Source organism: Dendrobates tinctorius, unplaced genomic scaffold (assembly GCF_039654945.1).
Source record: "Dendrobates tinctorius isolate UK_male_01 unplaced genomic scaffold, ASM3965494v1 ptg000189l, whole genome shotgun sequence".
Taxonomy (NCBI): domain Eukaryota; kingdom Metazoa; phylum Chordata; class Amphibia; order Anura; family Dendrobatidae; genus Dendrobates; species Dendrobates tinctorius.
In genome coordinates this window covers 10,239,671-10,383,849 of record NW_027361856.1, presented here as the reverse complement: position 1 = coordinate 10,383,849, position 144,179 = coordinate 10,239,671, and the positions used below count along the sequence as shown (strand labels likewise).

Here is a 144,179-nt window from a genome sequence, read left to right as displayed (position 1 = left end):
AGTCACCAGCACAAGCTCCATCATCAGGTGCAGGGACCTGTCTCCATCACAAGCTACATCAGGTGCAGGGATTGGTCTCCAGCACAAGCTCCATCATAAAGTACAGAGATCAGTCTCCATCAGAAGCTTCATCAGCAGATGCATGGATCTGTCTCCAGCACAAGCTCCATTATCTGGTGCAGGGATCCATCTCCATCATCGAGTGCAGTGATCTGTCTCCAGCACAAGTTCCATCATAAGGTGCAGTTATCAGTCTCCAGCAAAAGCTCCATCATCAGGTGCAGGGATCCATCTCCAGCACAAGCTAAATCATCATGTGTAAGGATCTGGCACCCGCACAAGCTCCATCATAAGGTGCAGGGACCTGTCTCCATCACAAGCTACATCAGGTGCAGGGATTGGTCTCCAGCATGAGCTTCGTCAGCAGATGCAGGGATCCGTCTCCAGCACAAGCTCCATCAGGTACAGGGATCCGTCTCCAGCACAAACTCCATCATCAAGTGCAGGGATCCATCCTCCATCACAAGCTCCATCATCAGGTGCAGGGATCCATCTCCAGAACAAGCTCCATCAGGTGCAGGGATCCATCTCCAGCACAAGTTCCATCATTGAGTGTAAGAATCAGTTACCAGCACAAGCTCCGTCATCAGGTGCAGCGATCTATCTCCAGCACAAGCTTCATCATCAGGTGCAGGGATCCATCTCCATCATCGAGTTCAGAGATCCGTCTCCAGCACAAGCCCCATCATAAGGTGCAGGTATCCATCTCCAGAACAAGCTCCATCAGGTAAAGGAATCGGATTCCAGCACAATCTCCATCATCAGGTGTAAGGATTTGTCACTAGCACAAGCACCATAATCAAAAGTATGGATCCATCTACAGCACAAGTACCAATATCAAGTGCAGGGCTCCATTACTAGCACAAGCTCCATCATCAGGTACAGGAATCCATCTCCAGTACTAGCTCCATCATAAGATGCAAGGATAGGTCTCCAGAAGGAGCTCTATCATCAGCTGCAGGGACCTGTCTCCATCACAAGATCCATCAGGTGCAGGGATTGGTCTCCAGCACAAGCTTCATGATCGGGTGCAGGGATCTGTCTCCAGCACAAGCTCCATCAGGTGCAGGGACCCATTTCCAGCACAGGCTCCATCACCGGATGCAAGAATCCATCTCCAGCACAAGCTCCATCATCAGGTGCCAGAAACTGTCTACAGCACAAGCTCCATCATCAGGTGCAGCAATCCGTCTCCAGCACAAGCTCCATCATCGGGTGCAGGAATCTGTCTCCAGCACAAGATCCACCAACCGATGCAGGGATCGGTCTCCAGCACAAGCTCCACCAGGTGCAGTGATCCGTCTCCAGTACAAGCTCCATAATCAGGTGCAGGGATCCATCTCCAGCACAAGCTCCATAATCAACTGCAAGGATTGGTCTCCAGCACAAGCTCCATCATCAGGTGTAAGGATCCGTCTCCAGCACAAGCTCCATCAGGTGCAAGGATTGGTCTCCAGCACAAGCTCCATCATCAGGTGCAGGGATCTGTTTCCAGCACTAGCTTCATCATCACGTGCAAGGATCTGTCTCCAGCGCAAGCTCCATAATAAGGTGCAGGGATCTGTCCTGCAGGCTGTGATATCTTAGTACCACCTGCTGGTAGTATTGGAGACCCGAGTGATGACCCCCGCAGTGTATTATCAGCCCATCTTGGGGAAAGGGGGGTGTTATAAAAACCCAAATCCAGCAGCGTGACCCTGAAATGGCACAAGTGGCCAAAATTGGAAAATGTTGAGAATAATCCATTATGGTCCCTGCACTGCTGACCACCAAAGCATGGCTCACCATACCCCCTACAGAATATGTCATCGTGGGGCCAATGGGTCATGTGACTGCGGCCCTTAGGGGTCCAGCCTTGGTAGGGTGCATACATTATTATAATGGGGAAGATCTGCTCCCTAAACCTACAGTGGGTAAGGAATGACCCCAAGAATCCTTGTGAGAAGCACAAAGGCCCCAGCCCAGGAGTTGGTGGGCTCAAGGGGTTGGTAAAGCAGTAGGGGGCCCTTAGTTAGGGATCACCCTTCCTTCTGCTCTTCCTTCATATATTGGAAAAATAATCTGCTTTGTTCAGATTGTCACTTCATGAAAGATGAAGCAGAGTTTAGCGTAGTAATAGGTCCTGAAATAAGAGTACAAGGAGGTGAAGTAACTGTGGGGTACAAGATGGATTCCCACAACCATGGCGCGAGGTCCCTAAACCTATGCTGTATGTCGCCCACCCAGGATCCAACACTTATCCTCCTCCATCTGCCATGTCCAGTTTTGGCTGTTATGTGGCCGAGGAGGTGTGGAGCTGTGTGGGCTGTTATATGGACTGTCTACCAGGTGGAGCTGTGTGGACTATTATGTGGACTGACCACCAGATGGAGATGTGAGCTGTTAAGTGGACTAACCAACAGGTGGAGGAGTGGAGTTATCAGGACTGACCACCAGGTGGAGGTGTGATCTGTTATGTGGACTGATCACAAGGTGGCGCTACTTGGGTTATTTTGTACTGACCTACAGGTAGAGGTGTGAGTTGTTATGTGGACTGATCACCAGGTGGCGCTGTTTGGGTTCTGTATTGACCTACAGGTGAAGGTGTGAGCTGTTATGTGGACTGATCACCAGGTGGCGCTGTTTGGGTTATTATATACTGACCTACAGGTGGAGGTGTGAGCTGTTATGAGGACTGATCACCAGGTGACGCTGTTTGGGTTATGTAATGACCTACAGGTGGGGGTGTGAGCTGTTTTGCGGACTGATCACCAGGTGGCGCTGTGTGGGTTATGTACTGACCTACAGGTGGAGGTGTGAGCTGTTATGTGGACTGATCACCAGGTGGCGCTGTTTGGGTTATGTACTGACCTACAGGTGGAGGTGTGAGCTGTTATGTGGACTGATCACCAGGTGGCGCTGTTTGGATTATTATATACTGACCTACAGGTGGAGGTGTGAGCTGTTAGGTGGACTGACCACCAGATGGCGCTGTTTGGATTATTATATACTGACCTACAGGTGGAGGTGTGAGCTGTTATGTGGACTGATCACCAGGTGGCGCTGTTTGGGTTATTATGTACTTACCTACAGGTGGAGGTGTGAGCTGTTATGTGGACTGACCAGCAGGTGGCGCTGTTTGGGTTATTATATACTGACCTACAGGTGGAGGTGTGAACTGTTATGTGGTCGAATCACCAGGTGGCGCTGTTTGGGTTATGTACTGACCTACAGGTGGAGGTGTGAGCTGTTATGTGGACTGATCACCAGGTGGCGCAGTTTGGGTTATTACAGTTGTGGCCAAAAGTATTGACACCCCTGCAATTCTGTCAGATAATACTCAGTTTCTTCCTGAAAATGATAGCAAACACAAATTCTTTGGTAGTATTATCTTAATTTAATTTGTCTTAAATGAAAAAACACAAAAGAGAATGAAGCAAGAAGCAAAACATTGATCATTTTACACAAAACTCCAAAAATGTGCCAGACAAAAGTATTGGCACCCTCAGCCTAATACTTGGTTGCACAACCTTTAGCCAAAATAACTGCGACCAAACGCTTCCGGTAACCATCAATGAGTTTCTTACAATGCTCTGCTGGAATTTTAGACCATTCTTCTTTGGCAAACTGCTCCAGGTCCCTGATATTTGAAGGGTGCCTTCTCTAAACTGCCATTTTTAGATCTCTCCACAGGTGTTCTATGGGATTCAGGTCTGGACTCATTGCTGGCCACCTTAGAAGTCTCCAGTGCTTTCTCTCAAACCATTTTCTAGTGCTTTTTGAAGTGTGTTTTGGGTCATTGTCCTGCTGGAAGACCCAAGACCTCTGAGGGAGACCCAGCTTTCTCACACTGGGCCCTACATTATGCTGCAAAATTTGATGGTAGTCTTCAGACTTCATAATGCCATGCACACGATCAAGCAGTCCAGTGCCAGAGGCAGCAAAGCGACCCCAAAACATCAGGGAACCTCCACCATGTTTGACTGTAGGGACCGTGTTCTTTTCTTTGAATGCCTCTTTTTTTCTCCTGTAAACTCCATGTTGATGCCTTTGCCCAAAAAGCTCTACTTTTGTCTCATCTGACCAGAGAACATTCTTCCAAAACGTTTTAGGCTTTTTCAGGTAAGTTTTGGCAAACTCCAGCCTGGCTTTTTTATGTCTCGGGGTAAGAAGTGGGGTCTTCCTGGGTCTCCTACCATACAGTCCCTTTTCATTCAGACGCCGATGGATAGAACGGGTTGCCTCGGACTGCAGGGCAGCTTGAACTTGATTGGATGTTAGTGGAGGTTCTTTATCCAACATCCGCACAATCTTGCGTTGAAATCTCTTGTCAATTTTTCTTTTCCGTCCACATCTAGGGAGGTTAGCCACAGTGCCATGGGCTTTAAACTTCTTGATGACACTGCGCACGGTAGACACAGGAACATTCAGGTCTTTGGAGATGGACTTGTAGCCTTGAGATTGCTCATGCTTCCTCACAATTTGGTTTCTCAAGTCCTCAGACAGTTGTTTGGTCTTCTTTCTTTTCTCCATGCTCAATGTGGTACACACAAGGACACAGGACAGAGGTTGAGTCAACTTTAATCCATGTCAACTGGCTGCAAGTGTGATTTAGTTATTGCCAACACCTGTTAGGTGCCACAGGTAAGTTACAGGTGCTGTTAATTACACAAATTAGAGAAGCATCACATGATTTTTCGAACACTGCCAATACTTTTGTCCACCCTCTTTTTTATGTTTGGTGTGGAATTATATCCAATTTGGCTTTAGGACAATTCTTTTTGTGTTTTTTCATTTAAGACAAATTAAATGAAGATAATAATACCAAAGAATTTGTGTTTGCAATCATTTTCAGGAAGAAGCTGAGTATTATCTGACAGAATAGCAGGGGTGTCAATACTTTTGGCCACAACTGTATGTACTGGCCTACAGGTGGAGGTGTGAGCTGTTTTGTGGACGAATCACCAGGTGGCGCTGTTTGGATTATGTACTGACCTACAGGTTGGGGTGTGAGCTGTTATGTGGACTGGTCACCAGGTGGCGATGTTTGGGTTATGTACTGACCTTCAGGTGGAGGTGTGAGCCATTATGTGGACTGGTCACCAGGTGGCACTGTTTGGGTTATATACTGACCTACAAGTGGAGGCGTGAGCTATTATGTTGACTGATCATAAGGTGGCGCTGTTTCGGTTATGTACTGACCTACAGGTGGAGGTGTGAGCTGTTATGTGGACGAATCACCAGGTGGCGCTGTTTGGGTTATGTACTGACCAAGAGGTGGAGGTGTGAGCTGTTATGTGGACTGATCACCAGTTGGCGCTGTTTGGGTTATGTACTGACCTACAGGTGGAGGTGTGAGCTATTATGTGGACTGATCACCAGGTGGCGCTGTTTGGGTTATGTACTGACCTACAGGTGGAGGTGTGAGCTGTTATGTGGACTGATCACCAGGTGGCGCTGTTTGGGTTATGTACTGACCTACAGGTGGAGGTGTGAGCCATTATGTGGACTGGTCACTAAGTGTCGCTGTTTGGGTTATCTACCGACCAACAGGTGGTGGTGTGAGCTGTTATGTGGACCGGTCATCAGGTGGCGCTGTTTGGGTTATTATGTACTAACCTACAGGTGGCGCTGTTTGGGTAATTATGTACTGACCTACAGGTGGTGCTGTGCGCTGTTCTGAGGACTGACCATCAGGTGGCGCTGTTTGGGTTATGTACTGACCTACAGGTGGAGGATTGAGCTGTTATGAGGACTGATCACCAGGTGGCGCTGTTTGGGTTATTATGTACTGATCTACAGGTGGCGCTGTTTTGAGGACTTGACCATCAGGTGGCGCTGGTTGGGTTATGTACTGACCTACAGGTGGCGCTGGTTGGGTTATTATGTACTGACCTACAGGTGGCGCTGTGCGCTGTTATGAGTACTGAACATCAGGTGGCGCTGTTTGGGCTATGTATTTACCTACAGGTGGCGCTGTTTGGGTTATTATGTACTGACCTACAGGTGGAGGTGTGAGCTGTTATGTGGACTGATCACCAGGTGGCGCTGTTAGGGTTATGTACTGACTTACAGGTGGAGGTGTGAGCTGTTATGTGGACTGGTCACCAGGTGGCGCTGTTTGGGTAATGTACTTAACCCCAGTGGAGGAGTGAGCTGTTATGTGGACTGATCACCAGGTGGCGCTGTTTGGGTTATGTACTGACCTACAGGTGGAGATGTGAGCCATTATGTGGACTGGTCACTAAGTGGCGCTGTTTGGGTTATGTACCGACCAACAGGTGGTGGTGCGAGCTGTTATGTGGACCGGTCACCAGGTGGCGCTGTTTGGGTTATTATGTACTAACCTACAGGTGGCGCTTTTTGGGTAATTATGTACTGACCTACAGGTGGTGCTGTGCGCTGTTATGAGGACTGATCACCAGGTGGCGCTGTTTGGGTTATTATGTACTGATCTACAGGTGGCGCTGTTTTGAGGACTTGACCATCAGGTGGCGCTGGTTGGGTTATGTACTGACCTACAGGTGGAGGTGAGAGCACTTATGTGGACTGGTTTCCAGGTGGCGCTGGTTGGGTTATTATGTACTGACCTACAGGTGGCGCTGTGCGCTGTTATGAGTACTGACCATCAGGTGGCGCTGTTTGGGTTATGTATATACCTACAGGTGGCGCTGTTTGGGTTATTATGTACTGACCTACAGGTGGAGGTGTGAGCTGTTATGTGGACTGATCACCAGGTGGCGCTGTTAGGCTTATGTACTGACCTACAGGTGGAGGTGTGAGCTGTTATGTGGACTGGTCACCAGGTGGCGCTGTTTGGGTTATGTACTGACCTACAGGTGTGAGCTGTTATGTGGACTGGTCACCAGGTGGCGCTGTTTGGGTAATGTACTGACCCACAGATGGAGGTGAGCTGTTATGTGGACTGATCACCAGGTGGCGCTATTTGGATTATTATATACTGACCTACAGGTGGAGGTGTGAGCTGTTTTGTGGACTGATCACCAGGTGGCTCTGTTTGGGTTATGTACTGACCTACAGGTGGAGATGTGAGCCGTTATGTGGACTGATCACCAGATGGCGCTGTTTGGGTTATGTACTGACCTACAGGTGGAGGTGTGAGCAGTTATGTGGACTGGTCACCAGGTGGCGCTGTTTGGATTATGTACTGACCTACAGGTGGAGATGTGAGCTGTTATGTGGACTGGTCACCAGGTGGCGCTGTTTGGGTTATGTACTGACCTACAGGTGGAGTTGTGAGCGGTTATGTGGACTGGTCACCAGGTGGCGCTGTTTGGATTATTATATACTGACCTACAGGTGGAGGTGTGAGCTGTTATGTGGACTGGTCTCCAGGTGGCGCTGTTTGGGTTATATACTGACCTACAGGTGGAGGAGTGAGCTGTTATGTGGACTGATCACCAGGTGGCGCTGTTTGGGTTATGTACTGACCTACAGGTGGAGGTGTGAGCTGTTATGTGGACTGGTCACCAAGTGGCGCTGTTTGGGTTATGTACTGACCTACAGGTGGAGGTGTGAGCCGTTATGTGGACTGATCACGAGGTGGCGCTGTTTGGGTTATGTACTGACCTACAGGTGTGAGCTGTTATGTGGACTGGTCACCAGGTGGCGCTGTTTGGGTAATGTACTGACCCACAGGTGGAGGTGAGCTGTTATGTGGACTGATCACCAGGTGGCGCTACTTGGATTATTATACACTGACCTACAGGTGGAGGTGTGAGCTGGTATGTGGACTGGTCACCAGGTGGCGCTGTTTGGATTATTATACACTGACCTACAGGTGGTGTGAGCAGTTATGTGGACTGGTCACCAGGTGGCGCTGTTTGGGTTATGTACTGACCTACAGGAGGAGGTGTGAGCCGTTATGTGGACTGATCACCAGGTGGCACTGTTTGGGTTATGTACTGACCTACAGGAGGAGGTGTGAGCTGTTATGTGGACTGGTCACCAGGTGGCGCTCTTTGGGTAATGTACTGACCCACAGGTGGAGGTGTGAGCCATTATATGGACTGATCACCAGGTGGCGCTGTTTGGATTATTATATACTGACCTACAGGTGAAGGTGTGAGCTGTTATGTGGACTGGTCACCAGGTGGCGCTGTTTGGGTTATGTACTGACCTACAGGTGGAGGTGTGAGCTGGTATGTGGACTGGTCACCAGGGGGCGCTGTTTGAATTATGTACTGACCTACAGGTGGAGGTGTGAGCTGTTATGTGGACTGGTCACCAGGTGGCGCTGTTTGGGTAATGTACTGACCCACAGGTGGAGGTGTGAGCCGTTATGTGGACTGGTCACCCGGTGGCGCTGTTTGGGTTATGTACTGACCTACAGGTGGAGGTGTGAGCTGTTATGTGGACTGATCACCAGGTGGTTCTGTTTGGGTTATGTACTGACCTACAGGTGGAGGAGTGAGCTGTTATGTGGACTGATCACCAGGTGGCGCTGTTTGGGTTATGTACTGACCCACAGGTGGAGGTGTGAGCTGTTATGTGGACTGATCACCAGGTGGCGCTGTTTGGATTATTATATACTGACCTACAGGTGGAGGTGTGAGCTGTTATGTGGACTGGTCTCCAGGTGGCGCTGTTTGGGTTATATACTGACCTACAGGTGGAGGTGTGAGCTGTTATGTGGACTGATCACCAGGTGGCGCTGTTTGGGATATGTACTGACCTACAGGTGGAGTGAGCTGTTATGTGGACTGATCACCAGGTGGCGCTGTTTGGGTTATGTACTGACTTACAGGTGGAGGTGTGAGCTGTTATGTGGACTGATCACCAGGTGGCGCTGTTTGGATTATTATATACTGACCTACAGGTGGAGGTGTGAGCTGTAATGTGGACTGGTCACCAGGTGGCACTGTTTGGGTTATGTACTGACCTACAGGTGGAGGTGTGAGTTGTTATGTGGACTGATCACCAGGTGTGTTATGATTGAGTCACCGTAGGAGGCAAAAATAGAAATGCTAGCTAAGTCCAGAAAACCAGAGAAGTTGGCAGGTATCGGATTGCAGACCCCTGAACCTATCAACACAACTAGCAGTAGCCGTGGGGGTCTTCTACGATGCCCTAGGCCCCTCGATCACAGCCGGAGGACTACATAGCCTAAAGACAGAAAGGGAAATCTAAACTGCCCCAGAGCAGACCCCAAAGCAAAAGGCAGCCCCCCACATATAATGACGGTGAAGCAAGAAGAAAGAACAAAACACAGACAGAAAGATAAACTGAGCAAAGATGGGGCCCAAGCTAGCTTAGATAGGAAAGGACAGGAAGGCTGCTGTCTGCAATCCGTGAAAAAACCCTATGAAAATAAGAGCCAACAAACTGACAGTAAAAAAGGCCCTGAAGACGCTAGGCTTCAAAATAGGCTATGTCAGTACTCAGGAATATTCTGAAGACAGAGCAACAGGCAAAAGGAGATTCAGCTCACCCCAGCAGGGAATGGCAGAATCCAGAAAAGCAAGGAAAACAAAACACTAATGCAAAAAGGTAAAGCAGAAATCTTAGCTTTAGATGAGCAGGAATCAGACTGGTTTCCTAGAAGTCCACAGAGAAATCAGCCGCAGGCCAGAAGGGCGTCGGCAGCCTTATATCCAGTCATTAACTCCACTCAGCCAGTCATCATCATCAGCCCCAGGTGTTTAACAATCAGGCTCACTACCTTTCTTCACCAGAAGAGGGAGTTCCTCGGGCCTCAGTAGTGAAGGGGAAAATGAACTCACAACAGAGGTGTGAGCCGTTATGTGGACTGATCACCAGGTGGCTTTGTTTGGGTTATGTACTGACCTACAGGTGGAGGTGTGAGCTGTTATGTGGACTGATCACCAGGTGGCGCTGTTTGGATTATTATATACTGACCTACAGGTGGAGGTTTGAGCTGTTATGTGGACTGGTCACCAGGTGGCGCTGTTTAGGTTATGTACTGACCTACAAGTGGAGATGTGAGCTGTTATGTGGACTGGTCACCAGGTGGCGCTGTTTGGGTTATGTACTGACCTACAGGTGGAGGTGTGAGCTGTTATGTGGACGAATTACCAGGTGGCGCTGTTTGGGTTATGTACTGACCTACAGGTGGAGGTGTGAGCTGTTATGTGGACTGATCACCAGGTGGCGCTGTTTGGATTATTATATACTGACCTACAGGTGGAGGTGTGAGCTGTTATGTGGACTGGTCTCCAGGTGGCGCTGTTTGGGTTATGTACTGACCTACAGGTGGAGGTGTGAGCTGTTATGTGGACGAATTACCAGGTGGCGCTGTTTGGGTTATGTACTGACCTACAGGTGGAGGTGTGAGCTGTTATGTGGACTGATCACCAGGTGGCGCTGTTTGGATTATTATATACTGACCTACAGGTGGAGGTGTGAGCTGTTATGTGGAATGGTCACCTAGTGGCGCTGTTTGGGTTATGTACTGACCTACACGTGGAGGTGTGAGCCGTTATGTGGACTGATCACCAGGTGGCGCTGTTTGGGTTATGTACTGATCTACAGGTGTGAGCTGTTATGTGGACTGGTCACCAGGTGGCGCTGTTTGGGTAATGTACTGACCCACAGATAGAGGTGAGCTGTTATGTGGACTGATCACCAGGTGGCGCTATTTGGATTATTATATACTGACCTACAGGTGGAGGTGTGAGCTGTTTTGTGGACTGATCACCAGGTGGCGTTATTTGGATTATTATATACTGACCTACAGGTGGAGGTGTGAGCTGTAATGTGGACTGGTCACCAGGTGGCGCTGTTTGGGTTATGTACTGACCTACAGGTGGAGGTGTGAGTTGTTATGTGGACTGATCACCAGGTGGCGCTGTTTGGATTATTATATACTGACCTAAAGGTGGAGGTGTGAGCTGTTATGAGGACTGGTCACCAGGTGGCGCTGTTTGGGTTATGTACTGACCTACAGGTGGAGGTGTGAGCTTTTATGTGGACTGGCCACCAGGTGGCGCTGTTAGGATTATATACTGACCTACAGGTGGAGGTGTGAGCTTTTATGTGGACTGGCCACCAGGTGGCGCTGTTAGGATTATATACTGACCTACAAGTGGAGGTGTGAGCAGTTAGGTGGACTGGTCACCAGGTGGCGCTGTTTGGGTTATATACTGACCTACAGGTGGAGGTGTGAGCTGTTATGTGGACTGGTCACCAAGTGGCACTGTTTGGGTTATGTACTGACCTACAGGTGGAGGTGTGAGCTGTTATGTGGACTGATCACCAGGTGGCGCTATTTGGATTATTATATACTGACCTACAGGTGGAGGTGTGAGCTGTTTTGTGGACTGATCACCAGGTGGCGTTATTTGGATTATTATATACTGACCTACAGGTGGAGGTGTGAGCTGTAATGTGGACTGGTCACCAGGTGGCGCTGTTTGGGTTATGTACTGACCTACAGGTGGAGGTGTGAGTTGTTATGTGGACTGATCACCAGGTGGCGCTGTTTGGATTATTATATACTGACCTAAAGGTGGAGGTGTGAGCTGTTATGAGGACTGGTCACCAGGTGGCGCTGTTTGGGTTATGTACTGACCTACAGGTGGAGGTGTGAGCTTTTAAGTGGACTGGCCACCAGGTGGCGCTGTTAGGATTATATACTGACCTACAGGTGGAGGTGTGAGCTTTTATGTGGACTGGCCACCAGGTGGCGCTGTTAGGATTATATACTGACCTACAAGTGGAGATGTGAGCTGTTATGTGGACTGATCACCAGGTGGCGATGTTTAGGTTATGTACTGACCTACAGGTGGAGGTGTGAGCTGTTATGTGGACTCGTCACCAAGTGGCACTGTTTGGGTTATGTACTGACCTACAGGTGGAGGTGTGAGCTGTTATGTGGACTGGTCACTAGGTGGCTTTGTTTGGGTTATGTACTGACCTACAGGTGGAGGTGTGAGTCGTTATGTGGACCGATCACCAGGTGGCGCTGTTTGGGTTATGTACTGACCTACAGGTGTGAGCTGTTATGTGGACTGGTCACCAGGTGGCGCTGTTTGGGTAATGTACTGACCCACAGGTAGAGGTGAGCTGTTATGTGGACTGATCACCAGGTGGCGCTATTTGATTATATACTGAGCTACAGGTGGAGGTGTGAGCTGTTATGTGGACTGGTCACCAAGTGGCGCTGTTTGAGTTATGTACTGACATACAGGTGGAGGTGTGAGCTGTTATGTGGACTGGTCACTAGGTGGCTCTGTTTGGGTTATGAACTGACCTACAGGTGGAGGTGTGAGCCGTTTTGTGGACTGATCACCAGGTGGCGCTGTTTGGGTTATGTACTGACCTACAGGTGTGAGCTGTTATGTGGACTAGTCACCAGGTGGCGCTGTTTGGGTAATGTACTGACCCACAGGTGGAGGTGAGCTGTTATGTGGACTGATCACCAGGTGGCGCTATTTGGATTATTATATACTGACCTACAGGTGGAGGTGTGAGCTGGTATGTGGACTGGTCACCAGATGGCGCTGTTTGGATTATTATATACTGACCTACAGGTGGAGGAGTGAGCTGTTATGTGGACTGGTCACCAGGTGGCGCTGTTTGGGTTATGTACTGACCTACAGGTGGAGGTGTGAGCTGTTATGTGGACTGATCACCAGGTGGCGCTGTTTGGATTATTATATACTGACCTACAGGTGGAGGTGTGAGTTGGTATGTGGACTGGTCACCAGGTGGCGCTGTTTGGGATATGTTCTGACCTACAGGTGTAGTTGTGAGCTGTTATGTGGACTGGTCACCAGGTGGCACTGTTTGGATTATTATATACTGACCTACAGGTGGAGGTGTGAGCTGGTATGTGGACTGGTCACCAGGTGGCACTGTTTGGATTATTATATACTGACCTACAGGTGGAGGTGTGAGCTGTTATGTGGACTGGTCACCAGGTGGCGCTGTTTGGGTTATGTACTGACCTACAGATGGAGGTGTGAGCTGTTATGTGGACTGATCATCAGGTGGTGCTGTTTGGGTTATGTACTGACCCACAGGTGGAGGGTGTGAGCTGTTATTTGGACTGATCACCAGGTGGCGCTGTTTGGGTTATGTACTGACCTACAGGTGGAGGTGTGAGCTGTTATGTGGACTGATCACTAGGTGGCGCTGTTTGGATTATTATATATTGACCTACAGGTGGAGGTGTGAGCTGTTATGTGGACTGGTCTCCAGGTGGCGCTGTTTGGGTTATGTACTGACCTACAGGTGGAGGTGTGAGCTGTTATGTGGACTGATCACTAGGTGGTGCTGTTTGGGTTATGTACTGACCTACAGGTGGAGGTGTGAGCGGTTATGTGGACTGATCACTAGGTGGCGCTGTTTGGATTATTATATACTGACCTACAGGTGGAGGTGTGAGCTGTTATGTGGACTGGTCACCAGGTGGCGCTGTTTGGGTTATGTATTGACCTACAGGTGGAGGTGTGAGCTGTTATGTGGACTGATCACCAGGTGGCGCTGTTTGGGTTATGTACTGACCTACAGATGGAGGTGTGAGCTGTTATGTGGACTGATCACCAGGTGGTGCTGTTTGGGTTACGTACTGATCCACAGGTGGAGGTGTGAGCTGTTATGTGGACTGATCACCAGGTGGTGCTGTTTGGGTTATGTACTGACCCACAGGTGGAGGTGTGAGCTGTTATGTGGACTGATCACTAGGTGGCGCCGTTTGGATTATTACAGTATATACTGACCTACAGGTGGAGGTGTGAGCTGTTATGTGGACTGGTCACCAGGTGGCGCTGTTTGGGTTATGTATTGACCTACAAGTGGAGGTGTGAGCTGTTATGTGGACTGATCACCAGGTGGCGCTGTTTGGGTTATGTACTGACCTACAGGTGGAGGTGTGAGCTATTATGTGGACTGGTCACCAGGTGGCGCTGTTTGGGTTATTATGTACTGATCTACCAGGTGTCGCTGTTTGGGTTATTATGTACTGACCTACAGGTGTCGCTGTTTGGGTTATTATGTACTGACCTACAGGTGGCGCTGTTTGGGTTATTATGTACTGACCTACAGGTGGTGCTGTGTGGGTTATGTACTGACCTACAGGTGGCGTTGTGTGAGTTATGTACTGACCTACAAGTGGCGTTGTGTGGGTTATTATGTACTGACCTACAGGTGGCGCTGTGTGGGTTATTATGTACTGACCTACCAGGTGTCGCTGTTTGGGTTATTATGTACTGACCTACCAGGTGTCGCTGTTTGGGTTATTATGTACTGACCTACAGGTGGCGCTGTTTGGGTTATTATGTACTGACCTACAGGTGGCGCTGTTTGGGTTATTATGTACTGACCTACAGGTGACGCTGTGTGAGTTATTATGTACTGACCTACAATTGGCGCTGTGTGGGTTATTATGTACTGACCTACAGGTGGCGCTGTTTGGGTTATTATGTACTGACCTACAGGTGGCGCTGTTTGGGTTATTATGTACTGACCTACAGGTGGCGCTGTTTGGGTTATTATGTACTGACCTACAGGTGGCGCTGTTTGGGTTATTATGTACTGATCTACAGGTGGCGCTGTTTGGGTTATTATGTACTGAGCTACAGGTGGCGCTGTTTGGCTTATTATGTACTGACCTACTGGTGGCGCTGTTTGGGTTATTATGCTACAGGTGGCGCTGTTTGGATTATTATGTACTGAGCTACAGGTGGCGCTGTTTGGGTTATTATGTACTGAGCTACAGGTGGCGCTGTTTGGGTTATTATGTACTGAGCTACAGGTGGCGCTGTGTGAGTTATTATGTACTGACCTACAAGTGGCGCTGTGTGGGTTATTATGTACTGACCTACAGGTGGCGCTGTTTGGGTTATTATGTACTGACCTACAGGTGGCGCTGTTTGGGTTATTATGTACTGACCTACAGGTGGCGCTGTTTGGGTTATTATGTACTGACCTACAGGTGGCGCTGTTTGGGTTATTATGTACTGATCTACAGGTGGCGCTGTTTGGGTTATTATGTACTGAGCTACAGGTGGCGCTGTTTGGGTTATTATGTACTGACCTACTGGTGGCGCTGTTTGGGTTATTATGTACTGAGCTACAGGTGGCGCTGTTTGGGTTATTATGTACTGAGCTACAGGTGGCGCTGTTTGGGTTATTATGTACTGAGCTACAGGTGGCGCTGTTTGGGTTATTATGTACTGACCTACCAGGTGTCGCTTGTGGGTTATTATGTACTGACCTACAGGTGGCGCTCTTTGGGTTATTATGTACTGACCTACAGGTGGCGCTGTTTGGGTTATTATGTACTGAGCTACAGGTGGCGCTGTTTGGGTTATTATGTACTGACCTACCAGGTGTCGCTGTGTGGGTTATTATGTACTGACCTACAGGTGGCGCTGTTTGGGTTATTATGTACTGAGCTACAGGTGGCGCTGTTTGGGTTATTATGTACTGACCTACCAGGTGTCGCTGTGTGGGTTATTATGTACTGACCTACAGGTGGCGCTGTGTGGGTTATTATGTACTGACCTACCAGGTGTTGCTGTTTGGGTTATTATGTACTGACCTACAGGTGGCGCTGTGTGGGTTATTATGTACTGAGCTACAGGTGGCGCTGTTTGGGTTATTATGTACTGAGCTACAGGTGGCGCTGTTTGGGTTATTATGTACTGATCTACAGGTGGCGCTGTTTGGGTTATGTACTGACCTACAGGTGGCTCTGTTTGGGTTATTATGTACTGACCTACAGGTGGCGCTGTTTGGGTTATTATGTACTGACCTACAGGTGGCGCTGTGTGAGTTATTATGTACTGACCTACAAGTGGCGCTGTGTGGGTTATTATGTACTGACCTACAGGTGGCGCTGTTTGGGTTATTATGTACTGAGCTACAGGTGGCGCTGTTTGGGTTATTATGTACTGACCTACAGGTGGCGCTCTTTGGGTTATTATGTACTGACCTACAGGTGGCGCTGTTTGGGTTATTATGTACTGAGCTACAGGTGGCGCTGTTTGGGTTATTATGTACTGACCTACCAGGTGTTGCTGTGTGGGTTATTATGTACTGACCTACAGGTGGCGCTCTTTGGGTTATTATGTACTGACCTACAGGTGGCGCTGTTTGGGTTATTATATACTGAGCTACAGGTGGCGCTGTTTGGGTTATTATGTACTGACCTACCAAGTGTCGCTGTGTGGGTTATTATGTACTGACCTACAGGTGGCGCTCTTTGGGTTATTATGTACTGAGCTACAGGTGGCGCTGTTTGGGTTATTATGTACTGACCTACCAGGTGTCGCTGTGTGGGTTATTATGTACTGACCTACAGGTGGCGCTCTTTGGGTTATTATGTACTGACCTACAGGTGGCGCTCTTTGGATTATTTACTGACCTACAGGTGGCGCTGTTTGGGTTATTATTATGTACTGACCTACAGGTGGCGCTGTGTGGGTTATTATGTAGTGACCTACAGGTGGCGCTGTGTGGGTTATTATGTACTGACCTACAGGTGGCGCTGTGTGGGTTATTATGCACTGACCTACAGGTGGCGCTGTTTGGGTTATTATGTACTGAGCTACAGGTGGCGCTGTGTGGGTTATTATGTACTGACCTACAGGTGGCGCTGTTTGGGTTATTATGTGCTGACCTACACGTGGCGCTGTTTGGGTTATAAAGTACTGACCTACAGGTGGCGCTGTTTGGGTTATTATGTACTGACCTACAGGTGTCGCTGTGTGGGTTATTATGTACTCGCCTACAGGTGTCGCTGTTTGGGTTATTATGTACTGACCTACAGGTGCCGCTGTGTGGGTTATTATGTACTCGCCTACAGGTGTCGCTGTTTGGGTTATTATGTACTCGCCTACAGGTGGCGCTGTTTGGGTTATTATGTACTGACCTACAGGTGTCGCTGTGTGGGTTATTATGTACTGACCACCAGGTGGCGCTGTGTGGGTTATTATGTACTGACCTACAGGTGGCGCTGTGAGCTGTTATGTGGACTGACCTACAGGTGGCAGCAGGGAGTCCGGATGTAAATCCCATTGATCACCTTTGGAGAGACCTTCCTATCGTTGTTGGGAGAAGCTGTCCTCACGCATGAGACCTGGAGCAGTGTGTAAGAGTCATCGTGTAAGATCGCAGCTGAGAGGAGTAAGAAGCATGTGGAGGGTTATACGAAGCGATTGCAGATATTTATTCCAAAGGCTGCAACCAATTATTTGGCTGAGGGTGCCTACACTTCTGTCCAGCCCATTTTGGGAGTGTTGTGTGAAATTCTGCTTTTTTTCCTGGGCTTTTTTTTGTTGTTCTTCCAATACACAAGGGAATAAACCTTTATCCTTCACTTTGTGGACCAGTGTCCCGCTTCCCGCACTTTGGCCATGGCTTCTCACGTGTCTCATGTAGTCCCTTCCCCTTCTTTCTGTGTGGTGCATATATGGCTTCTAGAGGGGAGGGCGTTATACTGAGGCTTTTCCTGTGCTTATTACACATGTGGGCAGGGATGGCGCAATTTACCGTGTGTTGTAACTGATAATAAACTTCACTTGTCCTCCCGTGTAACCGTTTCTAGAGTGTGTGTCATGTGACGAGGGGACAAAGCCCCCAATAGAATAACTGTGTAAGAATGCCTGACCTAAGGATGGACAGTGTCCTGCAAACATATTCACATTTTTCATGTTTTGCTACCTCACAACCTGGAAACTCATTGTTTTTTGGAAGGATTGCATCAGTTCATGTACTATTTATGTCGATAACTGTGCCTTTAGGTTTTCTTTTTGTTGTAAAACAAACAACAAATAGGACAAAATAACTAAACTTCAGTGTGCATAAGTATTCAGCCCCCTAAAATCAGTACTTTGTTGAGCCTCCTTATACGCTAATTACAGTGGCAGGTCACTTTCTCTATGAGCTTTCCACATTTGGCCACTGGGATTTTAGCCCATTCCTCAAGGCAAAACTGCTCCAGCTTCAGGTTAGTTGGTTTCCTCTGGTGAACAGCAATCTTCACATCTGACCACAGATTCTCCATTGGATTAAGATCTGGGCTGTGACTCGGCCACTCCAGAACATTTACACGTTTCCCTTTACACCACTCGAGTGTTGCTTTAGCGCTATGCTTTGGGTCATTGTCTTGTTGGAAGGTGAACTTCTGTCCCAGTCTCGAATCACTGATATTCTTGAGCAAAACCTGTTCAGCCTATCTAATGTATGTATTTCACACGATCTATCTTCCTCTCAACTAGGATTATTTTCCCTGTCCCTCCTGCAGAAAAATATCCCCACAGCATGATGCTGCCACCAGCAGGTTTCACTGTGGGGATGGTGTTCTTGGGGTGAGGAGCTGTTAGTTTAGCACAAGACATAACGTTTACCTTGGTGGCCAACAACTTCAATTTTGGTCTCATCTGACCACAGCACCTTCCTCCATACATTTGGGGAGTCTCCCATGTCTTTTGGCAAACTGAAAATGAGCCTTACAATTTTTGTGTGTAATTAACGGCTTTTTCTGGTCACTCTTCTATAAAGGCCACATCTATGGAGTGTACAGCTTATTGTGGTCATATGGACAGATACTCCAGTCTCTGCTTGGGAACTCTGCAGCTCCTTCAGGGTTACCTTTGGTCACTGTGTTGCCTTTCTGATTAATGCCCTCCTTGTCTGGCCTAAGAGTTTTGGTGTGCCGCCCTCTCTTGGCACGTTTGTTGTGGTACCATGTTCTTTCCATTTAATGATGGACTTGATGGTGCTCCGGGGCATCATCAGTGATTGGGATATTTTTTATAACTGAACCCTTACTTGTACTTCTCAACAACTTTGTCACTGACTTGTTTGGGGATCTCCTTGGTCTTCATGGTGTTGTTTGGAGATCTGCTTGGTCTTCATGGTGGTGTTTGCAGATCTAATTGGTTTTCATGGTGATGTTTGGATTTCTCCTTGGTCTTCATGGTGTTTGGGTAGTGGAGCCGTCTTCAGGTCACCACAGATTGTTCTGGGCTCAGTCGTTCTAGAACTACCATCTTCTCCAGGTGAAGCTGTTCTTTTAGTGATTTGGAGTTTGCTTTGTGTATGTTAGCACCGCTCCCCGTTTCGCCGCCCCCGCTGCCATACTCACCGCTCCTGCTTCTGCCCCGACTCTCTCCTCTGACGCGTCCTGCACGCGCGCCTCCGCTCCCCTCGCTTTCCGGCGGCCGGCGTCCCGACGCTCTCCTCCACTTCCCTCGGCCGCGTGCACTGTGCCTCTGCGCACGCGCCGGAGGGATAAGCCGCACGCCTCTGCCGGCAGCCACCTGTCTGGCGTGACCTGACCCGGACCGGCCTCCCGACCTATCAGAGGCCACCACCAGGTATTTCAGGCCGCCCTCCCTTAGTGGAGGCGCCTGACTATTGAGTTGCCTCTCGGTTGTCTAGGCCGCGCTCTTCCTGGACCCCCGCCATCCTCCGTCCTTCTCCTTCTTCCTCAGCCTCTGGACCCTGGTCATCCTGGTTCCTCTCCGGACCTTCCTCTGTTCCTCATCATCTGTTCACCCTCCTGAGCCGACCCCTGGTCCTGGCTGCCGTGGCGCTAGAACTTCCCGAGTCTGTTCCCTAACGGTCCCTGTATAGGGGTCGGTCCACTTGGTGCGCTCGCTCGGGGAGGGCTCGGCGCCACGGCCCAGTGGGTCCACTCTCGTCACCTGCGTCCACAGTGTAACAGTATAGTCAGGCCATGGACCCCGCCGGGGCCGCTGCCCAAAAGGAGTTGGTTTTCCTTAGGGAGAACCAGACCCGTATTATGTCTTTTATGAAGACCATGGATTCCCGCTTGTCGGCCTTGCAGGCCGCTGACCCTGGTAACGCCTCCCAACTGGCCAGCCTCCAGCAGGAGCTGGTTCAACAACGGGACACCCAATCCCATATTCTTTCGTACATGGCTTCGGTCGACGATCGGCTGCTTTCCCTTCAATCGGCCGCCGGACGCGATTCGTCCCGCAGTTTTGATCCCGGACCCTCTCCGCCTCCCAGGCTTGGTAGACCGCCTCGGTATGGCGGCGACCCCAAGTTGTGCAGAGGCTTCTTGAATCAGTGCAGGTTGCACTTCGAACTCCTGCCCCAACAGTACCCCACCGATCGGGCCAAGGTTGCCTTCATTGTCTCCCATTTGGAGGGAGAGGCATTCTCCTGGGTAAATCCCCTGTGGGAGCGGGACGATCCCGTGGTCTCCAGTCTCCAGACCTTCACTGACACTTTCCGTAGGGTCTTTGACGAGCCCGGACAGTTGGCTTCCGCCACGGAGTCTCTTTTTTGCCTCACCCAGGGCACTCTTACGGTCGGACAATACGCCATCCGGTTCCGTACCTTGGCCTCTGAGGTGGGGTGGAATAACGAGGCTTTGGTTGGGGCCTTTTGGCGTGGTCTCTCTGGCAAAATTAAAGATGAGCTGGCAGAGCGAGACACCCCAACCTCCTTAGAGGATTTAATTTCGTTGGCCACACGCATCGACCTTCGGTTCCAGGAACGCGCTAGGGAGACTGCTAGGGATAGGAGACCGCTTAGACCATCTGCTTCTTTTCACAGGCCGTCCAGCCCACGTCCGCCTGGGGCATCCTCCAGTCCGGCGCCTGAGCCAATGCAGGTGGATCGGGTCAAGTTGGCATAACAGCGCCGTAAGGAGAGACTGATGGAGGGTCTGTGCCTGTATTGCGGCAGCGCGTCTCACGTCCTACGCTCCTGTCCTGAGAGACCGGGAAACTCCTCCACCTAGGGCAGGTAAGAGAGGCCGATCTAGGTGTGTCTCACTCCTCTCACCCCCTTACCCTTTCAGTTCAGTTGGTTTTGGGTCAGAGACGTGGTTCGGAGGTGGCCTATGTGGACTCGGGCACGGCAGGGAACTTCATTAGGTTGAAGGAGGTGAAGAAGTATCAGATTCCCGTGATCTCCCTGAAGACTCCACGTGTCATCGCCTCAGTAGATGGAAGACCCCTACGAGAATCTGTGTTCCTGGTAACGGAGGAGGTGTGTCTGCAAATTGGGGCCTTGCACCAGGAACGGATTGCTTTCTACGTCCTTCCCAACCTTTCCCATGCTGTGCTGCTAGGTCTTCCGTGGCTTAGGACACATGAACCTGTCTTGGATTGGTGTTCCGGTGAGGTCCTCCGCTGGGGGCATCCCTGCCAAGAGAAGTGTCTGGGGTCTGTCCGCCCGGCCAAACCCCCACCAGCCTCCTCGGGCCCCGAGGCTCTACCAGCCGCATACTGGGCATTCTCTGACGTATTTGATAAGAAGGAGGCAGAGGTTCTTCCCCCGCATCGCCCGTATGACTGCCCTATTGACCTGCGACCCGGGACCACTCCGCCCCAAAGGCGAATTTATCCCTTGTCCCCTGCAGAGACTACGGCCATGTCCGAGTATATTCGTGAGAATTTAGCTCGAGGGTTCATACGGAAATCTTCCTCCCCGGCCGGAGCCGGGTTTTTCTTTGTAAAGAAGAAAGACGGTTCTCTCCGTCCTTGTATTGATTTCCGGGGCCTGAACGACATTACTGTGAAGAACAAGTATCCGTTGCCTCTCATTCCTGAACTCTTTGACCGGTTGCGGGGAGCCCGCATCTTCTCGAAGTTGGATCTACGCGGGGCTTACAACCTCATCCGCATTCGCCCTGGTGACGAATGGAAGACCGCCTTTAACACCCGGGACGGGCATTACGAATACCTGGTTATGCCCTTCGGTCTCTGCAACGCTCCCGCGGTCTTTCAGGAGTTCGTCAATGATATCTTCCAAGACTTGTTATACTCCTGCGTGGTGGTGTATCTGGACGACATCCTTATTTTTTCCCCGGATCTGGCGTCCCATAGGAGGAGTGTTCGTCTGGTCCTACAACGTCTGCGGGAGAATCGCCTCTACGCGAAGCTTGAGAAGTGTCTCTTTGAGCAGTCTTCCTTGCCTTTCTTGGGCTACATCGTTTCAGATTCTGGGCTGGAGATGGATCCTGAGAAACTGTCGGCTATTCTTCGATGGCCTCGCCCTGTGGGGGTCAAGGCGATTCAAAGGTTCCTCGGCTTCGCCAACTATTACCGTCAATTTGTGCCACATTTTTCGTCCATCATCAAACCCATCTCCAGTCTCACTCGCAAGAGCGTCAACTCCTCGTCCTGGCCCCCGGAGGCTGAAGAGGCCTTTTCCTGCCTGAAGCAAGCCTTCGCGACTGCACCTGTTCTACACCGACCCGAGGCTAATAAGCCATTCATCCTGGAGGTAGACGCCTCTTCCACCGGAGCAGGTGCAGTGCTCTCACAGAGGTCCCCGACCGGCCGACTGATTACCTGCGGGTTCTTTTCAAAGGCCTTCTCGCCGGCTGAGTGTAACTACGCCATCGGGGATCGCGAGCTGTTGGCCATAAAGTTGGCGCTGGAGGAGTGGCGTTACCTTCTTGAAGGGTCGGTCCATCCGTTTACCATCTTTACCGACCACAAGAACCTTGCATATCTCCAGTCAGCCCAGAGACTTAACCCTCGGCAGGCCAGATGGTCCCTCTTCTTTGGTCGGTTCGATTTTGAATTGCGTTTCCGTCCCGGGCCAAAGAACATCAAGGCGGACGCATTGTCCCGGTCTCTGCAGTCCCCTGATCTGATGGAGGAACCAACTCACATTATCGATCCCGCTAAGATCATCACTGTTGCCCCGGTGAGACTGATTACTCCTCCCCCGGCAAGACCTACGTCCCTGACTCTGAAAGAAAAAAGGTACTGCATTGGGGACATTCCTCTAAAATTTCCAGACATGTCGGAGTCAAGAAGACATTTGAGCTCATCGCTCGTTTTTACTGGTGGCCCTCACTCCGCCAGGATGTGACAGACTTCACGGCCTCCTGTCCCTCTTGCGCCAAGGTCAAGATTCCTAGGCGACCACCCGCCGGCCTTCTGCTTCCTCTCCTGATTCCTTCGGTTCCATGGCAACATATAGGTTTGGATATCATCACGGATATGCCTAAATCTTCCGGATCTACGACTATCCTGGTAGCGGTCGACCGCTTCTCCAAGATGGCCCATTTTGTTCCTCTACCTGCGCTGCCCTCCGCTCCAGAGTTGGCGAAGATTTTTATCCAGCACATCTTCCGCCTCCACGGCTTTCCACAGCATATTGTTTCCGATCGAGGTGTACAGTTCACCTCTCGATTTTGGAGGGCCTTGTGTAAACTTCTAGAGATAAGACTGGACTTTTCATCCGCGTACCATCCCCAGTCCAATGGTCAGGTTGAACGCGTTAATCAGGTACTAGCGTCCTACTTACGGCAGTTCTCTAACGCTCATCAGGATAACTGGGTCCATCTACTTCCCTGGGCAGAATTCTCCTACAATAACCATCCCAGCGAGTCATCAGCCAAGTCTCCATTTTTCGTGGTCTTTGGCATGCACCCTGGTGTCCCTCTACCTTTGTCCGGTTCCTCCGGTGTGCCTGCAGCCGATTCCCTGACCCAAGAGTTCTCTAGGATCTGGTCCGAAACTAAGGAGGCCCTCCGGAGGTCTGGGGAGTGCATGAAGAGGCACGCTGACAAAAGACGCTTGGATGCTCCAACCTACCTCCCAGGTCAACAAGTTTGGTTGTCGGCCAAGTACATTAGGCTAAAGCTCCCTTCCTACAAGCTGGGACCGCGCTACATTGGGCCTTTCAAGATTCTCAAACGTCTTAACGTATCTTACAAACTGGAGTTGCCTGCGTCGCTGCGGGTTCCCAACTCCTTCCACGTCTCTCTCCTTAAACCGGTTGTCCTGAATCGGTTTCACCCGGCCCCGAACCTTTCTCCTCTTCCTGTCACGTCTGATGACGTCTTCGAAGTAAAAGACATTCTGGCCTCGAAAAAAGTTAGAGGTAAAACCTTTTTTTTGGTCGACTGGAAAGGTTTTGGTCCCGAGGAGAGATCTTGGGAGCCGCTGGAGAATATCAATGCCCCACGCATTCTTAAGAGGTTTTTAGCCAGACGCAGTGGAGGGGAGTGTAAGAGAGGGGGTACTGTTAGCACCGCTCCCCGTTTCGCCGCCCCCGCTGCCATACTCACCGCTCCTGCTTCTGCCCCGACTCTCTCCTCTGACGCGTCCTGCACGCGCGCCTCCGCTCCCCTCGCTTTCCGGCGGCCGGCGTCCCGACGCTCTCCTCCACTTCCCTCGGCCGCGCGCACTGTGCCTCTGCGCACGCGCCGGAGGGATAAGCCGCACGCCTCTGCCGGCAGCCACCTGTCTGGCGTGACCGGACCGGCCTCCCGACCTATCAGAGGCCACCACCAGGTATTTCAGGCCGCCCTCCCTTAGTGGAGGCGCCTGACTATTGAGTTGCCTCTCGGTTGTCTAGGCCGCGCTCTCTGCTGCTAGTCCCTTGCAAGCTGCGCACTAGTTTACTCCTTGTGTCTTGTGCCTCCTGCTAGTCCCTGTGTCTTCCGCCTGTGTCCCCAGTGTTCCTCTGACTCTCCGGTCCGTGCCTCCTGCTAACCCCTGTGTCTCCTTCCCTTTTCAGTTCGCCTCTTCCTGGACCCCCGCCATCCTCCGTCCTTCTCCTTCTTCCTCAGCCTCTGGACCCTGGTCATCCTGGTTCCTCTCCGGACCTTCCTCTGTTCCTCATCATCTGTTCACCCTCCTGAGCCGACCCCTGGTCCTGGCTGCCGTGGCGCTAGAACTTCCCGAGTCTGTTCCCTAACGGTCCCTGTATAGGGGTCGGTCCACTTGGTGCGCTCGCTCGGGGAGGGCTCGGCGCCACGGCCCAGTGGGTCCACTCTCGTCACCTGCGTCCACAGCGTAACAGTGTAGTTGTCACTAAGGTGAAATTCTTCCTCATCTTCAGCTTATTAGCAGATTCCGGAAGGTTCTGCTGTGAAATTGTCTATTTGGTCTGTTCATAATTCCCTCTCCCTTGACTAAAGTCCCAGTTCCAGCTGCTAAAAACCATCCCCAGAACACTACTCTGCCCACCACCATGCCTCACTGTGGGGATGATTATCTTCTTGTGATGTGATATGTCGGCTCTGTGCCTTTTGGAATTATAGCTACAAAGACAAAGTTCCCCCTCGATCTCATCAGACAGAACACGTTTCATTTCTGACCGAATTAAGGTTTTGGCAGAACTTGGTCAGCCTGGATGTTTTTCTGTCTTGCGCTCCGACTCCGAACCCACAAGCTAGAGATGTGAAAAATACAGGAGACTGTTGTCACATGCAAGGCGCAATCTGGACTAGTCAGAAATCCTTGAAGCTCATTTAATGTTGCTGCCAGCCTCCAGCGCCAATTTTCTTGTCTTTTCACCAATGTTTTGAGGGACGTTCAGTTCTAGGTAACACATTTAGGCCTCTTCTTGATGACTTCTTCAGAGTCCATGGTAGATCTAATGCCTGGGAAATGTTTTTGTCCCCTTCTCCTGATTGATAACTTTCCACAGTGAGATCCTTTGCTGTGTTGTCTGTTGTTTACAGACCAGAAAATGTCAGGCAAATCCTCCTAGAGCAGCCACACTTTCTCTGGGGTTAATCAGAATTGCTGTAAATGACGGCAGCCGAGCACTGACTACTAGGCAACATGAAGGCAAATGTGATCAGCTGATTCTAGACACAACCCCAAATATAGGAGGGAGTTCAGACATGCGTAACCACACTGGTTTTATTTCAGTTCATTTGTCACTGAATTCATACAGATACTGGGTGACATGTTTTCAAACATGCCACAATCACGCCTATCCTTAAAAAGCCAACCCTCGACCCAACCACTATGTCCAGCTATCGCCCAATATCATTGCTCCCATTCGCTTACAAACTCCTAGAGCAGCACGTTCACGCTGAAATTTCCTCCCACCTATCATCTAACTTGCTCTTTGACAATCTACAATCTGGTTTCCGCCCCATCACTCCACTGAGACTGCCCTGACCAAAATTACTAATGAGCTACTTACAGCCAAATCAAATGGACAATACTCTATACTCCTGCTTCTAGACTTGTCCTCTGCATTCGACACAGTTGACCACTGCCTCCTACTACAGATCCTCTTCTCCGGCATCAAAGACCTCGCCCAATCCTGGATCTCCTCATACCTTTCCAACCGCACATTCAGCGTCTCCCACACCACCTCCTCATCCCACCCTCTCTCTGTTGGAGTCCTCCAAGGCTATGTTTTAGGACCCCTACTCTTCTCAATCTATACACTTGGTCTGGTGCAACTCAAAGTCCCACGGATTCCAGTACCAATACTGATGACACTCAGATCTACCTCCCTGGCCCAGACGTCACCTCTCTGCTCTCCAGAATCCCAGAGTGTCTACCAGCCATATCCTCCTTCTTCTCCTCTCCCTTCCTCAAGCTCAATGTGGACAAATCTGAACTCATCATCTTTCCTCCATCTCACAGATCTTCCTTACCCGACCTAGCTATAACAATTAATGATATCACGCTTTGCCCAGTAACGGAAGTCTGCTGCCTCGGAGTAACCTTTGACTCTGCCCTGTCTTTCAAACCGCACATCCAAGCTCTTTCTACTTCCTGTCGCCTCCAGCTCAAAAATATTTCCAGAATCCGTCTTTTCCTCAACCCTCAATCTACTAAAATGCTTGTGCATGCATTCATCATCTCCCGCCTTGACTGCTGCAACATCCTTTTCTGTGGTCTCCCTGCTAACACCCTCGCACCTCTCCAGTCCATCCTTAATGCTGCTGCCCGACTAATTCATCTCTCTCCTCGCTACTCCTCCGCCTCTCCCCTCTGCAAATCTCTTCACTGGCTCCCATTCCCTCAGCGTATCCAGTTCAAATTACTAATACTGACCTACAAGACCATCTATAACCTGTCTCCCCCATATGTCTCTGAACTAATCTCCCGATACCTTCCCTCACGTAATCTCCGGTCCTCCCAAGACTTCCTTCTCTCCTCCACACTTATTCGCTCCTCAGCCAACCGCCTCCAAGACTTCTCCCGAATTGCCCTTGTCCTCTGGAATTCTTTGCCCCAACAAGTCCGACTATCAACCACATTAGGATCCTTCAGACGGAACCTGAAAACCCACCTCTTCAAGAAAGCCTACAGCCTGCAATGACCCCGCTACCTCCTTCTCTCTCACCACTACGGGAGATATCACATCAACCATCACTGGAACTGCTGCAACCCATCAACCTACTGTCTCCTTCCCCACCATCCTGTAGCATGTAAGCCCGAAAGGGCAGGGTCCTCTCTCCCCTCTGTATCAGTCTGCCATTGTTAGTTTGTTTACTGTAAGTGATATCTGTAATTTGTATGTTACCCCTTCTTATGTACAGCACCATGGAATCAAATGTGCTATATAAATAAATAATAATAATTAAAGGGGGGAAAAGTTCTGAGATTATTCTTCTTGCAGGATTATTTACATGTTAAAAACATGTCATTTTACAGAGGCGTGTATACTTTTTATACCCATTGTTTGTATATGGAGCATTATACAGTATATATTAGTATCAGATCTATGCACTTATTACACATTTACTAAGTACAGTTTTCCCCGTTTTAAACTTTTCTCCGTCGTCTGCCCCCCTTTGTTTCCTGTCGCCTCCTCTCAATCTCAGCCTCCCTCTACCTTGTAATGTGGGGGTCTTGCGGTTTCTGCTCCTCGCATCTGTTGTGAAGTTATATATAGGCTTGGTTGAAGCGGAAATCTTAATGGCAGAGGTTGTTTTCTCTACTGTGTGGTGGTCTTGGTGGTGTGTATATCTGGGTTTCCACAGGGAAGTGGGGTGTCTGTGAAGTCGAGCTCAGAGTGGAGCTGTGGTTAGGCACACTGGTGGAAAGTGGGTGACATAGCTTCTGAAACATTGCGCTTGTCATATCTATATATGTCTCCCAGTCGCCGCTTGCAGGAAAGATGGAAGATAACTGGAAAAATGTATCATGCAGAGGACATGGCTTCACAGATTTCTAGTGTTGCTGTCACAAGGGTAGGGCTTGTATGTCCATACCCCTCAATGGTCATTTCATTACCAGAATCAATTTTTGTTCTGTAAGGTGCTACTTATAACATGTCAGGTTAGTTCACAGTCTGACCCCAAAATTTGGAGTAAAATCTCGGTGTCGGCCTCTTCTGTATATCTAGCATGAAAGGCTTTCCTGGGTGGTAAGGCATTTTCTCAAAATCAAGAAAACCACCATCATCACTGACATGACATTAACTGGTTTGCCAGGTAAATTAATCGATTAGGTCAAATTGCGTCAAAGGACAATGAATATTTCCTCCAACATTTGCTATTTTGACTGTGTGTGTGCTCGCTGTAAGAAACCTGTCTTCTTAGCCCTCTACTTCTGAAGATACTTTAACTACCATCTCCTGCCACCTCCAGACTGTGTTACGCACGTGGTTGTGGAACCACTGTGCCATGGTTCGGGGAGAGACTGGAGGGGCATAACTAAGCCACCACCTGGCTCTTCGCTAGAGCCCCTGATGGGGTAAGACATGACTCCAGATCGACTCACGAAGCCGTGGGAGCTGAACCCCAATGGGGACAGAGAAGTAGGACTGTCCAGGACTTGTTTAGTAGGATGGTTAGGCTGGAAGACAGGTGCAGTATCAGACTTAAGCAGGACTGGTACAGTAATACAGGACGGCCATAGGTACGGGATCATGGGTGGCAGGTACAGGATCAGGACTAGGCAAGGTTGGGATGAATATGGGTATTGATTCAGCAGGACGGGCTGGAACAGGTGCGGACAGGATCAGGTAAGCTGGGTGGACAGAATCAGAGAGTATGGGGACCTAACAACTACTTAGCAGGATATAAACTGATTAACTAAAGTAACTAAATCACATCCCAATAGGGGAGGATGCCATATATACCAAAAGACACCCCGCTATTAGCCAAGGATGGTTGTTAGCAGCGCGCCATAAGCACACAGACCTGCGTGCCATGCACAGATATTGGTAGGAAACAGACGCCAGGGGAGCCTGGATAGGTAAGTTAACATGCCGGCATCCATGCAGGGTGGAGGAAGGGCACCCATTCAGGGACACTGGTACTGCTGTTGTAAGGGGAGGCCAGGGCTGTAGTCATGGCCAGAGACACTGAAGCATCTGTGTCCTGACCTTCCCTCACAGAAAACTGCAATCCACTGCTCAGTGTACCTGTGGCGCCCCTGAGGGTTCAGTCGCCACAGAGGTACTGCACCTCCTCCTGAGGTGTGGTACCCCACCATTCAGGTAAGGTGGAGACACCTGACCACACGCCAACACCTGCATCCCACACAACATAGTAGCGTAGCAAAGCACCTTTGGTGGCTCCCTGCTTGGAACACGAAGAGTGCTGGGAGGTGGTTGGAGCTTAGTTGCACAAGAGAGCGGGAGATGATTAGGACTAGGTCAGTCTGTGAGAGAAGATCCCCTGAGTGGGATGGATTGAAGGAAGTGCTGCAGCAGTTCTCAGTGACCTGGGTCTGCTGGCACAGGAAAGAGATATCTAGAAAGCCTTATTCTCCATAAGAAAGATAGTTTTGTACGGAACGTAAGGAGAAGAAGAGAACTAAGGATTAGGGTTAGAGCAGAGCCCTTCCTCAAGTTCTAAGCGCATGGCCGGGGTCCGGTCCCCGAGGTTGTATGGATACTAATGGTCCTGCAGCAGACACCAGAGGAATAGAAGTTGTCACCACTTTATTCCCACACAAGACTCGGGGGCACAACAGCAACGTGAGTGAGCCGGGACTTGGTAGCAAGGAGTCCCCGAAACAGGCTACAGCTGTCTGCCGTACAAGTAGAGTTCTAAGAACATCTGAAAGAAGGAACTCCAGTGTAACTCAGTACTGTGAGTACTTCACTACAAGCGCTAAGGAGGGATACGTTCAGAAAAGGCACATATGTTGGCGGAGTGGTGGAACGGAGTACTTCATCTTGCCTGGAGGTTGGCTGAGCCCCTGACCTGGAGGACACAGCATGGATGCAGGCACCTGTATGCACAACAGACTGTGAGTAAAGCTTTGGAACTACATGCCCTGGTGTCCTCCGCTTATTCCTGTGCCAACCCACTCGGCACTACTACATCTCTGTGCTGAGCACTGCACCCTCTTCCTCAACATCTATTACACTGCCCTGGGACTACAGCCCTGCCTGTGGAGGGCTACACCATCATTGCTGCGCCACACCATCTGTCCCAGAGGATCTGTCTGCAGCGTCGGCTTAACATCTTCATTGCCAAACACCACAGGTTGCGTCACGAATCATTCACTTATAAACTTTAATCATCATCCACACATTCAACATTCCCCTTTTACAATGGACGCCCAGGGCCATGGACCGGGTCACCGCTGCCGTGACACTTCCCATTGAAATCGACGGGCCCGGCTCCGAGTACCCCGCTGCCCTGGGAGGGCGAGCGATTCATACCAGCGAAGGCCCCTATTCCAGGCGACCCCCAGTAATGGAGACATAGTCCAGCGTAACTTGAATATTTTCTTTACTTAGAACTTCACACATTATATCCACAGTTAGCACGTCATGGAATTCACATTCAGGTTTACTGGCTTCCTCAGCTCTCCCTACTTTGCTGAAGCTTCTGTGCGGCACACGTCTGGACCGGACTGTCTCAGACTGCTTCCCAGCTTCTTCCTGGCCTAACCTCGCCATGATAATTCCTTCTGCCTGTTTCGCCCCAGACTTGAAATCATCCGCCACCCGGTTTAGTTGCCTCTGGAAAAGCATCCGACCCGTCTGTACCGTTCCCTGCGAAGCTTCAACTTCCTTCTGTTCCATCAGGAAAAAGTCATAAATACAACAATGAACATTATTAACTTAACCCCCTTTACACTGTAACAGTACGCCCTCCTTTACGCCCCTTTTCTTCAAGCCTTTCTGTAGAAGTGGAGCATGAATATTTTCTTTGGGCTCTCACAACATCTGTTCAGGTCCAAATGCCTTCCAATCTACTTAGGCTGGTTTCACATTAGTGTTTGATCCGCATGCGTCATGCGTACATATATTTAACTTTGTGTATGCAGGGGCATGCGTTTGCATGCTTTTGCGTACGCATGCATCATTTCATGCTGTCCGGTAAATGCAACATGTTGCATTTTTTTGGGCGTAAAAAATCTGTCAAATATGTGCAGGCATGCGCATGAGTGTGTCAAAAAAATGCATTACTGTCTATGGGAAAGCATTGGTACACAAGGACGTGCGTACGCATGCGTTCGATATGCATGCCTTCTTCAAAATGTAAATAGAAATCCCATGAAACGTATGCACACGCAGCGTTTTTCCCCGTCATGTGTAAGATGATGCGCATAAACGCTGCGTAAACATGCTTTTGCACATGCGGATTATACACTGCGGTCTCAAACGCTAATGTGAACATAGCCTTAGAAAAATGTCTTTCATCCCTCTTCAAAGCTGGAATATTCTTTATTTCGGAGACATCCTTGGAGCTGACGGGAGCAAGCGTGACACCAGGATCCTTGAAGAAGGGACTCCATATGACTGGTTTCAAGAATGACACATGGAAGGATTTGGGAATCCGTAAGAAGGCTGGCAGCTTCAACTTATAGGATACAGCATTAATTTGCTTGATGATTTCAAAGGGACCTATGAAGCGAGGATCTAACTTGTAGGATGGAATATTAAGACTGATGTACACATCTTATTTCCTAAATGATAAATGAATCCAAGCCTCTCTTGTTCGCATGCCTCTTCACACGCTCCACTTCTCTAGAGTGACTTTAGTGTCCTCCCATGTCTTCTGGAAATCCTTTGTAAGATCATTGACTGCTGGTACGCCAGAAGTGGCCAACACCAGAAGGGGGATTCCTGGCTGTTGCCCAAAAACAATGAAAAATGAAGAACTTGCAGAAAACTCACTCACGTGGTTGTTACAGGAGACCTCTGCCCATAGTAACTGCTTGACCCAATCGTCATGATGTGCATTTGTGAAGTACCACAGGAAGTTGGCCAGATTCTGATTCTCTCTACCTGTCTTGGATGGCGGTTGGTATGCAGGCGCAAAATCCAGGATAACGTTCAGAAGTTTACACAAAACATGCCAGAATCTGGACACCTCAGTCAGATACGATGTGGAGAGGGAATCCGTGAAGACGGAAGATGTGCTGTATGAATTTCTCTTCAAGTACCGAGCAGACAGAAGACCTGATAATGGAGTGAAATGTGCCATCTTCGGAAGCAATCCACCACTAACCAGATGACGGAACAGCCAGAGCACACAGGAAGATCTGTAATAAAGTCCATAGCAATATACTGCCAAGCCACCAAGGACACAGGGAGTGGTAGGAGTCGCCGGATGGAAGTTGCCTAGGAATCTTGTTGCGAGCACAGGAAGGGCAGGCTGAAACTAACTACACGTTTTCCTTAAGCATGGAAGACCACCAGTAGTGACGCGATCTGAGCTGCAAAGTCTTTCTCTGTCCAGCCACCTTGGAGGAGTGTCTCCACTGCAGAACTCACCTCTTGTCTGACTCTAACACCAAGGTCTTACATGATGGAATTTGGGACAAGTTTACAGAAGCCACAGTAATCATCTTGGATGGCTCAATTATAAGTTGAGGCTCTTCCTCTTGATCGGTGGGCAGGATAGAGCACCAGCTTCGATGTTTTTGCCAGCTTGCTGAAAATGCAGAACAAAATCAAAATGGGCAAAAAACAACAACCATCTAGTTTGACGCGCGTTCAGTCTTCATGCAGACTGCAGATTGACTAGGTTCTTGTGGTCTGTATAGATGACTACAGGATGGACCGTTCCCTCAAGAAGGTACCGCCAATCCTCTAGCGCCATCTTAAATGCTAACAACTCTCGGTCACTAATCGAGTGATTGCACTCCAGAACAGAGAAGGCCTTGAAGAAGAAATCAAAGGTCACCATACAGCAATAAGGAGACTTCTGGGTAAGAACTGCTCCAGCCGCAGAAGATGAAGCGTCTTCTTCCAGAAAGAAATTTGTTCACCTCTGGTCGATGTAATACTGGAGTGGAGGAAAAGGCGTTTTTCAAGGAGAGAAAAGCGTTTTCAACCTCTGGATTCTATACTTTCAAGTCGGCACCCTTACGGATCATGGGGGAGATGAAAATGGTCCGGGATGAGAAATGCGGAATGAATTGCCCCTAGTAGTTGGCGAATCACTGGATAGCTTTAAAGCCGTCCAGGCGCAGTCACTCGAGGATGGAAGACTCCTTCTCTGGATCGATATCCAGGCCTGTGTACGAGATAATATAACTTAGGAAAAGGAGAGAAGATTGTTCAAACACACATTTCTCAATTTTGGCATACAGGCGATTCTCTCTGAGTCACTACAAGACTTGGCAAATGTTCCACCTATGAGAGGGGAGGTCTGCAGAAAAGATCAAGATATCGTCCAGGTAAATCACAACACAAGTGACACAAGTGTAGAGGAGGTCACGAAAGATGTCGTTCACAAATTATTGGAAGACAGCTGGGGCATTGATGAGTCCAAATGGCATAACACTGTATTTACAATGACTGTGCTGGGTGTTGAAAGACGTTTTCCATTAATTTCCGCGATGAATCCGGATAAGACTGTAAGCTCCTTGCAGATCCAGCTTTGTAATGATCCTAGCACCTCGGAGGTGGCCGAACAACTCTGAAATCAGCGGCAATGAAAACTTGCTCTTAACTTTGATATGAGTTCACTATAATCAATGCAACGTCAGAGAGTCCTGTCCTTTTTCTTTACCAATAAGTCGGCTCCTACTGGAGAAGAGGACTTCTTAATGATACCCATAGCCAAATTCTCTTTAACATACTTGAATCAGAATAAAAGAAATCTGTGGATATTATCCAGGCTGGCAAAAAAGACGTAGATCCAGATATGTTGACGTGAAGGATAGTGGTTTATTCAACGCGTTTCGAAGTATATAGTTACTACTTCATCAGGAAATGACCACATGTATATCTGTGGGTACACATTATACTTTTAGGTATACATGTGGTCATTTCTTGATGAAGTAATAACTATATATTTCAAAATGTGAATAAACCAGCCCGTCATCATATCTGGATCTACATCTTATTCGCTAGCATGGATAATATCCACAGATTTCTTATATTCTGATTCTGATATGGTCACTTGCTGACCCATGGATTTGCTACAGCTGATACCCCTATTTGTACAGTGAAGGAAGTAATTATTTGATCATTTGCTGATTTTGTAAGTTTGCCCCCTGACAAAGACATGAACAGGCTATAATTTTAAGGGTAGGTTAATTTTAATATTGAGAGAGAGAATATGAAATATAAAATTCAGAAAATCACATTCTATAAATTGTATAAATTTGAACTGGACAACTTAGATAATAGACCAAAAGCAGGGAAAGTTAGATGTATGCCGTTAAGGATGTTAGTATGCAAATAAAAACAAACTCCCTCAGTAAAAAAATATAGGTATAAACCAGAACTATGTACCTGTTGAAGTATCTATTGTGAAATCTATGAAAAAGAGAGAAAAAGAAGAAAAAGTAAGAACCAAGGTAACAAATGTTCTAATGAGAGAGTCTTAATGAGTATAACTCAATACAACAGGCCAGACTGTTAGCTAATAATGGACTTCATATTCCCTATTTAACCCCAATGATGCAAGAGTCTGTAATGTATGAATCCAGAAGGCTTCATGGGTTTTTAATGCCTTAATTATATTACCACCCTGTCTGTCAATGTACTGGAATGTGATCAATAATTTGATATTTTAGTTGTGATATAGAATGTCCCCTGGAAATGAAATGGGATGGAATGGGCAATAAGGTACGCCCACATCTAATTGTGGATTTATGTTGAGAAATGCGGTCCCGGATATGCTGGGTGGTTTCCCCAAAATATCCGAGACAGCATGGGCATTTAATCAAGTATACCACATAAGAGGACTCACATGTAAAAAAAAAAACCCTTTATGGGGAAACGTCAACCAGAACAGGGATGGGTTAACGTATCACCCTTGAGTATATTGGAGCACTGAATGCATCCTAAGCATGGGAAAGTGCCATTACGTGGGGTTGCAAGTGTCCTTTGTGTAGAGGTTGACCTGGAGGAGCCTACATCAGCTGTAACTAGATGATTCTTTATATTTTCCGGTCTTTTGTGTCCCACGATAGGTCGTTTGTTAAATTCGGAAATGTTCGGGAAAGATTCCTGGAGAATGTGCCAATGTTTCAATATACTCTTATTGATTTGTCTACCAAATGGATGAAATGTACTAGCAAACATTATTCTATGACCTTTCTCCCTGGGGGGGGGATCCGTCATTTTGGAAGATTGTAAGATCCTATCAGGCTAACCCCTTTTCTGAAACTTTTAAATCCATTTCCTTATGTCTAATAGTGCGAGTATCTTTATTGGAGATAATGCGTCAAATTCGATAGTGTTGTAACTTGGGTAGAGACCTCTTGATATGTTGGGGGTGACAGCTTGAATAGTGGAGTACACTGTTTTTATGTGTGGGTTTGATATATAGATCGGTTTCTAGCCCCCTAGCTATAGTGATGGAAACCATGGTGTCAAAGAAATGGATAGTTTCAGTGTTATAATGAATGGAGAAGAACAGACTAGGCACAGCTGTATTAATATACACCAAAAACTGGAGGAGGCTCTCATTACTACCTGTCCAAATGAGAAAAATATCATCTATGAACCGTTTCCAGTGTAAGATAAGTTCCGGAAATGAGTCGTGGCAATAGAAGAATGAGGTCTCAAAATAGTCCAAGAATATATTTGCGTATGGAGGCGCAACGTTCGTTCAATCCCCATAGCGGTACCTTTCTTCTGTAGGAAGAACTGATCTTCAAAAAGAAAGTTTTCAAAAAGAATTAGTCTCAACAAGTGCACACAAAATAGCTTTTGGTCACTGGTAAAACTGGTGTTCTTCACCAGGAAGTTTTCTACTGTCTTTATACCAACTTGATGATTAATGATGGTATACAAGCTGTTCACATCTAATGTGAGTAGCTTACTGCCCAATGGTATTAAATTAATGGCCCTAATGGATTCCAAGAAATCAGAGGTGTCCCTAAGACCTAATTTTTGAAATGTAGGGAGTGAGGATCTTTTCCAACGTTATGGCTACTGGAGACAAAATAGAGTCCGTGGATGCAACAATGGGGTGTTTAGTGGGTTTATGGAGGTTCTTGTGGATTTGTGGAAGAGTATAAAAAAAGGTACTATAGGGTGTGAATTCACAAGAAACTCGCCTAGTTTGTAATCGATTACTAATAACATACTATCATGGTCAACCAGTTTTTTAATCGTTTTTTGTAATCTCAAACGTGGGGTTGAAAGAAATGGGAGTGTATGTGGCAGTGTCACTCAGTTGTGTTTTAATCTCTGACGTGTAATAGGAGCGGTCCATGACCACAATTGCTCCCCCTTTGTCCGCTGGTATGATGATGAGGTCCTTCTTGACTTTAAGGACCTTCTGCTTTTTAATAGTGTTAGTCAGGAGTGTATCGTGATACAGCAATATAGGATAAGTGAGGTAGCGGCGGCACCAAACTAATCCTGAAACAATAATTGTGATTGATATAAATGGTACATTGAATTAAAGGATGACTATACTGAGATAAGTGAGAACGTCCTTGAATACACAGACTCATGGAAATGTTATATTAAATTAATTTAAAATAGTTGTTATATTTTAACAGTGTTTAGATAGGGATTTTGTTGCCTTTTGGCAATTTGTGATTTCTGTATAGTCATGCTGTAACAACCCTGCCGGCATAACTGCATGGTCTTCTATCCCCCACACACCAACTTACTCACTGCTCCAGGCCTTGCTGTGTGTTCTGTCTGCTTCCGGCTCCATGCTGTGTGCCTCTTGCTTCCTGCCTGCTCTCTGCATGCTTCCTGGCTATGTGCATAGGGGGGCGGTGCCAGAACTCTTTGGTTCTTATGGAATCAGGGTGCATCTGCCTAATATGTCCCTGGCCAATTACCAAGAGGCCTCTAGTATTTAGGCAGCTCCACCCGGTGATAGCTGCCTGAGCAAAGCCTTAACTCAGTTAACTCTTGCTGCTGAGTTGCCAGGTCCTGTCCTATGTTTCGCCTTCTCTGGAAGCTTGATTTCTAGTTCTGTGTCTGTGCCTCTCCATCCGCCCTCCAGGAGGCAGAATATCTTGATCCCTGTGCTATTGATCTATACCTTGTACCTCTCCATCCGCCCTCCAGGAGGCAGAATATCCTGATCCCTGTGCTATTGTTCTATACCTTCTCTTGTACCTCTCCGTCCGCCCTCCAGGAGGCAGAATATCCTGATCCATGTGCTATTGTTCTTTACCTGGTCTTGTACCCCTCTGTCCGCCCTCCAGGAGGCAATATATCCTGATCCATTTGCTATTGTCCTTTGCCTTGCATGTGTCCTCTCTGCCCACTAGCAGGCAGTATATCGGGCTCCCTGTGTCTTTATTCCTGTACCTTGTCTTGTACGATTACCTTGTCTGAACTTAGTCCTACCTCTGCCTGTGCTCCGTACTCTGGTAACTCTGCCTGTGCTCCGTACTCTGCCTGCGCTCCGTACTCTCACAGCTCAGTCCGTACTCTGTACTCTTGTGGCTCTGCTTTGTCCTGCTTCTGCAGAACCTCTTGCTGTTAACTGTAGCTCCTCACTGCTGCCTTGGCGGTTCTTCACCTCCTGTGTGAACAGGTCTCTCTACCTGTTCCTTCATACACCATTCTTTCCTGCCAGTACCAGTACCTGCTGTGTGAACAGGCCTCTGCTAGTCCCATACACCTCTCCTTCCTCCCCATGTCCCTGTGTCTCAGCCGTGCCCGCCTGCCAGTGTCTCAGCCGTGCCCGCCTGCCAGTGTGTCAGCCATGCCCGCCTGCCAGTGTGTCAGCCATGCCCGCCTGCCAGTGTGTCAGCCATGCCTGTCATGCTCACCTGTCTGTCAGTCGCACCTGTCCTAGCGTCCTATTCCCCAGTGGGATCAGCAGCCACAGCCAGACACCACCCTGGAGTGGCACCTGGCAGCTACCTGCCGTACAAGCCTGACCTCACCATCAGAGGCTCCAGTGAAGACCGAGGTAGCTGTCTTAGTCACGCCCCTTCCAGGGTAGTCTGTTTTGTGGCACAGTGGGGCTACAACCCCCTCGCTGGCGCCAGCATGACAGGGACACATGCTCTTTGCTCTTCTGCATGATTGTGTTCTTGCTTTTCTGTGTGGTTGTGCTTTTCTTCTTCTGTTAAGTCGTGCAGTTGCTCTTCCATACGGTCTTGCTGTTTTGTACGATTGTACTTTTCCATGTGGTTGTGCTCTTGCTCTTCTGTATGCTTTGTGCTCTTACTCTTCCATATCGTACTGCTGTTGCAAATAGTCCTGCACTTCCGTATGGTCGCACTCTTCCGTATAGTCGTGCTCTTGCTCTTCCGTATGGTTGTGCTTTTGTTCTTCAGAATCGTTGTGCTCTTGCTTTTCCGTATAGCTGTGCTCTTCTGTCACGGTCACGCGTGGCTGGACACAGCGCCTCCAGCATGGCGGCTTTAGATGACACGCGTGACCCTGGATACACCGCCTCCAGTTGGGCGAATTTAAATAATAAAACGTGCAGCTGGATACGCTGCCCCCAACAGGCGAATTTCGGAAATACACGTATGTCTGGAAACCCTGCCTCCAGTAAGGCGAATTTAAACAATAAAAGGGAAAACCTGGGTAACAATAACAATGGAGGCCCTGCGATAGGAAACGGGGAAGTGGAGACCTCCTGCACTCCACTGAGTCAGTGTCTCTACACTCCTAACGTTCCCTAGGCCGGTTCCGCACCGGGCGCCGCTCAGGATGACTTTAAATCCTAGCTCGCCCTCCACCTACCCCTTTCTAGTGTAATGGCCGGTGCGGAAACTAATCCCACCACTGCACTAAAACACACATAAGGAAAAGAGACAAAACAGGGAAACACCACTTAGCTTTGCTCTATTGCTTACGCTCCCAGCAACAGAGCCCACCACCTGCGTGCATCTTTTCCTCCGACCGGGTCCAACACCATAGTGCAGCCTTGGAGCAAACAGAGTCCACCACCTGCGTGCAGCTGTCCAAAAACAGAGTCCAGCTTATGAGTCCAGCTTTCCAGCAAGAGTCCAGCATGTTGAGTCCAGCTTTCCAGCAACCGAGTCCAGCATCATGAGTGCAGCTCTACACCATAGCTGCCACTCCACCGAGCCATGCAAGAACTCCTTGCTGACACCATAGCTGCAACTCCACCAAGCCATTCCAGCCCTCCTTGCAGTCACCATAGCTGCCACTCCAGGACTCCAGGAGCTGCCCGGGACTCTCCTTCGGCTCCAGCCTTCACCCAGGCTTGCTTGTAACTGAGGACTATCACCAACAGTGATTACCACACCTGCTACTCTTTTATAGAGCAATCACACCTGTTTTATATTTACGTGCACAAAATTAAAGCAAAGTGCAATGACCCTAATGGCCACCAGGGGGAAACTAAGAAAAAGACACCACTGTGTAAAAACCCTTAATGGCCACCGGGGGGCAAAACCAACCCTGAGCAAACAGCTCACAGAAAAAAAAGGTTACTTGTGCATTTTCTCTGTCATATCCAACCTAGATCATGACATCTTCCATATGATTAATGTGATGCTAGTCATTTCTCACAGCCAAACCGTGAATCAGAATGGTTAAGGGGTCCAAGGTCAAAAGCCAGCAGAGTACATTACAAACAGAAGGAAGAAAAAAAAAACATGGTCAGTTAACGTTCCAAGGTCAGAATACCAGGAGGATAACAGATCAGAGCAGAAGGGGTTAAACAGACGGATGTTCAGAATAATGTCCAAGGTCAGGCAACAAAAGATCAAGCATACAGAACTCAAGGCAGAAGGAGTACAAACCTCACAAGCTGAATGTATATCTGGCAGAGGTCTGGGAGAAACAGCTCAGTTAAATAGCCAAGCTGTCAAAGTACTGAGAGATTCAGCAGGCCCCATACCGGATTAGAGGGTCGAGCAGTCAGTAACTGCATCCCTGAAAGACTGAGGGGTGGAACCTAGACAGCACCTTCTCTTCTAGGGGGACCACTGGACTCCCAGGCGATTTTATATGGGAGGTCCTGACTAACCAATCTGCCTTCACATCTTGAGCAGGGACCCAGGATCTCTGCTCTGGTCTGTATCCCCTCCAGTGGATGAGGTACTGGAGGGAATTATGGACCCTCCGAGAATCCACAACCCTCTGAACCTCATACTTCAGGCCATCATCTACTGAAAGTGGAGGAGGCGGGGATAAGGGACATACTAATTTAATAGGGATTTATGGAATACATTAGAGATGCGAAGGAATGGAGGAAGCTTTAATCTAAATGCCACAGGATAGACCACCTCTAGGATCTCATATGGACCAATAACTTTGGACCCAACTTTGCCGACGGCACTTTAAGTTTAATGTTCCTAGATGACAACAAAACCTTATACCCAAAGTGAAAAAGTGGACCCACCGAACGTCTATCTGCCTTTAGTTTTTGTCGAATCTGAGCAGTCCCAAAATTCTTTGGAACCTCCATCCAGACATACCCAAGTGTCCGTATGGCGACCTCCACCCCAGGGCATTCAGAACTAATCCTAGAAAATTCACCAAAATGGGGATGAAAACCATAATTACAGAAGAACGGTAAGGTTGCAGTAGATTGATTTACTAGACTGTTAAAAGGAACCTCAGCGAGAGGTAAAACAAAGACCAGTCTTCCTGTTGAGCTGCCATAAAGCACCTTAAAATTTGTTTCAAAGATTGATTTGTCCTCTCAGTCTGACCATTAGTTTCAGGGTGGTAAGCAGATGAAAATGACAAGTCAATCCCTATTTTACTGCAAAAAGCTCTCCAAAATTTAGAGACAAATTGTACTCCCCTATCAGACACAATATTCACAGGGATCCCATGTAACCTTAGGGCCCCGTCACACATAGCGATTCACCAGCGATCCCGACAACGGTATCAACGTGTCAGGATTGCTGGTGAGACGCTACATGATCGCTGGTGAGCTGTCAAACAGACAGCTTCACCAGCGATCAGCACCAGCGACGCTGAGCGCACGGCGTCGCTGTGTACTTTAGTTACCAGCGCGCTAATGCAGGGAGCTCGTAACTAAGGTACACATTGGGTTTCTAAGGGGAGTGCGTCACTTAGAAACCCGATGTGTACCTTGGTTACTAGCTCCCTGCATTAGCGCGCTGGTAAATAAGGTACACATCGGGTTTCTAGGCACAGCGCGCCCCCTTAGAAACCCGATGTATACCTTAGTTACCAGCTCCTGCTCGCTGGTCTCCCGCCTGTCACACGCAGCGATGCGTGCTGACTAGCGGGAGACCAGCGACCCCAAAAATGTCCAGGGCTTTCCAACAACGATCAGCGATACCGGCAGGGGGGCCAGTCGCTGATCGCTGTCACACACAGCGATTTCGCTGGTGAGATCGCTGTTGCGTCACAAAACTAGTGACTCAGCAGCGATCTCGCTAGCGAGATCGCTATGTGTGACGGGGCCCATACAATATGATAAATAAACAATCTGACCAGTGTCTCTGCATTAGATAATCCTGACAAAGGAACAAAATGAGCTTGTTAGCTGAATCAATCAACTACCACCCAGATAGCAGTCTTCCAATCAGACAGAGGCAAATCTGTAATGAAATCCATGGACAAATGAGTCCATGGTCTTTCTGGAATTGGCAATGGAGCCAATTGCCCAGCCTGCCGGCTATGACTGACTTTGGCGCATAAGACTTCACAAGCAGATACAAAATCTTTAATATCATTATGCCCAATGGATGCCACCAAAAAACTCTAGCAACGGCTTTCCGTGTAGCAGTAACCCCAGAATGATCACTTAAGACGGAATCATGAAATTCCTGTAACACCCACATTCTTAAGTACACAACCACACATACAGTGCCTTGCAAAAGTATTCGGCCCCTGGAACTTTTCAACCTTTTCCCACATATCATGCTTCAAACATAAAGATACCAAATGTAAATTTTTGGTGAAGAATCAACAAGTGGGACACAATTGTGAAGTTGAATGAAATTTATTGGTTATTTTAAATTTTTGTGAAAATTCAAAAACTGAAAAGTGGAGCGTGCAATATTATTCGGCCCCTTTACTTTCAGTGCAGCAAACTCACTCCAGAAGCTCATTGTGGATCTCTGGATGATCCAACGTTGTCCTAAATGACTAATGATGATAAATATAATCCACCTGTGTGTAATCAAGTCTCCGTATAAATGCACCTGCTCTGTGATAGTCTCAGGGTTCTGTTTGAAGCATAGAGAGCATCATGAAGACCAAGGAACATAACAGGCAGGTCCGTGATACTGTTGTGGAGAAGTTTAAAGCTGGATTTGGATACAAAATGATTTCCAAAACTTTAAACTGTGCAAGCGATCATATTGAAATGGAAGGAGTAACATACCACTGCAAATCTACCAAGACCCATCTGTCCCTCTAAACTTTCATCTCAAACAAGGAGAAGAGGCCCATGATCACTCTTGATGAACTGCAGCGATCTACAGCTGAGGTGGGACAGTCTGCTCATAGGACAACAATCAGTTGTACACTGCACAAATCTGGCCTTCATGGAAGGGTGGCAAGAAGAAAGCCACTTCTCAAAGATATCCATAAAAAGTGTTGTTTAAAGTTTGCAACAAGCCACCTGGGAGACACACCAAACATGTGGAAGAAGGTGCTCTGGTCAGATGAAACCAAAATCAAACTTTTTGGCAATAAACACACCATCCTCACTGTCAAACATGGTGGTGGCAGCATCATGGTTTGGAGCTGCTTTTCTTCAGCAGGGACAGGGAAGATGGTTAAAATTGATGGGAAGATGGATGGAGCCAAATACAGGACCATTCTTCAAGAAAATCTGTTGGAGTCTGCAAAAGACCTGAGACTGGGACAGAGTTTTGTCTTCCAACAAGACAATGATCCCAAACATAAACCAAAATCTACAATGAAATGGTTCACAAATAAACATCCAGGTGTTAAAATGCCCAAGTCAAAGTCCAGACCTGAATCCAATTGAGAATCTGTGGAAAGAGCTGAAAACTGCTGTTCACAAATGATCTCCATCAAACCTCAGTGAGCTTGAGCGGTATGCCAAGGAAGAATGTGCAAGAATTTCAGTCTCTCGATGTACAAAACTGATAGAGACATACCCCAAGCGACTTGCAGCTGTAATCGCAGCACAAGGTGGAACAACAAAGTATTAAGTTAAAGGGGCCGAATAATTTTGCACGCCCCACTTTTCAGTTTTTGAATTTCCACAAAAATTTAAAATAACCAATAAATTTCGTTCAACTTCACAATTGTTATTGATTCTTCACCAAACATTTACATTTGGTATCTTTATGGTTGAAGCATGATACGTGGGAAAAGGCTGAAAAGTTCCAGGGGGCCGAATACTTTCACAAGGCACTGTAATTTGGACCTTGGGGACTTGAGGGCGCCAACGACAGAACTTTACGAATCTCCTCTTCCAATTTCGAGGTTACCATAGATACCACAAAACCCTGAGGAATAATGGAGGATGGAGGTTCTGGAGGAGAAATGGAATATAGATTATGAGATAATGCATCAGCTTTCACATTCTTAGACCCCGGCTTGAATGTGAAAGGAAAATTAAACCGAGAGAAAAACAAGGACCATCTGACTTGTCTAGGAGTTAACCTTTTAGTTGATTCAATTTAAGCTAAATTCTTGTGATCAGTGATCACCGTAACTGGATGAACTGTACCCTCCAAAAAAATGCCTCTATTTCTCAAAGGCCAATTTAACAGCAAGTAACTCCCGATTCCCAACATCATAATTTCTCTCCACCGGTGAACATTTTTTAGAAAGAAAAGCACATAGACGCAGGTTAGTCAGAGTTTTGGGCCCTGTGATGAGACTTCTCCCTACACCGATCTCCGAAGCATCCACTTCCACAATGAACAGTTTTTGGAGATCAGAATGGGTGCAGACATAAAACTGTTAGGAACGACGGAACGCACTAAATAAATAAATATTAAAGTGCGTTCGCCGCTCGGGGTCCACCATGCAGAAGGTGTTAACACAGCTGCTAAATAACAATGCCCGGTAGCTGGCATACTGTCGGACGCTAGCACTGTGGAGGATGCTGTTGTGGCTTGGAGCTTGCCACTGGCTGGCGCAGACTCTATACCTAAGTCCCTATACACACTCGTAATATCAGAGGAAGGGGATCTTAATGAGTCATTCGCAGGTTCATGCATCCATCATCATTCACACAGTAGCAACTAGAGACTATACTAGCGCATGGCCGAGCGGCCATGCAGACCTTTTATAGCCGTGCGCTTCCGGGACCTTCCAGATCTCTGAGATGGACCAATGAGATCAGGAGAAGGACCTGAGCATGTGACTCCCGATCTCCAATGGGAGATCGTCTCGTGAGCATGCCCAGTAGCGCGACGAGAGGACTTAGCCTCTGGAGCGTTTTGCTACAAAGCAGCCTGCATTGCTATTGACAAAAAGGTGGCAGCAACAGCCAGACCCACAGAGCAGGTCTGGGCAGAGGGTCTGGCACTCAGACTGCTGAGCAATCTCCTCTGCGGTCGATAGACAATGAGAGACCGCAGAATGTGAGGCTCTGGATTCCTGCTGAGCGGCTGCAGGAACCCGACGCCTAACATTAACCCCCCCCCTAGGGCCCCCTCCCCCCTGAGCCTTCCAATCCATCCAAAAAAATTTTTTGCCACGTACCACCTTGTGTCCCATAGAGGCATAGGCCTCAGACTCGTCCGAAGACAAGTCTGATGTCCCGGCAGATGACTCTGAAAACCGGGACATGTGAACAGGATTGAGAAGGGACACGTGGCAGGCGTCAGGGATGGCACAGTCGCCAGGAGCAAAAGTTGGAGCGGGGCGCCGATATGTGTCGGCGGGCGTCTGCATACTCTCTTTAGAGGCTTGAGTGACATGTGGGGTGCGACCCAAACAGTCACAAACCTCCATTATCCGGTCTGCCACCGGCGAGGGATACAGTAACCCAGCCGGCCTCTGTTTAGAGCAGCTGCTCCGAGCACAAGAGGCGCATGCCTGAATGTATTTTTTAGTGTCCCGAGCCCTGTGCGGCCACCAATAAGACCTTGCCAGGAGTTTTGTGGTCCGCTTGTAACCAAAGTGACCACCCATCCTGGATGCATGTGCCCACGCGAGAACCTTGGACCGCAGGTGAGGCGGGACAAAGGTCTTGGCCACCGGCACTGATTCACAGGCGGCCGTACCCGTGGACCTCAGATTCCCAGTGGAGGGCGCAGAAAGACCCACGGGCACCTCCGCAGAGACTACTTGGAGACTGCCCCCCATGCACCTTTGACGTGGAAGTGCAATAAGGACTGCGCTTGCTTCTGGTAGAGTAAAGGGTTCTTTATTCAGCCAACGCGTTTCCTGAGCCTGCTGGCTCACTTCATCAGGGCAGATCCAGCAGGCTCAGGAAACGCGTTGGCTGAATAAAGAACCCTTTACTCTACCAGAAGCAAGCGCAGTCCTTATTGCACTTCCACGTCATTTCTGCAATTCTGTCCTAGGACCCTGTGCAGACTTGCTGCTGCTTCTCAAGCGTTCATGGGTGTTGTGACTTCCTCACAACCCCAATAGGTGAGCACCTTCCCTACTGTTGCACAATTTTAATTGTTTTATACGGATTTCACACAGTGGATGCGCCCTGTATCTCTCCTTTTACCCCATGCACCTTCACACACAGTCCTTGCTCCAGCCCAGTATACTACCCGAGGATCACTCTATATGACGGGAATGGCAACGGAGCCAGGGAAGCCCGAGAAGCACCTGTTCGATGCCCTTTGGCATAATGAGCAGGGACAATGACTCGTGATGAGACGGGGAGATAGAAAACCCCAGCGGTGCTGTCTGGTGGGTAATCTGAGATGGTAAGGTAGATTCGTTGACCACCCTGACGGTCACGGGATGAGGAAGTGGCACCAGTGGAATAGCGTGCTTTTGGGCGAAGGCCGAAGACATAAAATTTCCTTCTGCCCCAGAGTCCACCGTGACCTCTACCTCCCAGGTGGAAGCTCCACTGTCTAACGTCCCTTGGAATACCGGTTTGGAGGAGAACGTTTTCATATTAGGTAAATCCCCACCAACTACTACGGGAAGTGAACGTTTTTCCGATCGCTGCGGACACCCGTTAGCCAGGTGGCCAGACAGTCGACACAGGTAACAGCATGTGGAGCCCTGTGCAGGACGCGGTTTGGGACCGGTACAAGACACATCCATGGGCTCAGAAGGTATAACTTCCAGAGCAGAGGGTTCAAGAAATTCAGAGAAGTCTGGAGCCAACCCAAGCTTCTGTCTGGATTGAGTACGCTCCAGCCCGTGCTCCGTAAAACGGAGGTCAATACGGGTACAAATCGCAATCAACTCCTCTAGGCTTAAGGGAACCTCCCTGGTAGATAAAGCATATTTAACATGCTCTGCCAACCATCTCCAGAACTCAGGGATGAGTGTTTCATCAGGCCACTCCAGCTCGGAAGCCAGTGTCCGGAAACGGACGGCGTACTGACTGACCGACAGGGATCCCTGTGTTAATGCAAGTAACTGGAGAGAGGTAGGCAGGCCGCAGCCGCGGACTGGGGCGAGGAGGCAACGGCCGCGGGCTGGATTGAAGCGGTGGTCCTCTGTCGGTCGGCTCCGCGCCGTCCCCCTGCTGTCCACCGAGAGTCTCCCTCCTGTCGCTGTCCTCCTCTCTGGTTACTGCTGGAGGCTCTGGCTCCCTGGCGCCCCCTTAGTCTCCTGCTCCTTCTCTCCCCTTCTGCTGACCCACCCTGACTGGCGTCCTCCGCCCCTTTTATATAGGCTCCTCCCCCAACCGTCCTGGAAGTCTCAGCGGTCCGTCCCCTAACTCTGCTCCCCGGAAACAAACCCCCTAGGAACCTAGATGACGGTCCCCTTGGTTCCGGCCCGGACACTTGGTGGGGGCCCTTCCTCCTACAGTTGTATTCTTGCTCTTCCATATGGTTGTGCTCTTGACTCCGTCCGCCGACCACCCTGACGTCTGCATGCTCTCTCCTTAAGAATGAACTCTGCCTGCCTCTGCTCAAGCTATGTCTGCCTATGATTCACATTTTGCTTTGGTACAGCAACCTGGAAACATTAAGTCACCTCCGAATCATTTAATGCTAACAACGACTAATTGAAATCGATCTATGATCAGGTGGGTCTACGACACCAGTTGGCCATCCTTACAACCAAGCTAAATTTGCCCGGATTATATTGTTTCAGAAGTCCTGCAGAGTCCCATGTGTTTGTGAGTAATCTTTAGTCTTCCTCTGATGTTCCTCCTTGGAAATAGTAGTCTCTTCCTTCCAATGACTTATGAAGATATTTTCCTCTATGACGATCTGTTCCTGCACTATGACCTCAGTAGTGGTGATAGCGTCCTGTAGGAAGAAGTCCCGGTTTCTTCAAGAAGACACACTGCGAGGCCTCTTCTCCCTTTGTAGTGGTAGGACGGGTGATACGACCATCTCGACACGGAACAAACAGCTTATATCATTATACCTCAGTGTGATGGAAGTGATACATGGAGGGAAAGTGTGCAGTATGTGATAACCCATTGCATTAGGCCTGTTTCACACTTCCGTTTTTGTGTCCGCCAAACGGATCCGTTTCCGTTTTTTTGACGGAAACTGATGCAAACGGATCCGTTTTTTTAAAAACGGATCCGTTTTTTTGACGGATCCGCGGTAACCGTAATGGAAGTCTATGGGACAAAAAAAACGGATCCTGCAAAAAATGGCGGATCCGTTTTTTTACGGAAAACAACGGATTTTGACGGATTTGAAAAAACGGAAGTGTGAAACAGGCCTCAGTCTGTCCTGTACATTAGTTATGTCTGAGCAGCAGATAGTGGTGTCCACATATTTTCACACGACGCTGTGCTCTGTGCACAGCTGGGTGCTCGGTCTTGCCCTGTGTTCGGGCTTGTTTGTGTGGCAGAGGGCTGGCACCAGCGTACATCAGGTGAGGGTGGAGGCAGGACAGGTTATTGTGCCCAGCGGATAGTAGGGGGAGGGTAGACTGGATGGAGGGGATGCTGCAGAACAGGTCTGTCCTGTAATCCCTCCCTGAGTGTTTGTGTGTGGGGGGGAGGATCATTATAAGATGTGTCATGGCCAGGCGCGGGGCCTGTGACAGTGCTGTGACCATGGTAACAGAGGGCAAGCTCTGCAGACGAGAACATACCTGACAGTCCTCACTGTGGATTGGGGCCTTGCCGGTCACAAAGTGATATCAGAAAAGGCCAGGATCAGTCAGCACCGCAGCAAGTGGACACAATGCCATCAGCTGATGAACTGTGACATCACATAAATGTAACATCATCACGACACTGCCGCAGTCGCAAAACACGGAGCCCTAGTGACATCACAGAGCTATTACATCATCACATGACACCACTGCAGTCACAGACTCAATACATGGGGCCCTAGTGACATCACAGAGGTGTGAAAAGATGTCATGACACCACTGCAGTCACAATGCATGGGGCCCAAGTAACATCACAGAGCTGTGACATCACATGACACCACTGCAATCACAAGCTCAATACATGGGGCCCCAGTGACATCACAGAGCTGTGACATCACATGACACCACTGCAGTCACAGGCTCAATACATGGGGCCCCAGTGACATCACAGAGTTGTGACATCACATGACACCACTGCAATCACAAGCTCAATACATGGGGCCCCAGTGACATCACAGAGCTGTGACATCACATGACACCACTGCAATCACAAGCTCAATACATGGGGCCCCAGTGACATCACAGAGCTGTGACATCACATGACACCACTGCAGTCACAGGCTCAATACATGGGGCCCCAGTGACATCAGAGGTGCGACATGATCACATGACACCACTGCAGTCACAGGCTCAAAACAAGGGGTGACAGTGACATCACAGAGCTGCGACATTATCACAAGACACCACAGCAGTCACAGGCTCAATACATGGGGCCCTAGTGACATCACAGAACTGCGACATGATCACAAGACACCACTGCAATCACAGGCTCAATACATGGGGCCCTAGTGACATCACAGAACTGTGACATGATCTCATGACACTACTGCAGTCACAGGCTCAATACATGGGGCCTCAGTGACATCACAGAGGTGCGACATGATCTCATGACACTACTGCAGTCACAGGCTCAATACATGGGGCCTCAGTGACATCACAGAGCTGCGACATGATCACAAGACACCACTGCAGTCACAGGCTCAATACATGGGGCCCTAGTGACATCACAGAGCTGCGACATGATCACAAGACACCACTGCAATCACAGGCTCAATACATGGGGCCCTAGTGACATCACAGAACTGTGACATGATCTCATGACACTACTGCAGTCACAGGCTCAATACATGGGGCCTCAGTGACATCACAGAGGTGCGACATGATCTCATGACACCACTGCAGTCACAGGCTCAATACATGGGGCACCAGTGACATCACAGAGGTGCGACATGATCACATGACACCACTGCAGTCACAGGCTCAATACATGGGGCCTCAGTGACATCACAGAGGTGCGACATGATCTCATGACACTACTGCAGTCACAGGCTCAATACATGGGGGCACCAGTGACATCACAGAGGTGCGACATGATCACATGACACCACTGCAGTCACAGGCTCAATACATGGGGAACCAGTGACATCACAGAGGTGCAACATGATCACATGACACCACTGCAGTCACAGGCTCAATACATGGGGCCCCAGTGACATCATAGAGGTGCGACATGATCACGACACCACTGCAGTCAAAGGCTCAATACATGGGGCCCCAGTGACATCATAGAGGTGCGACATGATCACATGACACCACTGCAGTCACAGGCTCATTACATGGGGCCCTAGTGACATCACAGAGCTGTGACACCACTGCAGTCACAGGCTCAATACATGGGGCCCCAGTGACATCACAGAGGTGCGACATGATCACATGACACCACTGCAGTCACAGGCTCAATACATGGGGCCCCAGTGACATCATAGAGGAGCGACATGATCACATGACACCACTGCAGTCACAGGCTCAATACATGGAGTCCCAGTGACATCACAGAGCTGTGACATCACGACAACACTGCAATCACAGGCTCAATACATGGGGCCCCAGTGACATCACAGAACTGTGACATCACATGACACCACTGCAATCACAGGCTCAATACATGGGGCCTCAGTGACATCACAGAGCTGTGACATCACATGACACCACTGCAATCACAGGCTCAATACATGGGGCCCCAGTGATATCACAGAGCTGTGACATCACGACAACACTGCAATCACAGGCTCAATACATGGGGCCCCAGTGACATCACAGAGCTGTGACATCACATGACACCATTGCAATCACAGGCTCAATACATGGGGCCTCAGTGACATCACAGAGCTGTGACATCACATGACACCACTGCAATCACAGGCTCAATATATGGGGCCCCAGTGACATCATAGAGCTGTGACATCACATGACACCACTGCAATCACAGGCTCAATACATGGGGCCCCAGTGACATCACAGAGGTGCGACATGATCACATTTCACCACTGCAGTCACAGGCTCAATACATGGGGCCCTAGTGACATTACAGAGTTGTGACATCACATGACACCACTGCAGTCACAGGCTCAAAACATGGGGTGACAGTGACATCACAGAGCTGCGACATTATCACAAGACACCACTGCAGTCAGAGGCTCAATACATGGGGCACCAGTGACATCACAAAGGTGCGACATGATCACATGACACCACTGCAGTCACAGGCTCAATACATGGGGCCCCAGTGACATCATAGAGGTGCGACATGATCACATGACACCACTGCAGTCACAGGCTCAATACATGGGGTGACAGTGACATCACAGAGCTGCGACATTATCACAAGACACCACTGCAGTCAGAGGCTCAATACATGGGGCACCAGTGACATCACAAAGGTGCGACATGATCACATGACACCACTGCAGTCACAGGCTCAATACATGGGGCCCCAGTGACATCATAGAGGTGCGACATGATCACATGACACCACTGCAGTCACAGGCTCAATACATGGGGCCTCAGTGACATCACAGAGGTGCGACATGATCTCATGACACTACTGCAGTCACAGGCTCAATACATGGGGCACCAGAGACATCACAGAGGTGCGACATGATCACATGACACCACTGCAGTCACAGGCTCAATACATGGGGCCTCAGTGACATCACAGAGCTGTGACATGATCTCATGACACTACTGCAGTCACAGGCTCAATACATGGGGCCTCAGTGACATCACAGAGGTGCGACATGATCTCATGACACTACTGCAGTCACAGGCTCAATAAATGGGGCCCTAGTGACATCATAGAGCTGTGACATGATCACATGACACCACTGCAGTCACAGGCTCAATACATGGGGCCTCAGTGACATCACAGAGGTGCGACATGATCTCATGACACTACTGCAGTCACAGGCTCAATACATGGGGAACCAGTGACATCACAGAGGTGCAACATGATCACATGACACCACTGCAGTCACAGGCTCAATACATGGGGCCCCAGTGACATCATAGAGGTGCGACATGATCACATGACACCACTGCAGTCACAGGCTCAATACATGGGGCCCCAGTGTCATCACAGAGCTGCAACATTATCACAAGACACCACTGCAGTCACAGGCTCAATACATGGGGCCCCAGTAACATCACAGAGCTGTGACATCACTGCAGTCACAGGCTCAATACATGGGGCCCTAGTGACATCACAGAGCTGTGACACCACTGCAGTCACAGGCTCAATACATGGGGCCCCATTGACATCACAGAGGTGCGACATGATCACATGACACCACTGCAGTCACAGGCTCAATACATGGGGCCCCAGTGACATCATAGAGGAGCGACATGATCACATGACACCACTGCAGTCACAGGCTCAATACATGGGGCTCCAGTAACATCACAGAGGTGCGACATGATCACATTTCACCACTGCAGTCACAGGCTCAATACATGGGGCCCTAGTGACATTACAGAGTTGTGACATCACATGACACCACTGCAGTCACAGGCTCAAAACATGGGGTGACAGTGACATCACAGAGCTGCGACATTATCACAAGACACCACTGCAGTCACAGGCTCAATACATGGGGCCCCAGTGACATCACAGAGGTGTGACATGATCACATGACACCACTGCAGTCACAGGCTCAATACATGGGGTCCCAGTGACATCACAGAGGTGCGACATGATCACATGACACCACTGCAGTCACAGGCTCAATACATGGGGCTCCAGTAACATCACAGAGGTGCGACATGATCACATTTCACCACTGCAGTCACAGGCTCAATACATGGGGCCCTAGTGACATTACAGAGTTGTGACATCACATGACACCACTGCAGTCACAGGCTCAATACATGGGGCCCCAGTGACATTACAGAGTTGTGACATCACATGACACCACTGCAGTCACAGGCTCAATACATGGGGCCCCAGTGACATTACAGAGTTGTGACATCACATGACACCACTGCAGTCACAGGCTCAAAACATGGGGTGACAGTGACATCACAGAGCTGCGACATTATCACAAGACACCACTGCAGTCACAGGCTCAATACATGGGGCCCCAATGACATCACAGAGCTGAGACATGATCACATGACACCACTGCAGTCACAGGCTCAATACATGGGGCTCCAGTGACATTACAGAGTTGTGACATCACATGACACCACTGCAGTCACAGGCTCAAAACATGGGGTGACAGTGACATCACAGAGCTGCGACATTATCACAAGACACCACTGCAGTCACAGGCTCAATACATGGGGCCCCAGTGACATCACAGAGCTGTGACATCACTGCAGTCACAGGCTCAATACATGGGGCCCTAGTGACATCACAGAGCTGTGACACCACTGCAGTCACAGGCTCAATACATGGGGCCCCAGTGACATCACAGAGGTGCGACATGATCACATGACACCACTGCAGTCACAGGCTCAATACATGGGGCCCTAGTGACATCATAGAGCTGTGACACCACTGCAGTCACAGGCTCAATACATGGGGCCCCAGTGACATCACAGAGGTGCGACATGATCACATGACACCACTGCAGTCACAGGCTCAATACATGGGGCCCCAGTGACATCACAGAACTGAGACATGATCACATGACACCACTGCAGTCACAGGCTCAATACATGGGGCCCCAGTGACATCACAGAGCTGTGACATCACGACAACACTGCAATCACAGGCTCAATACATGGGGCCCCAGTGACATCACAGAGCTGTGACATCACATGACACCACTGCAATCACAGGCTCAATACATGGAGCCTCAGTGACATCACAGAGCTGTGACATCACATGACACCACTGCAATCACAGGCTCAATACACGGGGCCCCAGTGATATAACAGAGCTGTGACATCACGACAACACTGCAATCACAGGCTCAATACATGGGGCCCCAGTGACATCACAGAGCTGTGACATCACATGACACCACTGCAATCACAGGCTCAATACATGGGGCCCCAGTGACATCACAGAGCTGTGACATCACATGACAACACTGCAATCACAGGCTCAATACATGGGGCCCCAGTGACATCACAGAGGTGCGACATGATCACATTTCACCACTACAGTCACAGGCTCAATACATGGGGCCCTAGTGACATTACAGAGTTGTGACATCACATGACACCACTGCAGTCACAGGCTCAATACATGGGGCCCCAGTGACATTACAGAGTTGTGACATCACATGACACCACTGCAGTCACAGGCTCAAAACATGGGGTCACAGTGACATCACAGAGCTGCAACATTATCACAAGACACCACTGCAGTCACAGGCTCAATACATGGGGCCCCAGTGACATCACAGAGCTGTGACATCACGACAACACTGCAATCACAGGCTCAATACATGGGGCCCCAGTGACATCACAGAGCTGTGACATCACATGACACCACTGCAATCACAGGCTCAATACATGGAGCCTCAGTGACATCACAGAGCTGTGACATCACATGACACCACTGCAATCACAGGCTCAATACACGGGGCCCCAGTGATATAACAGAGCTGTGACATCACGACAACACTGCAATCACAGGCTCAATACATGGGGCCCCAGTGACATCACAGAGCTGTGACATCACATGACACCACTGCAATCACAGGCTCAATACATGGGGCCCCAGTGACATCACAGAGCTGTGACATCACATGACAACACTGCAATCACAGGCTCAATACATGGGGCCCCAGTGACATCACAGAGGTGCGACATGATCACATTTCACCACTACAGTCACAGGCTCAATACATGGGGCCCTAGTGACATTACAGAGTTGTGACATCACATGACACCACTGCAGTCACAGGCTCAATACATGGGGCCCCAGTGACATTACAGAGTTGTGACATCACATGACACCACTGCAGTCACAGGCTCAAAACATGGGGTCACAGTGACATCACAGAGCTGCAACATTATCACAAGACACCACTGCAGTCACAGGCTCAATACATGGGGCCCCAGTGACATCACAGAGCTGTGACATGATCTCATGACACTACTGCAGTCACAGGCTCAATACATGGGGCCTCAGTGACATCACAGAGCTGTGACATGATCTCATGACACTACTGCAGTCACAGGCTCAATACATGGGGCCCCAGTGACATCACAGAGCTGAGACATGATCACATGACACCACTGCAATCACAGGCTCAATACATGGGGCCCTAGTGACAACACAGAGCTGTGACACCACTACAGTCACAGGCTCAATACATGGGGCCCTAGTGACATCACAGAGCTGTGACATCACAAGACACCACTGCAGTCACAGGCTCAATACATGGGGCCCCAGTGACATCACAGGGCTGTGACATCACTGCAGTCACAGGCTCAATACATGGGGCCCTAGTGACATCACAGAGCTGTGACACCACTGCAGTCACAGGCTCAATACATGGGGCCTCAGTGACATCACAGAGGTGCGACATGATCACTTGACACCACTGCAGTCACAGGCTCAATACATGGGGCCTCAGTGACATCACAGAGCTGTGACATGATCTCATGACACTACTGCAGTCACAGGCTCAATACATTGGGCCCTAGTGACAACACAGAGCTGTGACACCACTACAGTCACAGGCTCAATACATGGGGCCCTAGTGACATCACAGAGCTGTGACATCACATGACACCACTGCAGTCACAGGCTCAATACATGGGGCCCCAGTGACATCACAGAGCTGTGACATGATCACATGACACCACTGCAGTCACAGGCTCAGTACATGGGGTCACAGTGACATCACAGAGCTGCGACATGATCACATGACACCACTGCAATCACAGGCTCAATACATGGGGCCCCAGTGACATCACAGAGCTGAGACATGATCACATGACACCACTGCAATCACAGGCTCAATACATGGGGCCCTAGTGACAACACAGAGCTGTGACACCACTACAGTCACAGGCTCAATACATGGGGCCCTAGTGACATCACAGAGTTGTGACATCACATGACACCACTGCAGTCACAGGCTCAATACATGGGGCCCGAGTGACATCACAGAGTTGTGACATCACATGACACCACTGCAATCACAGGCTCAGTACATGGGGTGACAGTGACATCACAGAGCTGCGACATTAGCACAAGACACCACTGCAGTCACAGGCTCAATACATGGGGCCCCAGTGATATCACAGAGGTGCGAAATGATCACGACACCACTGCAGTCACAGGCTCAATACATGGGGCCCTAGTGACATCACAGAGCTGTGACATGATCACGACACCACTGCAGTCAGAGGCTCAATACATGGGGACCTAGTGACATCACAGAGGTGTGACATGATCACATGACACCACTGCAGTCACAGGCTCAATACATGGGGCCCTAGTGACATCACAGAGGTGCGACATGATCACATGACACTACTGCAGTCATAGGCTTAATACATGAGGCCCAAGTGACATCACAGAGCTGTGACATCACATGACACCACTGCAGTCACAGCCCTAGTGACATCACAGAGCTGTGACATGATCACATGACACTACTGCAGTCACAGGCTCAATACATGTGGCCTCAGTGACATCACAGAGGTGCGACATGATCTCATGACACTACTGCAGTCACAGGCTCAATACATGGGGCCCTAGTGACAACACAGAGCTGTGACACCACTACAGTCACAGGCTCAATACATGGGGCCCTAGTGACATCACAGAGCTGTGACATCACATGACACCACTGCAGTCACAGGCTCAATACATGGGGAACCAGTGACATCACAGAGGTGTGACATGATCACATGACACCACTGCAGTCACAGGCTCAATACATGGGGCCCCAGTGACATCATAGAGGTGCGACATGATCACATGACACCACTGCAGTCACAGGCTCAATACATGGGGCCCTAGTGACATCACAGAGCTGTGACACCACTGCAGTCACAGGCTCAATACATGTGGCCTCAGTGACATCACAGAGGAGCGACATGATCTCATGACACTACTGCAGTCATAGGCTCAATACATGGGGAACCAGTGATATCACAGAGGTGCGACATGATCACATGACACCACTGCAGTCACAGGCTCAATACATGGGGCCCCAGTGACATCACAGAGGTGCGACATGATCACATGACACCACTGCAGTCACAGGCTCAATACATGGGGCCCCAGTGACATCATAGAGGTGCGACATGATCACATGACACCACTGCAGTCACAGGCTCAATACATGGAGTCCCAGTGACATCACAGAGCTGTGACATCACGACAACACTGCAATCACAGGCTCAATACATGGGGCCCCAGTGACATCACAGAGCTGCGACATTATCACATGACACCACTGCAGTCACAGGCTCAATACATGGGGCCCTAGTGACATCACAGAGCTGTGACATCACATGACACCACTGCAGTCACAGGCTCAATACATGGGGCCCCAGTGACATCACAGAGCTGTGACATCACATGACACCACTGCAGTCACAGGCTCAATACATGGGGCCCCAGTGACATCACAGAGCTGTGACATCACATGACACCACTGCAGTCACAGGCTCAATACATGGGGCCCCAGTGACATCACAGAGCTGTGACATCACATGACACCACTGCAGTCACAGGCTCAATACATGGGGCCCCAGTGACATCACAGAGCTGTGACATCACATAACACCACTGCAGTTACAGGCTCAATACATGGGGTCCCAGTGACATCACAGAGGTGCGACATGATCACATGACACCACTGCAGTCACAGGCTCAATACATGGGGCCCCAGTGACATCACAGAGCTGTGACATCACATAACACCACTGCAGTCACAGGCTCAATACATGGGGCCCCAGTGACATTACAGAGTTATGACATCACATGACACCACTGCAGTCACAGGCTCAATACATGGGGCCCTAGTGACATCACAGAGCTGTGACATCACATGACACCACTGCAATCACAGGCTCAATACATGGGGCCCCAGTGACATCACAGAGCTGTGACATCACATGACACCACTGCAGTCACAGGCTCAATACATGGGGCCCCAGTGACATCACAGAGCTGTGACATCACATGACACCACTGCAGTCACAGACTCAATACATGGGGCCCCAGTGACATCACAGAGCTGTGACATCACATAACACCACTGCAGTCACAGGCTCAATACATGGGGCCCCAATGACATCACAGAGCTGTGACATGATCTCATGACACTACTGCAGTCACAGGCTCAATACATGGGGCCTCAGTGACATCACAGAGCTGTGACATGATCTCATGACACTACTGCAGTCACAGGCTCAATACATGGGGAACCAGTGACATCACAGAGCTGTGACATCACATGACACCACTGCAGTCACAGGCTCAATACATGGGGCCCCAGTGACATCACAGAGTTGTGACATCACATGACACCACTGCAGTCACAGGCTCAATACATGGGGTCACAGTGACATCACAGAGGTGCAACATGATCATATGACACTACTGCAGTCACGGGCTCAATACATGGGGCCCCAGTGACATCACAGAGGTGCGACATGATCACATGACACCAATGCAATCACAGGCTCAATACATGGGGCCCCAGTGACATCACAGAGCTGTGACATCACATGACACCACTACAGTCACAGGCTGAATACATGGGGCCCCAGTGACATCACAGAGTTGTGACATCACATGACACCACTACAGTCACAGGCTGAATACATGGGGCCCCAGTGACATCACAGAGTTGTGACATCACATGACACCACTGCAGTCACAGGCTCAATACATGGGGTCACAGTGACATCACAGAGCTGCGACATTATCACATGACACCACTGCAGTCACAGGCTCAATACATGGGGCCCTAGTGACGTCACAGAGCTGTGACATCACATGACACCACTGCAATCACAGGCTCAATACATGGGGCCCCAGTGACATCACAGAGTTGTGACATCACATGACACCACTGCAGTCACAGGCTCAATACATGGGGTCACAGTGACATCACAGAGCTGCGACATTATCACATGACACCACTGCAGTCACAGGCTCAATACATGGGGCCCTAGTGACATCACAGAGCTGTGACATCACATGACACCACTGCAGTCACAGGCTCAATACATGGGGCCCCAGTGACATCACAGAGTTGTGACATCACATGACACCACTGCAGTCACAGGCTCAATACATGGGGCCCCAGTGACATCACAGAGCTGTGACACCACATGACACCACTGCAATCACAGGCTCAAAACATGGGGTGACCGTGACATCACAGAGCTGCGACATTATCACAAGACACCACTGCAGTCACAGGCTCAATACATGGGGCCCCAGTGATATCACAGAGCTGTGACATGATCACGACACCACTGCAGTCAGAGGCTCAATACATGGGGCCCCAGTAACATCACAGAGGTGCGACATGATCACATGACACCACTGCAATCACAGGCTCAATACATGGGGCCCTAGTGACATCACAGAGTTGTGACATCACATGACACCACTGCAGTCATAGGCTCAATACATGGGGCCCTAGTGACATCACAGAGCTGCGACATTATCACATGACACCACTGCAGTCACAGGCTCAATACATGGGGCCCTAGTGACATCACAGAGCTGTGACATCACATGACACCACTGCAATCACAGGCTCAATACATGGGGCCCCAGTGACATCACAGAGTTGTGACATCACATGACACCACTGCAGTCACAGGCTCAATACATGGGGTCACAGTGACATCACAGAGCTGCGACATTATCACATGACACCACTGCAGTCACAGGCTCAATACATGGGGCCCTAGTGACATCACAGAGCTGTGACATCACATGACACCACTGCAGTCACAGGCTCAATACATGGGGCCCCAGTGACATCACAGAGTTGTGACATCACATGACACCACTGCAGTCACAGGCTCAATACATGGGGCCCCAGTGACATCACAGAGCTGTGACACCACATGACACCACTGCAATCACAGGCTCAAAACATGGGGTGACCGTGACATCACAGAGCTGCGACATTATCACAAGACACCACTGCAGTCACAGGCTCAATACATGGGGCCCCAGTGATATCACAGAGCTGTGACATGATCACGACACCACTGCAGTCAGAGGCTCAATACATGGGGCCCCAGTAACATCACAGAGGTGCGACATGATCACATGACACCACTGCAATCACAGGCTCAATACATGGGGCCCCAGTGACATCACAGAGTTGTGACATCACATGACACCACTGCAGTCATAGGCTTAATACATGGGGCCCCAGTGACATCACAGAGCTGTGACATCACATGACACCACTGCAGTCACAGGCTCAATACATGGGGCCCTAGTGACATCACAGAGTTGTGACATCACATGACACCACTGCAATCACAGGCTCAATACATGGGGCCCCAGTGACATCACAGAGTTGTGACATCACATGACACCACTGCAGTCATAGGCTTAATACATGGGGCCCCAGTGACATCACAGAGCTGTGACATCACATGACACCACTGCAGTCACAGGCTCAATACATGGGGCCCTAGTGACATCACAGAGGTGCAACATGATCATATGACACCACTGCAGTCACGGGCTCAATACATGGGGCCCCAGTGACATCACAGAGCTGTGACATGATCACACGACACCACTGCAATCACAGGCTCAATATATGGGGCCCCAGTGACATCACAGAGCTGTGACATCACATGACACCACTGCAATCAGAGGCTAAATACATGGGGCCCCAGTGACATCACAGAGCTGTGACATCACATGACACCACTGCAGTCACAGGCTCAATATCCCGGGACCCTATAGAAATAGAGAATGACACACTGATCTGGGGGTCCCTGCATTTTTCTCATGTATAACACTGTATAGGGCTTGGTTCCCCCCCCTGTATAGTGTCCTCTCGGTTACCTCCTCCCTGTGTTCTCATTCGTGCTCAGGTCACTGCGGTGAAGTGGCCCCTGTATATCACTGTGGGGGCCCCAGCACCCCGAACAGACTCTCTCCTATATGGCCCCTGGATATCACACTGGGGGCCCCGTGTCCAGCTCAAGCTGTCTGCTGTGTGGCCCCGGGATATCACTAAAACTCCCCGCTGGATATTACACTGGGGCACTGTGGTCTGCTCAGGCTACGGTGTTTGGCCCCTGGATATCACAGTGCGCTCCCCGTGCTCCGGTCACGCTCGCAGAAGAGACTCCTCTATAACTCTGTGGCCCCTGGATATCACACTGGGAGCCCCGCTTAGGCTCCCGCCTCCCTCCTGTCAGATTTCTTCTTGTTGCCGATTTAAGAGTGAACAGAACCTTTCTCGTCATCCTCCTGGTGGCCCCGCCCCCACACTGACAGTCAGCGGGCCCTGCCAATCGTGGAGCGGTATTTTTCCGGTCTGTCCCCTGTCTCGTCCAATCAGCCCGCTCCGGGCTGAGGAACACTTCCTGGTTGTCAGTTAAGGTGGCCCCATGAGGATGGCAGCTGGGCATAGATTAAAGGTGGCAGGGCGGAGCCAGTGACAACCTGTGGCAGGTGGGGAGGGGGGGGCCGCCAGGTACAGGGGGTCCCGGAAGTGGCGGCAGGGCGGAGCCGTAACCAGGGACAGGTGAGGTTGGGAGGGGACAGCACAGGTGTGACAGGCTGGGGAGGAGGAGGACAGGCAGCTTCCTGCAGCAGAGCCCACCCAGCCAGTCACCAGGAGAGGACGAGAGGGCATTGAGCCTGGACCCCGCGAGCCAGGACCTGAGGGCACCGAGCCGGGACCCCGCGAGCCAGGACCTGAGGGCACCGAGCCGGGACCCCGCGAGCGAGGACCTGAGGGCACTGAGCCGGGACCCCGCGAGCGAGGACCTGAGGGCACCGAGCCGGGACCCCGCGAGCGAGGACCTGAGGGCACCGAGCCAGGACCTGAGGGCACCGAGCCGAGACCCCGCGAGCCAGGACCTGAGGGCACCGAGCCGAGACCCCGCGAGCCAGGACCTGAGGGCACCGAGCCGAGACTCCGCGAGCCAGGACCTGAGGGCACCGAGCCGGGACCCTGAGAAACAGAGCAACACGCAGGGGCACACACAAACGGGGAAAGACGGCATCGAACCACGAAACAGGGCAACAAGCCGGGAGCCAGAGGGCACTTACTTTGGTGCCCTATAAACTGGAACTAAGCACAGCCAGCCGAGACCCCTAGAGTCAGGACAACATCTGACACTGCAGAATCGGTGAGTGCTGGTGCTCCCACCGTCATGTCATGTACAGGAGCCCCTGTCCCGTCATGTCATATACAGGAGATCCCCCCCCCCGTCCCTTCATGTCATATACAGTAGCCCCCCGTCCCTTCATGTCATATACAGTAGCCCCCCGTCCCTTCATGTCATATACAGTAGCCCCCCGTCCCTTCATGTCATATACAGTAGCCCCCCGTCCCTTCATGTCATATACAGTAGCCCCCCGTCCCTTCATGTCATATACAGTAGCCCCCCGTCCCTTCATGTCATATACAGTAGCCCCCCTCCTGTCCGTCATGTTACATACAGGAGCCCCCCTCCTGTCCCGTCGTGTCAAATACAGGAGCCCCCCTCCTGTCCCGTCGTGTCACATACAGGAGCCCCCCTCCTGTCCCGTCGTGTCACATACAGGAGCCCCCCTCCTGTCCCGTCGTGTCACATACAGGAGCCCCCCTCCTGTCCCGTCGTGTCACATGCAGGAGCCCCCCTCCTGTCCCGTCGTGTCACATGCAGGAGCCCCCCTCCTGTCCCGTCGTGTCACATGCAGGAGCCCCCCTCCTGTCCCGTCGTGTCACATGCAGGAGCCCCCCTCCTGTCCCGTCGTGTCACATGCAGGAGCCCCCCTCCTGTCCCGTCGTGTCACATGCAGGAGCCCCCCTCCTGTCCCGTCGTGTCACATGCAGGAGCCCCCCTCCTGTCCCGTCGTGTCACATGCAGGAGCCCCCCTCCTGTCCCGTCGTGTCACATGCAGGAGCCCCCCTCCTGTCCCGTCGTGTCACATGCAGGAGCCCCCCTCCTGTCCCGTCGTGTCACATGCAGGAGCCCCCCTCCTGTCCCGTCGTGTCACATGCAGGAGCCCCCCTCCTGTCCCGTCGTGTCACATGCAGGAGCCCCCCTCCTGTCCCGTCGTGTCACATGCAGGAGCCCCCCTCCTGTCCCGTCGTGTCACATGCAGGAGCCCCCCTCCTGTCCCGTCGTGTCACATGCAGGAGCCCCCCTCCTGTCCCGTCGTGTCACATGCAGGAGCCCCCCTCCTGTCCCGTCGTGTCACATGCAGGAGCCCCCCTCCTGTCCCGTCGTGTCACATGCAGGAGCCCCCCTCCTGTCCCGTCGTGTCACATGCAGGAGCCCCCCTCCTGTCCCGTCGTGTCACATGCAGGAGCCCCCCTCCTGTCCCGTCGTGTCACATGCAGGAGCCCCCCTCCTGTCCCGTCGTGTCACATGCAGGAGCCCCCCTCCTGTCCCGTCGTGTCACATGCAGGAGCCCCCCTCCTGTCCCGTCGTGTCACATGCAGGAGCCCCCCTCCTGTCCCGTCGTGTCACATGCAGGAGCCCCCCTCCTGTCCCGTCGTGTCACATGCAGGAGCCCCCCTCCTGTCCCGTCGTGTCACATGCAGGAGCCCCCCCTCGTGTCCCGTCGTGTCACATGCAGGAGCCCCCCCTCGTGTCCCGTCGTGTCACATGCAGGAGCCCCCCCTCGTGTCCCGTCGTGTCACATGCAGGAGCCCCCCCCCGTGTCCCGTCGTGTCACATGCAGGAGCCCCCCCCGTGTCCCGTCGTGTCACATGCAGGAGCCCCCCCCCCGTGTCCCGTCGTGTCACATGCAGGAGCCCCCGTCGTTTCACATGCAGGAGCCCCCCCCCCTCGTGTCCCGTCGTGTCACATGCAGGAGCCCCCCCCCTCGTGTCCCGTCGTGTCACATGCAGGAGCCCCCCCCCTCGTGTCCCGTCGTGTCACATGCAGGAGCCCCCCCCCTCGTGTCCCGTCGTGTCACATGCAGGAGCCCCCCCCCTCGTGTCCCGTCGTGTCACATGCAGGAGCCCCCCACCTCGTGTCCCGTCGTGTCAAATGCAGGAGCCCCCCCCCCCGTGTCCCGTCGTGTCACATGCAGGAGCCCCCCCCCCGTGTCCCGTCGTGTCACATGCAGGAGCCCCCCCCCCCGTGTCCCGTCGTGTCACATGCAGGAGCCCCCCCCCGTGTCCCGTCGTGTCACATGCAGGAGCCCCCCCCCCCGTGTCCCGTCGTGTCACATGCAGGAGCCCCCCCCCCCGTGTCCCGTCGTGTCACATGCAGGAGCCCCCCCCTCGTGTCCCGTCGTGTCACATGCAGGAGCCCCCCCCTCGTGTCCCGTCGTGTCACATGCAGGAGCCCCCCCCTCGTGTCCCGTCGTGTCACATGCAGGAGCCCCCCCCTCGTGTCCCGTCGTGTCACATGCAGGAGCCCCCCCCTCGTGTCCCGTCGTGTCACATGCAGGAGCCCCCCCCTCGTGTCCCGTCGTGTCACATGCAGGAGCCCCCCCCCTCGTGTCCCGTCGTGTCACATGCAGGAGCCCCCCCCCTCGTGTCCCGTCGTGTCACATGCAGGAGCCCCCCCCCTCGTGTCCCGTCGTGTCACATGCAGGAGCCCCCCCCCTCGTGTCCCGTCGTGTCACATGCAGGAGCCCCCCCCTCGTGTCCCGTCGTGTCACATGCAGGAGCCCCCCCCTCGTGTCCCGTCGTGTCACATGCAGGAGCCCCTCCCCTCGTGTCACATGCAGGAGCCCCTCCCCTCGTGTCACATGCAGGAGCCCCTCCCCTCGTGTCACATGCAGGAGCCCCTCCCCTCGTGTCACATGCAGGAGCCCCTCCCCTCGTGTCACATGCAGGAGCCCCTCCCCTCGTGTCACATGCAGGAGCCCCTCCCCTCGTGTCACATGCAGGAGCCCCTCCCCTCGTGTCACATGCAGGAGCCCCTCCCCTCGTGTCACATGCAGGAGCCCCTCCCCTCGTGTCACATGCAGGAGCCCCTCCCCTCGTGTCACATGCAGGAGCCCCTCCCCTCGTGTCACATGCAGGAGCCCCTCCCCTCGTGTCACATGCAGGAGCCCCTCCCCTCGTGTCACATGCAGGAGCCCCTCCCCTCGTGTCACATGCAGGAGCCCCTCCCCTCGTGTCACATGCATGAGCCCCTCCCCTCGTGTCACATGCATGAGCCCCTCCCCTCGTGTCACATGCAGGAGCCCCTCCCGTCGTGTCACATGCAGGAGCCCCCCCCCTCGTGTCCCGTCGTGTCACATGCAGGAGCCCCCCCCCTCGTGTCCCGTCGTGTCACATGCAGGAGCCCCCCCCCTCGTGTCCCGTCGTGTCACATGCAGGAGCCCCCCCCCTCGTGTCCCGTCGTGTCACATGCAGGAGCCCCCCCCCTCGTGTCCCGTCGTGTCACATGCAGGAGCCCCCCCCCTCGTGTCCCGTCGTGTCACATGCAGGAGCCCCCCCCCCTCGTGTCCCGTCGTGTCACATGCAGGAGCCCCCCCCCTCGTGTCCCGTCGTGTCACATGCAGGAGCCCCCCCCCTCGTGTCCCGTCGTGTCACATGCAGGAGCCCCCCCCCCTCGTGTCCCGTCGTGTCACATGCAGGAGCCCCCCCCTCGTGTCCCGTCGTGTCACATGCAGGAGCCCCCCCTCTCGTGTCACATGCAGGAGCCCCCCCCCTCGTGTCACATGCAGGAGCCCCTCCCCTCGTGTCACATGCAGGAGCCCCTCCCCTCGTGTCACATGCAGGAGCCCCTCCCCTCGTGTCACATGCAGGAGCCCCTCCCCTCGTGTCACATGCAGGAGCCCCTCCCCTCGTGTCACATGCAGGAGCCCCTCCCCTCGTGTCACATGCAGGAGCCCCTCCCCTCGTGTCACATGCAGGAGCCCCTCCCCTCGTGTCACATGCAGGAGCCCCTCCCCTCGTGTCACATGCAGGAGCCCCTCCCCTCGTGTCACATGCAGGAGCCCCTCCCCTCGTGTCACATGCAGGAGCCCCTCCCCTCGTGTCACATGCAGGAGCCCCTCCCCTCGTGTCACATGCAGGAGCCCCTCCCCTCGTGTCACATGCAGGAGCCCCTCCCCTCGTGTCACATGCAGGAGCCCCTCCCCTCGTGTCCCGTCGTGTCTCATGCAGGAGCCCCCCCTCGTGTCCCGTCGTGTCTCATGCAGGAGCCCCCCTCGTGTCCCGTCGTGTCTCATGCAGGAGCCCCCCCTCGTGTCCCGTCGTGTCTCATGCAGGAGCCCCCCCTCGTGTCCCGTCGTGTCTCATGCAGGAGCCCCCCCTCGTGTCCCGTCGTGTCTCATGCAGGAGCCCCCCCTCGTGTCCCGTCGTGTCTCATGCAGGAGCCCCCCCTCGTGTCCCGTCGTGTCTCATGCAGGAGCCCCCCCTCGTGTCCCGTCGTGTCTCATGCAGGAGCCCCCCCTCGTGTCCCGTCGTGTCTCATGCAGGAGCCCCCCCTCGTGTCCCGTCGTGTCTCATGCAGGAGCCCCCCCCCTCGTGTCACATGCAGGAGCCCCCCCCCTCGTGTCACATGCAGGAGCCCCCCCCCTCGTGTCACATGCAGGAGCCCCCCCCCTCGTGTCACATGCAGGAGCCCCCCCCTCGTGTCACATGCAGGAGCCCCCCCCCTCGTGTCACATGCAGGAGCCCCCCCCCTCGTGTCACATGCAGGAGCCCCCCCCCCTCGTGTCACATGCAGGAGCCCCCCCCCTCGTGTCACATGCAGGAGCCCCCCCCCTCGTGTCACATGCAGGAGCCCCCCCCTCGTGTCACATGCAGGAGCCCCCCCCTCGTGTCACATGCAGGAGCCCCCCCCCTCGTGTCACATGCAGGAGCCCCCGTCGTGTCCCGTCGTGTCTCATGCAGGAACACCCCCCCTCGTGTCCCGTCGTGTCTCATGCAGGAGCCCCCCCCCTCGTGTCCCGTCTTGTCGCATGCAGGAGCCCCCCGTGTACCCTCGTGTCACATGCAGGAGCCCCCCCCCTCGTGTCACATGCAGGAGCCCCCCCCCTCGTGTCACATGCAGGAGCCCCCCCCTCGTGTCACATGCAGGAGCCCCCCCCCTCGTGTCACATGCAGGAGCCCCCCCCCTCGTGTCACATGCAGGAGCCCCCCCCCTCGTGTCACATGCAGGAGCCCCCCCCCTCGTGTCACATGCAGGAGCCCCCCGTCGTGTCCCGTCGTGTCTCATGCAGGAGCCCCCCCCCTCGTGTCCCGTCGTGTCTCATGCAGGAGCCCCCCCCCCTCGTGTCCCGTCGTTTCTCATGCAGGACCCCCCCCCTCGTGTCCCGTCGTTTCTCATGCAGGACCCCCCCCCTCGTGTCCCGTCGTGTCGCATGCAGGAGCCCCCCGTGTTCCGTCGTGTCGCATGCAGGATCCCCCCCCGTGTTCCGTCGTGTCGCATGCAGGAGCCCCCCCCCCCCCGTGTCCCATGCAGGAGGCCCCCCCATGTCCCGTCGTGTCGCATGCAGGAGCCCCCCCCCCCCCCCGTGTCATGTCACATGCAGGAGCCCCCCCCCCGTGTCCGATCATGTCACATGCAGGAGCCCCTCCCCTCGTGTCACATGCAGGAGCCCCTCCCCTCGTGTCACATGCAGGAGCCCCTCCCCTCGTGTCACATGCAGGAGCCCCTCCCCTCGTGTCACATGCAGGAGCCCCTCCCCTCGTGTCACATGCAGGAGCCCCTCCCCTCGTGTCACATGCAGGAGCCCCTCCCCTCGTGTCACATGCAGGAGCCCCTCCCCTCGTGTCACATGCAGGAGCCCCTCCCCTCGTGTCACATGCAGGAGCCCCTCCCCTCGTGTCACATGCAGGAGCCCCTCCCCTCGTGTCCCGTCGTGTCTCATGCAGGAGCCCCCCCTCGTGTCCCGTCGTGTCTCATGCAGGAGCCCCCCTCGTGTCCCGTCGTGTCTCATGCAGGAGCCCCCCCTCGTGTCCCGTCGTGTCTCATGCAGGAGCCCCCCCTCGTGTCCCGTCGTGTCTCATGCAGGAGCCCCCCCTCGTGTCCCGTCGTGTCTCATGCAGGAGCCCCCCCTCGTGTCCCGTCGTGTCTCATGCAGGAGCCCCCCCTCGTGTCCCGTCGTGTCTCATGCAGGAGCCCCCCCTCGTGTCCCGTCGTGTCTCATGCAGGAGCCCCCCCTCGTGTCCCGTCGTGTCTCATGCAGGAGCCCCCCCTCGTGTCCCGTCGTGTCTCATGCAGGAGCCCCCCCCCTCGTGTCACATGCAGGAGCCCCCCCCCTCGTGTCACATGCAGGAGCCCCCCCCCTCGTGTCACATGCAGGAGCCCCCCCCCTCGTGTCACATGCAGGAGCCCCCCCCTCGTGTCACATGCAGGAGCCCCCCCCCTCGTGTCACATGCAGGAGCCCCCCCCCTCGTGTCACATGCAGGAGCCCCCCCCCTCGTGTCACATGCAGGAGCCCCCCCCCTCGTGTCACATGCAGGAGCCCCCCCCCTCGTGTCACATGCAGGAGCCCCCCCCTCGTGTCACATGCAGGAGCCCCCCCCTCGTGTCACATGCAGGAGCCCCCCCCCTCGTGTCACATGCAGGAGCCCCCGTCGTGTCCCGTCGTGTCTCATGCAGGAACACCCCCCCTCGTGTCCCGTCGTGTCTCATGCAGGAGCCCCCCCCCTCGTGTCCCGTCTTGTCGCATGCAGGAGCCCCCCGTGTACCCTCGTGTCACATGCAGGAGCCCCCCCCCTCGTGTCACATGCAGGAGCCCCCCCCCTCGTGTCACATGCAGGAGCCCCCCCCCTCGTGTCACATGCAGGAGCCCCCCCCCTCGTGTCACATGCAGGAGCCCCCCCCCTCGTGTCACATGCAGGAGCCCCCCCCCTCGTGTCACATGCAGGAGCCCCCCCCTCGTGTCACATGCAGGAGCCCCCCGTCGTGTCCCGTCGTGTCTCATGCAGGAGCCCCCCCCCTCGTGTCCCGTCGTGTCTCATGCAGGAGCCCCCCCCCCTCGTGTCCCGTCGTTTCTCATGCAGGACCCCCCCCCTCGTGTCCCGTCGTTTCTCATGCAGGACCCCCCCCCTCGTGTCCCGTCGTGTCGCATGCAGGAGCCCCCCGTGTTCCGTCGTGTCGCATGCAGGATCCCCCCCCGTGTTCCGTCGTGTCGCATGCAGGAGCCCCCCCCCCCGTGTCCCATGCAGGAGGCCCCCCCATGTCCCGTCGTGTCGCATGCAGGAGCCCCCCCCCCCCCCGTGTCATGTCACATGCAGGAGCCCCCCCCCCGTGTCCGATCATGTCACATGCAGGAGCCCCTCCCCTCGTGTCACATGCAGGAGCCCCTCCCCTCGTGTCACATGCAGGAGCCCCTCCCCTCGTGTCACATGCAGGAGCCCCTCCCCTCGTGTCACATGCAGGAGCCCCTCCCCTCGTGTCACATGCAGGAGCCCCTCCCCTCGTGTCACATGCAGGAGCCCCTCCCCTCGTGTCACGTCGTGTCTCATGCAGGAGCCCCCCCTCGTGTCACGTCGTGTCTCATGCAGGAGCCCCCCTCGTGTCCCGTCGTGTCTCATGCAGGAGCCCCCCCTCGTGTCCCGTCGTGTCTCATGCAGGAGCCCCCCCTCGTGTCCCGTCGTGTCTCATGCAGGAGCCCCCCCTCGTGTCCCGTCGTGTCTCATGCAGGAGCCCCCCCTCGTGTCCCGTCGTGTCTCATGCAGGAGCCCCCCCTCGTGTCCCGTCGTGTCTCATGCAGGAGCCCCCCCCTCGTGTCCCGTCGTGTCTCATGCAGGAGCCCCCCCCTCGTGTCACATGCAGGAGCCCCCCCCTCGTGTCACATGCAGGAGCCCCCCCCTCGTGTCACATGCAGGAGCCACCCCCCCTCGTGTCACATGCAGGAGCCCCCCCCCTCGTGTCACATGCAGGAGCCCCCCCCCTCGTGTCACATGCAGGAGCCCCCCCCTCGTGTCACATGCAGGAGCCCCCCCCCTCGTGTCACATGCAGGAGCCCCCCCCCCTCGTGTCACATGCAGGAGCCCCCGTCGTGTCCCGTCGTGTCTCATGCAGGAACACCCCCCCTCGTGTCCCGTCGTGTCTCATGCAGGAGCCCCCCCCCTCGTGTCCCGTCTTGTCGCATGCAGGAGCCCCCCGTGTACCCTCGTGTCACATGCAGGAGCCCCCCCCCTCGTGTCACATGCAGGAGCCCCCCCCCTCGTGTCACATGCAGGAGCCCCCCCCCTCGTGTCACATGCAGGAGCCCCCCCCCTCGTGTCACATGCAGGAGCCCCCCCCCTCGTGTCACATGCAGGAGCCCCCCCCCTCGTGTCACATGCAGGAGCCCCCCGTCGTGTCCCGTCGTGTCTCATGCAGGAGCCCCCCCCCTCGTGTCCCGTCGTGTCTCATGCAGGAGCCCCCCCCCCTCGTGTCCCGTCGTTTCTCATGCAGGACCCCCCCCCTCGTGTCCCGTCGTTTCTCATGCAGGACCCCCCCCCCTCGTGTCCCGTCGTGTCGCATGCAGGAGCCCCCCGTGTTCCGTCGTGTCGCATGCAGGATCCCCCCCGTGTTCCGTCGTGTCGCATGCAGGAGCCCCCCCCCCCGTGTCCCATGCAGGAGGCCCCCCCATGTCCCGTCGTGTCGCATGCAGGAGCCCCCCCCCCCCGTGTCATGTCACATGCAGGAGCCCCCCCCCCCCCGTGTCCGATCATGTCACATGCAGGAGCCCCCCCCCCCCGTGTCCCATCATGTCACATGCAGGAGCCCTCCTCCTGTCCCGTCATGTCACATGCAGGAGCCCTACTCCTGTCCCGTCATGTCACATGCAGGAGCCCTCCTCCTGTCCCGTCATGTCACATGCAGGAGCCCTCCTCCTGTCCCGTCATGTCATATACAGGAGCCCCCTGTCATGGATTGTCTGGTATCTGTGGTGTCTCTGTCCCCCCCCCCCCCCTTAGACCGGGTACCGTCTGGTATTTGCGGGGTCTCTATCCCCTCTAAGTCTGGGACAGTCTGGTATTTGCGGGGTTGGGGTGTCTTGGGGGGGTTAACGGGTGGGGTTAACCCTTGGCTGGCTGGACTGTGTAGAAAGTATAACAGCGCTAGGGTCAATGTGACAGCGGGTGAGGGCTGCAGAAAGAGTTAATGAAGCCCCCCCTCGTCACCTTTGAATGGCCACCGCGCCCTGTGTGGTTAAACCTGCTCATACTAATCCCGGCTTTCCTTGCTGACGGCAGCCTGGGGGGGTCCGTAATTATTGAGGTCGATGTGGATTTAGGGGGAGGACACACAGTCATGTGACACCACTGACTGATTGCAAGCTTCTTTTCCCAGGATCATGTGACAGTTATCCCTGTGTAGTGTCTGTCACCGATGCTGACAGTTATCGCTGAGTAGCGGCCGTCACCTATGCTGAGTAGCGGCCGATACCAACAGTTATCACCAAGTAGCAGCCGATGCCGACGGTTGTCGCTGAGTAGGGGCCGATGCCGACGGTTGTCGCTGAGTAGGGGCCGATGCCGACGGTTGTCGCTGAGTAGGGGCCGATGCCGACGGTTGTCGCTGAGTAGGGGCCGATGCCGACGGTTGTCGCTGAGTAGGGGCCGATGCCGACGGTTGTCGCTGAGTAGGGGCCGATGCCGACGGTTGTCGCTGAGTAGGGGCCGATGCCGACGGTTGTCGCTGAGTAGGGGCCGATGCCGACGGTTGTCGCTGAGTAGGGGCCGATGCCGACGGGTGTCGCTGAGTAGGGGCCGATGCCGACGGGTGTCGCTGAGTAGGGGCCGATGCCGACGGGTGTCGCTGAGTAGGGGCCGATGCCGACGGGTGTCGCTGAGTAGCGTATTAGTAAGAAGGTGTGAGTATAGATCTGATATAGATGTACATGTGTGTGTATAGGCATTGACCAATCGGTACAGTAGTGTGTGCAGGTATCAGTGTAGCTGTGAGAGTACTGTATATACCTTCCAGGTTCGTACGTTTATGCTAATATACACACATGTCCGTGTACAAGTTCAGTATGAATCTGGGCCTGATATGTACATACTCCAACACCCTCATCTCCGTCTAAGGCAGCAATAGACTTATACTCGTACACATTGGTATACATGGATGTGTGTGTATGAGTATAGACGTGTTAATACTGATGTAGGAGTGTATGTATATTTGTGTGTATGTGCGATATCAATTAGTATAGATGTGTGTATGGGTATGGACATTATTATAATGGTACGTGTGAGTGTATACCTATCAGGCCTATATTTATACATGTACTGTAGGTCTCTACTGATAGGTCACACACAGGTACAGAATGTCTGTAATAAGTCCATACTCGCACCTGATTGGCCTGTACTTGTATGACCTCTGATACACGCATGTGCGTCTGTATTATTGTGTACTGTCTGTACTAGTACACAGTGATGGGGAATGTAGTTTGTGATCCTCAACATGAGCAGTGATGGTGATGTCCACACAGCGCTGTGGAAGTAATAACGTTGTGTCAGTGAGCAAAATAAATTAATATGCACATGCATATATCTATACCCAAAAGTCTATCCTCATACATGCAGTCATGGCCAAAAGTGTTGGCACACTTAAAATTTGATGGGCGCCTTCTTCCAAAAGCAATTTTAAGATCTCTCCGCAGGTGATTAATGGGATTTAGATCAGAACTCATTGCTGCCACTTCAGAACTCTTCAGTGCTTTGTTTCCATCCATTTCTAGGGGCTTCTTGAAGTACATTTGGGGTCATTGTCCTGCTGGAAGACCGGTGACCTAGGACTCAAAGCCAGCTTTCTGACACTGGGCACTACACTGTGACCCAAAATCCTTTCAGAATCCAAAGATTTCATGATGTCTTGCACACAGTCAAGGCTGACCAAGTGCCAGAGGCAGCAAAACAACACCAAAACATCTGTGACCTTCCACCATATCTGACTGTAGGTACTTTTCTTTGTAGGCTTCATTCCATTTTCAATGAACAGTATAATGGTGTGTCTTACCAAAAAGCTCTATCTTGATGTTCATTTGTCCACAAGACATTTTCACAGGAGCATTTTGGCTTACTCGCCTACATTTTGGCAAACTGCTGTCTAGCTATTTTATGTCTCTGTCAGCAGTGAGGTCCTCCTGAGTGTTCTGCCATAGCATTTTATTTCATTCACTCATTGACGTATAGTTCGTGCTGACACTGATTCACGCTGAGCCTATAGATAGCTTGAGTTTCTTTGGAACGTGATTGGGGCTTATCCTCCATCTGGACTATCATGCGTCTCAACCTCTCATCAATATTTCTCTGCTGTCCAGGGAGATTAGCTAGAGTGCCATGGGTTTCTTGATTATGTTGTGCACCATGGACAATGGAACATGAAGATTTCTGGAGATGACTTGTAACTTTGAGATTGTTGATTTTGTTCAACAATTTTGGATCTAAAGTCCTCAGACCGTTTTCTCCTATTTCCGTTCTCCATGCTTAGTGTAGCAGATACAGACACAATGCAAAGATGGAAGCTACTTATCCCCTTTTTATCTGTTTTCAGGTGTGATTTTCATGTTGCCCACACCTGTTACTTGCCACAGGTGACTGTGAACAAGCATCACATGCTGGAAACAGTTATTTACCTACAATTTTGGAAAGGTGCCAACAATTTTGTGTGAAATTATGTTCAGTTTTCTTATTTTTTTTTTTTCTTTTGCCGTGTTCCAATACACACAACGCAAAGGAATTAAACATGTATAAGAAAACGTGTAATTGCAATTATTTTCTGGCACAATTTCAAGAGTACCAAAACTTATGGCCATGACTGTACCCATGTCTACACTGATGGTGTAAACATACATGTAGGTATGTATGTTCCAGTTTAGATGTGTGTGTATATGAGGATGTCTGTGTGCAGGTACACTAGTGAGCAAAAGGGGTGACAAATGTTTTGACCTTCTGACTTCCAGGCTCCATATCCCACCATCCACCTCTGCTTCCAACGTGAGACCACCATCATTTTATAGACCATGATCTTGAATATCTCATACATAAATGTGACTTCTAACTATTTAGCATATGATTAGCTATGCCAATTCTCGTCATGTCACTTCATTGTTACTGTTTTGCTCCTAAAAATGTAAATTTTAATTTTTATTATTTTGTAAATCCACCTTTGGCTTTCACCACGGCCTGTATCCTTCTGGGCTGCTGTCTATCAGATTCAAGCTTATCTCTACCAAAATCTGCTCCCAGGTCTCTTCTAGATGTTCCCAGAGTTGTTGCACACTGGTCACCTCACTTGGGTCTGTATACAGCTTATTCTTCACCTCTCCTCACAAGTGTTGGATTGGGTTGAGGTCTGGGAACTGTGGGGACAATGCAGCACCATTTCTTTGCCAATCTCGATGTATGCTTCAGGTCGTTGTCCTGCTGGAACCGTATGTCGTCCTTTTCATACCCATAGTACTCGAGCGTACAAAGTAACTCATCTTGTAGGATACTCACATGTAGCTCAGCATTGAGGCCATCACGATCCTAGTCAGGTATCCCCATATCATCAGGCTTCCTCCACCGAACTTGACATTTCCTTCAATTTCTCGATCCATTAGCCCCTTTTTCTTCCAGACCCATTTGCACCGATCATAGTCTGTTGATTTTTGTTCCATCACTCGAAACTCGAGGTGACACTTCTTATGACGATATTGAAGTCGAGGCTTCTTCACCATTTTTCAGGCCACCATTTCAGCATTGTGTAACATACGTCGCACAGTGCTTGCAAGGATGTCTGTGATCTCACTATTTGGAGCATACGAGCCGCCTCCACTGCCGTGTTTGTCGCTCCAGAACTGATAGACATGAGGAGCCGATTTGGTGACTCTGATATTGTACCTGGACATCCACCTCTTGGCTTCTGAATAGATGAATGGCCTGGATTCCATATTCTTCCATCTGTCATGGCCTCACATGATGCAGTTTGGCAATTTTCTTGGCCGAGAGATCGCTGTCGATGAGCTAGATAATGCTATGTCTCATTTCTTGAGAAATCATCTTCATGGCGGCTCCTCGATTCAAACCAGTGACCTTTCACTTGAGAGTCAACCTAATAACACACTGAGCTATTAGGGAATGTGAGAACAGGTTCCAATATCCAGTATACAGGAAGAAAAAGATATTTCCACCACCAGGAGCAAAACAGTAACAATGCAGTGACATGGCGAGAATCTGCATAACTAATCCTATGCTAAATAGCTGCAAGTCACATTTATGTGTGAGATATCCAACATGATTGTCTACAAAATGATGGTGGTCTCACGATCAAAGCTGTAGTGGATGGTGAGTTGTGGGGCCTGAAAGTCAGAAGGTCAGGACATTGTTAACCTTTTGCTCATCAGTGTGTGTACATGTAAGTGTGTGAGTATATAGGTATGTGTGTGTACGTGAGTGTATAGGTATGTGAGTGTATAGGTAGGAGTGTGTGTGTGTATAGGTATGAGTGTGTGTACGTGAGTGTATAGGTATGATTGTGTGTACGTGAGTGTATAGGTATGATTGTGTGTACGTGAGTGTATAGGTATGATTGTGTGTACGTGAGTGTATAGGTATGATTGTGTGTACGTGAGTGTATAGGTATGATTGTGTGTACGTGAGTGTATAGGTATGATTGTGTGTACGTGAGTGTATAGGTATGAGGGTGTGTACGTGAGTATATAGGTATGTGTGTGTACGTGAGTGTATAGGTATGTGAGTGTATAGGTATGAGTGTGTGTGTGTATAGGTATGAGTGTGTGTACGTGAGTGTATAGGTATGATTGTGTGTACGTGAGTGTATAGGTATGAGGGTGTGTACGTGAGTATATAGGTATGTGTGTGTACGTGAGTGTATAGGTATGTGAGTGTATAGGTATGAGTGTGTGTGTGTATAGGTATGAGTGTGTGTACGTGAGTGTATAGGTATGAGGGTGTGTGAGTGTATAGGTGTGAGTGTATAGGTGTGTATGTGAGTGTACAGGTATGTGTGTGTATGTGAGTGTATAGGTATGAGGGTGTGTACGTGTATAGGTGTGTGAGTGTATATGAGTGTATAGGTGTCTATGGGAGTGTACTGGTATGTGTGTGTATGTGAGTGTATAGGTATGAGGGTGTGTACGTGAGTGTATAGGTGTGTGTGTATATGAGTGTATAGGTGTCTATGGGAGTGTACTGGTATGTGTGTGTATGTGAGTGTATAGGTATGAGGGTGTGTACGTGAGTGTATAGGTGTGTGTGTATATGAGTGTATAGGTGTCTATGGGAGTGTACTGGTATGTGTGTGTATGTGAGTGTATAGGTATGAGGGTGTGTACGTGAGTGTATAGGTGTGTGTGTATATGAGTGTATAGGTGTCTATGGGAGTGTACTGGTATGTGTGTGTATGTGAGTGTATAGGTATGAGGGTGTGTACGTGAGTGTATAGGTGTGTGAGTGTATACGTATGAGTATGCACTTGAGTTCAGACTAAAGTTGAGTGACAGATATGCAGGACTCTGCTCCAGTGTCCACATCACCACTCCGTGGCATTTGTCAATGCCAGCTTCCTTGGCTGGCTTGAGAATGCTGGCATCCTGGGCACTTCTTGTAATAGCTAGGCCCACACCCCATCATCACTTTGTGTCAGGCCTGGTCACTAGGCCACAGGCACCCAAATGCCAAGCAAGGACGTTTGCACTGCCCTGTTTGGTGTGTGCGTGCAGATGTGTGTCTGAGCTCACAAATACACGTCTTCACCTGTACACAAATGTGCACTAGTATGCACACATCTCCTTTTCTTCTTTTTTTTTCTCAAATCCCAGTAGGCTTTATTGGCACGGCCAAAATACAACTAGTGTTGTAAAAGAAAGAAAAGTGTTTTTCACTTTTGCGCGCTCTTTCCCTCATATACCCATGTCCATACTGATGCATACACAGGGGGGACCCCACAGGCCTGGCGCACATGGGGGCCCTCACCCCCTCCAGCCCTCAGATAAGGAAGTTTCCAACTGACAGGCGTCGTAAAGGCAAAGGCGTGTGTGTGTGTGGGCTTTGCCCTCCAGATACTCTGTGTAGCCGTGTGAGCGGCTGCTGTGACAGGGCTGTGTACAGATAACAGCCAGCAGCTGATAATCACAGGACACAAGCACCTCTCCAGCCTCATTTCCTTGCAGGCGAGTGGTGGCGGCTCCACCTGCTGACTCATCTTGTTGGTAAAGTGTCAGCTCTGGGGCCCGAGATGCCCCTCTGTGGCAGGTGTGTGGAGCAGTGATCACACGGACCGGACGGGTCACATTCTGATGCTGCACATTCCAGGTGATCTGGTGTCGTTAATTGTCACCTCCTTACTTCAGGGACTAGGGTGGAGGGCGTGCATCGTGCCGTCATTACACTGTGCTCAGGTGTCAGTCCTCACTGCTCTTTAGTCATTCTGGTCATTAAGGAGGAGGCAGAGGATTGTGGGAAGACAGAACTGCCTCAGTCTCAGCCAGGAAGGGGTTAATGCTGGAGAGCCACAGGTTGCACTGTGACACTGAGCACCGCCAAGTCCTGTGTGTGAAAACCCTGGGGTCTTAATCCTCAGACCTGGTCGAATGTGTCCGGGGTCCCTGGGGGGCAGGAGATTACAGATGATGAAATGAGACAGAAATCGCTGAACAGCAGGATGTACTCTCATCATACTGGGGCCTGGGGACCTCCAGCTGCTCGGGGACCTCCAGCTGCTTCGGCACCGCGCAACATGCTCAGGTATTGCATGAGAAGCTGTGCGCTACGCAGCTACGGCCACACGCCACCCCCTGCCACAGTGGCCACTAAGTTCCTACTTTGCTGACCCCTGTATTTTGAAGCACCTCCCTCTGTGTGGTAGGATCCCAATAGTGGTAGGAGCTCCCTTTTTTTGTGGTAACTCCGGTAGTTGTAGAACCCTCTTTGTGTAATGACCCTAGGATTGGTAGGACCACCTATGTGGTTACCCTGCTAATGGTAGTACCCCCAGTAGTGGTAGGACCTCCCTCTTCATGGTAACCACGATAGTTGTAGTATTTCCTCTCTACAGTGGGTACGGAAAGTATTCAGACCCCTTTAAATTTTTCACTCTTATTTTCAGGTCTCGCCAGAGATGCTCAATTGGATTTAGGTCAGTGCTCTGGCTGGGCCAGTCAAGAATAGTCACAGAGTTGTTCTGAAGCCGCTCGTTTGTTATTTTAGCTGTGTTCTTAGGGTCATTCATTGTCTTGTTGGAAGGTGAACCATCGGCCAAGCAATCCAGAGGTCCAGAGCACTCTGGAAGTGGTTTTCATCCAGGATATCTCTTTACTTTGCCGCATTCATGTTTCCTTCAATTGCAACCAGTCATCCTGTCCCTGCAACTGAAAAACACCCCCAAAGCATGATGCTGCCACCACCATGTTTCACTTTTGGGATTGTATTGGGCAGGTGATGAGGAGTGCCTGGTTTTCTCCACACATACCGCTTAGAATTATGACCAAAAAGTTCTATCTTCGTCTCGTCAGACCAGAGAATCTTTTTTTTCTCTTAGTCTGGGAGTCTTCCATGTGTTTTTAAGCAAACTCTATGCATGCTTTCAGATGTCTTGCAATGAGAAGAGGCTTCCGTCTGGCCACTCTGACATAAAGGCATGACTGGTGTTAGTTGACATGACTGGAGGGCTGCAGTGTTGGTTGACTTTGTGGAACTTTCTCCCATCTCCCTACTGCATCTGTAGAGCTCAGCCACAGTGATCTTGCGGTTTTTCTTTAACTCTCTCACCAAGGCTCTGCTCCCACGATTGTTCAGTTTGGCTTGACGGCCAGGTCTAGGAAGACTACTGGTGGTCCCAAACTTCTTCCATTTAAGGATTATGAAGGCCACTGTGCTCTTAGGAACCTTGAGTACTGTAGACATTCTTTTGTAACCTTGGCCAGATCTGTGCCTTGCCACAATTCTGTCTCTGAGCTACTTGGTCAGTTCCTTTGACCTCATGATTCTCAATTGGTCTGAGGTGCACTGTGAGCTGTGAGATCTTATATAGACAGGTTTGTGCCTTTCCAAATCAAGTCCTATCAGTGTAATTAAACACAGCTGGACTCCATTAAAGGAGTAGAACCATATCAAGGAGGTTCACAAGGAAATGGACAGCATGTGACTTAAATATGAGTGTCTAAGCAAAGGGTCTGAATACTTATGACCTTGTGATATTTCAGTTTGTCTTTTTTAATAAATTTGCAAAATTTTCTGATTTTTTTACAGGCAAGATGGGGTGCAGAGTGTACATTAGTGAGAACAAATGAACTTTTTTTGCATTTACCAAAAGGCTGCAATGAAACAAAGAGTGAAAAATTTAAGGGGGCCTGATTACTTTCCGTACCCACTGTATGTGGAGACTCTGGAGGTAGTAGAGACTTCAACTATGGTAGGACCTCCAACTCTGTTGAAACCACAGAAATGGTAAGACACCAGGTAGTGGTAGGACCTCCCTCTATTTGGTGACGCTGGTATTGTTAGGACTGCGTCTATGTGATGACTCCGCTAGTGGTAGGACCTCCTCTCTAGTAGTGGTATGACCCCCCCCCCCCCCCCGTGATGTCCCGGTAGTTGTAGGATCTCCCCTCTGTGTTTTAACTCCTGTAGTGGTAGAAGCCTCTCGGTGTGGTTACCCTGGTAGTTGTAGGACTTCTCCTCTGTGGGGAACACAAAGGTGGTAGATTTCCTAGTAGTGGTGGGACCATCAGCTACGTGGTGACCTCAGTAGTTGTAGGACCACCCTCTGTTGTGGCCACAGGAGTGGTATAGGTATCCTGGTTGTGCTATGGCCTGCCTTCTATGTTTTGATCCAAGTAAGACTGGTATGTGGTGACACTGTAAGTGGTAGGACCTCCCTCTGTGGTGATCATGGTAGTGGTGGGATCCCCTTTAGTGGTAGGACCTCCGGTAGTGGTATGACTCCCTCTATATGGTAAATCTGACAGTGGTGGTACCCCTGATAGTGGTGTGACACCCTCTATGTGGTGACCTCGGTAGTTGTAGGACTCCTGGTAGTGGTGGAACCCTTGTAGTGGTGGGTCCCCTGGTAGTTGTAGGTCCTTTGTGTGTTGACCCTGGTAGTGGTAAACACCTTCTCTTTGTAGTGTCTCTGATAGTTGTCTGACTCCCTTCTTTGTGGTGAGGATAAGTAGTCTCCTTTTATAGAGCATAACGCACTGGGCGGGACAATGTAAGGCTCTGATTTCCGGGAATGTGGTGGTGACTGGTCCATGAACCCTGTAGTACGTTCCAGGTCTGATGTGAGTGTACAGAATAGATGACTCCTGTCCTGGTCATCAGGATATCAGAATGGTCCAGAGCGCAGATCTCTGCCACCTGCATATTTTATGAGCTTCCTCCATTACCGAGACCTCCGCTCCCCTGAGTTGATATAAAACTAGCTGAAGAGCCTGGCGCTGCCCGGGCATAGTAACTAACTATGGTTAGTTATAACAAATTATATATAGCTGAGTGTATAGCCACATTCACTATAATATCCCACATCATCCAGTCAGCCAGAGCCACCAGACTAATACCCCTACTATCCCACTTCATAACGTCAGCCAGAGCCACTGGACTACTACCCCTAATATCCCACATCATTCCATCGGCCAGAGCCATCGGACTACTAACATCCCACATCATCCTGTCAAAGCCACGGGACTACTACCCCTAATATCCCACATTGTCCCGTCAGCCATAGCCACTGGACTACTACCCCTAAAATCCCACATCATCCCGTCAGCCAGAGTCACCGGACTACTACCCCAAATATCCCACATCATCCCGTCAGCCTGGGGTTAGAACCAGAGCGCTAAGTGGAATGGCCCTAACTTTCATACCAGTGATCTCTTTAATAGAAGCCTGGGGTGAGAATCAGAGCGCTGAGGGATTTACCCTAACTTCCATACCGGAGACCCCTTTAAGAGAGGCCTGGGGTCAGTACCAGAGCATTTGAAGGCAATTGCCCTGACTTCCATACCGGGGATCCCTTTAAGAGAGCCTGGGGTCAGAACCAGAACGCTGAGTGGAATTTCCCCAACTTCCATACATGGGATCCCTTTAAGAGAGGCCTGGGGTTAGAACCAAAGCGCTGGATGGATTTGCCCTGACTTCCATACCCATGATCCCTTTAATAGAAGCTTGTGGTCAGAATCTGAGCACTGAGGGATTTGCCCTAACTTCCATACCGGAGATCTCTTTAAGAGGGGCCTGGAGTCAGTACCAGAGCGCTTAGTGGAATTGCCCTAACTTCCATACCAATGATCCCTTTAAGAGGGAAGATGTGCCTATGGCATGAAGGATGTGTGATGGGTATATGGGCACGGGAGGGGGGGATTCATTTCTGTCATGTGCTCTCTGCTCCTTTCTGGGGGGCAGACAATGGCTGGGAGCGTATGTTCCCAGGAATGCTAGATTTCTCCCACCCGGTCAGTGTCTGCTGAGGTGTTTTCTGGAGAGGGAAAACTGTTGCTCATAGCAACCAATCACCGCTCAGCTTCTTTTAAACAGCACTGGTGAAATTAAAGATGCTTCGTGATTGGTTGGTGATACACACACACACACACACTCAATTTTATATATAGAGATTCATCTCCTTTGCACAATATATGTGACCGAGTGCGGTGCAGTATATACTGTTACCGTACTTTATACAGTGTGGAGGGTGTGACTGCCCCCCACTACCTTATACAGAGGGGGGTGACTCATCCTCCCCGTACCTTATTCAGTGGGGGTATGTCTGCCCTCCGTACCTTATACAGTGGGGGTGTGTGACTGAGCCCCGTACCATATACAGTGGGGGGGATGCATACTATTGAGGGAGTCCTGCCGCCAATCCTGTGGCAGTGGCCTCCTCCAGGTGCATTGTGGGACGTGGCATTAGAGCTCTCTCCTATGTGAGCTCATGGTGAGCAGGGTGTGGAGGGGCTGCCGTTACTAGGAGGGCGGGGGAGGGGTGTGTGCCCACCTGTCCTACTTAGCAGGGCGGCCCTGCAGGATTGTCAGGACGATGTCTGAGAACCAGTCTGTTCAGTGTAGCGGGGTGCGGCCGGCGGAGGGTGGAGGCCACGTACCACCTGCCAGCCTCACCGGAGTAACCCTTTCCCTGCCCCTCCACTTCACGCCAGGAGCCCCCAAGCACCCAGCCTGCGGCTCATTGCCACTGCCGAGACCCCCTCACCCAGGCGTCATTCTCGACTGGCGAGACCCCCTCACCCAGGCGTCATTCTCGACTGGCGAGACCCCCTCACCCAGGCGTCATTCTCGACTGGCGAGACCCCCTCACCCCGGCGTCATTCTCGACTGGCGAGACCCCCTCACCCCGGCGTCATTCTCGACTGGCGAGACCCCCTCACCCCGGCGTCATTCTCGACTGGCGAGACCCCCTCACCCCCGGCGTCATTCTCGACTGGTGAGACCCCCTCACCCCCGGCGTCATTCTCGACTGGCGAGACCCCCTCACCCCCGGCGTCATTCTCGACTGGCGAGACCCCCTCACCCCCGGCATCACTGCCGTTAATGGCTTCCCAGTACTTTGGTGCATTAATGGCACTGTGGCTGTATATTGACTTGATTCTGTGCAAATGTTGGGGTGTGCGGCCATGTGTGGTGGACGTGGCCCCGGATCAGGATGTGCAGCCCTTTGTGGTGGATGTGGCACCAGATCGGGGTGTGGTGGACATGGCTTTGAATCAGGATGTGCAGCCCTGTGTGGTGGATGTGGCCCCAGATCGGGGTGTGGTGGACGTGGCCCGTGGATCAGGATGTGTGGTCCTTTTGTGGTGGACTTGGCCCTGGATCGGGATGTGTGGTCGAAGTGACTCTGGATGAAGGTGTGGTGGAAGTGGACTTGGATCGGGGTGTGTTGTCCTGTGTGGTGGAAGTGGCACCGGATCAGGGTGTGCGTCCTAATGTGGTGGAATGGTCCGTGGATCGGGGTGTGTGTCTGTGTAGTGGAATGGTCCCCGAATCCGGGTGTGTGGTCCTATGTGATAGACATGGACACTGGATCGGGGTGTGCATCCCATTTTGGTGGATGTTGCCCTGGATCGGGGTGTGAGCCTCAGTTTGGTGGATGTTGCCCCGGATCGGAGTGTGCGTCCCTGTGTGGTGGAATGGTCCCAGATCAGGGTGTGTTGTCCTGTGTGGTGGACTTGACCCTGGATCAGGGTGTGCGGCCATGCGTGGTGGACGTGGCCTCCGATCGGGGTGTGCGGCAGTGCGTGATGGATGTGGCCCTGGATCGGGAGTGCGGCCGTGCGTGGTGGACGTGGCCCCGGATTGGGGTGTGCGGCCCTTCATGGTGGACGTGGCCTCGGATCGGGATGTGCGGCCCTGCGTGGTGGACGTGGACCCGGATCGGGGTGTGCGGCCCTGCGTGGTGGACGTGGACCCGGATCTGGGTGTGTGGCCCTGCCTGGTGGACGTGGCCCCGGATCGGGGTGTGCGGCCCTGCGTGGTGGACGTGGCCCCGGGTTAAGGTGGGTAGATTAACCCTCTTATTTGCTGGGTACATGCCGAGTCTGGGTGTGCAGGGTGGTCCAGTGGTGGCCCTTCTCATTTGCCAGTTTGTTGGCTCGTTCACTCCTCTTTACGGAGACCCCCAGCTTTGGCCACTCGGAGACCCCGTGTGCTGACATCTGGGCTGTGACTCAGGCAGCGTTGCGCCATGCTGTGGGGGTCCAGGGTCCTCTTTGTGGTGTCGTCTCCTGAGTCTCGGGGGCTGACTCAGCGTCTTTCTATCACCCACACCCAGGATCTACTTCCCCCAATACCCCACGTGGCGCCCCTCCCTGCCAGTCTTATCATCGCGCCCCCTCCCCCCGGCTGCAGAGCTTGCAATCTAGTGGAACGAGTGCGGTCACATTTCCCTTTTCTGCTCCCAGTGACGTGGCAGTCCGGGGGTTGTCAGGCTGTGGTGGTGGGGTGGTGTCAGCCCTCCGCCTCCCCCTTCACCTCTTTGTCTCTTGTGGGTAAACATACGCTTTCTTGTGGATGGGTGCCAGCCTGGGGGGGCTGCCAGTATCCGGGTGCTCCGTGCCAGCAGGGCGGTGTGTGTTCTCAGCCTACCTGCACCCCTTGCCCTGTGCTGGGGGTGGGGGGGACATGGGGCTGAGGGCGATGTTGCAGGAATCAGGTCAGATCTCCACTGCTGTGCCCCCTGCATCCTGGACCACACTGGGTAGGGGGCATCATTGTAATAGGGTCACATGTCAGGGTACAGGGGGGGTACATCACTAAATGTGGTCACATGCCATGGTATAAGAGAACAGGGTACAGGGGGGGCGTCACTGTAATAGGGTCGCATGTCAGTGTACGGGGGGACATCATTGTAATAGGGTCACATGTCAGGGTACCGGGGGGACATATCACTGTATTAGGGTCACATGTCGGGATACAGAGGGGACATCACTGTAATAGTCACATGTCATGGTACGGGGGGACATCACTGTATTAGGTTCACATGTCAGGGAAGCGGGGGACATTACTAATAGGGTCACATGTCAGGGTACAGGGGGGACGTCACTGTAATAAGGTCACATGTCAGGGTACAGGGGGGACGTCACTGTAATAAGGTCACATGTCAGGGTACAGGGGGACATCACTGTAATAGGGTTACATGGCAGGGTACAGGGGGACATCACTGTAATAGGGTCACATGTCAGGGTACAGGGGGACATCACTGTAATAGGGTCAAATGTCAGGCTGCAGAGGGGGACATCACATTCCTGTAATAGTCACATGTCAGGGTACAGGGGGGCATCACTGTAATAGGGTCACATGTCAGGGTACAGGGGGGCATCACTGTAATAGGGTCACATGTCAGGATACGGGGGGACATTACTGTATTAGGGTCACATGTCAGGATAGAGGGGGACATCACTGTAATAGGGTCACATGTCAGGGTAGAGGGGGACATCACCGTAATAGGGTCACATGTCAGGGTATGAGGGGACATCACTGTAATAGGGTCACATGTCTGGGTACAAGGGGGACATCACTGTAATAGTGTCACATGTCTGGGTACAGTGGGGACATCACTGTAATAGGGTCACATGTCAGGATACAGAGCACATCACTGTAATAGGGTTACATGTCAGGGTACGGGGGTTCATCATTAATAGGGTCACATGTCAGGGTACAGGGGGACATCACTGTAATAGGGTCACATGTCATGGTATAAGAGAACATCAGTGTAATAATAGGTTCACATGTCAGGGTACAGGAGGACATCACTGTAATAGGGTCACATGTCGGGGTACGGGGGTCCATCACTGTAATAGGGTCACATGTCAGTGTACAGGGGGGACATCATGTAATAGGGTCACATGTCAGGGTACAGGGGGTCCATCACTGTAATAGGGTCACATGTCAGGGTATAAGAGAACAGTGTAATAGCGTCACGTCAGGGTACAGGGGGACCATCACTGTAATAGGGTCACATGTCAGGGTATAAGAGAACAGTGTAATAGCGTCACGTCAGGGTACAGGGGGACATCACTGTAATAGGGCCACATTTCAAGGTACAGGGGGTTTATCATTAATGGGTATAAGGGAGCATCAATGTAATAGGGTCACATGTCAGGGTGCAGGGGGACATCACTGTAATAGTCACATGTCATGGTACGGGGGGAGACATCACTGTAATAGGGTCACATGTCAGTGTACAGGGGGGACATATAATGGGGTCACATGTCGGGGTACTGGGGGATATCACTGTAATAGGGTCACATGTCAGGGTACTGGGGGATATCACTGTAATAGGGTCACATGTCAGGGTACAGGGGATATCACTGTAATAGGGCCACATTTCAGGGTACAGGGGGACATCACTGTAATAGGGTTACATGGCAGGGTACAGGGGGACATCACTGTAATAGGGTCACATGTCAGGGTACTGGGGGACATCACTGTAATAGGGTCACATGTCAGGGTACAGGGCGACATCACTGTAATAGGGTCACATGTCAGGCTGCAGGGGGGACATCACATTCCTGTAATAGTCACATGTCAGGGTACAGGGGGATATCACTGTAATAGGGTCACATGTCAGGGTACAGGGGGATATCACTGTAATAGGGTCACATGTCAGGGTACCGGGGTTTATCATTAATAGGGTCACATGTCAGGGTATAAGGGAGCATCAATGTAATAGGGTCACATGTCAGGGTGCAGGGGGGGGGAATCACTGTAATAGGGTCACATGTCAGGGTACGGGGGTCCATCACTGTAATAGGGTCACATGTCAGGGTATAAGAGAACATCAGTGTAATAGCATCACGTCAGGGTACAGGGGGACATCACTGTAATAGGGCCACATTTCAGGGTACAGGGGGGACGTCACTGTAATAGGGTCACATGTCAGGATACAGAGCACATCACTGTAATAGGGTCACATGTCAGGGTACGGGGGTTTATCATTAATAGGGTCACATGTCAGGGTATAAGGGAGCATCAATGTAATAGGGTCACATGTCAGGGTGCAGGGGGACGTCACTGTAATAAAATCACATGTCAGGGTACAGGGGGACATCATGTAATAGGGTCACATGTCAGGGTGCAGGGGGACGTCACTAATAAAGTCACATGTCAGGGTACAGGGGGACATCATGTAATAGGGTAACATGTCGGGGTACAGGGGGGACATCACTGTAATAGGGTCACATGTCAGGGTACAGGGGGGACATCACTGTAATAGGGTCACATGTCGGTACATCACTGTAATAGGGTCACAAGTCAGGGTACAGGGGATATCACTGTAATAGCGTCACATGTCAGGGTACAGAGGGATATCACTGTAATAGGGTCACATGTCAGGGTGCAGGGGGTCATCACTGTAATGGGGTCACATGTAAGGGTACAGGGGGATATCACTGTAATAGGATCACATGTCAGGGTGCAGGGGGACATCACTGTAATGGGGTCACATGTCTGCACAGGGGGACATCATGTAGTAGGGTGACATGTCGGCACAGGGGGACATCATGTAATAGGGTCACATGTCGGTAAAGGGGGGCATCACTGTAATAGGGTCACATGTCGGTAAAGGGGGGCATCGCTGTAATAGGGTCACATGTCGATACAGGGGGGACGTTACTGTAATAGGGTCACATGTCGGTACAGGGGGACATCCCTGTAATAGGGTCACATGTCAGGGTACGGGGGGGTACATCACTGTAATAGGGTCACATGTCAGGGTACGGGGGGGTACATCACTGTAATAGGGTCACATGTCAGGGTACAGGGGGGACATCACTGTAATAGGGTCACATGTCGGTACCGGGGGACATCACTGTAATAGGGTCACATGTCGGTACCGGGGGACATCACTGTAATAGGGTCACATGTCAGGGTACAGGAGATATCACTGTAATAGGGTCACATATCAGGGTACAGGGGGATATCACTGTAATAGGGTCACATGTCAGGGTGCAGGGGGACATCACTGTAATGGGGTCACATGTCGGCGGTACAGGGGGACATCACTGTAATAGGGTCAAATGTCATGGTACGGGGGGACATCACTGTTATAGGGTCACATGTCGGTACGGGGGGGCATCACTGTAATAGGGTCACATGTCGGTACGGGGGGCATCACTGTAATAGGGTCACATGTCAGGGTACAGGGGATATCACTGTAATAGGGCCATATTTCAGGGTACAGGGAGGCATCACTGTAATAAAGTCACATGTCAGGGTACAGGGGGGGGGACATCATGTAATAGGGTCACATGTCAGGGTAGAGGGGGGACATCACTGTAAAAGGGTCACATGTCATGGTACGGGGGGGACATCACTGTAATAGGGTCACATGTCAGTGTACATGGGGACATCATGTAATAGGGTCACATGTCAGGGTACAGGGGGGACATCACTGTAATAGGGTCACATGTCGGTACGGGGGGACATCACTGTAATAGGGTCACATGTCGGTACGGGGGGACATCACTGTAATAGGGTCACATGTCAGGGTACAGGAGATATCACTGTAATAGGGTCACATGTCAGGATGCAGAGGGACATCACTAATGGGGTCACATGTCGGTACAGGGGGACATCACTGTAATAGGATCACATGTCATGGTACGGGGGGACATCACTGTAATAGGGTCACATGTCAGGGTACAGGAGATATCACTGTAATAGGGTCACATGTCAGGGTGCAGAGGGACATCACTAATGGGGTCACATGTCAGTGTACAGTGGGGACATCATATAATAGGGTCACATGTTAGGGTACAGGGGGGCGTCACTGTAATAGGGTCACATGTCATTGTACAGGGGGACATCACTGTAATAGGGTCACATCATTGTACAGGGGGACATCACTGTAATAGGGTCACATGTCGGTACGGGGGGACATCACTGTAATAGGGTCACATGTCAGGGTACAGGGGGATATCACTGTAATAGGGTCACATGTCAGGGTACAGGGGGATATCACTGTAATAGGGTCACATGTCAGGGTGCAGGGGGACATCACTGTAATAGGGTCACATGTCAGGGTACAGGGGGGACATCACTGTAATAGGGTCACATGTCGGTGCGGGGGGACATCACTGTAAGAGGGTCACATGTCAGGGTACAGGGGATATCACTGTAATAGGGTCACATGTCGGTACAGGGGATATCACTGTAATGGGGTCACATGTCATGGTACGGGGGGGGACCTCACTGTAATAAGGTCATATGTCAGTGTACAGGGGGGACATCATATAATAGGGTCACATGTCAGGGTACAGGGGGGACATCACTGTAATAGGGTCATATGTCGGTGCAGGAGAACATCACTGTAATAGGGTTGCATGTTAGTGTACTAGGGGGACATCACTGTAATAGGGTCACATGTTGGTACAGGGGGACATCACTGTTATGCGATTAGCTTTCAGGGGACATCACTGTAGTAGGGCCACATCTCAGGGTACAGGGGGGATGTCACTGTAATAGGGTCACATGTCAGGATACAGGGAAACATCACTGTAATAGGGTCATATGTCAGGGTACAGGAGGATATTAATAGGGTCACATGTCAGGTTACTGCAGGGGAACATCACTGTAATAGGGTCACATGTCAGGCTGCAGGGTGGACATCACTGTAATGAGATCACATGTCTGTAGAAGGGGACCTCATTGTAATAGTCACATGTCGGTACAGGTGGACGTCACTGTAATAGGGTCACATATCAGGATAGAGGGGGACATGACTAATAGGGTCACATGTCATGGTATAAGAGAACATCACTAATAGGGTCATATGTCAGGGTACAGGGGGACATCACTGTAATAGGGTCACATGTCAGGATACAGGGGTCCATCACTAATAGGGTCACATGTCAGTGTACAGGGGGGACATCACTGTAATAGTGTCACATGTCAGGATACAGGGGTCCATCACTAATAGGGTCACATGTCAGTGTACAGGGGGGACATCACTGTAATAGGGTCACATGTCAGGATACAGGGGTCCATTGCTGTAATAGGGTCACATGTCAGGATACAGGGGTCCATTGCTGTAATAGGGTCACATGTCAGTGTACAGTGGGACACCACTGTAATAGGTTCACATGTCAGGGTACAGAGGGGGACATCTCTAATAGTGTCACATGTCAGGATATAAGAGAACATCACTGTAATAGGGTCACATGTCAGGGTACAGGAGGACATCACTGCAATAGGGTCACATGTCAGGGTACAAGGGGATATCCCTGTAATAGGGTCACATGTCGGTACAGGGGGGATATCGCTATAACAAGGTCACATGTCAGGAAGCAAAGGTATCATCACTGTAATATGGTTACATGTTGGGGGGGCGAGGGGAAATCCCTGTAATAGTGTCACTTGTCGGAGTACAGGGGTGACATTACTGTAATAGGGCCACATGTCAGTGTAGAGGGGGACATCACTGTAATAGGGTCACATGTTGGTACGGGGGGACATCATTGTTATGCGATTAAATTTCAGGGCCACATTTCAGGGTACAGTGGGGACGTCACTGTAATAGGGTCACATGTCAGGAGACAGGGGAACATCACTGTAATAGGGTCATATGTCAGGGTACAGGAGGACATTAATAGGGTCACATGTCAGGTTACAGCAGGGGAACATCACTGTAATAGGGTCATATGTCAGGATGCAGGGGGGACATCACTGTAATAGGGTCACATGATAGGATGCAGGGGGGGACATCACTAATACTGTCACATGTCAAGCTGCAGGGGGGACATCACTGTAATGAGATCACATGTCGGTAGAGGGGGACATTATATTAATAGGGTCACATGTCGGTACAGGTGGATGTCACATATCGGAGTACATAGGGTACGTTACTGTAATAGGTTCACATGGCAGGGTACATAGGGTGCGTTACTGTAATAGGGTCACACGAGAGAACTTTCCCTTGTTGGGGGCGGGGCCGAGGGCGCTCCTCTCCCGTGTTGGGGGCGGGGCCGAGGGCGCTCCTCTCCCGTGTTGGGGGCGGGGCCGAGGGTGCTCCTCTCCCGTGTTGGGGGCGGGGCCGAGGGCGCTCCTCTCCCGTGTTGGGGGCGGGGCCGAGGGCGCTCCTCTCCCGTGTTGGGGGCGGGGCCGAGGGCGCTCCTCTCCCGTGTTGGGGGCGGGGCCGAGGGCGCTCCTCTCCCGTGCTGGGGGCGGGGCCGAGGGCGCTCCTCTCCCGTGCTGTGGGCGGGGCCGAGGGCGCTCCTCTCCCGTGCTGGGGGCGGGGCCGAGGGCGCTCCTCTCCCGTGTTGGGGGCCGAGGGCGCCAGGGTTCCTTTCTCTCGTCGGGTGCTTGGGGGTCCTCTCATGTTTTAGGGTGTTTCGGGGAGACCTCTCCCATTTTGGGGAGGGTGCAGGGGGTACTCTCACTGGTTGGGTGTGGGGGTCTCCTCCAATCTGCGGGGAGGAGGGTGCAGGGGTCCTCTCCCATGTATTCTGTGTTGGGGTTCCTCTCCCTCGTCTGTTGTGAAGGTTTTCTCCCATGTTGTGCCATATTGCTGAGAGTGCCGGGGTTCTCTCATGTTAGATGTGGGAGTCATCTCCCATGTTGAGGACAATGCGTAGAGATCTCTCCCACGTTGGGGAGAGTGCGTGGGGGTCCTTTTGCTCGTCAGATGCTGGGGGTCCTCTCCTATGTTTGGGGGTGTTGCGGGAGGACTTCTCCCATGTTGGGGAGGGTGCGAAGGTGCACTCACTCATTGAGATCGGAGGGTACTCTCACTCGTTGGGTGTGGGGTGGACCCTCAGATTGCAAGGATGGGAGTGCGGAGGTCTTCTCCCATGTTGTGCCATGTTGGGGAGGGTGCGCCGGGGTCCTCTCATGTTGGGCGGGTGTGTGGGGGTTCTCTTCCATGTTAAGGAGGGTGCAGGGGCCCTCACTCTGGGTGCGGGGGGTCTCTCCTATGTTGTTTAGGGTGCGGGATTTCCTCTCCCATGTTGGGGGAGTGTGCGAGGGTCCTCTCCCATGTTGGGGTGTGTGCTGTGTATACCCTGTATAGTGAGAAAATCCCAATTATTAAGTGGTGTATACCCATTGTAGTGAGAGAATCCTAGTTATTATGCTGTGTGTACCTGGTGTTGTGAGAGAATCCCAGTTATTAAGCAGTGTATACTCAGTGTAGTGAGAGAATCCCAGTTATTGAGCAGTGTATACTCAGTGTAATGAGAGAATCCCAGTTATTAAGAAGTGTGTACTCAGAGTAGTGAGAGAATCACTGTTAATAAGCAGTGTGTACTCAGTGTAGTGAGAGAATCCCAGTTGTTATGCTGTGTATACCTATTCTAGTGATAGAATCTCAGTTATTGCGATGTGTATACCCGATGCAGTAAGAGAATCCCGTTGTTTGCGCGGGGTATACCAGGTGTAGTGTAAGAATCCTGGTTATTATGTGGTGTGTAGTGAGAGAGTCCGGGTTATCGCTTGATCTATACCCAGTATAGTGAGAGAGTCCCGGGTATCACAGTGTATTCCCAATAAGTACAGTGAGAAAATTCCAGTTATTATGCGGTGTATACCCAGTATAGTGAGAGAATCCCAGTTATTACTTGGTGTATACACAGTGTAGAGAGAGAATCCCAGTTATTACTCTGTGTATACCCAGTGTACAGTAGTGAGAGAATACCGGTTATTAAGTGATGTATAACCAATGTACTGAGAGAATACCGGTTATCATGCGGTGTATACCCAGTATAGTGGGAGGATCCCGGTTATTACGCGATGTATACCCATTATAGTGAGAGAATCAGGGTTATTACAATGTGTATATCCAATGTAGTGAGAGAATCCCAGTTATTATGCAGTGTATACCCATTGTACTGAGCGAATCCCGGTGTATACCCGGTATAGTGAGAGAAACCTGGTTATGCGGTGTATACCTGATGTAATGAGAGAGTCCTAGTTATTACCCGTGTTGGGGGCGGGGCCGAGGGCGCTCCTCTCCCGTGTTGGGGGCGGGGCCGAGGGCGCTCCTCTCCCGTGTTGGGGGCGGGGCCGAGGGCGCTCCTCTCCCGTGTTGGGGGCGGGGCCGAGGGCGCTCCTCTCCCGTGTTGGGGGCGGGGCCGAGGGCGCTCCTCTCCCGTGCTGGGGGCGGGGCCGAGGGCGCTCCTCTCCCGTGTTGGGGGCCGAGGGCGCCAGGGTTCCTTTCTCTCGTCGGGTGCTTGGGGGTCCTCTCATGTTTTAGGGTGTTTCGGGGAGACCTCTCCCATTTTGGGGAGGGTGCAGGGGGTACTCTCACTGGTTGGGTGTGGGGGTCTCCTCCAATCTGCGGGGAGGAGGGTGCAGGGGTCCTCTCCCATGTATTCTGTGTTGGGGTTCCTCTCCCTCGTCTGTTGTGAAGGTTTTCTCCCATGTTGTGCCATATTGCTGAGAGTGCCGGGGTTCTCTCATGTTAGATGTGGGAGTCATCTCCCATGTTGAGGACAATGCGTAGAGATCTCTCCCACGTTGGGGAGAGTGCGTGGGGGTCCTTTTGCTCGTCAGATGCTGGGGGTCCTCTCCTATGTTTGGGGGTGTTGCGGGAGGACTTCTCCCATGTTGGGGAGGGTGCGAAGGTGCACTCACTCATTGAGATCGGAGGGTACTCTCACTCGTTGGGTGTGGGGTGGACCCTCAGATTGCAAGGATGGGAGTGCGGAGGTCTTCTCCCATGTTGTGCCATGTTGGGGAGGGTGCGCCGGGGTCCTCTCATGTTGGGCGGGTGTGTGGGGGTTCTCTTCCATGTTAAGGAGGGTGCAGGGGCCCTCACTCTGGGTGCGGGGGGTCTCTCCTATGTTGTTTAGGGTGCGGGATTTCCTCTCCCATGTTGGGGGAGTGTGCGAGGGTCCTCTCCCATGTTGGGGTGTGTGCTGGGGGTCCTCTTCCATGGTGTGCCATTTTGGGGAGGGTGCATGGGGGTCTTCACACTCAGCGTGCGGGGGTCCTCTCATGTTGGGGGGGGGTTTGCGGAGGTCCTCAGCCATGTTGTGAAGGATGCGGTGGGGTCCTCTCGCTCGTTGGGTGTGGGATTCCTTTCCCATATGGTGGGGGGATGTGGAAGGTCCTCTCATTCTGCTGGCTTCTATTGGGTACAGGGGTCACTTTGCGCCCCTGCAGTGAGTGACCCTCGGACCCTCTGTGTAGGTGGGGGATGGGCTGCTGCCTGTTATCTGGTTGCATGCCGGGGGGGTTGTTCCGAGCCCCTGGATGGGAGCGGCAGGACAATCAGACCAAAGTCCTTGAAGCTGCGACCATAAAACTGGGCGCCACGCCTGTCTGCCTATCCGCCCACCCGCAGAGCTGCTCCTGACAGGTTGGGGAGGGGGTCTGCACACACCTGAAACTGGCGCCCCCCAGTGTTGGCCTTGAGAAGTGTGGCCCTATTAACCCTTCTGTGCCCAGACAGTGAGGCCCTCTGCGGTCCCAGCAATGTTAGTGACACTGGGTATGGGCGAGTGAGTGCCCGCTCTCTGGCGTCATGTGACTCAGGTGGCACTCTTGGTTTGGCAGTGATGGGGTTAAGCCACGTTACGCAGCACATGAGCAGTGCCTGGGCCCCTGCCAGCTGGCGTCTCCCCAGGATTCGTTTAATACCCTTTGCCTGCTTGGCATTTTTCACAGCTTTGAATGGAGGGCGTTCCGCAGATTTGGTATCCCCGTTCTCGCCCTGCGGTGCCCCCACCTATAATTACAGGGCAGGTACTGGTCATTAACATTCCTGCCCGGTGACTCTGGGAGGGAGCCCTCTGCCCTGTGCCCTTCACACCAGCTGTGCAGGAGCCTCTCTGACCCAGATGCTGGCGGTGTCATGCAGGTGGCAGCCAGGGGCCGCAGCAGTTCCTGGGGGGATGGCACACTATGTAAATGCTCAGTCTGGAGCCTCTTACCAGCTGGACACTATACCATGTTGTTTGCCCCTGGGGCACAGGACTGAGGAGAGGAAAGAGGCACAGCGTTCTGTGCACAAAGCAGGCGCCGCCCCTCCACCCCCACTCACCCCAACATCAAAGGGGGAGCAGCGCGTCCTTCTCTCACACTGCTGGGAAGTCTGTGGGCGGCCGCCTGTGTGTCAGGAGCATTTTTGGGGTTACATGAACCTGTCGTTTTTGTCTCATTGACAGTGATCTGGAAGGTGAGGAGCTCGCGGCTGCCAGTACGGGTGGACGAGGGGCACCCCACAGGTACCAGGCTGAGTCCTTCCTGCCTTACATGTGTCAGGACGCCATGTTGTGGCCGCCGGATGACTCGCTGGCGCATTCAGCATTTTGTGACACTCCTGTGGTTTGTTTGCAGCGAGCCATGTCTGATAGTATGGAGTGCCACAGTGTGTACCGGAGTGCTGCTGGGTCTGTGCTGCCTGGGTCGCCCAAGTACTATGTGTGGGTCATTTGGGTCCTGTGCCGTTTATGGTGATTGTGTGCTGTAGAAGATCTTGAGTGAGAGATGTTGTTGTATAACATATACCCGATGTAGCGAGACAGTTCCGGTTACTACCCGGCGTAGTGAGACAATTCCATTTATAACGCGGTGTATACCCGGTGTAGTGAGAGAATCCTGATGGTTATTCGGTGTGTACCCGGTGTAGTGAGAGAATCCTGGTGGTTATTCGGTGTGTACCCGGTGTAGTGAGAGAATCCTGGTGGTTATTCGGTACTTACCCGGTGTAGTGAGAGAATCCTGGTGGTTATTCGGTGTGTACCCGGTGTAGTGAGAGAATCCTGGTGGTTATTCGGTGTGTACCCGGTGTAGTGAGAGAATCCTGGTGGTTATTCGGTGTGTACCCGGTGTAGTGAGAGAATCCTGGTGGTTATTCGGTGTGTACCCGGTGTAGTGAGAGAATCCTGGTGGTTATTTGGTGTGTACCCGGTGTAGTGAGAGAATCCTGGTGGTTATTCGGTGTGTACCCGGTGTAGTGAGAGAATCCTGGTGGTTATTCGGTGTGTACCCGGTGTAGTGAGAGAATCCTGGTGGTTATTCGGTGTGTACCCGGTGTAGTGAGAGAATCCTGGTGGTTATTCGGTGTGTACCCGGTGTAGTGAGAGAATCCTGGTGGTTATTCGGGGTGTACCCGGTGTAGTGAGAGAATCCTGGTGGTTATTCGGGGTGTACCCGGTGTAGTGAGAGGATCCTGGTGGTTATTCGGTGTGTACCCGGTGTAGTGAGAGAATCCTGGTGGTTATTCGGTGTGTACCCGGTGTAGTGAGAGAATCCTGGTGGTTATTCGGTGTGTACCCGGTGTAGTGAGAGAATCCTGGTGGTTATTCGGTGTGTACCCGGTGTAGTGAGAGAATCCTGGTGGTTATTCGGTGTGTACCCGGTGTAGTGAGAGAATCCTGGTGGTTATTCGGTGTGTACCTGGTGTAGTGAGAGAATCAAGATTATTACGATCTGTATACTTGGTGCACTGAGAGAATCCTGGTTATTATGAGGTGTATACTCGGTGTAGTGAGTGAATCCCGGTTATTACGATGTGTATACCCGGTGTACTGAGAGAATCACGGTTATTAAGAGGTGTATACTCTGTGTAGTGGGAGAATCTCAGTTATTAAGCAGTGTATACTTGGTGTAGTGAGAGAATCTCTGTTGTTATGCTGTGTGTATACTTTGTAGTTATGAGCGAATCCCAGTTAAGTGGTGTATATCTGGTGTAGTGAGAGAATCCCGGTTAGGCTATGTGCACATGCTGCGGATTCACCTAAAGTGACCTGCGGTTTTCCTGCGGATTAGCCTGCGGTTTTGCCCTGCGGTTTCACACCTCTACTATGTTAAAGGTGTGAAACCGCTGCGGAATCCGTCCAAACGGTTGACATGCTGCGGTTTGTAAACCGCAGCAAAACCGCACGGAAAAAAACGCAGCGTGAGCACAGCGGTTTTGAAATGCCATAGGATAACATGGTACTCTACCATGTCTGCGGAACTGTTGCGTTTCCGCAGGGCCAAAACCGCTGCGGAAACGCAGTAGAATCCGCAACGTGTGCACATAGCCTTATTATGCTGTGTATACCCATTGTAGTGAGCGAATCCCGGTTATTATGCGGTGTATACCTGGAATAGTGAGAGAAACCCGGTTATTATGCGGTGTATACCTGATGTAATGAGAGAGTCCCGGTTATTACCATGTGTATACTCGGTGTAGTGAGAGAATCCCAGTTATTACAATGTGTATACACAGTGTACTTAGAAAATCCCTGTTATTAAGCGGTGTAGTGAGAGAATCCTAGTTATTAGGCAGTGTATACCAGGTGTAGAGAGAGAATCCCAGTTATTACATGATGTATACCTAGTATAGTGTGATAATCACAGTTATTGCCATGTGTTTACCCTGTGAGGTGAGACAATCTTGGTTATCACTCGGTGTGTACATTGTGTAGTGAGAGTATCCCGGTTATTATGCGGTGTATACCCAAAGTTGCGAAAGAATTCTGGTTATCACGTGGTGTATAGCCAGTATATGAGATTATCCCGGTTATTATGCAGTGTGTACCCGGTGTAGTGAGAGAACCCCTGTTGCTACGATGTGTATACCCTGTATAGTGAGAAAATCCCAATTATTAAGTGGTGTATACCCATTGTAGTGAGAGAATCCTAGTTATTATGCTGTGTGTACCTGGTGTTGTGAGAGAATCCCAGTTATTAAGCAGTGTATACTCAGTGTAGTGAGAGAATCCCAGTTATTGAGCAGTGTATACTCAGTGTAATGAGAGAATCCCAGTTATTAAGAAGTGTGTACTCAGAGTAGTGAGAGAATCACTGTTAATAAGCAGTGTGTACTCAGTGTAGTGAGAGAATCACTGTTATTAAGCAGTGTGTACTCAGTGTAGTGAGAGAATCCCAGTTGTTATGCTGTGTATACCTATTCTAGTGATAGAATCTCAGTTATTGCGATGTGTATACCCGATGCAGTAAGAGAATCCCGTTGTTTGCGCGGGGTATACCAGGTGTAGTGTAAGAATCCTGGTTATTATGTGGTGTGTAGTGAGAGAGTCCGGGTTATCGCTTGATCTATACCCAGTATAGTGAGAGAGTCCCGGGTATCACAGTGTATTCCCAATAAGTACAGTGAGAAAATTCCAGTTATTATGCGGTGTATACCCAGTATAGTGAGAGAATCCCAGTTATTACTTGGTGTATACACAGTGTAGAGAGAGAATCCCAGTTATTACTCTGTGTATACCCAGTGTACAGTAGTGAGAGAATACCGGTTATTAAGTGATGTATAACCAATGTACTGAGAGAATACCGGTTATCATGCGGTGTATACCCAGTATAGTGGGAGGATCCCGGTTATTACGCGATGTATACCCATTATAGTGAGAGAATCAGGGTTATTACAATGTGTATATCCAATGTAGTGAGAGAATCCCAGTTATTATGCAGTGTATACCCATTGTACTGAGCGAATCCCGGTGTATACCCGGTATAGTGAGAGAAACCTGGTTATGCGGTGTATACCTGATGTAATGAGAGAGTCCTAGTTATTACCATGTGTATACTCGGTGTAGTGAGAGAATCCCAGTTATTACTCTGTGTATACCCAGTATAGTGAGGGAATCCTGGTTATTAAGCGTTAATCCTGGATATTATGTGAAGTAATGAGAGAATCCTGGTTGTGGTGTATACACTGTGTAGAGAGAGGAAGGGGGCACCATGTACACGGTTTAGTGAGTTGTTATGAAATGTATGAACAGTGTAGTGAGATAATCTTGGATTCTCACATAGTATATGCACATGTAGTAAAATAATCCCCGTTATTACGCCGTGTATACATGGTGAAGTTAAAGAATCCCAGTTTCAAGTGGTGTATGCTCTGTGTAGTGACAATCCTGGTTATTATACGGTGTGTAATTACATAAACCCAGTTAATACGCAGTATATACAATGGGTACGGAAAGTATTTAGACCCCTTTAAATTTTCACTCTTTGTTTCATTGCAGCCATTTGGTATATTCAAAAAAGTTCAATTTTTTTCTCATTAATGTACACTCTGCACCCCATCTTGACTGAAAAAAAACAGAAATGTAGAAATTTTTGCAAATTTATTCAAGAAAAACTGAAATATCACATGGTCATAAGTATTTAGACCCTTTGCTCAGACACTCATATTATTATTTATTTATATAGCACCATTGGTTCCATGGTGCTGCACATGAGAAGGGGTTACATACAAATTACAGATATCACTTACAGTAAACAAACTAGCAATGACAGACTGATACAGAGGGGAGAGCGGACCCTGCCCTTTCGGGCTTACCTGCTACAGGATGGTGGGGAAGGAGACAGTAGGTTGGTGGGTTGCAGCAGTTCCGGTGTTGGTTAAAATGATATCACCGGTAGTGGTGAGAGAGAAGGAGGTAGCGGGGTCATTGCAGGCTGTAGGCTTTCTTGAAGAGTTGGGTTTTCAGGTTCCGTCTGCAGGATCCAAATGTGGTTGATAGTCGGACTTGTTGGGGTAAAGAATTCCAGAGAATAGGGGCTATTCGGGAGAAGTCTTGGAGGCGGTTGGGTGAGGAGCGAATAAGTGTGGAGGAGAGAAGGAGGTCTTGGGAGGACCGGAGATTAGGTGAGGGAAGGTATCGGGAGATTAGTTCAGAGACATATGGGGGAGACAGGTTATAGATGGCCTTTTAGGTCAGTATTAGTAATTTGAACTGGATACGCTGAGGGAATGGGAGCCATTGAAGAGATTTGCAGAGGGGAGAAGCGGAGGAGTAGCGAGGAGAGAGATGAATTAGTCGGGCAGCAGAGTTAAGGATGGACTGGAGAGGTGCGAGGGTGTTAACAGGGAGACCACAGAAAAGGATGTTGCAGTAGTCGAGGCGGGAGATGATGAGGGCATGCACAAGCATTTTAGTAGATTGAGGGTTGAGGAAAGGACGGATTCTGGTAATATTTCTGAGCTGGAGGCGACAGGAGGTAGAAAGAGCTTGGATGTGCGGTTTGAAGGACAGGGCAGAGTCAAAGGTTACTCCGAGGCAGCGGACTTCTGGTACTGGGGAAAGTGTGATGTCATTAATTGTTATAGCTAGGTCGGGTAAGGAACATCTATGAGATGGAGGAAAGATGATGAGTTCAGATTTGTCTACAATGTGTTTGAGGAAGCGAGAGGAGAAGGAGGATATGGCTGATAGACACTCTGGGATTCTGGACAGCAGAGAGGTGACGTAGAGGTAGATCTGAGTGTCATCAGCATAAAGGTGGTAGTGGAATCCGTGGGACTTTGAGTTGCCCCAGACCAAGTGTATAGATTGAGAAGAGTAGGGGTCCTAAAACAGAGCCTTGGGGGACTCCAACAGAGAGAGGGTGGGAAGAGGAGATGGAGTGGGAGATGCTGAATGTGCAGTATATTTAAGTCACGTGCTGTCCATGTCCTTGTGATCCTCCTTGAGATGGTTCTACTCCTTCATTGGAGTCCATCTGTGTTTAATTAAACTGATAGGACTTGATTCGGGAAGGCACACACCTGTCTGTTTGAGATCTCACAGCTCACAGAGCATGTCAGACCAAATGAGAATCATGAGGTCAAAGGAATTGGCCAAGGAGCTCAGAGACAGAATTGTGGCAAGGCACAGATCTGGCCAAGGTTGCAAAAGAATTTCTGCAGTACTCAAGGTTCCTAAGAGCACAGTGGCCTTCATAATCCTTAAATGGAAGAAGTTTGGGACCACCAGAAGTCTTCCCAGACCTGGCCGTCCAGCTAAACTAAGCAATCATGGGAGAAGAGCCTTGGTGAGAGAGGTAAAGAAGAATCCCAAGATAAGTGTGGCTGAGCTCCACAGATGCAGTAGGGAGATGGGAGAAAGTTCCACAAAGTCAACTATCACTGCAGCCCTCTGTAACAGCATGTCCCTCCCCCGGCCTGTGTTCCTGGACTGTAATGTAATAAGCCATAAGGCCCCGTCACACACAGCGAGATCGCTGATTTTGTGACGCGCCAGCGATATCGCTGTGTGTGACCTGCATCAGCGACCGGCCCCCCACCGGGTATCGCTGATCGTGCAGAAGTGTCCTGGGCCATTTTTTGATCGTTGGTCTCCCGCTGGCCAGCGTTCATCGCTGTGTGTGGCAACGGGAGACTAACGATCAGCGAGCTCCCAGCGCTGTAGGATGCTGGGAGCTGGTATCCAAGGTAAATATCGGGTAACTAAGCGCGCGCATCGCTTAATTACCCGCTGTGTACCTTGGATATCTGCGTGCTCGCGCTGGGAGCTGGTATCCAAGGTACACAGCGGGTAACTAAGTGACGTGCTCGCTTAGTTACCCGATATTTACCTTGGATACCAGCGTCCTTGCTGGTCCTGATCACTGGTGAGTCTGCCTGTTTGACAGCTCACCAGCGATCATGTAGCGAGGCACCAGTGATCCTAACAAGGTCGTATCATTGTCGGGATCGCTGGTGCATCGTGTAGTGTGACGGACCCATAGTCCACCTCGCTTGTACTGCATCTAGTGGGGTATTCTGTCTTTGTTCTTCTCAGCATGGGACTCCTCCAATACACAAAACCTGTAAGACAGAACGGAGCCAATAGCTTCTGGAAACTTCTCAATGTAGCCACATGTTAAAAGTTGGTGTGAACCTTCCTCATGGGATGATCCCAGGATACATGACAATACTCAGTCAGTTGTGTGGTGACTTGCGAAGGGCTGGGATCTTATGCTGAGGCGTGATCCAGGTGACCGTGTGTATTGTTAGAAGGTGCCACGTGGGACTGTGTTGTGTCCCTCATCTGCTGGATTCATTGAACTCATCCAAGGACTATTTCTATATTTCCCTGGCGTCGGATTACCGGGTGGCGCCCCCGGATCTGCTCTCTTTGTGTGAACTCATTACGGACGCTGCAGAATTACCTTCATTTGTGTTTCCCCAGTTCCCTGTTCAATAAGTCTTGTTGGATTGTTTATCGGCCTGGTGTCTCTTCCTGCTCTGTCGCATACCCAGTGCCCAACACTATGCAGGACGCTTGGCATTTGCCACAGAACACCAGGATTGGCAAATTCGTCACTGGCACCCTGTGCTCTTCACACATGAAAGCAGGTTCACACTGAGCACATATAACAGACGTGACAGAGTCTGGAGACGCCGTTGAGAGCGATCTATTGCCTGCAACATCCTTCAGCATGACCGGTTTGGCAGTGGGTCAGTAATTGTGTTGATGGGTGGCATTTCTTTGGCGGGCCGCACAGTGTAGGGCTGTGAACACAACCCCTATCTGTGGACGTCGGGCACTCAGACCATTCTCATGGAGTCGGTTTCTAACCGTTTGTGCAGACACATGCACATTTGTGGCCTGCTGGAGGTTATTTTGCAAGGCTCTGGCAGTGCTACTCCTGTTCCTCCTTGTACAAAGGCTGAGGTAGCGGTCCTGCTGCTGGGTTGTTGCCCTCCTACAGTTCCCTCCACATCTCCTGGTGTATTGGCCTGTCTCCAAGCGCCTCTGGACACTACGCTGACAGACACAGCAAACCTTCTTGCAGCAGCTCACATTGATGTGCCCTCCTGGATGAGCTGCACTACCTGAGCCACTTGTGTGGGTTGTAGAGTCCGTCTCATGCTACCACTAGTGTGAAAGCACAACCAACATTCAAAAGTGACCAAAACATCAGCCAGAAAGCATTGGTGCTGAGATGTGGTCCCCACCTGCAGAACCACTCCTTTATTGAGTGTATCTTGACAATTGTCAATAATTTCCATCTGTTGTCTATTCCATTTGCACAGCAGCATGTGAAATTGATTGTCAATCAGTGTTGCTTCCGAAGTGTGTGTATGTGTATACATAGTGTGTGTGTATGTATGTGTGTGTATGTGTGTGTATATATATATATATATATATATATATATATATATATATATATATATATATATATATACACACACCACAAATAGCGGAGGCTGAACAAAACTGGAAGAACATATGGGAGAAGGAAGAAACACACAAAACCAGTGCAGTGTGGATGCAATATCTGAGAATGAAACACAGCAACCACCTAGAGCGAGAACCAGTCACCTTTACAGAAGCAGACATCCAACAGCGGGTCATGAATATGAAGAGCTGGACAGCACCTTGCCTAGACTTATTCATGCCTACTGGCTAAAGAAATTAGCAGCGGAACATGCCTTTCAGGCATTATAGCTACCAGCCTACAGAACCATATGTACCAGTACATGAATCCAGCTCAGAAAGGCATTGGGACCAACACCAGAGGCTCTCAGCACCAGCTCCTAGTAGATAGAGCAGTCACTCAAGATCTAGACAAACCAATCTCAGCACAGCCTGGATTGACTACAGGAAAGCCTATGACTCAATGCCACACACATGGATCTGTGAATGCTTGGCTCTCTACAATGTCAACAGGAAATTAAGAAACTTTCTCAGAAACTCAATGGGGCTATGGAGAACAACATTGGAAGTCAAATCAAGACAACTAGCGCAAGTGACCATTAAATGTGGTATATACCAAGGTAATGCACTGTCCCCATTGCTGTTCTGCATAGGCTTGAACCCCCTCAGTCAGATAATTACAGAGTCTGGCTATTGTAGGGATTCGCTCTGGTAGGTAATGGCAGGGCTGCAGTAACGAGGCAACACACAGGCTTAAAATCCAATTTCAGTGGTTTAATGTCACGTTGCAAACAGCAGATTAACAGGAAGTAAGGAAAAACATAAATATACTCCAGCTTGGGGAACCACTGGACTGGTCCCAGACTCACCCCTTGCACGGGACGGGCTTAACTATGCGGCTGCCAGGTCTGCGGTATCCGCCAGTTGCCATTCCCAGGGTTGTTGAGAGTCTTGCTGCTATATTCCTGTAGCACAGGGATCCTGTATACAAGTTCAGGCTAAGTCCAGCCAAGTTCCTGTAACTTCCAGACACACACTCACCATGTGCCAAACACCAACCTCCATTACATAGTCCATAACCCCTCCCAAAAGTGAGGTAGACATTACATGGGCTGATCACGTGACCATGACATCATCGCAGGTCCTGTCTTTAGTGAAAAACCCGGCCAAACGTTAACCTGCTGGGAGAAATGTATCTCCCAGCCAGTAAAACACCCTTTACTGTACCACAGTATGGATGCAAGTTCAAGAGTGGAAGCACCATCAGCCACCTCCTCTACATGGGTGACATCAATCTGTATGCGAAAAACGAACAAGACATCAATTCATTGATCCAGCTGACAAGGATCTACAGCGTAGACATTGGGATGTCCTTTGGACAGGAGAAGTGCGGCCGGTTGGTAATAAAGAGAGGCAAGGTAGTCGAGACTGATTGAGTGGAATTACCAGCAGGGCACTTAGCAGATGTACAGACATGCTACATGTACCTCAGCATCCCACAGGGACACGGTTGCCATGATGAGGAGGCAAGGAAAGCAACAACATCCAAAAACCATCAAAGGGTAAGACAGATCTAGAAGAGCCAGCTCAATGGGAAGAATACATATGCCCTGCCAGTTATCAGATACCCTGCTGGCATAGTGTGCTGGCCATAGGAAGAGATGGAAGCTGCAGATATGAAGACACAAAAGCTCCTCACAATGCATTTAGGCCTCCATCCTAAGTCTAACACTTAAGGTACTGTCACACTTAGCGATGCACCAGCGATCCCGACAACGATATGGATCACTGGTGCATCGCTAAGTGGTCGCTAGTGAGCTGCAGCACAGGCAGATCTCACCAGCGACATAGCAGCGGTCGGGGGTTGCTACTTACCTGTCAGACGAGGCGATCCTGACGTTCTCCCGCCCGCGTCCACGCGTCACTCGTTGGCGCCACAGGAAGCTGACGACTAGAAACGGCCCAGGCCGTTCTCGCGCGATCAGCGGGGGAGCCGGTCGGAGGTAAGTATCACACATAGCAATATCGCTGCTGCGTCACAAAACCAGTGACGTTATAACGATATTGCTAGCGATATCGCTTAGTGTGACGGGGCCTTTAGATAGAATGGCTACAACAGATCCCAGGAGCAACATCTGAACTCTGTCCAGAAAAGCGCACATATATATATACAGCTCTGGCAAAAATTAAGAGCCACTGCACAGTTTTATAAAATTCAGCTTCTCTACATGTCTGACAGCCATTCCACTCCAGTGTCAGTTGAATTCCAACCAGAGTACACCTCATTCTACTTAATGTGCTTCTGATTAGGTGATCACCTGAACCAAATCTTATTTAACGAAGGAAAGTATAAAAAAAAACCCTGTTGTGGTGTTCACAATCCTCTTGCAATAGGACAAGCTGGATGGCAAAACAAGTGCTTGTAATATCCCAAAAGTAATAGGAATGAAAAAATAACTTTTAACCATGCCAAAGGAGTTCAAAAGTCTTGAGTGTGGAAAAGAAGGGCTCAATTCTGGCCTTACTAGCTGCGGGATACAGTGAGCATCATGTTGCCTCCATCCTTAAAATTTCTAAGACGGCAGTCCATTACAACAAGGTCAAGAAGCAGACATTGGGGACAACAAAGCTACAGACCGGCAGAGGGCGAAAACGATTCTCCACTGACTGGGATGACCGTTATCTTATTCGAATGTCACTCCGCAACCGCAGAATGACATCAAGTGCCCTACAAAAGGAATGGCAAATGGCAGCTGGGGTGAAGTGTACGGCATGAACAGTTCATAACAGGCTCCTAGAGGCAGGGCTCAAGTCATGTAAAGGTAGAAAAAAGCCTTTCATCATAAGGATTGGACCATAGAGGACTGGAGTAAGGTAATCTTCTCTGATGAGTCTAATTTTCAGCTTTGCCCAACAGCTTATCGTCTAATGCAGTGGTCCCCAGCCTTTCTGACCTTGAGAGACATATGCAGCTTAGAGAGGGTCGCGAGCCATATTCAGCACTGAGAGAGGGTCAAGAGCCACATCCAGCTCCCACCCCCTTCAAAGTAGTGTCAACCAAAGCCCCCATTACAGGTATGATGATAACCAAAGCTTTTCCACAGAAATCACTCCAAAGCCGTACACTGAGATCCAGGGGTTCCCCCAATACCCCCATTCAGTATTCTTCCATCAAGGACTCCCAACACACTATCATATCCAGCTTTGAGCACCTCCTCTAACAGGTAGTACCATCCTCCAGTGTACCATACCTAAAACATCTCTAAACCCCTAAGACCAGTAAATGTGAATCCAGATCTGCTCTTCTGTGCAGGGCTACTCACAAAATTCACTATTTTGAGATGTGCTCTTCATACCTGTTTGCTAGACCTGGAGCTAATGCACCGAGCTGGCAGACAGTCGTGAGCCACAATTCATGGGACCGCCTGTTTGCTAGACCTGGAGCTAATGCACCGAGCTGGCAGACAGTCGAGAGCCACAATTCATGGGACCGCGAGCCACATGTGGCTCCTGAGCTACAGGTTGGGGACCCCTGGTCTAATGGTTAGGCGGACACCTGGAGAAGCGTACAAGCCACATTGTCTTGCACCCACTGTGAAATTTGGTGCAGGATCGGTGATAATAATTTCAATTAGGCAACATATTCCACAGCACTTTACATTATAGAGGGGACTTGGACAAACAATAGACATTACAGCATAACAATAAACACAGATCAAAACAGATAACAAGAGGAATGAGAACCCTGCTCGCAAGCTTACAATCTATAAGATTGACGGTGATGATCTGGGGATGCTTCAGCAAGGCTGGAATTGGGCAGGTTAATCTTTGCGAAGGACGTATGAATCAAGCCGCATACAAGGTTATCCTGGAAAAACAGTTGATTCCTTCTGCTCAGGAAATGTTCCCCAACTCTGAGGACTGTTTTTTTCCAGCAGGACAATGCGCCATGCCACACAGCTAGGTCAATCAATGTGTGGATGAAGGACCACCACATCAAATCCCTGTCATGGGCAGCCCAATCTCCAGACCTGAACCCCACTGAAAACCTCTAGAATGTAATCAAGAGGAATATGGATAGTCACAAGCCATCAAACAAAGAACTGCTTAAATTTTTGTACCAGGAGGTGGCATACGGTCACCCAAAAGCACTTGTGAAAGACTGGTGGAAAGCATGCCAAGACACATGAAAGCTGTGATTAAAAATCATGGTTATTCCACAAAATATTGATTTCTGAACTCTTCCTGAGGTAAAACATTAGTATTGTTGTTTCTAAATGATTATGAACTTGCTTTCTTATCATTATTTGAGGTCTACAAGCACTCCTTTTTTTTATTTTGACCATTTCTCATTTTCTGAAAATAAATACAAAATTTAGTGTTTGGAAATTCAAAGACATCACTTATATATAACAGAGATCCTTACAACACTTATTTGATATAGATGTAAAAAACCAACCTTTAATAAAGTCTAAATATAAGACAATACAACCACACACTAATAAACAAACAACCGTGTCACCTACTACACCCTATAATGGGGACCCGATATCACAAAATGCCTAACAACGGAGGTTGGCACCCAAAACATTATCGAGATTGGCGCCCCCGTTCCACGACGGCAGTACCCAAAGCCTCCTAGATAGCCCTGAGTAAGTGCCACATATAGTCACTCAATTACTCAGAAAAGGAATGTATAGGGGTTGCCATAAGGTAGTTTGGTAGGCAACAATAGAAAAAAAGTGCAAAATAGACAAGACATTAAAGTGACGTGCAGATTGGAGTACCTAACTATCTGTTCCCTGTATTTGGTAACCTTCCTGTCAGCGGAGGTTGGCACCCTATTGGTCAGCGGAATGGCGCCCCCGCTCCATGACGGCTTACCCTAAAGATGCCCTATAATAACTATTGATGGAGCATTAGGGTAACATAGCGATATTTTTGAAAGGCAAAACCATGCAAATGATCCATAATGCAACAATATATACAGTTTGTATATATGCTGTGACACAGCTTCTAACTATCTACCTCCTGATGATCCTGTTGGGAGAAACGTGTTGAGGTTTTGCCTATCCATCATCAAAATCTGAGTACCCCTCTATTTGTTAAAAACAAACTGTATATATTGTTGCATGTATTTTTGTGGTCTCCACATTCACGTCTAATATATATATATAATCTCTACTATATATTCGTCTAATTCTGTCTGTCTGTAATGGAAATTCTGCAGCGCGACCAATCAGCGCATTCGAACTACACACTCCTCCGCTGGGAGATCTGCGGCGCGGGGCGAGAGACTCTAGAATACCCGATGCGTTAGAATCGGGCCACCATTATATATATATATATATATATATATATATATATATATATATATATATATATATATTCTATGTCTATGTCACTGTACACACACACTGTCGAAATACCATCGTATGGTGACAGAAATAACTTGAATGTGACAAAAGTAATAATTTTGACCACGTGTGTATCTCTCTATATAAAACTGAATTCGTGTGTATCACCAACCAATCACGAAGCATCTTTCCTTTCACTAGGGCTGTTCAAAAGAAGCTGAGCTGTGATTGGTTGCTATGAGCAACAGTTTTTCCTTGTAACCAATCACTAAGCATCTTTCCTTTCACCAGAGCTGGTTAAAAGAAGCTGAGCTGTGATTAGTTGCTATGAGCAAGTTTTCCCACTTGACAACACCTCAGCAGACACTGACATGATGGGAGAAATCTAGCATCCCTGGGAACATAAGCTCCCAGCCATTGTCTGCCCCCAGAAAGGAGCAGCGAGCACATGACAGACATGAATCCCCCCTCCCGTGCCCATATACCCATCACACATCCTCTATTCTATAGGCACATCTTCCATCTTAACGGGATCATTGGTATGGAAGTCAGAGCAAATCCATCCAGCGCTTTGGTTTTGACCCCAGGCCTCTCTTAAAGGGATCTCCGGTATGGAAGTCAGGGCAAATCCATCCAGCGCTTTGGTTCTGATCCCAGGCCTCTCTTAAAAGGATCCCCGGTATGGAAGTCAGGGCAAATCCATCCAGTGCTTTGGTTCTGATCCCAGGCCTCTCTTAAAGGGATCTCCGGTATGGAAGTCAGGGCAAATCCATCCAGCGCTTTGGTTCTGATCCCAGGCCTCTCTTAAAGGGATCCCCGGTATGGAAGTCAGGGTAAATCCCTCAGCGCTCTTGATTCTCACCCCAGGCTTCTATTAAAGGGATCCCCGGTATGGAGGTCAGGGCACATCCACTCAGCGCTCTGGTTCTGACCCCAGGCCTCTCTTAAAGGGATCCCCGGTATGGAAGTTAGGGTAAATCCCTCAGCGCTCTGATTCTCACCCCAGGCTTCTGTTAAAGGGATCCCCAGTATGGAAGTCAGGGCAAATCCTCTCAGCACTCTGGTTCTGACGCCAGGCCTCTTTAAAGGGATCCCCGGTATGGAGGTCAGGGCAAATCCACTCAGCGCTCTGGTTCTGACGCCAGGCCTCTCTTAAAGGGATCCCCGGTATGGAAGTTACGACCGTTCCACTCAGTGTTCTGGTTCTGACCCCAGGCTGATGGGATGATGTGGGATATTAGGGGTAGTAGTTCGGTGGCTCTGGCTGACGGGATGATGTGAGATATTAGGGGTAGTTGTCCGGTGGCTCTGGCTGACTGGATGATGTGGGATATTAGGGGTAGTAGTTCGGTGGCTCTGGCTGACGGGATGATGTGGGATATTAGGGGGAGTAGTCCGGTGGCTCTGGCTGACGTGACGATGTGGGATATTATAGTGAATGTGGCTATGCGGAGTGGGCGGGGCTATACACTCAGCTATATATATATATATATATATATATATATATATATATATATATTATTTTAATTATAATTTGTTAGAACTAACCATAGTTAGTTACTATGCCCGGGCAACGCCGGACTCTTCAGCTAGTATAATATACAGTGTAGTGAGCTAATCCAGGTTATTACATGGTTTATGTACAGCATAGTGAGATAATCCCTGTTTTAGGGTATGTGCACACGTTGCGGATCCGCAGCAGATTCTCCTTCGGTGTACAATACCATTATATTCTATGTAAAATAAAAACCGCTGTGCACATGCTGCAGATTTTTCTGCGCAGATTTGGTGAGGTTTTGAATCCGCAGCATGTCAATTCTTTGTGCGGATTCCGCTGCAATTTTACACCTTTTCCATTATAGGAATCCGCAGGTGTAAAAACGCAGGGGAAATCCGCACTAAAACGGCAGAAAATCCGCACTAAATCCGCAGATAAAACGCAGGTCATTTTACCTGCGGATTTAGCAAAATCCACGCCAGAATCCGCAACGTGTGCACATACCCTTACTTTCCAGTGTATACACATTCACAGTATATTGACATGGTGTATAAAGATTATCCCAATAATTCCAGTTATTACTAGGTCTAGTGTGACAATCCTGTTTTTTATGTGGTGTAGCATGATAATTCTGGTGTATGTACGTTGTAGTGCGGTAATGGTGCATACATTGTGCACTGTGATAGTCTTTGTGTATATGTGGTGTAGTGCGGTAATTCTTTTGTATATACAGTGTACTGTCATTATCCTTGCTATTACACAATGTATACCCATCTATATAGCCCCGATGTATACAGAGTGATGTATAGTAACTGAGGTGTATGCATGGTCTAGTGTGATCCCCATATACACAGTGGGAAAATAAGTATACTGCCCCTACTGGTCAAACAATCAGTAGATTTCATTTCCAGTACCATCTCTATGCTGATGACACCCAATTATACGCTTCTTCTCCTGACATCACACCTGCCTTTCTAGAAAACACCAGCGATTGTCTAAACCAGGGGTGGGGAACCTTTTTTCTGCCGAGGGCCATTTGGAATTTTATAATAGCGTTTGGGGGCCACACAAAATTATTAATAATGATGAGCAAGTATACTCGTTGCTCGGGTTTTTCAGAGCATGCTCGGGTGTCCTCTGAGTATTTTGGCGTGCTCGGAGATTGTTTCTGTCAACGCATTTGCATGATTTGCAGCTGCTGGTCAGCCTGAAAATGTGGGGATTCCTTAACAAACAGGCATTCCTCACATGTATTCAGGCTGTCCAGCAGCCATAAATCATGCAGCTGAGGCGACGAAAACTAAATCTCTGAGGTCCCCAATAGGCAGGTAAATGTTCCCAATAGGCAGGCAAATGTCACTATTAGGCAGCACAGGTCCCCAATAGGCAGGTAAATGTCCCCATTAGGCAGCATAGGTCCCCAATAGGCAGGCAAATGTCACCATTAGGCAGCACAGGTCCCCAATAGGCAGCACAGGTCCCCAAAAGGCAGGGAACTGTCCCAATAGGCAGGAAAATGTCCCCATTAGGCAGGTAACTGTCCCCATTAGGCTGCACAGGTCCCCATTAGGCAGCACAGGTCCCCAATAGGCAGGAAAATGTCCCCATTAGGCAGCATAGGTCCCCAATAGGCAGGCAAATGTCACCATTAGGCAGCACAGGTCCCCATTAGAAAGCACAGGTCCCCAATAGGCAGTATAGGTCCCCAGTAGGCAGGTAACTGTCCCCAATAGGCAGGAAAATGTCCTCATTAGGCAGCACAGGTCCCCAATAGGCAGGCAAATGTCACCATTAGGCAGCACAGGACCCCATTAGACAGCACAGGTCCCCAATAGGCAGTATAGGTCCCCATTAGGCAGGCAAATGTCCCCATTAGGCAGCACTGGTCCCCATTAGGCAGCACAGGTCCCCATTAGGCAGGCAAATGTCCCCATTAGGCAGCACAGGTCCCCATTAGGCAGCATAGGTCACCAATAGGCAGGCAAATGTCCCCATTAGGCAGCACAGGTCCCCATTAGGCAGCACAGGTCCCCATTAGGCAGCACAGGTCCCCATTAGGCAGCACAGGTCCCCATTAGGCAGCACAGGACCCCATTAGGCAGCACATACTGACCTGGTGTTGAACACAGTGACTCCTGGATGGCCCCCAGGCCCCGCATCGCACACACAGCAGCACACGGTCACCACCGCATCGGTGACCAGGATGATGAAGATGGCAGGCTGGGGTGATGAAGAAGGCAGGCCGCAGACCAGTCCAGCGCAGCTCACACTCTGGCGCGCAGTTACTCGTCCTCTTCATTAGTATCAGTGCGCGGGGGCCGCTGGGGTCCGGCGGGGTGTGCTCAGTCCCCGTCAGAGCGTGCACGTATCAGTGCGCGGTATCCAGCGGGCGGGGCTAGGAAGCAGAGCAAGAGTGCTCCTCTGGCTCCTGCAACAAGGTACCCGATCGCGGCTCTGGAGCAGCTGCGGGCCTGATCAAATGATATGGCGGGCCGTATACGGCCCGCGGGCCGGACGTTCCCCACCCTTGGTCTAAATGCTGTGTCTAACATCATGTCCTCACTATATCTGAAACTGAACCTGTCAAAGACTGAACTCCTTGTGTTTCCTCCCACTACTAAAGTACCTATACCTGACATTGCCATTTCCGTGTGGGGTTCCACAATTACTCTCCAGCAACAGGCCCGCTGTCTTGGGGTCATACTTGACTCCGAGCTTTCCTTTGTCCCCACATACGATCACTTCCTCGCTCTTGTTATCTGCACCTCAAAAACATTTCTAGAATTCGACCTTTTCTTACTTTTGATTCTGCAAAAACTCTTACTGTTTCTCTTATACATTCTCGTCTCAACTATTGTAACTCTCTTCTAATCGGTCTCCCTCTTACCAAACTCTCCCCTCTCCAATCTGTCTTGAATGCTGCTGCCAGGATCATATTCCTCGCCAATCGTTACACCGATGCCTCTACCTTGTGCCAGTCATTACACTGGCTACCCATCCACTCCAGAATCCAGTAAAAACTTATTACCCTCACCCACAAAGCCCTCCATGGTTCAGCACCACCCTACATCTCCTCCCTTGTTTCAGTATACCATCCTACCCGTGCCCTCCGTTCTGCTGATGACCTGAGGTTAGCATCTACAATAATCAGAACCTCCCACTCCCGTCTCCAAGACTATACACGCGCTGCGCCAATTCTTTGGAATGCACTTCATAGGTCAATACGATTAGTCCCCAATCCCCACAATTTTAAGCGTGCCCTGAAAACGCATTTATTCAGACTGGCCTATCGCCTCAACACATTAACCTAATCTATCCCTGTGTGGCACAGCCAAAAGTTTTACCATAACCAGGTTCCCCGAATCATGTTCCCACATGCTTTATGCATCCATTAGCCCTCTGTGTCTGTACTGTTACACACTTAACATTATGGCTGGTCCATACAATCAGGGCAATTGTTACCATCCACCTTTCGTGTCTCCCTTTTATCCTCATAGATTGTAAGCTTGCGAGCAGGGCCCTCACTCCTCTTGTTATTTGTTATAATCTACTGTATGTGATTATTGTTATGCTGTAATGTATATGGTCTGTACAAATCCCCTCTGAAATGTAAAGTGCTGCGGAATATGTTGGCGCTATAGAAATAAAATTTATTATTATTATTAAGTATTTGATACACTGCCAATTTTGCAACTTTTCCCACCTACAAAGAATTGAGAGGTCTGTAATTGTTATCGTAGGTACACTTCACCTGTGAGAGACAGAATCTAAAACTTAAATCAAGAGAATCACATTGTATGATTTTTACATAATTAGTTTGCAGTTTATTGCATGAAATATGTATTTGATTCAATAGATAAACAGAACTTTAATATTTGGTACAGAAACCTTTGTTTGCAATTACAGAGGTCAGACGTTTCCTGTAGTTCTTGACCAAGTTTGCATACACTTCAGCAGGGATTTTGGCCCCCTCCTCCATACAGATATTCTCCAGATCTTTTAGGTTTCTGTGCTATCACTGGGAAACAATGAATTTCAGCTCCCTCCAAAGATTTTCTTTTGGGCTCACGTCTGGAGACTGGATAGGCCACTCCAGGACCTTGAAATGTTTCTTAGGCCGCACACTCCGCTCCCGAGTGCCAAAGGCAGTGCCAGATATTGATGCAAGAGACTCGCACAAGTTTCTTGCATTACGCACACAAGTGTGACCCTGGCCTTACGGATCCACTCCTTAGTTGCACTGGCTGTGTGTTTCGGGTCATTGTCATGCTGGAAGACCCAGCTGCGACCCATCTTCAATGCTTTTACTGAGGGAAGAAGGTTGTTGGCCAAAATCTCAAGATACATGACCACATCCATCCTCCCTTCACTACAGTGCAGTCATTGTGTCCCCCTTGCAGAAAAGTACCCCCAAAGTATGATGTTTCCTCCACCTTGCTTCACGGTTGGGACTGTGTTCTTGGGGGTTGTACTCCTCCTCCTCCTTCCTCCAAACATGGCGTGTGGAGTTGATACCAAAAAGTTATATTTTAGGCGCATCTGACTACATGACCTTCTCCCATGCCTCCTCTGGATTATCCAGATGGTCATTGGCGAACTTCAAACCGGCCTGGACATGTGCTGGTATGACTAGGGGGATCTTGCATTCCCTACAGGATTATAATCTGTGACGGCGTAGTGTGTTACGGTAATGTTTAAAATTGTGGTCCCAGTTTTCTTCAGGTCATTGACCAAGTCCTCCAGTGTAGTTCTGGGCTGATTCCTGACCTTTCTCAGGATCATCCTTACCCCACGGTGCAAGATCTTGCATGGATCCCCAGGCCTAGGAAGATTAACAGTCATCTTGTTTTCTTCCATTTTCTAATAATTGTGCCAACAGTTCTTGCCTTCTCACCAAGCTGCTTGCCTATTATTCTGTTGCCCATTTTAGCCTTGTGCAGGTCTACAAGTTTGTCCCTGGTATCCTTTGACAGCTCTTTGGTCTTGGCATGGTGAAGAGGTTGGAGTGTGATTTAACTTATTACCTGTATAAAAGACACCTGTCCACACAGTCAATTAGGTGCAATTAATACAGGTAATGAGTGCAGAGTAGGAGGCTCTGTCTCTGTGAGAGACAGAATTTTTGGTCGAAATATGTTGTAGTTCACGCCGCTACGTGCCTCATGGCTGTTCGAAAGCTGCAACACATGCAGGGATTTCCTATCAGCTGTCGAACAGCCAAAAGACAAGCAGCCTTGGGGATTCGTACATTGTCTTCAGCATGATCAAAAACTTTCAGTTAGCACACGTACATACTCGGATGACGCTTTATCTGAGCACATTAGCTCCTCACTATAGGTGATCAAATACTTATTTAATTGAATAAAATGCAATTTAATTATGTAAAACTCATACAATGTGATTTTCTGAATTGAAGCTTGCAAAATCGGCAGTGTATCAAATACTGATGTTCGCCACTGTACATGTTGTGGTAATCCGGTGTACACATAGTTCTAAAATCCTGGTTATTATTCGCTTTGTTCATTGATGTGCAGATAGTATTTGTTAACACTTTATCCCCTGTATCCGCTCTCCCCGCACTTGCTATACAGACACTGAAAGGAAGTGCGTCTCTTATCTTGTTAGAGAAAATGATCAGATGCAGAGAATGTTCTGTTGTACTGCTCCAACTCCTTTCTCTCACCTTCCCAGAGGTCAGCCTTGTTCCCTTTCTCTCTCTCTCTCTCTCTCTCTCTCTACCTATTTACCATAGATTAGCTTGGTTCACTCATTCTGTCTACCATGGGTCAGACTGTTTCCCCTCCTTGCCCTTCCATGGGTCAGCCTGGTTCCCTCTCTCACCCTCCCACGTGTAAGCCTGGTTCCCTCTCTCACCCTTCCATGCCTCAGCCTGGTTCCCTCTCTCACTCTTCCATGCCTCAGCATGGTTCCCTCTCTCGCCCTTCCATGCATCAGCCTGGTTCCCTCTCTCACCCTTCCCTGCGTCAGCCTGGTTCCCTCTCTCACCATTCCCTGCATCAGCCTGGTTCCCTCTCTCACCCTTCCCTGCATCAGCCTGGTTCCCTCTCTCACCCTTCCATGCGTCAGCCTGGTTCCCTCTCTCACCCTTCCATGCGTCAGCCTGGTTCCGTCTCTCACCCTTCCTTGCGTCAGCCTGGTTCCCTCTCACCCTTCCATGCGTCAGCCCGGTTCCCTCTCTCACCCCTCCATGCGTCAGCCTGGTTTCCTCTCTCACCCTTCCATGCGTCAGCCTGGTTCCCTCTCTCACCCTTCCATGCGTCAGCCTGGTTCCCTCTCTCACCCTTCCATGCGTCAGCCTGCTCCCTCTCTCACCCTTCCATGCGTCAGCCTGGTTCCCTCACTCTCTCCCTTGGGTCAGCCTGGTTCCCTCACTCTCTCCCTTGGGTCAGCCTGGTTCCCTCACTCTCTCCCTTGGGTCAGCCTGGTTCCCTCACTCTCTCCTTTGGGTCAGCCTGGTTCCCTCACTCTCTCCTTTGGGTCAGCCTGGTTCCCTCACTCTCTCCTTTGGGTCAGCCTGGTTCCCTCACTCTCTCCCTTGGGTCAGCCTGGTTCCCTCACTCTCTCCCTTGGGTCAGCCTAGTTCCCTCACTCTCTCCCTTGGGTCAGCCTGGTTCCCTCACTCTCTCTCTTGGGTCAGCCTGGTTCCCTCACTCTCTCTCTTGGGTCAGCCTGGTTCCCTCACTCTCTCTCTTGGGTCAGCCTGGTTCCCTCACTCTCTCTCTTGGGTCAGCCTGGTTCCCTCACTCTCTCTCTTGGGTCAGCCTGGTTCCCTCACTCTCTCTCTTGGGTCAGCCTGGTTCCCTCACTCTCTCTCTTGGGTCAGCCTGGTTCCCTCACTCTCTCTCTTGGGTCAGCCTGGTTCCCTCACTCTCTCTCTTGGGTCAGCCTGGTTCCCTCACTCTCTTCCTTGGGTCAGCCTGGTTCCCTCTCTCCCTTGGGTCAGCCTGGTTCCCTCACTCTCTTCCTTGGGTCAGCCTGGTTCCCTCTCTTCCTTGGGTCAGCCTGGTTCCCTCTCTTCCTTGGGTCAGCCTGGTTCCCTCTCTCCCTTGGGTCAGCCTGGTTCCCTCACTCTCTCCTTTGGGTCAGCCTGGTTCCCTCACTTTCTCCCTTAGGTCAGCCTGGTTCCCTCACTCTCTCTCTTGGGTCAGCCTGGTTCCCTCACTCTCTCCCTTGGGTCAGCCTGGTTCCCTCACTCTCTCCCTTGGGTCAGCCTGGTTCCCTCACTCTCTTCCTTGGGTCAGCCTGGTTCCCTCACTCTCTTCCTTGGGTCAGCCTGGTTCCCTCACTCTCTTCCTTGGGTCAGCCTGGTTCCCTCACTCTCTTCCTTGGGTCAGCCTGGTTCCCTCACTCTCTTCCTTGGGTCAGCCTGGTTCCCTCACTCTCTTCCTTGGGTCAGCCTGGTTCCCTCACTCTCTTCCTTGGGTCAGCCTGGTTCCCTCACTCTCTTCCTTGGGTCAGCCTGGTTCCCTCACTCTCTTCCTTGGGTCAGCCTGGTTCCCTCACTCTCTTCCTTGGGTCAGCCTGGTTCCCTCACTCTCTCCCTTGGGTCAGCCTGGTTCCCTCACTCTCACCTCAGGGGTGAGCCTTGTTCCCTTTCTCTCTCTCTCTCTACCATAGATTAGCTTGGTTCACTCATTCTGTCTACCATGGGTCAGACTGTTTCCCCGCCTTGCCCTCCCATGGGTCATCCTAGTTTACTCTCTCACCCTCCCACGGGTCAGCCTGGTTCCCTCTCTCACCCTTCCATGCCTCAGCCTGGTTCCCTCTCTCACCCTTCCATGCCTCAGCATGGTTCCCTCTCTCTCTCTTCCATGCCTCAGCATGGTTCCTTCTCTCTCTTCCATGCGTCAGCCTGGTTCCCTTTCTCACCCTTCCATGCGTCAGCCTGGTTCCCTTTCTCACCCTTCCATGCGTCAGCCTGGTTCCCTTTCTCACCCTTCCATGCGTCAGTCTGGTTCCCTTTCTGTCACCCTTCCCTAAGTCAGCCTGGTTCTCTCTCACCCTTCCCTAAGTCAGCCTGGTTCCTTCCCTTGCTCTCATGGGTCATCCTGGTTGCCTCACTCTCTCCCTTGGGTCATCCTGGTTGCCTCACTCTCTCCCTTGGGTCATCCTGGTTGCCTCACTCTCTCCCTTGGGTCAGCCTGGTTGCCTCACTCTCTCCCTTGGGTCAGCCTGGTTGCCTCACTCTCTCCCTTGGGTCAGCCTGGTTGCCTCACTCTCTCCCTTGGGTCAGCCTGGTTGCCTCACTCTCTCCCTTGGGTCAGCCTGGTTGCCTCACTCTCTCCCTTGGGTCAGCCTGGTTGCCTCACTCTCTCCCTTGGGTCAGCCTGGTTCCCTCACTCTCTCCCTTGCGTCAGCCTGGTTCCCTCACTCTCTCCCTTGGGTCAGCCTGGTTCCCTCACTCTCTCCCTTGGGTCAGCCTGGTTCCCTCACTCTCTCCCTTGGGTCAGCCTGGTTCCCTCACTCTCTCCCTTGGGTCAGCCTGGTTCCCTCACTCTCTCCCTTGGGTCAGCCTGGTTCCCTCACTCTCTCCCTTGGGTCAGCCTGGTTCCCTCACTCTATCCCTCCCTTGGGTCAGCCTGGTTCCCTCACTCTATCCCTCCCATGGGTCAGCCTGGTTCCCTCTCTCTCCCTTCCATGTGTCAGCCTGGTTCCCTCTCTCTCCCTTCCATGGGTCAGACTGCTTCCCTCTCTCTCCCTCCCATGGGTCAGACTGCTTCCCTCTCTCTCCCTCCCATGGGTCAAACTCCCTTACCCCCACATGTGATAATTATCTATCAATGACATTATTCAGTAATTGGTCTTGCTGCAGATCTTGACCTGGGATGGATGAGTGTGCAATGTCCTCAGTCACTGACTGCTGGTTTCTCTTCCTCGGCAGGTGGTGATGGCAAGCTCTGAAGATGAGCTCATTGGGATCCCATTCCCTGAGCACAGCAGCGACCTCTTGAGCAATCTAAACGAGCAGCGGCTCCGTGGAGTATTGTGTGACATCACTATCAAAACGCAGGGGCTGGAGTATCGCACCCACCGTGCCGTTCTGGCTGCTTGCAGCCACTACTTTCGTAAGCTCTTCACTGGTGCGCGGGGTTCTGGTAAAACTTTCCGGGACGTGTGCCAGCTGGACTTTCTGAAGCCGGATGCTCTGGGGGCACTGTTGGATTTTGCCTACACGGCTACACTCACAATCAGTAATTCTAACATGCGCGATGTGCTGCGTGCTGCGCGTCTCCTGGAGATACCTTGTGTGGTGGACGCCTGCATGGAGATCCTGCGCTGTAATGGCAGCAGTTGGGAGGAGATGGGAGGAGATACCGAGGACCTGGAAGGCTTCATTCGTGCTCGCCAGTATCTAGAGTGCTATGGTGCCCAGGAGAATGGCGAGGATGCCACCCCACCTCCGGAAGCTGACAGCCCTCCTCCGCCCATCCATTCCATGCTACAGCCACAGAAGCCCGTGCAGCTGATCCCCCGGAAGCACAGGAGGAAGTTCCTACAGGTGAACCCCAGCCAGAGGATCCAAAATGGGAGTCCCAACCTGATGGAAGATGAGTCCATGGAGCGAGCTGATAGCCCAGCAGAGGCGCCATCACCTTCTGAATTGGTTCCAAGCGATAGCAGCTATGGTCGTTTCACTCCTGACCATGGGCTAGGGGGACATCACATCTTTGTACCCCCATCTCCCCCTGACGACCTCTTATCTGACGAGGAGCCCTCTGAAATTATGTATCCCACCCCACTGGACATCGACAACCCGGAGTCCCTGTCTGTTTCTCTAGATGGTACTGACAAGCTTGTGAGGAAACGGCGCTCACAGATGCCCCAGGAGTGCCCTGTGTGCCACAAAATTATCCATGGTGCCGGGAAGCTGCCCCGCCATATGCGCACTCACACTGGAGAGAAGCCCTTTGTCTGTCAGGTCTGCGGTGTCAGATTTACAAGGTAAGCGAATGGTGTACATGCGACCCCAGTGCCCAGTAGGGCAGGCTCTCACAGTTACCTCTGGGTGCTCCAGTATGTTGGGCTGTAGGGTAGCGCCACTTAGAGGCTCAATATAGCAGGTCTGCTCTCTTTATGTAGGGCTGTAGTGTAGCACCCCTTGGAATCTAAAAACAGCCGTTCTGCCCCCTGTATGTAGCCCCCCCTAGAGGTAGAATATAGCAAATCTGCCCCCTTTATGTAGTGTACCGCCCCCTAAAGGCTGAATGCAGCAGATTTGCCCCCGTATGTAATGCTGTAGTGTACCACCCCCTAAAGGCTGAATACAGCAGATCTGCTCCCTGTATGTAGTGTAGCGCTGCTTAGAGGCTGAATTAAGCAGATCTTCCCCTGTATGTAGCGCCCCCTAGAGGCAGAATACAGCTGATCTTCCCCCTGTATGTACTGCTGTAGTGTAGCGCCCCCTAGAGGCTGAATACAGCATATTTACCCCCTGTGTGTAGGACTGTAGTGTATCACCCCCTAGAGACTGAATACAGCAGATCTGTCCCCTGTATGTAGTACTGTAGTGTAGCGCCCCCTAGAGGTTGAATGCAGCAGATATACCCCTGTATGTAGTACTGTACTGTAGTGTTCCCTAGTGGCTGAATACAGCAGATCTGACCCCTGTATGTAGTGTAGCGCCCCTTAGCGGCTGAATATAGCAGATCTGCCCCCTGTATGTAGTGTACTGTCCCCTAAAGGCTGAATACAGCAGATCTGCCCCCTGTATGTAGTGCTGTAGTGCACCCCCTAAAGGCCTAATACAGCAGATCTGCCCCCTGTATGTAATGTAGCGCCCCCTAAAGGCTGAATACAGCAGATCTGCCACTGTATTTAGTGTAGTGCCCCCTATAGACGGAATACCGCAGATCCACCCCCGTATATAGTACTGTAGTGTAGTCCCCGTTAGAGGTTGAATACAGCAGATCTGTCCCCTGTATTTTTAGTACTGTAGTGTAGCGCCCCCTAGAGGCTGAATACAGATCTGTTCCGTATGTTGTACACATACGTGTAGCGCACCCTAGAGGATGAATACAGCAGATCCGCCCCGTTTGTAGTGTAGCACCCCCTAGTGGCTGAATATAGCAGATCTGCCCCTGTATGTAGTACTGTAGTGTAGCGCCCTCTAGAGGCTGAATACAGCACATCTGCCCCTGTATGTAATGTCGCGGCCCCTAAAGGATGAATACAGCAGATCTGCCCCTGTATTTAGTATTTTAGTGTAGCGCCCCCCCAGAGGCTGAATACAGCAGATCTGCCACTGTATTTAGTATTTTAGTGTAGCGCCCCCTAGAGGCTGAATAAAGCAGATTTGCCCCTGTATTTAGACCTGTAGTGTAGCGCCCCGTAGAGGCTGAATACAGCAGATTTGCCCCTGTATTTAGACCTGTAGTGTAGCGCCCCCTAGAGGCTGAATACAGCAGATCTGCTCCTGTATTTAGATCTGTAGTGTAGCGCCCCTAGAGGCTGAATACAGCAGATCTGCTCCTGTATCTAGTTCTGTAGTGTAGTGCCCCCTAAAGGCTGAATACAGCAGATCCACCCCCTGTATGTAGTGTAGCGCCCCCTAGAGGCAGAATACATCAGATCTGCCCCTGTATTTAGACTTGTAGTGTAGCACCCCCTAGAGGCTGAATACAGCAGATCTGCCCAAGTATTTAGACTTGTAGTGTAGCGCCCCCTAGAGACTGAATACAGCAGATCTGCTCTTGTATTTAGGTCTGTAGTGTAGCGTCCCCTAGAGGCTGAATACAGCAGATCTGCTCCTGTATGTAGTACTGTAGTGTAGCGCCCCCTAAAGGCTGAATACAGCAGATCCACCCCCTGTATGTAGTGTAGCGCCCCCTAGAGGCCGAATACAACAGGGTATGCTCCTGTATGTAGTGCTGTAGTGTAGCGCCCCCTAGAGGTTCAGTACAGAAGATCTGTCCACTGTATGTAGTACTGTAGTGCCCTCTAGAGGCTCTTGTATACATTTGTCCTTGATCGCTTCGTTTTCCTCTCACCTAGGAACGACAAGCTGAAGATCCACATGCGGAAGCATACGGGTGAGCGTCCATATTGCTGTGAGCACTGCAGCGCCCGCTTCCTGCACAGCTATGACCTGAAGAATCACATGCACCTTCATACTGGTGACCGCCCCTACGAATGCTCCCTGTGCCACAAGGCCTTTGCTAAAGAAGACCACCTCCAGCGCCACATGAAGGGGCAGAATTGCTTGGAGGTGCGTACTCGTAGACGACGCAAAGAAGACCCTCCTGTGCCGCGAATTGTCCCCACCCCCGGCCTGGATCTGACCAATGGTAAAATGGATGAGATGCGCCTGTCCATGTTGCGATTCTGGCCGCTTCCGCACGCTCCTTCTGGAGAAGGCAGCCCCGAGGGGCCCCTGGTTATAGACAATTCTTAGCATCCTCTTGACAGTGAACCCTCTGTCCCTGCACAGGAGATTGCAGGTTGTAGTCCATTACAGCACTTCTGCTTTCCCCAACAGACAACCTCCATCTCCCGACTGTACCCACTTAGTGGTGGGGTACCTCTTCTTCTCATTTGCCCCCTCGCCCACACGAACCCTGAATGGACTGACCTCTAAAGTCTAAGAAGACTCTAAATCCGGGGGCGGGGTGTGAGAGAAGATGTAGGGGACAACAGGGGGCGCTGCTCCAAAGCCTCAGGGATCATAAAGCGCCGGCCTCTCCCAGACGAGGCTCGCGTTTCGGGACTGTGACGACGGTGATATTTTGTATTGTGTGAGATCTATAATATATATACTGTCTGTATATAGAGATGACGCTTCTAGAAGGAGATGTATATTACTGAGTATATATATATATATATATATATATCTAGAGAGAGAGACCACCCGACAAGCAATAACTCGTGTATGCGGGGGCTCTGCAATACCGGGGTATAGAGGGAATGCTATAGTCCCCACTTTTTGCTCGCTTTACGGTGCTGTGCCTTCTGAAAATGTATGAGTGTCTTGTACCCCCCTCCTGTATGTGTGTCCGGTCCTTGGGGCCCTTGGAGGAACTCTACAGTATCTAAAATACCATTGGTCCTGATACCCCACCTGCCTGCATTCCCTCTCCTGGCCTGTGGTGGGGCTGTGGTTTTGGCTGTCATGGCGCTGGTATGTCCTGAGGTCTGAGTCATTATTGTGGCGGTACCCCGATGACCGCTTGCGCTGCTGCTTTTCGCGTTACGCGCTATTTGTAGATGCTAGAAGTGAGGAACTAAAACCTGGGTTTGGGGTTGGAGAACCATGGGAAAGGATTTAGGGCGCGGGGGGCCCGGTGCAGGACACAGGAGTTTGATTATTATTTGTACATTGTATTTAAATTATTCTAAAGTGATTGTGCTTCTCTCTGTCCCTCTGGGCCGGTGCCAGGTACAGGGTGCCTCGGACCTTACCATCTGCTCAGGCCCTCCGTGGGAAGCTGCCTCCATCCTCCTCTGTTCAGGCCCATATGGGGTCCGGGCAGACTAATAGTTTTATACTACAGCGGGCGCATGGCGATGGTGGCCGGGAAGGGTGGAGTTGTGTCCCTCAGTCATTCCACTGTCAGTTGGCACGGGCGACTCCATATTATATGTTTCGGACCAATATTCCACTGGAATAGATTGTAAGCGTGGGGCAACAGTGTGTTTACTACTGTGCGGCCCCTCTGCTGTGCCAGGGTTGTTTACAGGAAGTATAAACCCCATTCTCCTTCCCGAATACCTAATGTCCGAGCTGCAGATGTCACCTATAGAAAACTGAGACGGTACAGAGCCGTAACCCTTGCAGACAGAACTGCCGGAAGCGCTAGGGCCATCATGACTGCATTTTACCCAGGGGGTAGTAGTTCAGCCTCTGCTACAATTGTTCTTTTTACCAAAGAGACGCCTCCTGCTCATGATTCCTGTGCGTGCTGCTCCTTAAGAGTGGTGTCAAGGAAGTAAGTTCTGGGAGGGGGTTAGTGTACTGGTGCCAGAGTAGAGGTTGTGAGCCGCTGCTCAGGGGCAGAGTGGAGGATGTGAGCCGCTGCTTGGGGGCAGAGTGATGGATGTGAGGTTCTGTTCAGGGGTGTAGTGGAGGGTGAGGTGCTGCTCGGGGGTGGAGTCTGTGATGCTGATGCTTCAGGATAGGGTTGCGGGTGCTAATACATAGAGGACACGTAGAGGTGCTGATGCGCGTGGGTGAAGCAAGGGTGCTGTGCTCTGTACATAGGTGCGTGTGTTGATGTTTGAAGGTTTTTGGGTCTGAATTAAATTAACTGCAAATTCCAAAGCCATAACAGCAACGACTGCGACCTGCCTGCTCCCCCGTGACCACGGCTGCACAACCCCCCCCCCGCTGTACCTGGCTGCACGGATGAAGATATGCGGGACCATCGTACACTCTGCTGGGTGGTGGTGGCCCTATAATCGAGGTCTGTGTGTCAGCCTGGCGCCCCTCTAAAGTTTCATGCCTCCATCCAGTGCTGGAGCCCCTGATACGCAGAACTCCAGCACACTGGGCCACAGCTCGCACCCAGCAGAGTGCTTGGTGGGTGATTGACATATACATGTGGTCAAAATTGTTGGTACCCCACAGAAAAACCCACAATGGTCACATAAATAATTTGAATCTGACAAGTAATAATACATCAAAAATCTATGAAAATGAACAAATGAAAGTCATTCATTGCTTTTCATCCATGCTTCCACAGCATTTTTAAAAAAATAAAACTCATGAAGTAGGCCTGGACAGAAATGATGGTACCCTTAACTTAATATTTTCTTGCACAGCCTTTTGAGCCAATCACTGCAATCAAAACGATTCCTGTAACTGTCAATGAGACTTCTGTACCTCTTGACAGGTATTTTGGCCCACTCCTCAAGAGCAAACTGCTACAGTTGTCTAGTGTTTGAAGGTTACCTTTTCCAGGCGGCATGTTTCAGCTCTTTCCAAAGATGCTCAATAGGATTTAGGTCAGGGCTCGTACAAGGCCACTTCAGAATGGTCCAATGGTTTCCTCTTAGCCATTATTGGGTGTTTTTAGCTGTGTTTTGCGTCATGATCCTGTCGCAAGATCCATGACATGCGACTGAGACCAAGCTTTCTGACACTGTGCACCACATATCTCTACAGGGTGGGCCATTTATATGGATTCGCCTAAATAAAACGGGAATGGTTGGTGATATCAACTTCCTGTTTGTGGCACATGGGAGGGGGAAACTTTTCAAGATGGGTGGTGACCATGGCGGCAATTTTGGATCCAAATTTATTTTTTCCAATGAGAAGAGGGTCATGTGACACATCAAACTCACTGAGAATTTCACAAGAAAAACAATGGTGTGCTTGGTTTTAACGTAACTTTATTCTTTCATGAGTTATTTAAAGTTTATGACCACTTATAAAATGTGTTCAAAGTGCTGCCCATTGTGTTGGATGGTCAGTGCAACCCTCTTCTCCCACTCTTGACACACTGATAGCACCCACCCTGAAGAATCCCTTGATAGTCTTGAGATTTCATTATACCATGCACAGATTCTAGACACCCTGTGCCAGATGCAACAAAGCAGCCGCAGAACATAACAGCCTCCTCCATGTTTCACAGTAGGAACAGTGTTCTTTTCTTGATATGCTTCATTTTTCCGTCTGTGAACATAGAGCTGATGCGCCTTGCCAAAAAGTTTCATTTTTGTCTCCTCTGTCCATAGGACATTCTCCAAGAAGCTTTGTGGTCTGTCAACATGTAGTTTGGCAAATTCTAGTCTGGCTTTTTTATGATTTTTTTTCAACAATGGTGTACTTCTTGGTCGTCTCCCATGAAGTCCACTTTGGCTCATACAACAATGGATGGTGTGATCTTACACTGATGTTCCTTGAGCTTGAAGTTCACCTTTAATCTGTTTAGAAGTTTTTCTGGACTCTTGTTACCATTTGTATTATCCAGCTCTTTGATTTTGTCATCAATTTTCCTCCTGCGTCCACGGAGGTTGGCTACAGTCCCATGGAGCTTAAATTTCTGAATAATATGTGCAACTGCAGTCACAGGAACATCAAGCTACTTGGAGATGGTCTTATAACTTTTACCTTTAACATGTGTCTATAATTTTCTTTCTAATCTCCTGAGACAACTCTTTTCTTGGCTTCCACTGGTCCATGTTGAGTGTGATACACACCATCTCACCAAACAGCACAGTGAGTATCTGTAGCCCTCTATACAGGCCCACGCACTGATTCCAAGATTGTAGACACCTGTGATGCCAATTAGCGGACACGCCGTGATTTAACATGTCCCTTTTGTCACATTATTTTCAGGGGTGCCATCATTTCTGTCCAGGCCTTTACATGAGTTTTTTATTTATTTTTTTATTCTGTGGAAGCATGGTTGAAAAGCAATGTCTGACTTTCACTTGTTCATTTTCTTAGACTTTTTTCTATTTATTATTACTTTTGTCAGATTCAAGTCATGTCTGTGATCATTGTGGGGGGTTTTCTGCAATAAAGGAGGGGTACCAACAATTTTGAAAACGTGTGTGTGTGTGTGTGACTTCTCTGCAGCGGGCACCAATGTGACAACCCCCCCCACCTTCATCCTGAGCACAAGTCGGCCACCAGGGGGGCACAGCCCACATTCCAGGGGGAGTTGTGTTTCTGTCCTTGCACTAATCAGATGACCCCCTGGGGGCGACCTGTGGAGGGCTGGGGGTCCAGCGAGGGAGCAGGGAGCATGCCTTCCTAGGTGACACTTTACTTGAACTCGTACACTGGTGTGAAGGGAAATCCCATTATTTAATTATTTTGCTTTTATAATGAAGGCTAATGGAGAAATAAAACAAGTGAAGCTAAAACTCGTCTGATTATTGGGGGCTCGTGGGTCTGTCGTAATGGAGGGAAAAGCAATCGCAGCTGCCGTCTTCTCTATGCAGCCACAATGATGCTGATTAGGGGAAAGAGCGCCGATAGAGACAATTCCATGTGATCACTAACTGCCCCCGTCATTTTCGGTCATGTGATCACTACTCCCCCCCGTCATCTGCGGTCATGAGATCACTACTCCCCCCGTCATCTGCGGTCATGTGATCACTACTCGTCTACGGTCATGTGACCACTACCCCTACCCATCATCTACGGTCATGTGATCACTACTGCACCCGTCATCTCCATTCATGTAACCAGTACTCCCCTGTCATTTACAGTCAAAAAGTTCTCATACAGCGAGTTGTGCTGCGAGTTATCCGGTGAATTTTCTCACAGCTCAACGCTAGACATTGACGGGAGCCATAACGTGTGTGTCAGCTGGCTGGAAGAGCGGTCACTGATGTCTGGCGATGCGTTCCACAGTGAGACACACGTCCATATCACTTCCAGTCACATGCTCCCTCTGCTATACATCATGTCTGGTGGTGCGTTCCACCATGAAATGCACAGCCGTGTCACTTCCAGTCACATGCTCTCTCTGCTATACATCATGTCTGGTGGTACGTTCCACAGTGAGACGCACGTCCATGTTACTACCAGTCACATGCTCCCTCTGCTATATATCATGTCTGGTGGTGCGTTCCACAGTGAGACGCACGTCCATGTTACTACCAGTCACATGCTCCCTCTGCTATACATCATGACTAGTGGTGCGTTCCACAGTGAGACGCACGTCCATGTTACTACCAGTCACATGCTCCCTCTGCTATACATCATGTCTGGTGGTGCGTTCCACAGTGAGACGCACGTCCATGTTACTACCAGTCACATGCTCCCTCTGCTATATATCATGTCTGGTGGTGCGTTCCACAGAGAGACGCACGTCCATGTTACTACCAGTCACATGCTCCCTCTGCTATACATCATGACTAGTGGTGCGTTCCACAGTGAGACGCACGTCCATCTTACTACCAGTCACATGCTCCCTCTGCTATACATCATGTCTGGTGGTGCGTTCCACAGTGAGACGCACGTCCATGTTACTACCAGTCACATGCTCCCTCTGCTATACATCATGTCTGGTGGTGCGTTCCACAGTGAGACGCACGTCCATGTTACTACCAGTCACATGCTCCCTCTGCTATACATCATGTCTGGTGGTGCGTTCCACAGTGAGACGCACGTCCATGTTACTACCAGTCACATGCTCCCTCTGCTATACATCATGTCTGGTGGTGCGTTCCACAGTGAGACGCACGTCCATGTTAATACCAGTCACATGCTCCCTCTGCTATACATCATGTCTGGTGGTGCGTTCCACAGTGAGACTCACGGCCTCGTCACTTCCGGTCACATGCTCCCTCTGCTATACATCATGTCTGGTGGTGCGTTCCACAGTGAGACTCACGGCTGCGTCACTTCCAGTCACATGCTCCCTCTGCTATACATAATGTCTGGTGGTGCGTTCCACAGTGAGACACAAGGCCGTGTCACTTCCAGTCACATGCACCCTCTGCTACACATGTCTGGTGGTGCGTTCCACAGTGAGACGCACGGCCCTGTCACTTCAATCACATGCTCCCTCTGCTATACATCATGTCTAGTGGTGCGTTCCACAGTGAGACGCACGTCCATGTTACTACCAGTCACATGCTCCCTCTGCTTTACATCATGTCTGGTGGTGCGTTCCACTGTGAGACGCACAGCCTCGTCACTTCCGGTGACATGCTCCCTCTGCTAAACATATCTGGTGCGTTCCACCGTGAGACGCACGGCCGCGTCACTTCCGGTCACATGCTCCCTCTGCTGTACATCATGTCTGGTGGTGCGTTCCATAGTGAGACGCACGGCAGTGTCACTTCCGGTCACATGCTTCCTCTGCTATAAATGTCTGGTGCATTCCACAGTGTGATACACGGCCATGTCACTTCCAGTCACATGCTCCCTCTGCTATACATCATGTCTGGTGGTGCGTTCCACAGTGAGACACACGGCCGCGTCACTTCCAGTCACATGCTTCCTCTGCTTGACTCTAGAGAGGTCGATTTCTCCTGACCCAATCCCCTCCCAAGGTCCCCGGCCCCCTTCTTTTACGTTAAGTAAAGACAAGCGACAACCATTTTCTTTTGGGTAATAACGGCGACAGCAGCCCATTTATTGATACTCCTTGGTAATCAAAGACACTTGGTGAGGTCATCGAAGATATAACGGTCTGTTATGTTTTTTTTAAATTGCCCCTTTCCCACAGCCTTACTCCTAGCCGCGTTTTCCTCCGACTCAGAAGTACCATGCACCGAGGGAAGGAGTTACACTCTTGCCCATGTGATCCCGACGTTCCATCGCCGGGAATCACCGTTAGGGACAGCGGAACGCACTAAAAATAAAATAGAAAGTGCGTTCGCTGCCCGGGGTCCACCGTGCAGAGGTGTTAAACTGCTGCTATATAATGGCAGACGCACAATATGGCGGTATATCGCACACGGGTTGAACGTCACCCGGTGTGCACTGGGCGTACTCTGTTAGCTTCACAGAGACGCCTTAGACATAAACATAAGTACTGAGCCTGTTGGACTCACAGGTCTCAGAGAAATGCACGCACGGTATATGGTCACAGGAGCTGGGCCCAAGGCAGAAGGAAAAAAAGTCCGTCTAGACCTAGCGTGTGTGCGACGTCGCTACCGCGGACGCCCACAGGTGCTGCAGACTGCAGCACGGCTACTGACAGCCGCTATGCGACAGTACCCAGGAGGGGCGCACTGTCGGACGCTAGTTAGGTGATGATATACACTGTGGCCTGTAGCGTGCCGCTGACTATGATTAAGTCCCTATCCACACACGTAATATCAGAGGGAGGGGAGTCATAATGAGTCATTCGCAGGTTCATGCATCCGTCATCATTCACACATGTAGCAAGTAGAGTCTATACTAGTGCATGGCTGAGCGGCCATGCGGGCCTTTTATAGCCGTGCACTGCCGGGACCTTCCAGATCTCTGAGATGGACCAATCAGATCTGGAGAAGGACCTGAGCACGTGACTCCCGACCTCCAATGGGAGATCGTCTCGTGAGCATGCTCAGTGAAGCAGCAAAGGGACAGGATTGGCTTGCTGCAGAGCAGCATGTGAGGCTCCTGGATTCCTGTCGTGCCGCTGCAGGAATCCGACGCCTAACACACCCAATCCCATGCTAATGTGAACCCGACGTTCCATCGCCGGGTATTACCCACCAACTCGTGTTACTGTGATCCTGATGTTCCATCGCCAGGAATCAACCAAAACTCACCAGACCACCACCACCTCAAATGAAGGGGATCCATGCATTTAACGAATCCCCAATCCTAATTTTTACTCAACCTCGAGGACCCACCAACGCCACATCGAGAGCACCTTGATCACCTCAAGTGCTCGAGACCCCACCATACGGCAATGCTGTTGCCTTTTCTATGCCTTCTTGCAATCCCAACGTCCACAAGTCAGTCCCTACAGCGTTTAAATGCATTCCATCTTCTAACCAAAATTCCTCCTACATACTAACAAAACTCGCATGGCGTACCGCTACCCTCCGTTCTGCACCACGAATTTGGATACTGCTTTCTTGATCTTAATTTGTGCCTTGTTAATCCCTGCAACGGATCAGGCTCCCCTCCACAATTTCCTGGGTATCATGTCAGACCACACTACTTTTAAATTTGGGAACGCCCCCCATAGCTGGTTCAAGTCTATTTTGATGTCCCTAACTAGTGCATTCCCGGAGCGGACCCCCAGGTCATTACCCCCCACATGCAGGACTAAGATATCTGGTGTTCCGTGGCGCCTTACGTTGAAATTCGTGTATTACCCGACTCCACACCAAACCCCTAAACCCCAACCACCGAATTAACGCCACGTCCCTTTTGAAACCTAGCTGTCTCCCGTCAGTCTGTATGTCGGCTCGTATTGCTCCCCAGTGAACATAGGAGTGACCTAAAATCCAGATTAGAAGTAGGACTCGGCCTGTAATGAAACAAACATGAGTTAGTCCTTTTTGTTACTTGAGAAGTTGGCCTCCACGCACTTGTGTGGCCGTACGTAGGACCGCTACCCTTGTGACTCCCACCAGCCAATTCTCCTTAGCACCTATGAGCTCAAACCTCCTACTGCTGCCCCCGTGGCAGCCCCGATGTAGAAGGAATGACCTCCATAGCTGTGTGGATCCCTGCCCGTTGCTTCCAGGCACTTTCGAAACACCATTCGTGATGTCTTCGGCTAAAATGCCCCCACTTTTGTTCTTTCCAGGCGCCACCAATTCTATTCTCATTGGCCCGAAAAAGGCTAACTAGAACGCTAACCTAAACAAACCTATCTCAAATCGTGACCTGCAGACTCCTTCTGCTTCCCTAGCATTTCCAATAACCCAAATGACACCGGCCTTCTGTTATCTAATTGAATCTTTCCCTTACGATAACCTCTGAGCGCCTGCCTTACTAAAAAATTCTTTGTTAAGCCCCCGTCATACACAAGTTTTGTGACGCAACAGCGACCTCACCAGCGAGATCACTGTGTGTGACACCTATCAGCGACCAGCCCCCCTGCCAGGTATCGCTGATCGTTGTGGAAAGCCCTGGACATTTTTTTGATCGTTGGTCTCCCGCTGGCCAGCAGGCATCACTGCGTGTGGCAGGCAGGAGACCAGCGACCAGCTGGTAACCAAGGTAAACAGCGGGTTTCTGAGCGCCGCGCAGCTCTTAGAAACCCTCTGTGTACCTTAGTTACCAGCGCGCTGATGCAGGGAGCTGGTAACCAAGGTAAACAGCGGGTTTCTAAGCGCTGCGGTGCTTAGAAACCCGCTGTTTACCTTGGTTATTAGCTCCCTGCATCAGCGTGCTGGTAACTAAGGTACACAGCGACGTACACGCTCGTCGTTGCTGGTGCTGATCGCTGGTGAAGCTGAATGTTTGGCAGCTCACCCGCGATCCTGACAAGTTCATATTGTTGTCGGGATCGCTGGTGAGTCGCTATATATGACGGGGCCCTTAGGTCAGTTCTGTTTTGAAGTTTAAAACCAAAAGCTAATTCAGAAATTAACTGATTTATCTTGGCTATTGACCACTTACCATTTGCCACTCTCCTAATTGCCATCAATAACACGCCTACCTGCTCCTCGTCTGCTAATTGTTCGTTCCCCTGTCCTAATCATTCCTCCCAAAGCTGCCATGCTTGCTGATGGGCTGCCCAGGTGCTGCTAGATAATGATGACCTGATTAGTGGCTCGGCAGGCCTTATACCACATTCCAGAGCCCGGGAGGGCATGGTAAGCCCTCTTCTTCCGCTTCTGGGGCCAACGCCCAGAACTGCTCCCACTAAAAACGAGAAAGTGCATTAGCTATTGAGTTATATTCACCTGGGACATGTGACGCGGTAAAATGAGCATTGATAGACAAGCATACCAACTGACGCAACACCCTGATTACTGGGGGGGAAGAAGCGGTAATATTATTTTCATCACCACGCTCATGTTAACACATTGGAAACAAATCTTTCTGTTTCTTAGCTTCTTTTTCCACAATGACACTGCAACCAAGATGAGGAAAATCTCCAAAAGCGCTATGTTTTTAACTAGGCCCGACCGGCCCCATTCCTCAGGCCACCTTGCAGCACACCATTGACCCTGAAAATATGCCCCAAAACCTGAGCTCCCCGCTGCATTCGTATATAGATCAATGTCCGAATTTCTGCACAAATTATCCATCATCAAAGTTCGCCCCTTATATTCGTTCAAAAATGTGCTCCAAACTTCCTAATCTGCTTTGTTCTCGGCTGACAAGCGAACTTAATGATGAGGCGATCTCGCACCCGCCATTGCCCCAGCCAACCTTCTTGAAAAGACTCTACCCATGGGCATAACCCGACATGCAAAGTTTAAGCTGTCCAGCAAAGACTGTAACTTCAATTTCTTGAGTTTCAACGCTCTATCTACTTCAGCCTTTAGCACCAACACCTTGTCTTCCGGTAACCAACATTCCCATTTTACTGTATCTATCACGATGCCCAGGAAAGAAATACATGACGTAGGGCGGACGGTTTTTTCAGGGGCCAGGGGGACCCCTACGCACCAGAAATCATCCAAATAGTGGATCAATGATTCCAAACCTGACATGTCCTTTACTATCCACTCCAAAAACATGCTAAAAGTCTCAAACAATGAACATGACAACGAGCAGCCAATTGGTAAACACCTGTCCACAAAGTATTCCTCTTCCCAATAACAACCGAGCAATCGCTGACTACTGTGATGTACTGGCAGCAGCCGAAAGGCTGATTCCACGTCAGTTCTTGCCATTAAGGCCCCTCTTCCGTATTTTCTAACCCACCGCAAAGCCTCATCGAAAGATGCGTAAACAACGGAGCATAATTCTGGGTCAATGCCATCATTAACGGACTTGCCCCGTGGGTAAGAAAGGTGGAGAATCATGCGAAACTTATTTGGTTCCTATTTCTTGCTGTCCAGTCCTTCGGAGGTCAGAAAGGGGCTTCACTACCCCCAGTCAGTCCTTTTGTCTAAATAACCCCACCTCTACCTATGTCATATCCCCTTTACCTCCGGACCCCTACCCCTCGGCTCATCTTACACAAACCCCCCCCCCTGTACTTATGTTGTCACGCCCTCCCAGCGTCATGTCAGCCTACCCTAATCTCTTCGTTCCCACGTCCGGCTGATACTATACATCATGTCTGGTGGTGCGTTCCACAGAGAGACACAAGGCCGTGTCACTTCCAGTCACATGCTCCCTCTGGTATACATCATGTCTGGTGGTGCGTTCCACAGTGAGACGCATGGCCATGTCACTACCTGTCACATGCTCCCTCTGCTATACATCATGTCCGGTGGTGCGTTCCACAGTGAGACGCACAGTCGCGTCACTTCCGGTCACATGCTCCCTCTGCTATACATCATGTCTGGTCATGCGTTCCACCGTGAAACGTACAGCCGTGTCACTTCTGGTCACATGCTTCCTCTGCTATACATCACGTCTGGTGGTGCATTCCACCGTGAGACGCATAGCCTCGTCACTTCTGGTCACATGCTCCCTCTGCTATACATCATGTCTGATGGTGCATTCCACAGTGAGACGCACGTCCATGTTACTACCAGTCACATGCTCCCTCTGTTATACATCACGTCTGGTGGTGCGTTCCACAGAGAGACACAAGGCCGCATCACTTCCGGTCACATGCTCCCTCTGCTATACATCATGTCTGGTGGTACATTCCACTGTGCGACGCACGGCCGTGTAACTTCCAGTCACATGCTCCCTCTGCTATACATCATGTCTGGTGGTGCGTTCCACAGTGAGACACGGCCGTGTCACTTCCAGTCACATGCTCCCTCTGCTATATACATCATGTCTGGTGGTGCGTTGCACAGTGAGACTCATGACCGCATCACTGCCAGCCACATGTTCCTTCTGCTATACATCATGTCTAGTGGTGCGTTCCGCAGTGAGACACACAGCCGCGTCACTTCCGGTCACATGCTCCCTCTGCTATACATGTCTGGTTGTGCCTTCCACAGTGAGACACACGGCTGTGTCACTTCCAGTCACATTCTCCCTCTGCTATACATCATGTCTGGTGGTGCGTTCCACCGTGAAAGGCACGGCCGCGTCTCTTCCAGCCACATGCTCCTTCAGCTATATACATCATGTCTGGTGGTACATTCTGTGACGGGAGTATTCTCCAGAGCAAGGAGGGACAACAGGCCTGGGAATAATCCAACAGATTTATTGACCAAAAAACAGGAACAACACGAAGGTAATTTGCAGAGTCCCAAAATAAGTCCACAGGAAACTGATTCGGGGGCACCTCCCGACAATCCTTGTGCCAGATCACAAAACCATAGTCCTTTAAGAGTCCCAGAAATCCACCACGATCACACAGAGGCCGAAGCTTCCTCAGACAGCCTCGTCCTACTCTTTTAGCATCCAACTCACATCTGATCTTAAAGCAAGAATGTATTGTCAGGGCTCCTGGGATCAGTCCATCTGAAGGGGGGTAGGGGTCACACCTACTATTCAATGGTTTGGTCCATCAGAAGATTCTAGAAATGTAAGGGCTCCACTTAGTCTACAGGATGTGTATTGTAGGTTATCTTCTGCTTAGGAAAACAATAGCCAAAGTTCCACTAGCTGTTGACACAAGCCTAAATTAGATTATGGTCCAGGTACATCACAAGACATTGTAAAGTATTGGGGGAAGGAGACATGGTTAATTTACAGCAAATGAACCAGAGGAAAGTTAAATGACATATTATACAAAATACAGGACAGGGCAAGACTGCAAATCATGACAATCCCTTCCCCTCCCAATTTGTGTACGTACTAGGGACCTCTACAGGTCACTGGTTAAGTACACACAGGCATGGCTGACAGGACTCAGGGCTCCTCTTGCCTGGACAGTCCATCTGCATTTTGGTGTTGGCTGCCTCTTCTATACTGTATGGTAAAGTTATAGGGCTGCAGTGCCAGGCTCCATCGTAGTAAGCGTCCATTGTCCCCAGAGACTCTGTTCAGCCAGGTGAGGGGATTGTGATCAGTAATGACAGTGAATTCTCGTCCATACAGATACGGCCTTAGTTTCCTAAGGGCCCACACTACAGCCAGACATTCTTTTTCAACAGTTGCATAGGCCACTTCTCGGTCCAGCAGTTTCCGGCTGAGGTAGGCAATGGGGTGCTCGTCCCCAGCTGCATTCACCTGGCTGAGGACAGCTCCCAGTCCATAAGCAGAGGCGTCCGTCTGCACAATGAATCTCCTCTTGTAGTCTGGAGCAGCCAGAACAGGGTCACAGACCAGAGCGTCCTTCAGCTGGTTAAAAGCCTCATCACAGGCTGGAGTCCAGATCACCAGCCGGGGCATCGTTTTCTTGGTCAGGTCGGTAAGAGGCTTGGCCACAGTGCTGAAATGAGAAACAAATTTTCGGTAATAACTGGCAGTGCCCAAAAAAGCCATAACTTGTTTCTTAGTTTGGGGTACAGGCCAGTCTCTAATAGCCTGGATTTTGGCAGGTTCGGGACGGAGCTTCCCTCCTCCTACTCTATGCCCTAGGTACTGGACTTCACCCATCCCCAATTGGCATTTATCTGGTCGAATGGTTAGGCCTGCTGCAAGAAGCAGGTCAAGAATAACGGCTACTTGGTTCAGATGTTCCTCCCACGTCTGGCTGAAGATAGCGATATCATCCAAGTAGGCACAAGCAAAGTCACCACATCCCCGGAGGATCTGGTCCACCATTCTCTGGAAGGTGGCCGGGGCATTCTTCATTCCAAAGGGCATATTTAGGAATTCATACAGACCAAAGGGGGTTATAAAAGCGGACCGTTCTCTCCCCTCCTCCGTCAGAGGGATTTGCCAGTATCCCTTACTGAGATCAAAGATAGTGACATATCGGGATCCAGCCAGTCGGTCTAGAAGTTCGTCAATACGAGGCATTGGGTAAGGATCACTGACGGTATGGTCGTTTAGTCGTCGATAGTCCACACAAAATCGAGTACTCCCATCCTTCTTGGGTACTAACACCACAGGAGAGGCCCAAGGGCTATGGGAGGCCTGGATTACCCCAAGCTGTAGCATCTCCTCCAGTTCGTGCTGCATGGTGTTTCGAACTGATTCAGGTACCCGGTAAGGAACCTGTTGTATGGGACGGATGCCCTGAGTGTCCACATGATGTTGGGTGACGGTGGTTCGACCTGGTTGGGATGAGAAAGCAGCACGTCTCTGTTGAAGCACTCCCAGCATCTGGTTTTTCTGTAAGGAATCCAGGTGATCTCCCAGAGGAACCTGTTCCACAGTGGATGGGGCTCTCGCTGCTTCCACAAGATCAGGTAGGGAGTCCTCATCCTCTTGACCGTCCTCTGAAGCTAGCCGACAGCTTGCTATCATTGGAAGGGTCCGGTCATGGTACTCCTTAATCATATTCACATGGACAGTCTTTTGTCTTAGCCCCTGATCATCTAAAGCAAGAAGGTAATTGGTGTCATTCAGTTTTCTGAGAACCCGGAAGGGACCCTCCCATGTTGTCTGCAGTTTATTCTGCCGATGGGGAACAATCATTAAGACCTGTTGTCCTTCTACAAACTCCCGGTAGCGTGCTTTACGGTCATACCATGTCTTCTGTCTGGTTTGAGCCATCCGCACATGACTCTGGGCAAAACTAGCAAGTTGGGCCAGGGTTTCTCGCAGCTTTAGGACATAAGGGACAACAGGGGCCCCTGTATCTTCAACTTGCCCCTCCCAGTATTCCTTGAGCAGGGTTAAGGGTCCTCGGACCTTTCTTCCAAAGAGTAGTTCAAAGGGGGAGAACCCAGTGGACTCCTGGGGAACTTCCCGATAGGCAAACAAGAGATGGGGTAGGTACTTCTCCCAGTTTGAATCTCTGTCAGTGAAGGCCCTCAGCATATTCTTCAGAGTGCCATTAAATCGTTCACAAAGTCCATTTGTTTGGGGATGATACGGGGTCGTGCGGATCGCTCGTACTCCACAGGTGCGCCACAGACACTGGACCAGCTCTGACATGAACTGGGAGCCTTGGTCCGACAAGATCTCACTGGGAAATCCTACTCTGGTGAAAATGGTAACCAGGGCCTCGGCCACCTTGGCTGCAGAAATACTTGACAAGGCCACCGCTTCTGGATATCGGGTGGCATAGTCCACAACAGTGAGAATGTACTGCTTTCCAGATTTACTTGGTTTAGCCAGAGGTCCAATGATATCAACAGCTACTCTTTGAAAGGGTTCTTCTATTATAGGGAGCGGTTGCAGGGGTGCCTTTGGGTGATCTCCGGGTCGCCCTCTACGCTGACATATGTCGCAAGTTCGGCAGAAATGCGCCACTGCTTGGGAAATCCCAGGCCAATAGAAAGATTGAGTCAATCGCCTCTCGGTGCGGGTTTTGCCTTGATGGCCAGCAGTAGGAATATCATGAGCAAGGTGTAATAGGGGAATTCTGTATTTCTGAGGAACAATCAGCTGTTTGCTATAAGTCCAGGGCTTATCTAGGGAGTCGGCATTGGTAACCCGATACAGAAGTCCATTTTCTCTGATAATTCTTTCTCCATTCTCCCCTAGCTGCCCTATTTCAGCTCGAGCTCTAAAACTAGCTAGGGTGGGGTCAGTCTCCACTTCTTGTCTAAACTGAACTTTATCCCAGGTAACATTCATATTATCCCCACAAGAAGAATCACTCACCGGCTGTGACGGCAGTTCTGGTGGCCTCATTTCCATGGATGGGTTGTACACGTCCACATTTGCTGCTCTCTTGGCTTGACTTCGGGTTACCGCACCGACAAAGTGGCAATGAAGATTCCCCACATCATTTCCTAGAAGAACGTCTGCAGGGAGGCCGCTCATCACACCGACCATGCATTGTTTGGCCCCAAAGCCATAATCCAGGGTCACACTCGCTCTTGGAATATATCTCTGGGTACCTCCAGCCAATTCAATGGCAATTCCTGGTCCCTTTTGAATTGCTTCTGGTTGAATTACTCGGGGATCGGCTATGGTGAGAAAAGCCCCAGTGTCACGGAAGCCAACAACTTTTTGACCATCCAGCACGACCTCCTGTAGATGTTTGTGCTGAAGATCAGAGGAACAGGTGGCTGGGGCTCGCACCCCATAGACTCCTGGTAGGGAAGCCAGGATATCAGAGTCACTTGGCAAGTCATCAGGCACTGAATCCATCTCTTCTCCAGGTGAGGGGGTCTGTAGATAATGAACAGGCAAAGGCGGTCTGTAGGTGTTCTGCCTCCGTACACCTGGACATTGGAATTGCATATGCCCGGGCTGCCCACATCCATAGCATCTGCGCTCTGGGATTCTTCCTCCACGTCGTAGTCCCAAAGGTGGAGCAGGAGTAATGCGAGGCACAGTCACACGAAGGTCACCATGAGTTGATGGTCTAGTGGGATGGTGAATATTGGAGGCAGAAGGACCAGGGGCCGCCAGCGTTGGGGGGCTGGTAGTGTTTTTCTCCCTGAGTAGTAATTTTTTCCACTGAGGCTTGATGGTGAGAGCCTCATCAGCTAGAGCTGCAGCTTCCTCCACTGTTGCTGGTCTCCTTTCACGCACCCATTCCCGGATCTCAGCGGGGCACTTAAAATAAAACTGCTCTTTTAGGATGACCTGCAGGAACGTTTCCCAGGTTATTGCCTCCTCTGCCTCCAGCCAGCGATGACATATATGTTTGAGTTTGTGAGCATACATCTTGAAGGACACTTCCTCATCACAGGCTAAAGTACGGAACTGAGTCCTGTAAGTGTCTGGGGTTACAGCATAATGTTCTAGAATAGTCTGTTTAATCTCCGCATACTCACAGTTCAACCGAGGGTCCATAGCTCTATAGGCTGCGGCAGCTCCACCCTCTAAGAGCCCCACAAGATGTCGGACGCGCTCCCTTTCCGGGACTTCCATTAATCGACACTGATGCTCAAAGTCCAGGAAGAAGCCCTCAATGTCACCGGAAGCCTCATTAAACGGCTTGAAGTCTTTGCGGGACACTCTGGGGAGTTCCCTCATGGGGGATGCTGTGGGTACAGTCTGTCTGGAGCTTCTCGCTGCCTCCAAAGTGATCTCCCTCTCCAGCATTGCCCTCTCCTCCATCCTGCGCTGCCTCTCCTTGGCTGTGCGCATGACCTCCCTCTTATCTTCTATGGTAGCCTCTTCTCCCAGCAAGGCCATCTCCTCCTCGTACCACACAACCCACTGACTTTTTTGGGTATTTACCTCCGACTGCCGCCTTTCCTCTCTTTGCTGTGAGGATCCTTCCTCAGCATCATCTTGCAGGTGAACTGCTTCCAAAGCCTCAATCAGCTGCTCCTTGGAGAGTCCCTTGTAGCTGACTCCCAGTTCACGGGCCTTTGTTTGTAGGTTCACCGCAGTCCAGTTCTGGTACTCTGCGGTGCTGGTTCCAGATGTTGATGGGCCGTTGTCCTCCATTCCTTCTGCTCTGATCCCACCGCTGCCACCAGTTTGTGACGGGAGTATTCTCCAGAGCAAGGAGGGACAACAGGCCTGGGAATAATCCAACAGATTTATTGACCAAAAAACAGGAACAACACGAAGGTAATTTGCAGAGTCCCAAAATAAGTCCACAGGAAACTGATTCGGGGGCACCTCCCGACAATCCTTGTGCCAGATCACAAAACCATAGTCCTTTAAGAGTCCCAGAAATCCACCACGATCACACAGAGGCCGAAGCTTCCTCAGACAGCCTCGTCCTACTCTTTTAGCATCCAACTCACATCTGATCTTAAAGCAAGAATGTATTGTCAGGGCTCCTGGGATCAGTCCATCTGAAGGGGGGTAGGGGTCACACCTACTATTCAATGGTTTGGTCCATCAGAAGATTCTAGAAATGTAAGGGCTCCACTTAGTCTACAGGATGTGTATTGTAGGTTATCTTCTGCTTAGGAAAACAATAGCCAAAGTTCCACTAGCTGTTGACACAAGCCTAAATTAGATTATGGTCCAGGTACATCACAAGACATTGTAAAGTATTGGGGGAAGGAGACATGGTTAATTTACAGCAAATGAACCAGAGGAAAGTTAAATGACATATTATACAAAATACAGGACAGGGCAAGACTGCAAATCATGACACATTCCACCGGGCGACGCATGGCCGTGTCACTTCCAGTCACATTCTCCCTTTGCTATACATCACGTCTGGTGGTGCGTTCCACAGTGAGACGCACATCCATGTTACTACCAGTCACATGCTCCCTCTGCTATACATCATGTCTGATGGTGCGTTCCACAGTGAGATTACATGGCCGTGTCACTTCCAGTCACATGCTCCCTCTGCTATACATCATGTCTGGTGGTGCGTTCCACAGTGAGACACACGGCTGTGTAACTTCCAGTCACATGCTCCCTCTGCTATACATCATGTCTGGTGGTGCGTTCCACAGTGAGACACACGGCTGTGTAACTTCCAGTCACATGCTCCCTCTGCTATACATCATGTCTGGTGGTGCGTTCCACAGCGAGACGCACGTCCATGTTACTACCAGTCACATGCTCCCTCTGCTATACATCATGTCTGGTGGTGCGTTCCACAGTGAGACGCACGTCCATGTTACTTCCTGTCACATGCTCCCTCTGCTATACATCATGACTAGTGGTGCGTTCCACAGTGAGACGCACGTCCATGTTACTACCAGTCACATGCTCCCTCTGCTATACATCATGTCTGGTGGTGCGTTCCACAGTGAGACGCACATCCATGTTACTTCCTGTCACATGCTCCATCTGCTATACATCATGTCTGGTGGTGCGTTCCACAGTGAGACACACGGCCGTGTCACTTCCAGTCACATGCTTCCTCTGCTATACATCATGTCTGGTGGTGCGTTCCACAGCGAGACGCACATCCATGTTACTACCAGTCACATGCTCCCTCTGCTATACATCATGTCTGGTGGTGCGTTCCACAGTGAGACGCACGTTCATGTTACTTCCTGTCACATGCTCCCTCTGCTATACATCATGTCTGGTGGTGCGTTCCACAGCGAGACGCACGGCCGTGTTACTTCCTGTCACATGCTCCCTCTGCTATACATCATGTCTGGTGGTGCGTTCCACAGTGAGACGCACGTCCATGTTACTACCAGTCACATGCTCCCTCTGCTATACATCATGTCTGGTGGTGCTTTCCACAGTGAGACGCACGTCCATGTTACTTCCTGTCACATGCTCCCTCTGCTATACATCATGACTAGTGGTGCGTTCCACAGTGAGACGCACGTCCATGTTACTACCAGTCACATGCTCCCTCTGCTATACATCATGTCTGGTGGTACGTTCCACAGTGAGACGCACGGCCGTGTCACTTCCAGTCACATGCTTCCTCTGCTATACATCATGTCTGGTGGTGCGTTCCACAGCGAGACGCACATCCATGTTACTACCAGTCACATGCTCCCTCTGCTATACATCATGTCTGGTGGTGCGTTCCACAGTGAGACGCACGTCCATGTTACTTCCTGTCACATGCTCCCTCTGCTATACATCATGTCTGGTGGTGCGTTCCACAGTGAGACGCACGTCCATGTTACTTCCTGTCACATGCTCCCTCTGCTATACATCATGACTAGTGGTGCGTTCCACAGTGAGACGCACGTCCATGTTACTACCAGTCACATGCTCCCTCTGCTATACATCATGTCTGGTGGTACGTTCCACAGTGAGACGCACGGCCGTGTCACTTCCAGTCACATGCTTCCTCTGCTATACATCATGTCTGGTGGTGCGTTCCACAGCGAGACGCACATCCATGTTACTACCAGTCACATGCTCCCTCTGCTATACATCATGTCTGGTGGTGCGTTCCACAGTGAGACGCACGTCCATGTTACTACCAGTCACATGCTCCCTCTGCTATACATCATGTCTGGTGGTGCGTTCCACAGTGAGACGCACGTCCATGTTACTTCCTGTCACATGCTCCCTCTGCTATACATCATGACTAGTGGTGCGTTCCACAGTGAGACGCACGTCCATGTTACTACCAGTCACATGCTCCCTCTGCTATACATCATGTCTGGTGGTACGTTCCACAGTGAGACGCACGGCCGTGTCACTTCCAGTCACATGCTTCCTCTGCTATACATCATGTCTGGTGGTGCGTTCCACAGCGAGACGCACATCCATGTTACTACCAGTCACATGCTCCCTCTGCTATACATCATGTCTGGTGGTGCGTTCCACAGTGAGACGCACGTCCATGTTACTTCCTGTCACATGCTCCCTCTGCTATACATCATGTCTGGTGGTGCGTTCCACAGTGAGACGCATGGCCGCGTCACTTCCATTCACATGCTCCCTCTGCTATACATCATGTCTGGTGGTGCGTTCCACAGTGAGACGCACATCCATGTTACTACCAGTCACATGCTTCCTCTGCTATACATCATGTCTGGTGGTGCGTTCCACAGTGAGATACATGGCCGCGTCACTTCCGGTCACATGCTCCCTCTGCTATACATCACTAGTGTTCGTGTGTGGTATCAAGAAAAATAAAAATTATTTTGTATTTCATTTTTGTCGGCATTTTTACATTGTTATTTGGAGAGTTTGGTGGCTGAATTACACCTTCGTTGTTTTTCATTCTTCTACAACGGGGTGGCGTCACTACAGAATTCTGAAGAAAATTCCTCTGCCGGTCGGTCTCCCTGCTGGATTTCACCTAGGTTAGACTCCGCAAAGTAGACCCGGTCCGGGTCATCATTAAGGCCAAGAGCCCCGCAAAATCCATTCACTGACTGGAGTGGCAATGAGTCGGATGGGTGTAAAAGGCTCAGGATTGAGGATCTCCTTGAAAGAGGGAGACTACAATCCCCACCCTCTGTACCTCACTCCCAGATGATAGCGGACGAAGCCTTAGGCCGGGATCACACATGTGAAAAACATGTCTCGCATCTTAATACCCGGCAATGTTGCCGGCACTCAGGAGCAGTATGTGGCCACAGAGCAATACATGGAGCCGCACACTCCACTCCCGAGTGCCAGCGGCAGAGCCGGGGATTAACACGCGAGACTCGGCCGTGTTTCTCGCATATTTGATCCCAGCCTTACAAAGACCTTACAAGCTTCCCAGAACATGACAGATTTGTTCTGACCCCCTGAAAACCTATTCGGGAGGCCCACTTTAGCTTCCAGTCCAGCTGTCAGTTGTGAACAATCCTTAGCCGGCAGGTCTGATAACTCATAAGACAAACTGTGCAGCTGTCTTGCAAGTTCAGTGACGGGATCCATGTCAGGTTCAAGAAAATGTGGGGCCGGTAAAAATGTCACACTATGGTGGTTTTTGGTAAGGAAGGAGGGATCTCAAACTATTCCTAGAACTGAGACCCTAACTAACCATGTACCGGGGGTACTCTTAAAAGGTAGAGAGGCCAGAGTCTCTGACCTTACTGTACTCCTGTTAATTTCCTATGCTGCTCCTCCACCAGCAGGCCTGGGACAGATATGTTAGTGAATATACATATAAGACAAACAGGGATAACAAAAAGAAACTTACATACAAAAACACTCACCAAGGGTAGAGAGGAATAAAGGGAAAGATAGGAAGGTACAAACAAAATGGTATTAGGAAAATGGGGAAATAATACACCCGAAAACAGCACACATCAATGTCCAGCAGCAACTTCAGCACATCACTCCAGCAAGCCGGGAAGTAAACTTTCACGGGCATGGATGAGAAGGTCTGGCCAGGTTTTATAGAGGGAGAAAATGAGCAGGTCAGGAGTATATGTGAGATGGAGCTGCATACCTCTAACCAGCATACAAAGAGTCGTTTACCTCTACAGCACCAAAGGAAAAGAAGTCCATTTAAAGAGGAACAAAACACAGAAGTTAAATGGAAGATCTGCGTTTCACAATACGTAGAGATCGCCTAACCCCAGATCTCCAAGAAGGACGTGACACACATGTGAAAGTTGGGTGCATTTCTCTCCATTAGATCTACCCGATGATGGCGAAAAAGTTGTTTGCAGAAGAGATACCGTGTCCATGGGCAGCGGACGTGATGAGGTTGTGTTGGTGGGCTATAGTGGACTTGTCAAGCCTTGAATTCATGATATAGTTTCATGGCCCGTCTTTTGGAGTTGGCTTTTGGAGACAAGTCTGGAAAAAGTTTGTAGGATTGACTTTGAGACTTCAGAGTTAAGGAGTTACGCACAGCCTCTAAGAGTTGCTCTTTTCTCTTGTAGAAGTGCAGCTTGAGGATGATGTCATAGGGTGGGCCCCCGGATTTACGTTTGTTTAAGGCTCTGTGAATACGATAAATCCTAAGACCTTCGATAAATATCCCTAGAAGAACCTCTTGGAAAAGAGACTGCAGGTCTGTGCTAGTTTCCTTCTGATTTACTAAGTCTTCTAGCTCGTTATTAAGAGAGATTTCTTCATGGAGGATCTCCAGATTTTTTTCATGAGTGATGAGAGCGGAGGTGGTGGTGTCCATTTTGTCCTATTACGCAGAGGTGTGAGGCGCCAGTTCTCTGATGCTGAGCTGACATTTTGGACAATTCAGAGGTAAGGGTAGACTGACGTTGTGTCAGGAGGCATGTGTGATCGGAGGTGGGGTGGCATGGGGTCCTGGTTGTACATGCTGGGATTGGGTCTGGGTCCGTCCCATCTGTAGAAGAGCAGGTAGACTCACCTGGAGAATGTGGGCGGGGGAGATCTTGTGTAGTGAGTTGTTGATGCTTTGTCCCTGAGTGTAGGTTTTGCCACTACATGTCATCACACTCCTGTAAGGTTATGAGGCAATGATGAACCATTAACCCTTTCAGTGACAGGAGTTCCCACATTTTTATAGGGGTCAAACAGGAGAGGGGATGCAGGTTTTATGCTTCTAAGCCTGGAGGCTGATTTGGAGAGCTGCAGGATCTTCAATTAAGACCACGCAAAGGTGTCCTTCAAGATGGTCACCTAAGGAAGACCACAGTCAGGATCCAGAAGGCCCCACAGTGTCACCGGAGGGGAGAGGGAGATCAGTGCCCGAC

At 50.7% G+C, this 144,179-nt stretch overlaps 3 protein-coding genes across 5 annotated transcripts in view; 2 read left to right on the top strand and 1 right to left on the bottom strand.

The window, feature by feature from the left end:
- Window positions 1–4,844, top strand: part of LOC141055690 (mothers against decapentaplegic homolog 6-like) — a 58,245-nt gene extending 53,401 nt beyond the window's left edge. Inside the window, exon 5 of the mRNA XM_073552378.1 lies at window positions 1–4,844. This exon is cut by the window's left edge and continues 919 nt beyond it. The gene's annotated coding sequence lies outside the window, so the exon portion shown is untranslated.
- Window positions 4,845–61,066: 56,222 nt separating this feature from the next.
- ZBTB7B (zinc finger and BTB domain containing 7B) lies at window positions 61,067–125,573 on the top strand. Of its 3 annotated transcripts, none has more exons than XM_073552377.1 (4): window positions 61,067–61,842; window positions 72,300–72,514; window positions 117,649–118,709; window positions 120,759–125,573. In XM_073552377.1, exons 3-4 carry the CDS (start codon window positions 117,655–117,657, stop codon window positions 121,156–121,158), a joined length of 1,455 nt encoding a protein of 484 aa, XP_073408478.1. In that variant the 5' UTR covers window positions 61,067–61,842; window positions 72,300–72,514; window positions 117,649–117,654; the 3' UTR covers window positions 121,159–125,573. The 3 variants fall into 3 exon arrangements, with proteins under 3 accessions (XP_073408478.1, XP_073408477.1, XP_073408476.1); XM_073552376.1 differs by lacking the exon at window positions 72,300–72,514 and adding an exon at window positions 94,176–94,235 and having other exon boundaries at window positions 61,068–61,842; XM_073552375.1 differs by lacking the exon at window positions 72,300–72,514 and having other exon boundaries at window positions 61,069–61,842.
- A 6,711-nt stretch (window positions 125,574–132,284) lies between these two features.
- Window positions 132,285–140,190, bottom strand: LOC141055686 (uncharacterized). The gene is made up of 2 exons (XM_073552372.1): window positions 136,864–140,190; window positions 132,285–134,575 (listed from the first exon to the last, which is right to left on the bottom strand). The coding sequence occupies exons 1-2, from the start codon at window positions 138,607–138,609 to the stop codon at window positions 134,501–134,503; spliced, it is 1,821 nt and encodes a 606-aa protein (XP_073408473.1). The 5' UTR covers window positions 138,610–140,190; the 3' UTR covers window positions 132,285–134,500.
- Window positions 140,191–144,179: the final 3,989 nt, after the last annotated feature.

Coding starts and splice junctions, on each gene's coding strand:
- ZBTB7B (XM_073552377.1), top strand. CDS start 117,655: ATGGCAAGCTCTGAAGATGAGCTCATTGGGATCCCATTCCCTGAGCAC. Junction 118,710..120,758: donor TGCGGTGTCAGATTTACAAG/GTAAGCGAATGG, acceptor CCTCTCACCTAG/GAACGACAAGCTGAAGATCC.
- LOC141055686 (XM_073552372.1), bottom strand. CDS start 138,609: ATGGAGGACAACGGCCCATCAACATCTGGAACCAGCACCGCAGAGTAC. Junction 134,576..136,863: donor CAGAACTGCCGTCACAGCCG/GTGAGTGATTCT, acceptor TTCTCATTTCAG/CACTGTGGCCAAGCCTCTTA.